Source organism: Microtus pennsylvanicus, chromosome 14 (genome assembly GCF_037038515.1).
Source record: "Microtus pennsylvanicus isolate mMicPen1 chromosome 14, mMicPen1.hap1, whole genome shotgun sequence".
Lineage (NCBI taxonomy): Eukaryota > Metazoa > Chordata > Mammalia > Rodentia > Cricetidae > Microtus > Microtus pennsylvanicus.
The window spans coordinates 6,877,547-7,021,725 of record NC_134592.1 but is presented as its reverse complement, the minus strand read 5'-3'; the positions used below and the strand labels follow the sequence as shown (position 1 = coordinate 7,021,725).

The window sequence follows — 144,179 nt, the reverse complement described above, 5'->3', positions numbered from 1 at the left end:
TTGTTTTTAATGGGCAGTGGTTTGGTCGTTCTCACCTCCCCCATATATGGTTTCTCTGTGTGTAGCATTGGCTCTCCTGAAATTTGCTCTGTAGAGCAGGCTAGCTTTGAACTCAGATCCACCTGCCTTTGCTCCCAGGTGCTGGGATTAAAGGTGTGTGCCACTACCAGCCGGCCCTTTGTGCGTGTGTGTTAATGATTTTCTTATTTAATATGTAGTGGTGTTTTGCCTATATATATACTCAGTGTGAGGGTGTTGGAGCCCCTGGAACTGGAGTAACAGATAGTTCTGAGCCACCATTTGGGTGCTTGAAATTGAACCCACGTCCTCAACAGCGGCCCATGCTCTTAATCACTGAGCCATCATCCCCCCACATACTCCCCCCACACCATGGCTTGTATTGTTTTTCTTCTTTGCTTATTTAAGAAACATACTAAAGAGCCGGGCAATGGTGGCGCACGCCTTTAATCCCAGCACTCGGGAGGCAGAGGCAGGCGGATCTCTGTGAGTTCGAGACCAGCCTGGTCTACAGAGCTAGTTCCAGGACAGGCTCCAAAGTCACAGAGAAACCCTGTCTCGAAAAACCAAAAAAAAATTAAAACAAAAAGAAACATACTAAAGGAAGTACAGTGAGTATAATTGCATAAATTGGGTAGAAGTCCTGGAGGAGGAAGATTGTTCTCTCTAGTATAGCAAAAAAAAAAAAATGCCTATACTTAATTGATTTGCTTTTTTTTATTTCCAGAAAAAGAAAGAAGAGGGCATTATTGACTCATCTGATAAAGAAATTGTTGCTGAAGCAGAAAGACTGGATGTAAAAGCCATGGGTCCTCTCGTTTTGACTGAAGTTCTCTTTAATGAGAAGATAAGAGAGCAGATCAAGAAATATAGGCGCCATTTCTTAAGAGTAAGAGACCTTTTGGGGGTTTTAAGTCAGGATTGTGACCTTAGACTGTGACTTTAGATCGCTTCCGCCCACTGTATGGTTGTCCTGAAAGTAGGTGTAGGAGCACCTGCAGATGGTAAGAGTATCTGCATGATCTTTTCTAAGCCACTGCTACATGTGCAATGCATTAAGAAAATGAATGTTTAATTACTGAATTATCTTAGAGCAGGGATGATTGTTGATGCTGTCTACTTGCAGTTTTGTCATAACAACAAAAAGGCTCAGCGGTACCTTCTTCATGGTTTGGAATGTGTGGTAGCAATGCATCAAGCTCAGCTGATCTCCAAGATTCCACATATCTTGAAGGAGATGTATGATGCAGACCTTTTAGAAGAAGAGGTTATCATCAGCTGGTCGGAAAAGGTGGGGAGCCCTTGTGAAGTTTCAGAAGCATCAAAACAGCTGGTGGGGTGGGTAATGAAGAAGTAATTGTTAGACTCTTGTATACGTTGTTGAATTCCTATGTTAATCTGATGGGATTTTTGAGTTAAGACAGCAGGAATTGCTTAGTGTGTGTGTCTGTGTGTGTATATATATATATATATATATATATATATATATATATATATATATTGTTGAAAATTAGGGTATGACCCAGTCCCTTTAAATAGCTTATTGTACAAGTAATAAAAGTATATTTTCAAGTCTTCACTGAGGAAAATTTTGAACTTTTTTAGGCCTCTAAGAAATATGTCTCAAAAGAACTTGCCAAAGAGATTCGTGTCAAAGCAGAACCATTTATTAAATGGTTGAAGGAAGCAGAGGAAGAATCTTCTGGTGGTGAGGAAGAAGATGAAGATGAAAATATTGAGGTAAAAGCTAAGGAACATTACTTGGTTGGCAATGAATGTTGGAGGGTTCTTTTTTTGTTTGTTTGTTTGTTTCTCTCTATATAGCCCTCCCTGGTTAGCCTCAAACTGATTCAAGTATAGTTCCAAATTTCAGATTAAAGATAGTCTAACCAGCTATAATCTATTAAGATAAACAAATACAGAAAGACATGGGCACATACCTTTAATCCTAGCACTCAGAAGGCAGAGGATCTCCTGAGTTCCAAGACAGCTAGAGGCTAGGCTAAGAAGCCCTGTCTCAAAACTCCAAAATGGAAGAGGAAATGCCATGAATCTGAAGGGGGTTCTTGGGAAAGTAAGGAAAGGGAAAATACTGTCATAACCTCAAATTAAAAACCAATGATAGAACTAGGGGTGGTTGCTCTGTGTTGTGTCTATGTTTAATTGATGAAATGATTTATCTTACCAGGTGGTATATTCGAAGACTGCCAGTGTACCAAAAGTTGAAACTGTGAAGTCTGACAACAAGGATGATGACATTGATATTGATGCCATTTAAAAGGATGGATACAACTTAGCTTAACAGTGTAATGCTGCAAATTTTTCTCCATTATCAGCCAGAAGTGCAACATGTATGTGCAAAAGCTAAAATGGCTTAACATCATGCTACACTTGATACTAAAAAGCTATTACTGTGAGTGGTCTATAATTAAGCCCAATGAGACATCTAGGGAGTCCATACATAACAGTGAACAGTTGTAGTTTGCTTATTTATAGCATGTTTCTTTTGGAAAAACTAGTGGTGGACACATTTGGATCACATTTATACAGTTATAAAAAATAAAGATTTGATTTTGGTCATTCTTCAGACTTTGGGCTCTGAATGGCTTATACTGAAGTGATTGGCTACTTTTAAGATGTTACACCCTTTATGAAGGTCCTTGAGCCTGGTAGATTGTAGGTGCTGAAACTTGCAGAATGTAAACAATTGTAATGACCTTACTCAGCCATTAAGAAATGGAGTGTTTTAAAAGTTGTGTCTCCAGTCCCCATCTGTTCAGATTGGAAACTGACAATTTTTGTCATCCTAAGGGAGGCTGATGAATAAATGACAGTATGACATCTTCATGAGCAGTAAAGACCTGCGTGTCCTATGGTTTTAAGAGCAAGTTTTGAAATTTGGAGTTGTGGTTTTTCAGTTTGTGTGCACTCACCCCAAATTGTCATGTGCATTGCACGTTGGATGAGCCAGGGAAATAATTAACAAGTATTTTGTGTGTTATTTAGTGGTTGCTTTGTACTGAGAGAAAAGCTTTGAGGTATGATTAAATCGTAAACTCTGATTCTATTTGGGAGAAACAGGAAAAGGTGCACTTAATCTCTAGCTAAAACAGCATAATTTTTCAGCTTTCACCCTTAAATTATAATTTCAGGATGTTTAGACATACTGTATCTTGTGTTTGATGTGTTTTCTCCCCTTGCCCCAATATTATGGCTTATTCTTCAATGCCTTTTAATTTGGATATAATAGCTTGTACTTTAGATTTTGGTTGCTGTCTTGCCAAAATAAGTGTTATTGTGTTTCAAGCTTGATCCCCCTCCCCCTAATTGTCTTATTTAAAGAAAAAGTTAAAATCATACTTCTGAGTCATAGCCTGTATTTTGGTGAAAGACTTGGGATATTTTTTACTTCGTGTTGATATAGCTGGGCACCTGAGAGTGGGTACAGTTGCTAGGGCCTGACCAGCCCGTTCAGAGCCTTGAACTAAACACAAGTGAATTTCTTACCTGCTATCTGGTGTAAATTCCATCTGGGTTCCTGATTGTGTTTGCATACTTGTCTTCAACATTAAAAACTAGTTAGCATATACTTCCACAAGTGCATTCTGGGAGCTAACCCATGTGGTTAATTTGTGTGGCATACTAGCTTATAACATTGTTTAGATTTTACCTTGTGTCATCCATCTCACAGATTATAAAACTTTAATAAATGTATGTAAAATTTTTGCATTGAAGTGATACAAATAACTTGGTAAAATTAAAACCTTGAGTCTGCTGAGCATGGAATGGGAGCCATATACCTGGAGTGGATACTAACAAGGAAATGTGCAGTGTCACACCAAAGAAGCATTTGCAAACTCCTAGGTTTCAGATTCTTTGCATGGTCTCCCATCCATTACCATTTTCTGAGATTGTAGATCAGCACATTGAGCCTCAGGCTGTTACAGTCAGGTCTTCAATACTTGGAAGGATCTTGGGCTTCAGCCACTGTTCTGTCAGGTGCCAAACCAGTGGGATTCAAATTCACACAATCTGGGTTCATTGCTCTATTGAGGTGTCCTAAAAAGTTTCCTGTTTCAAACAGCTACATTACTTGATTAAAACAATGTTAAAATTAAATTTTGTCTCTGCTTTAATACTAAAAAGTTAATCCATGTTTTTATTTTATGATTTAAAAAGCACTGAAAGCTATCCAGTATTATAGTGCATGCTTTGGATTTGAGTCTTGTATTCTGTGAAGAGTATGTCAGCCCTATGTGTGAAAACAGGTTGATCATTTTATAAAAATCTTTTTTTTTTTTTTTCTTTTTTTTTTTTTGGTTTTTTTTCGAGACAGGGTTTCTCTGTGGCTTTGGAGCCTGTCCTGGAACTAGCTCTGTAGACCAGGCTGGTCTCGAACTCACAGAGATCCGCCTGCCTCTGCCTCCCGAGTGCTGGGATTAAAGGCGTGCGCCACCATCGCCCGGCCTATAAAAATCTTTAATACCATGTTTACTAGGGAATTCAAACTCAATTAATTCTAGCCTGTCCTCAAACTCTTCCCCTTGGTTCCTTGTACATTTTACAAGTAAGGCCTAGGGTGTGGGGACTGAAACTGACCTTGATCTCTTTTTGCTTTGACCTCCCAAGTGTTAAGATTAAGACAGGCATGTATGTGTGTTTACCATGCCCACCCTCACTCTGCATGGGCATGCGTGCCATATTACACAAACAGAACAGGGTATGAGTTATGGAAGTCTCTTCGTGTGAGTCCCAGAGGTCCAACTCTAGTTGGACTTGGCAGCTGACTCTCAGCTACCTCATCAGCTTCCTGTATTAGTAACAATTCCACTGAGTTGGAATAGCATAGGTAAATGATTAGTCAGTTCTCATTACCCTGTTGGCATCAGAATCTGCTTTGAAGTCTTAAACTTGGAGCTAATACCCACCCATGGTAGTGATTTAGACTTTTCTTGGCCCAAGCAAGAATAGTTCCTGTAAGAACCTATTTTTCTGTGCATTGTGGCTGGACGTAGTAGGGCCTGGGCTTGTCCAATGCCAGTTGGTAAGGTGTCTTGTGATTTCCCCCTTACCCAAAAAATATTAGGCCTTAAGCCTAACCCACAACAGGGCCAGTGTTCTCTATCTGATGCATAACCCATGTGCAACCCTTGAAGCTCAGCTGGAGTGGCGTGGTGTGCATACACAAGTGTAGGTAAAACACCCATATACCTAAAAGTAAATCCATGGCCAGCTGTGGTGGCAGAGGCAGACCAGCCTGATTTATATGGTGCATTCCAGGACAGCCAAGGTTATTTTGAGTTCTCTCAGAAATGAAACTTTAGTTCTCAGACCTGAGTCACTTGTAATTCTAGTCCAGGGGATTTGATGCCCTCTATACTCCTGTGCATAGACTCATTCATAAATACATTTTTTTTTTAAATTTCAGTCAGGTATGATGCATGCCTTTAATCTCAACACTTGGCAGAAACAGATTTCTTGAGATAGGGACCCAACTGGTCTACAGGGCAGCCAGGGATATTGCCCAATGAAGTTTTTTTTGTTTGTTTGTTTTTGTTTTTAAATTTATTAATCTAAAAGACAGGAAAAAATTTCAGGCATGGTGACATGCTGATGAGTCTCTTAGAAGTTTAAGGCCCCCATGGTCTACGTTGATCCTGTCTCAATTTTTTTAAAAAGCATTTAACATGTGCTTGGCAGTCTGGAACAGACAGGTGTGAGCTGCCATATATGGGTGCTGGGAATTGAACCCGGGTCCTCTGGAAGAGCAGCCAGTGCACTCAAACACTGGGCCATCTCTCCAGCCCCTTAATTTATATATAAATTGAGTACGTGCAGGTGTCTGCTGTGAACATTGACTGCTTCACCTTCAAGCTACATTCTACAGAGAATTGCCTCTGCAGAACAGTGGCTATGACTGACACGGGATAGGGGTGCACATAAGTCCACTCAGCCTCAAGCTGGGACTAACTAAAATTGTCTTCGGCCTTTGTGAAGGCTATTCTTGGTTGTCAACTTGACTACACCCAGTCTACTAAAAACCAGGTAGCCGGGCGGTGGTGGCGCACGCCTTTAATCCCAGCACTCGGGAGGCAGAGGCAGGCGGATCTCTGTGAGTTCGAGGCCAGCCTGGTCTACAGAGCTAGTTCCAGGACTGGAACCAAAAGCTACAGAGAAACCCTGTCTCGAAAAAAAAAAAAAAACCAGGTAGCTGTGTATACTACCAGGTGTTCGGTATTTTTATTGTTTTTGTTTTTTTTTTTTTGTTTTTGAGACGGTTTCTCTGTAACTTTGGAGCCTGTCCTGGAACTCACTCTGAAGACCAGGCTGCTGGCCTTAGAAACTCAAGAGATCCACCTGCCTCTGCCTCCTGAGTGCTAGGATTAAAAATGTGTGCTGCCGCCACCACCTGGTGAGATTTTTTTTGGTTTTTTTTGGGGGGGGGTCCAGACAGGGTGTTTCTGTGTAGCTTTGGAGCCAGTCCTGCCACTAACTCTATAGACCAGGCTGGCCTCGAACTCACTGAGATCTGTCTACATCCCGAGTGCTGGGATTAAAGGTGTGCACCACCACCACCTGGTTCTTTTGTTTTTCCAAAATTTAGTATGTATAGTGTTCTGCCTGCACACCAGAGGGCACCAGATCTCATTATAGATGTGAGCCATCGTGTGGTTGCTGAGAATCGAATTCAGGACCGCTGGAAAAGCAACCTGTGCTCTTAATATCTGAGCCATCTCTCCAGCCCCGGTATTTTTTTCTTAATTAAATCATTTGAAGTGGGAAGACCCACTTCTCACCCAGATCTTTTGAGGTGGGAAAATCTACTTTTAATCTGGGCCACAGCTGCTGGCAGCCTATATAAAGGACAGAAGAAAGAAAACTTATCTTTTTGCCTGCTTGCTTACACTGGCAAGTACTTCATTGACATAAGAGCCTACTTCAGGATTCTGGTATATCTGAAGAGATATAGTCAGTCTTGTGGCCTAAACAGCTACTGGATTCCCAGATCTTCTGTTGGTAGATAACCAATTGTTGGATAACCAATTGTTGGACTAACTGGACCACAGCCTGTAAACCACTCTAATAAATGCCCTTTAAGCCAGTGGGCGTGGGGAGTGTTGCACAGCTTTAATGCTGGGAGGCAGAGGCAGGTGGATCTCTTGAGCTTGAAGCCAGCTGGTCTACACAACTAGTTTCAGGAAAGCCAGGGCTACACAAACCCAGTTTCAAAACTAAGTAATCCCCTTTATACACACACTCATTCTCTAAACTCTGTTCCTCTAGAGAGCCCTAGTATAGCCCTTCTCCCCCACAGCTTTGTTTACATCCTCTCCTTGACCCCACCCTGCTTCCCTACCTCTGTCCTGAGCGCCATATAATCAGTCCTGCTTGCGGGCTCTAGGGCTTTCAGAAGTGTAGAGAAGCAGTGGCAGGTGGTGAGGACACTGCTCACCCATAGTTCCCTGGGAGAAGGCACCAGTATCCCCTTATTGTCTTCAAAGCTATGCTGCTTCTGCTCTGACATAAATCTCTAAGATACCCTACCCACCTGAGACAGCACACTGCTGCGCTGTGCTAAGGTGTCCCTTGGTTGGAGCTGTTGAGCAGGTGAGAAATGTCATCAGGCGTTCTCAGGAACATCCATGTTCACCGGTCTAATCATCTGAGGCCTGCTGAATTAAAGGTAAATTATTGTATCTGGCAACTCCTACTACTAGGAGGAAGTACAGCGCTGCCTCCTGGGCCTCATCAGTGTTTGGAGGTAGCAGATTCGGCATTTGGGAAGGAAGAGCCAATGCTACTGAGTGCCTGATCTACAAAAGAGTTCCAGGACAGCCAGAGCTACACAGAGAAACCCTATTTTAAAAAACGAAACAAAAAAACCCACAAAAATAGCTGTGCGATGGTGGCACATGCCTTTTATCCCAGCACTTGGGAAGCAGAGAGGTGGATGTCCTTGAGTTCGAGGCCAGCCTGTTCTGAGGGTCGAGTTCCAGGACAGTCGAAGTCGAGGCTACACAGAAAAAAAAAAAGGGAGAGACTCAAGTTAGTAGCTACCCCATCTGCTGTCCTTGTGATACCCTGTACCATCTAGAAAGCGCGTGCTCTCTGCGTTCATCGGGCTTTTGAACGACCTAGCTTCCACAATCAAGTGCTGTGAAGCACTTTTTTCCCAGGGTCTAATATAACCTAGCCTCAAGTACTGGAATTCTAGATGGTCACCGTGCCTATCTTAACACACTACTTTTTACTGTGGGGAAATCAGAGTGCGTTCTTCCTTCTACTACATGGGTCCCAGGAATTTAATCAGGCTGAGCCAACCCTATTCCTAATGGAAGATCAACATTATATTTATTGATATATTAATGAGCATAATTATGATAATGTAACCATATGCCAATAGTAATACAGTGAGCCAACATGACTGGCGCTCAGGGTAGTGACATGTGCCTTTAACTTCAGTTGGTTGGAGGAGCCCAGGAACTTCAGACTGGCATGGGTACCATGTGAGACTTCAAATCAAGAAAGTAACAACAAAGCTGAGCATGGCGGTGGTGGCACACACATTTAGTACCAGCACTCAGGAGTTCAAGGACAGCCACAGCTGCATAAAAGAGACCCTGTCTCAAAAAATTAATTAAAAAATTCACAAAACTTAAAAAATTATGTCAGACATAGTGACATACCTTTTTATCACAGCACTAGAAGGCAGAGGCAGGCAGATCTCTGAGTTCAGGGCCAGCCTGGGCTACATAGTGAGACACTGTCTCAAAAATTTAAAAAGGAAAATAATAAGCAACTTTCAGGTCTCTTTAATTTTGTTTAATTGTACAAAAGTATCCTCTTTGTGCTTAATTTGTTTTGTTTTATTTGGGGAGTTGAATATTAAGAAAATCTGGCCTTGCCGGGCGGTGGTGACGCACGCCTTTAATCCCAGCACTCGGGAGGCAGAGGCAGGTGGATCTCTGTGAGTTCGAGACCAGCCTGGTCTACAAAGGGAGTTACAGGACAGGCTCCAAAGCTACAGAGAAACCCTGTCTCGAAAAACCAAAAAAAAAAAAAAAAAAAAAAAGAAAGAAAGAAAATCTGGCCTTATAATGCCAATGTATAGATAGAAAAGGAAAGTAATATTTTAATAGCTTTACAAAAATATGAGTGTTCAGCCAGTGGTGGCATACATCTTTAATCCCAGCACTTGGAAGGCAGAGACAGACGAATCTCTGTGAGTCTGAGGCCAGCCTGGTCTACAAAATGAGTTCCAGGACAAGCTCCAAAGCTACAGAGAAACCCTATCTCAAAATAAATAAACAAATATGAGTGTCCTCTGGTGGTTAATCTCCACTGTCAACTTGACTAGATTTAGAATCACCTAGGAGACACGTCTCTGAAAGTGTCTATGCATTTCAAGAGTACTCATACTCACGTGTACATACCCACACTGGTACTCACACAGACACACACATCTATACACATTTAAAAAGAAATCTTCAGCCGGGCGGTGGTGGAGCACGCCTTTAATCCCAGCACTCCGGAGGCAGAGACAGGCGGATCTCTGGGACTTCGAGGCCAGCCTGGTCTACAAGAGCTAGTTCCAGGACAGAAACCAAAAAGCTACAGAGAAACCCTGTCTCGAAAATCAAAAAAAAAATCTTCAAAAAACATTCTTTTGCCAGGCATAGTATTGCATGCCTTTAAATCCAACACTTGGGAAGTAGAGGCAGGAGGATCTCTGTGAGTTCCAGGTTAGCCTCGTCTACAGGGTGATTTCTAGGATAGCCAGGACTGCAAAGAGAGACCGTATCTCAAAAAAAAAATATTTAAAAACCAATGAATAAATAAATAAATGGAAATATAGTCAGAAACCCATTTGCCCCTTGTGTGTGTATTGAAAAGCAACATGCCCTGCACCATCCCTGTTTAAGGTTTTCTGATGACCACCACTAACTATAATCCTGATTTTCTTAGGTAATTTTGTCATTGTTGAACATCAAAGAGCATACTTACACCAACCCAGACAGCATACATCTTTCCACCCACTAGATTCTGGTATACTTATCTTGGTCAGCCTATTGCTTCCAGGGCCACAAGAAATAAAACAATAAATCAAACACAAGAGACACACTCTAGAGATGCTCAAGCCCATGCTCAGAGGCTACTGCACTGTAAGGTATTCTGGTTTAGGGTGAATTATTTTTTCTCAGTAGAAGTTCACTTTAAAATGATGGTTAGAGGTATAGTCAGTAGGTACCATGGGCATATATCACGATTGATTACGACATACTGTGTATAAGCGTATGCGCCATTCTTAGGAAGGTATGTCCCTGACACCCTAAGAGGTCATAATGGCAACAGTGCCACTAGGAGATAAGGAATTTTCAGCTGCGATAAGATCGTAGGAGCCCTGGACATACATGTCAGCAGGATAATTTAAACTCCTTTAGGTAGGGCATCTCAGTGCTGTGTGGTTTATGAACCCCGAGACATGCGGCCATCACTTGGGAATAGTATGCGCTGTCTTACTAGGACACATGAGGAAATAACTCCAAACCCTATATTTTCCTCTCAACATGGTTATTATTCTCAATCTGTTGGTTACTTTCACAAGCCTAAACATAGTGTTTGCAATTTCATTCCTTAAGCTTCTGTCCATAAGCACACCCCTTGACTGCCCGGAGGGGAGAGGACTGTGCTTATGTCTCTGACTTGGCTTTCCGGCTCCCCACTAAAGTTATCTTTATAGTTCTTTTTTTTTTAATCGTCAAGATTGAAGTAATTCTAATCTATCTACAATTACAATAAACCTTTCTGAGATTTATAGATTGAGTCAAAAGGTGAGGATCTGTCAGCACTGTTTTTATTTGTGTGTGGGTGGTGTGTGTACATTTTGTCTCTCTGGTGTATATACATGTGTTTCTGTGGGTGTGTGGTGTGCACACTGATGTTTTTGAGTATGTATGTTTGTGATATATGTCCCCCTTTGTGTGTGCTGGTGTGTGTGTAGAGGCCAAAGGTCAACACTGGGCATCTTCTTTGATCACTGCCCACTCTATTTTTTTAAAAAAAAAACTTAAAAAAAAAGATTTATTTATTATATTCTCTGTATGTGTCCCGGCAGGCCAGAAGAGGGCACCAGATCTCATTACAGATGGTTGTGAGTCATCATGTTGTTGCTGGGAATTGAACTCAGGACCTCTGGAAGAGCAGCCAGAGCTCTTAACCTTTGAGCCATCTCTCCAGCCCTAATTTTTTACTTGTTGAGACAGATTCTATTAATGAAGCTGGAACTGAGTTACAGACACAAGCGACCACAACCAGGCTTTTTGCATGAGTGTTGGGGCCAGAATTTGGGTCTTCAAGCTTGCATGGCTGGCACTTTACCAATTGAGCCACCTTCCTAGGCTTTTTACAAACGTGTACAACACTTTTTTTTCTTTTGAGACAGCATCTCTTGAAGCCCAGGCAAGCTTTGAACTCAGTATATATCCCAGAGTGGCCTTGAGCCTCCACCTCCAAGTGTTAGGTTTCCAGGTGTGTCACCACAGCTTCGTGTTCCAGTATCCTGTGTTTCAGATCACTTCTCCTTCCTCGTTGTATCAGCTTCCCTTATGATATCTCCAGACTCTTCCACCTCAAGCATGCAGCAGAACCTGTGCAGAACCTTTTCTGAGTGCCTCCCTTCCAGCAGTAGTACCAGCTCCCATCTCCTGTCTACTGCCCAGTGCTGTTGTTGTCTAGATCTTCCTTATTACTCTCAAGAGTTGAATCGGGTCCAAGGTCCCATGTGTTCCCCTCTTTGTCCTCTCAAACCTCTAAATAGCATCCAAAGAAAGGTCAGTGTGTGGGGGATGATGTTTTCCTACACTTTGTAATTTTGTCTTTTGTTTTTGTTTTGTTTTTTTCAAGACAGGGTTTCTCTGTAGCTTTGGAACCTGCCCTGGGACTAGCTCTTGTAGACCAGGCTGGCCTCGAACTCACAGAGATCCGCCTGCCTCTGCCTCCCAAGTGCTGGGATTAAAGGCGTGCTCCACCACTGCCTGGCTTTTTTTTTTTTTTTGAAATGGGTTCTCTCTACATAGCTCTGGTTATCTTGGAACTAACTCTATAGATCAGACTGACCGCTAATTCACATATATCTGTCTGCCTCTGCCTCCAAAATTCTGGGATTAAAGGCATATACCACTACCCTAGCTCTAACAAACAGTTTAAAAAATTAGAAAATATGCCGGGCAGTGGTGGTATGGTGGTACAAATCTTTAGTTGTAGCACTTGGGAGGCAGAGGCAGAAAGATGTCTGAGTTCAAGGCTAAGCTGGTCTACAGAGTGAGTTCTTGGACAGCCAGAGATACACAGAGAAACCCTGTCTCAAAAACAAACAAAAAATCAACCCACGGGACGGGCACCAAAGCTACAGAGAAACCCTGTCTCGAAAAAACCAAAAAAAAAAAAATCAACCCAAAAAAACCAACCCCAAACTAGAAAATGCATGTGGATACATCTGAGATTAAAGGCATGCGCCGCCACATCTGGCCATTGCTTTATTCTTTGTTGCACAGCAAATCACCATAAACTTCGGTGAAAAAATACCATTGCTTTCTTTCTACAGCTCTGCAACTCATCTTCAATTCAGCTGATCTCTGGAGTCGACCTACCTGATCCTGGGCTTGTTTGGAACCAGTGCTACTTTCTGGTCTTCAGTCCACTTCAAAAGTCAAGCCCAACCCTGTAGGGATAATTTGTTTATGCTTTAACAAATAAAGCTTGCCTGAGATCAGAGTGCAGATCTAAGCCACTAGAGGCCAGGGAGTGATGGCAGCACACACCTTCCATGACTCAGGAGGCAGAGGCAGACAAATCTCTATAGTGATATTTTATTTATGTTTTAATAAATAAAGATTGTGGGCTGGATAGATGGCTCAGGCATTAAGAGCACTGGCTCTTCTTCCAGAGGTCCTGAGTTCAATTCCCAGCAACCACATGGTGGCTCACAACCATTTATAATAAGATCTGGTGCCCTATTCTGTCATGCAGACAGAGTATTGTATACATAAGAAATAAATGTTTAAAAAATTAAAATAAATAAATAAATAAAGATTGTCTGAAGATCAGAAGGTAAAAATAAGGCATTAGAGGTTAGGCAGTGGTGGCATACATTTTTTAATCCCAGGATTTGGGAGACAGAGGCAGATGGATGTCTGTGAGTCCAAGGCCACCCTGAGCTACACAAGATCAATGCAGAAACAGATCTAGGTGATGGTGGCTCACTGCTGTAATATGAGCGGCGGGCTACATTCCTGGCACCCAGCTAGCTTTATACATGAAATAATTACACGGAAACTGTATTCTTTTAAACACTGCTTGGCCCATTAGTTCCAGCTTCTTATTGGCTAACTCTTACATATTGATCTAACCCATTTCTAATAATCTGTGTAACACCACAAGCTGGTGCCTTACCAGGGAGATCTTAACCTGCATCTGTGTCCGAGAGGGGAATCATGGCGACTCTCTGACTCGGCTTCTTTCTCCCAGCATTCTGTTCTGTTTACACCGCCTACCTAATTTTCTGTCCTATCAGAGGGCCAAGCAGTTTCTTTATTAATTAACCAATAAAAGCAACAGATAGACAGATGACCCACCTCCATCAGCTCACACCTTTAATCCCAGTACTACGGAGTCACATGCCTTAATCCCAGACTACAAGGGAATATAAAACGGGAGGAGACAGAGGCTCAGGGCTCAATCTGCAGTCGTCCCGTCGTGGTAGAGGTAAAAACTTCTCCAGTGGTGAAGAAGGAGGCTTAAAAGAAATCCCACACTAACTCAGAATTGAGAATAATAGATGGTTATTTATTTAGGGGTAGACTCACAAATCAATATCCTCTGCTGGAATGGAGAACAGCAACCAAATCCTGCAGCCGGAAAAGAGACCAGACACACGCTTTTCATCAGCATAAATAGTATAAGAGGCCACACCCCAGTGGGCGGGTAACTTAAGGGCTACTGGCTGTAGGATTTCCTACAGCACCTCCCCTTTTTGTTTAACTAAGAGAGTTCTAAGCCTAATACAAAATTATATACAATAAGAACAAATATATTTAATAATTATCCTATCCTAATGAGTTTAAGTCTTGTATAATAAATAACTTGGCCAAGTCATAAGAGGAAAGTAACTGCAATTATCTAGTCTTCAACCCCATCAAAGATCCAAGAAGGGAAATAATATTACTTGAGTAAGCAGGAAGTGCAATCAAGCAACTTCCAACATGTGCAACAAATGACAGAGACAACTGGCTCCCTGGGCAATCACCCAAAGTCTCATTTGCAACATTGAAGCAACCAACTTTGGCCAAGGTGTAGAGTAACTGAAAGACCATTTTCAGAGGCAGTTTTCAAAACCAGCTTACTCTGTCTTAGCAAGATTTAACAGTCCTGCTTATCCATTTCCGGATACCATGTACCTTGTCAGTGGCTAAGGCATGGGCAGTTCCTTGCCCAAAGGCCAGTTTTGCCAAGAGTGTCTTCAGTGTTCAACATTCTCTCAGGAATAGATGGGTGCTGCCAGGAGCAATCGTGTCTCACTTCAATAGAACCCTAAGTTATTTAAATGCGATATTCTACAGCTCATTGAAGTGGTTGAAGATTGCCTAACTATGCAGAATACAATCTCTGTGTATCTAAAGAACCTGATTAGTGGGGCTGGAGAAATGGTTCAGTGGTTAAGAGCATTGCCTGCTCTTCCAAAGGTCCTGAGTTCAATTCCCAGCAACCACATGGTGGCTCACAACCATCTGTAATGAGGTCTGGTGCCCTCTTCTGGCCTGCAGACATATACACGGACAGAATATTGTATACATAATAAATAAATAAATAAATAAATATTTTTTTAAAAAAAGAACCTTATTAGTCTAACTATAACAAACATAGATGACTATTGATCTATAATTCTTAATAATTCTTTAAATAATTTAAAGACTAAGACTTCATAATATTATACAATAAACAACTGTGCAACAAATGAGGACAATAATCTCAAAATGTAAACAATGTATAAGTACCTTGATCAGAGGTAGAAGTGTACACTGCAATATGATAAATATATCCTAAAATTTTATCAATTTACAAAAATGTCTTAAGCAGAGGTAGAAGCATACAATATGACAAAATAACATTGCTAGGTATACAAATATGGTGGATTAAAATAGGAACATAATCAATATAATTTAAGTTTGTATCAATATAAAAGAATCTGGCTGGGCAGTGGTGGTGCATCAGCACTCAGGAGGCAGAAGCAGGTGGATCTCTGTGAGTTCGAGGCCAGTCTGGTCTGCAAGAGTTAGTTCCAGGAGAGGCTCCAAAGCTACAGAGAAGCCCTGTCTCAAAAGAACCCATATATATGTGTGTGTGTGTGTGTGTGTGTGTGTGTGTGTGTGTGTGTGTGTATACACAAGAATCTATACCAATGTAAATTGCCTATTGCCTAAAAATAATAGCTCACAAGTGTTCACTCTATTACTCATTATTATTGTTAGTGTGAGTAAGCTCACACTAATCTATTATCCCTTCCAATTTCCCCTTTTTTTTCAAAGAGATCTCTGAGCCTACAAAATTCCCCCAAGCCCCTAACCCTATATCAGTTATAATCAACCCCTAATTGATGTCCCTAACCCTGAGGACAAACTTTGTTAGGAGAGGGAATGTCATCTTCTATAATTAATTCCAGCTGTCATGGGGGTGATGTTTTTTTCTATGGGATCCTGTGAAAGTAAAATGATGGTTAAGTTCCAAGATTACTGTCTGATATAATTGCAAATAGTCTCTGAGTGTTTGGTAGGGTTTTTCTGAGGTTCCTATTTGGAATTCTGGCCAGGATGCTGTTTAAAAAAAATACACCATTTTAGCTAGTTGGAACGATCTTGAGCAGCTAGTAACCAAAATAGGTCTTATAGTAGCGCTATCAGCATCATGACATCATATCAACCAGGTAGAGTTTCCTGGAAACTTCAAAGATTATTGCAGGAAAATTCATTGTGGAAAACTTAAACGTTATTTATATAGACATATACAGACATATATATATATATATATATATATATATATATATATATATATATATTCAATGAAAGGTATGATAGAGACAAAAATAGGTATGAAGAAAAGTAAATTTTTTTCTAAATTCTTTTTTCTTTCTGTCCCATATCATGGCTAGGAAATGACATGAGACAGAAACTCTAAATTTTTATTTTAACAACACACTTGGATTTAGAGAGGGACAGAGCCAGTGTCCAACTCCAAAGCCAGCTCTATATATTTATATGTGTGTGTGTGTGTGTGTGTGTGTGTGTTTTAATGTATTTGTATCAGGTACCAATCTCATAAATCATATTCTTTTTTCTCAGTGATCCTTAGTGGATAGTTATTTTTCCATCTGTTAGCATTCAAACATCCAGGGTCTTTTGACTTTCTGAAGATGAACAGAACCCTGGCCCCATCCTATATGCTTTCCTTACCACCCATTGTCGCCATTGTGGATGAGCTGTCATTTCTCTTTTCAAGAGGTTTCTCTTTTTAAAACCAAATCTTTATTAATTTTGATGGTAGCCATAGTTTTTCTTCTCCTGTGGAAACAAGAGCAAAACCCCTTCCCCAATGTAGCACATCTCCTGGCTTCCATTGTCATGGCTGATTTAATTCAGAAGACTTTTCTATTATCCAATGTCTCTCTGCTGCTGTTGTCCCTTTCTCATTAGCGTTAAGAAAATTTAAGGTTAATAAGCATATGTAATCCATTCTTGGGTTATTTTCCACCCCTTTTTCCTTGTTTAACATATCCTTTATAGTTGATTTGATCTTTCTATAACTGCCTGACCTGTAGGATTGTGTGGTATACGTGTAGTATGCTTAATATTATAATAAACAAAAAACTGTTTCATTTTCTTAGAGACATATGCTGGACCATTATCTGTCTTTATTTGTGCATGTAGACCCATGATGGCCATAACTTCTAATAAATGTGTGATTACTGAATCAGCCTTTTCTGGGCTCAAAGCAGTTGCCCATTGAAAACCTGAATAAGTGTCAATGGTGTGGTTACATATTTTAATTTTCCAAATTCTGCAAAGTGGAACACATCCATTTGCCAGATTTCATTCCTTTGAGTACCCTTTGGGTTACTCCTTGCAGGTAGCAGTGTTTGGTTATATAAAGAGCAAGTAGGACATCTCTTTATAATCTCCTTAGCTTGTTGACATGTAATAGAAAACTCTTTCTTTAAACCTTTGCTATTGACATGTTGTTTTTTATGAAATTCTGAGGCCTGCAGCACACTTCCAATCAATAATTGAATCAATTTCTGCATTACCTTGTGCTAGAGGACCTGGAAGACCTATATGGGATTGGTTACGTGCTATGTATATAGGACTAAGCCTATGCCTGATTATGTCTTGTACCTGGATAAATAATGAAGTCAATTTTTTATCATCTGGTATAAATTCAGTGGTTTCAATATGTAAGACAACTCTGCATATTGTGAATCAGTAATTATATTAAGATATTTTTTTAAAAAATATTTATTTATTTATTTATTATGTATACAATATTCTGTCTGTGTGTGTGCCTGCAGGACAGAAGATGGCACCAGACCCCATTACAGATGGTTGTGAGCCACCATGTCGTTGCTGGAAATTGAACTCAGGACATGTGGAAGAGCAGACAATGCTCTTAACCTCTGAGCCATCTCTCCAGCCCTTAAGTGGTTCTTTAAAAGCCCTTAGCACCATGAGAATAGCATATAATTCTGTCTTTTGGACAGAATTATAAGGGCTTTGTTCCACCTTAATTCTTCTGATTTGTAACCTGCCTTCCCTGATTTATTTGCATCGGTATAAAATGTATGGGCTCCAGTTATTGGAGCATCACATACAATTTGTGGAAGAATCCAATAAGTTCTCTTTATAAGGTTAAGTCTATTGCTTTTGGAATAATTGCTATTAATTTCTCCAAAAAAATAGTACAAGCTCTTTGCCATGGTTCATTGTCTTCCCATAACTTTTTTATTTCATCAGTAGTGAAAGGCACTATAATCTCTGTTGGGTCTATGCCAGCTAGTTGACAAAGTCTCAATTTACCTTTTATATTTAATTCAGAGACTTTTTCCACATAAGTTTTTAATTTTTTACTTGGTTTATGTGGTAAAAAGATCCATTCTAAGATAATATCATCCCTCTGTGTTAAAATTCCTATAGGAGAAATTCTGGATGGCAATATGACTAGAATACAGTTAAGATTTGGAGTCATCCTATCCACATGTGCCTTATGTAATTTTTCTTCAACAATTGTCAATTCTTTTTTTGCTTCAGCTGATAATTCTCTGGTACTATTCAAAGTCTTAATCACCATCTAAGATTTTATTTAAATGAATTATTAGATCATGTGTTACCCAACAACTGGTTGTAGACTGGAAATGTCTCCTAACAATCTTTGAAAGTCATTAAGAGTCTACAACCAGTCTCTCCTAATTTGTGCCTTTTCTAACTTTCTGCAAACCTATTTTATAACCTAGGTAATTGACAGAATCTCCTCTCTGTACTTTTTCAGGAGCAATTTGTAATCCCCATTTTGGCAAAACTTTTTTAACTTCTTCAAACATTCTTTCTAATATATACATACATATATATGATATATATATATATATCATATATATATATCAGATAGCAAAATGTCATCCATGTAATAGTAAATTATAGACTTAGGAAATTGCTTACATAATATTTCCAATGGCGGAATTACAAAGTATTGGCACAGAGTAGGGCTATTGAGCATTTCTGGTAGGAGGATAGTCCATTGATAGTTCTTAGTAGGCTGAGAATTATTATAAGTAGGCAATGTGAAGGCAAATTTTTCTCTATCCTTTTCTTGTGAAGGTATAGTGAAGAAACAATCTTTCAAATCAATAACTATAAGATGCCATCCTTTTGGTAACAGAGAAGGTAGAGGATCCAGATTGTAGAGGGTCCATAAGTTGAATAACCTTATTGACAGCCTTTAGATCTGTCACCATTCTCCATTCATCAGATTTCTTTTTAACAACAAATACAGAAGAATTCCAAGGGCTTGTTGATCCTTCAATATGGTGAGCATCTAGTTGCTCTTGTACTAGCTGTTCTAAAGCCTGCAACTTTTCTTCAGCTAGAGGCCACTGCTTAACCCATAATGGTTTTTCAGTTAACCATTTTAAAGGTAGGGCGGTTAGTACCTCTAAAGGTTTGCTAGTTGCTTTATGTTCTTGTACAGCTTGAATGGCTGGTGACCTTTGTATATAGTACATTAAAATATCCTTCCCAGAATTATGAGTTCCTGGGACGGCAGCAATGTTAATCTTGGTATTCAATTTCTGCAGCAGGTCACGACCCCATAAATTTACTGCAATATTAGCCACATATGGCCTCAGATTCCCTCTTTGACCTTCTGGTCCAATACAGTCAACCCACCTCGTGCTTTGTTTAACTTAAGATATGGTTCCAATACCTAGTAATTGAACATCTGCCTCTTGAAGAAGCCAATTTGGATGCCAAGATTCTTGAGTATTGATACTCATATCTGCACCTGTGTCTATCAAACCAACAATTACAATGTCATTCATATGAACTCTTAGCTTTGGTCTTTGATCACTTATAGAAGTCTGCCAGAATATACTTTCCTATTTCCTATTGGAACTTTTGACTTATGCTCCATGTTTATGCCATCATCTAGAACAGTATGGTCTTTTACAGAAGGCTCTGGATCTTTTAATTTTCCCGGTGAGACATGTCCTCCACAGTGACTGAGAATGACAAGGCCATTCTTGGCTTGAGGGCTGCAAGAGGCCCCTTAAGGAGTTTCCTGATGGTATCGGGTTGCCTTGTCTGTCTTATTGATCTACATTCATTGGTCCAATGTTGGCCTTAGCTACACCTTCTACATATACTTGAAGGCTGAATCTTCCTATTTTTGCCATTCCCAGAGGAGATATTATTCCTAGAAATTCCTTGTCAACAATCCCTTCTCAGATGTCCTATTCTGCCACAATTAAAGCATTTGGCATTTTGATGTCTCCTCATTCCTTTGGAAATTGCTTCTCCTACCCAAGATTCAATATTATAGTCAAATGTCTCAATGTTCATTGTATGCAGGATCCATTCATCCATAGGTGCTTATCTAACCTTTAAAGGCCCAAGTATCTTTTTGCATTCTAAGTTGGTATTTTAAAAAGCCAGAAATTCAATAAGTACTCATCTAGCATCTGGGTCTGTTACTCCTATTTGTATAGCCTTAGTTAATCTTTGTAAAATGTCACTAAAGGGTTCTCTTTGGCCCTGTTTAACTCTTGTCTATGATTTAATTCATTTTCCTGATTCTTGAATCCTGTCCCAGGCATTTAAGGCTGCTTTGTGGCATAAGGACAAGATTTGTTCATCATAAAGAGCTTGAACCTGTGGGTCAACATAAGTGCCCTCACCAAGAATTTGATCTTGGCAAGTCTCAAGTCCTTTTGATTTTTCCTGTTGTTTCAAAATTTTTGCCTCTTCCCTGAAATAACATTTAAACATCAATTGGGGCCCATCATCCAGGACTGCTAAAACTAATTGAATCCAGTCATGTGATATTGCCTTGATGCTAGAAGACCATGTCTTTATTATCTCCATAACAAATGCAGAATGCAAGCCCTAAGTTACAACAGCTTGCTTAATTCCTTTTAGATCATTCATTCCTATAGGTATCCATTTACCTTCTTTGGATCCTTTTGGGCCTTTAGAATTGATGCTTAGTCAGAGTAGATTACAGGTTAGGAAGCTAAAACCCTGGGTAAGTCATCTCTGACACCTAGTGGTGATGTCAAATCCTGTTCTTGTGCCTTCTTTTCCTGTTCATCAGCTCCAATAATTTCCTCAATCATTTTAAATCATTTTACTGTTGTCCTTTGTAAAGCCTGAATCTCCTGTACTGTATATATTTCTAGTTAGTAATTTCATTGAGGCACCTAGCCTCTGGTCCGCATTCTGCACATGTGATTCCAAGGACTGAAGTTTATCCTTTAAAGATAAACCTCATGCTTGGACATTACTTGGGTAGCATGCAGATTGCCATCCTGGAGAGATACTCTATCTTCTAACCTATCATAACTTTTTAACATATTTTTATTGTCAAACTCAACAGTATGAATTCACTCAGATAATTTCTCAGAACCCTTAGATATGGATTCAATTTTGTCTGTCAAATTAATGTTACCCTCTTAAATGTATTAATTTTTTTCAGGTAACTTTTGATTTTTGATGGTATTAATCCTCTCAACTAGCTGTTCATTATTAGTCTGTAAAAACTGTATCATTCCTAAAAGTGCCACATTCTTTCTTAAGGATCTAATATGAAGAAAAAAACTGAGTCCCAATATCCAATAAATTGAAGTATCACCATAACCATAGTAGCCTTGCAGAATACAGTCCATAGTATTAGCAAAAAAAAAGTTACTAAAAGTTTCAATATTAATGTAGTTTCCCATATTGATTGTTTTAGGTGTAATAATCTTTATTGTCCAGCAGATGTCATGGTTGCAGAGTTGTGACTAGCAATGCAACAGGAATGGTCCTGAGCCGCTTTAGTTTCCCGCCTTAGTACTGGTTAAATACTGAGAAATACACTTTGCTTGACAAATTAAAAGCAATTAAATCAATTTCATACACTGAGCAAGATACCCAGAACCCATGGGCAAGAGAGCACAAACTGAAAGCTGCACAAGTCACCACGTGGCAAGGAACTGTGCCAGGCAATGAGGCAGTCACGCATGTGCTTGGGAAATTTCCAAGTTGCCACACGCAGTAAGTTCTGATCTGGCGGGGTTTGAAAAAACAAAAACAAAAACAAACAAACAAACTGCTTAGGTAAAGCAAGCCAAAGCAAGCGGGCAGGGTTGGGAGACTTTCTGGGACATGGACCAGCTAGGCCTTTAGGCTGTCCACAGGGTAGGTGTGGAGTCTGAATCCATGTGGGCATCAAATGAAGGATGCTTAAAAGAAATCCCATACCAGCTTGGAATTGAGAATAATAGATAGTTATTTATTTAGGGGTAGACTCACAAATCAATATCCTCTGCTGGAATGGAGACAGCAACCAAATCCTGCAACCGTGCTTTTCATCAGCATAAATAATATAAGAGGCCACGCCCCCGTGGGCGGGTAAATTAAGGGCTACTGGCTACAGGATTTCTTTTTTTAAGATTTACTTATTATGTGTACAACATTTCTTTCATGTATGCTTGCATGCCAGAAGAGGGCACCAGATCTCATTACAGAGGGTTGTGAGCCACCATGTGGTTGCTGGAATTGAACTCAGGGCCTCTGGAAGAACAGTCAGTGCTCTTAATCTCTGAGCTATCTCTCCAGACCCTGGCTATAGGATTTTCTACAGCACAGTGGCTTGGCTGTTTGGATTTTCTAATCTTCAGTTTGAACCCCAATATCTGTCTCTGGATTTGGTTTCTTTCTTTCTTTCTTTCTTTCTTTCTTTCTTTCTTTTTTTTTTTTTTAGACAAGTTTTCTCTGTAACATTGGAGCCTGTCTTGGAACTAGCTCTTGTAGACCAGGTTGGCCTCGAACTCACAGAGATCCGCCTGCCTCTGCCTCCTGAGTGCTGGGATTAGGGTGTGTGCCACCACTGCCTGGTTGTCTCTAGGTTTTTATTATTTTGCTACAAATCTCTGTGAGTTCAAGGTCACCCTCGGCTACCCTAGATTGATACAGTCTCAAAGAGAAATAGAGCCAGGCAGTTTTGGCTCACACCTTTAATCCCAGTACATGGGAGTCACACTTCTTTAATCCCAGTACTCAGGGGGTAGAGACAGGAAGGGATATGGCTGGGTGGAGAGGAACATAAGGAGACAAGAGCTCAGTTCAGTCTGAGGAGACAGTCTGCAAGATCGCCCCTTTGGTCTGGTCTGAGCATTTGGTCTCTCTAGTGGCTGGCCTCTCTGCTTCTCTGATCTCTCAGACTTTACCTCCTAATATCTGACTCTGGATTTTTATTAACAATTAGATTTCGTGCTACATAACCCATGTGGGGCATAGTTAAGGCCTCAGTCTGAGTTACACCTCTTACATTTTGTTGACAAAAATAAGTGACATGGCTCAGCCCACACTAAGGAGGTAAGGAAGCAGGCTCCGTCTTGGGAATCAGGGAAGGGAATAACTAGTTTGGGGCAACGATCTAATCTTCCATAGTTGGTAAATTTAAAATAGCTTTATTCTAGCTGGGCGGTGGTAGCGCACAACTTTAATCCCAGCACTTGGGAGGCAGAGGCAGGTGGATCTCTGTGAGTTCGAGACCAGCTTGGTCTATAAGAGCTAGTTCCAGGACAGGCTCCAAAACCCCAGAGAAACCCTGTCTCGAAAAAAAAATAGCTTTATTCTGCTCTTCATTTTATTGATGAGTTAGCTTGATATAGAATCCCAAGGTACAGCTCATAGTCACACAAATGCTAGATTTAGAGATGTTAGATGTGATTGGAATCACATTCCCTTTTATTCTGCTTTTTCCCCATCTCTTAGAGCTTTTATAGTTTTGTGTGATATATTATTTGGTATCTACTAGAGAATTCATATGTAATGTATAATGAACCATAAATAATAAGTGTAGGGCTGGAGAGATGGCTCAGCGGTTAAGAGCATTGCCTGCTCTTCCAAAGGTCCTGAGTTCAATTCCCAGCAACCACATGGTGGCTAACAACCATTTGTAATGAGGTCTGGTGCCCTCTTCTGGCCTTCAGGCATACATGCAGAAAGAATATTGTATACATAATAAATAAATATTTTTAAAAAAAGTGTAATGAACAATATTTGTAGTACTTTATCACTCCTTTGGGGAGACGTTCTCTAAATTGACCAGGATAGCCTGAAATTCTCGACCCTCCCAACCAAACCTCTTTAGTGCTAAAATTGCACCCGGCTCTTAGTTAAAGAGTTCTAAGTATGGGCTGGAGAGATGGCGCAGCCATTAAAGGCTAGGCTCACAACCAAAAATATAATAGTTTTGAATTCTAGGTCGGGCAGTAGTGGCACACACCTTTAATCCCAGCACTCAGGAGGCAGAGGCAGGTGGATCTCTGTGAGTTCAAGACCAGCCTGGTCTACAGAGCTAGTTCCAGGACAGGCTCCATAGCTACTGAGAAAACCCGTCTCAAAAAAAAACAAACAAACAAACAAAAAAAGAGCCGGGCGATGGTGGCACACGCCTTTAATCCCAGCACTCGGGAGGCAGAGGCAGGCGGATCTCTGTGAGTTCGAGACCAGCCTGGTCTACAGAGCTAGTTCCAGGACAGGCTCCAAAGCCACAGAGAAACCCTGTCTCGAAAAACCAAAAAAAAAAAAAAAAGAGAGAGAGAGAGAGAGTTTAAGTTCTAACTTCATCCTGTGTGAGTGAGGAGACCATTTGCATTTCTTTTTGCTTTCTTTTTCTTTTTTTCTTCTTATTTATTTAGAGTGGCAATCATTATTCAAATCAGTGTTTGAGGAAATAGAGTGTAAGAAGAGTTTGGGCAGGGCTGGAGAGATGGCTCAGTGGTTAAGAGCACTGGCTGCTCTTCCAGAGGTCCTGAGTTCAATTCCCAGCAACCACATGGTGGCTCACAACCATCTGTAATAAGATCTGGCACCCGCTTCTGGCATGTGGGCATACATGGAGGCAGAATGTTGTATACGTAAAGAATAAATAAATAAATCTTAAAAAAAAAAAAGAGAAAAAAAAAGAAGAGTTTGGGCAGCCGGTCAATGGTGAAACACATCTTTAATCCCAGCACTCGGGAGGCAGAGGCAGGAGGATCTCTGTGAGTTAATGGCCAACCTGGTCTACAGAGCAAGTTTCAGGACAGGTTTCAAAGCTACAGAGAAACTCTGTCTCAAAGAAAAAAACACAGAGAGAGAGAGAAGGGGGTGGGGAGAAAAAGGAAGGAAGGAAGGAAGGAAGGAAGGAAGGAAGGAAGGAAGGAAGGAAGGAAGGAAGGAAGGAAGGAAGAGAAGCTTGGGGTCATGATAAAAACTGCCTGTACCCTGATGTTACCCCAAATACCTGGATCTCTAAGATATCTTTTTAAAATTTATTTACAGGAGAGGAAGGAGGGGGAACTAGTTTTGGTTTTCAAGACAGGGTTTCTCTGTGTAGCCGGACCGTCCTGGAACTCACTCTGTAGACCAGGCTCGCCTCTGACTCACATGAGATCCACCTCTCTCTGCCTCCCAAGTACTGGATGGGATTGAAGGCACTCTACAACACCACCTGACTTTTCTTTCTTTTATATTTTTGGCTTTTGCTTATTTTTTAAAATACATATATCAGGACTTGATTTGTGTCTCTCCATATGGCCTGTCCTGGAGAAGGTCTCTAGGACTTGTGAAGATGTGTGTGCAGTCTTTTGTGGGTAGAGATCTATGATAGTAGATATAGACTTTGTTACTTTTGTAGCCCCCTCCACTGCCTTCCTTAGGGCATTTATCTTTTATTTTTAAGATTTATCATTTTATGTTTATGTTTTTATCTGCACCTTAGTATGTATTCCACATGTGTGTGTCTGGTGCCCCTGGAGGTCAGAAGGAGGAATTACATCCCCTGGAACTGAAGTTATGGAGTTTTCAATAGATGTAAGCCACCATGTGGGTATTGGGAACAAGTGCTCTTAGCCAATGAGCCATCGCTCCTGCCATCCCTACCACAATGACCTTCCTTCCCCCAGTTAATTTCAACTTCTCATTTCTTATTAGGCTGATCTAATATCTTCTCTATTTCCCACTTCCCTGAAGACCTCTTCCCCCTCACAGCCCCTTTCTAGTTTTGTTACCCCCACCCATGTAAACAAATACACATTTTCCGTCTAATTTCTGCATATGAAAGAAAACACATAGCATTTTCTTTTTTTCTTAAAGGTTTGGGCCACCACTGCCCATATTAGAATCCTGTATCTTACAACCCGGCAACCCTACCCATTTCCAGGTTTTTTGTTTGTTTGTGTTTTGTTTTAAGACAGGTTTTTTTAAAATGTTTATTTATTTATTGTGTATACAGTGTATATATGTGTCTGTAGGCCAGAAGAGGGCACCAGATCTCATTACAGATGGTTGTGAGCCCACCATGTGGTTGCTGGGAATTGAACTGAGGACCTTTGCTCTTAACCACTGAGCCATCTCTCCAGCCCCAGCATTTTCTTTTTTAGTCTCATTGAGTTCATGTAACATAACAACTTCCTATTTAGGGCTGAACACTAAGTCTTTTTTTTTTCTTTCGAGACAGGGTTTGTCTGTGGTTTTGGAGCCTGTCCTGGAACTAGCTCTTGTAGACCAGGCTGGTCTCAAACTCACAGAGATCCGCCTGCCTCTCCCTCCCAAGTGCTGGGATTAAAGGCATGTGCCACCACCGCCCAGCTTCAGTCTTTTCTTTTGCTTTTTATCTGTTTGTTATTTGGAGTTTTGTTTGTTGTTTGGAACTTTGTGTTTGTTTTATTTTGTTTTTGAGGCAGGATCTTATTCTGTAGTAGTTCAGGTTTCCTGATAGCATAGGCATGTGTCAACCTGCAATCCTGCTCAGCCTCTGGGAAGAGTTACAGACATGAGACCAAGACTAGGATTTATTATGTTTTGTGGGAGCACGTCTAATAATAATAAACTTTCTTGGCTTTTGTTTATCTGGGGATTTCTTACCCACCCCCTGTGTTTGTATATGCATGTGTGTGTTTGAGACAGTCTCTTTTGTAGTCCAAGGTGGGCTCAAACTTGCTATGTAGCTCAGGTGTATTTTTTAGTCAGGGGCCTCATCCTAGCCCCCTGGCATCCATCTTTGGAATACTGCACAGAAAACTCCATTTCAAGCCCCCTCGCCTGGGAGTTGCCTCAGTCCAAACTCCACCTCCAAGAAAGCCCACCAAACAGTGACCCCTCCAGAGGGAAGGTCAAGACCACTCCTACAGGCTACTTAAACTGCCCCCCCCAAATAAACATGTGGTCTCCCCTCTTCCTCTACGGTAGTCATGTCGGCTTTCCTCCCCCTCATGTTTTCCTTAGGCCACACTGTAATGGTTGAAGTAAAGTGCTACAGATCCCTGAGCAGTGGCAGGCAGCGGGCAGCGGGTCCCGAGACCATGGCAAGCCAGGAAGGCAGCCGGGTCCCAGGCAGAAAGCTGCATGGCGGGTGAGAGACTGAGACAGATAGGCATGCCATGCAGAATGAGGTTGGATATTTATTTAGTGGGTTATGGAAGGGAAGGGGAGAAGGGGGAAGAAGAGATGAGGGAGAGGAGAGGAGAAGAGAGAGGAGAGGAGAGAGAGAGAGAGAGAGAGAGAGAGAGAGAGAGAGAAACACATATACATTGTATAAACAGTAGGATATTTATGTTAGAATGACTGTGTCAGATATTTTTGCACAATGTAAAGTATTTTTTTTTTTTTGGTTTTTTGAGACAGGGTTTCTCTGTGGTTTTGGAGCCTGTCCTGGAACTAGCTCTTGTAGACCAGGCTGGTCTCGAATTCACAGAGATCCGCCTGCCTCTGCCTCCAGAGTGCTGGGATTAAAGGCATGCGCCACCACCGCCCGGCTTAATGAAAAGTATTTTTAAGACTATGGAAGGAAGCATGAGAGAGAAATTTGATAACTTGTATTTGTCCTCACACCTTTATAACTTGTAGGTCTTGTATTTGTATTTTGTTGAAATTTGTTTGGTGAGGTTGTCCTTTTAAACTGACAAAACATCTCAGCTGTCAAACTGCATCAGAGATCTTTGAGAAGGATAAAATTTTACTTGAGTTATTGATTAAAAAAACAACAGAGAACTTACTTGGTTGGCACCTAGAGCTACTCCTCGGGGTCCTCCATGGTCGCTGAAGTTCATATTTGCCTTTTGCTGTTTAGCACAGGGCCTGCCAGGCTCCAGAAGATCCTATGGGCTAAGAAATCTATAGGAAGACAGGCCTACCTTGACCTGAGCAGGTAGGCTGTCGATTCCACCGATTCTATCCACTATCTGGAGAGCTTCAGTTTAGATGAAAGGCAGTTTTTCCCAGTGGTCAGCACTTGCAGTTGAAGCTAATTATGGATGGACGTTATTCTGTGCCCATTTGTCTTCTGTCTTCTTTGGAGGAAGTAGAGTGCTGCTAGGCGCCAAACTGTCTCTTTTTGTTATGAAAAGTATTTTCTAATAATTAAGCAATTAAATGCCATATTCCCCAGATCTCTGAGCAGTTGAGGCTATTTATCAGGTGTAACTACTGTATAGAATCTGCCTGGGTCTGAGCTTGACTTATACTGGCTCTTTTTTTGTTTGTTTGTTTGTTTGTTTGTTTGTTTTTGATTTTTCCAGACAGGGTTTCTCTGTGATTTTGGAGCCTGTCCTGGAACTAGCTCTGTAGACCAGGCTGGTCTCGAACTCACAGAGATCCGCCTGCCTCTGCCTCCCAAGTGCTGGGATTAAAGGCGTGCGCCACCACCGCCCGGCTATACTGGCTCTTAACAGGTAAGATTTACACTCATAAAAAGACAGAAAGAAGAAAAAACTGATTGCAATAGAAGGTTAACGGCAGAACTGACAATAGTAAAGAATATCTTAATATATTTTAAAAGAGGGTTGGACTAAATATAAAGTATTTTTGTAAGAGACTTAAAAGTACATACCAGTTTAAAACATGAGGCTTATTGTTTTTGTAGTCTGAAATGAGATGCAATAAACAAACAATTATAACATTTAAAAGTAAACAGGTGCATTTAAGTTACATGTATGATCACACACACAAAGTGAATAGGAATTGGGTGAAGTGGATGCTCTTGGTGGGCCCTACCAAAGGCATGCAACTGCACCAAACACACATGCAACAGAGTCAGTACTGGGGGACCAGACAGGGAATACCTCCGTAAAGATGGCAGAACTTAGTCAACTGACATGGCTCTCAGTTAAAATGGCAGTAAAGTCACCTGACCTCAGTTAAGATGATGGTAAGGTCACCTGACCTCAGTCAAAATTGCAGTGGTTACATTTTGAATGGAAAAGCCACTCAGTTAAGATGGTCAGTTAAGAGATGGTATGGTCACCTGACCTCAGTCAAAATAGCAGTGGTCACATGTTGAATGGAAAAGCCACGATTTTGAGCTGCAGAGATTTTAAGCTCCCATAAGGGTTGGAGAGATGGCTCAGTGGTTAAGAGCACTGACTGCTCTTCCAAAGGTCCTGAGTTCAATTCCCAGCAACCACATGGTGGCTCACAACCATCAATAATGAGATCTGGTGTCTCTTCTGACCTGCAAGCATATATGCAGGCAGAACACTTTATACATACATACATACATACATACATAAAACAATCAAAGCAAATATTTTTTTAAAAAAAGAGAAAGAAAAAGCTCCCATAAAAGTGTAGCCAGAGTGAGGGTAGGAGCTGAAGAATTAGGGCATTAAGGCCTGGGGTTTTATTTTTTTTAAGTTTATTCATTTATTTATTATATATACAGTGTTCTGTCTGCACATATGCCTGCATGACTGAATAGGCCACCAGATCTCACTATAGATGGTTGTGAGCCACATGTGGTTGCTGGGAATTGAACTCAGGACCTCTGGAAGAGCTGCCAGTGCTCTTAACCTCTGAGCCATCTCTCCAGCCCAGGCCTGGGGTTTTAGAGACTCTAAAAGGCATCCATCCCAGGGGAGGCTGGACTGATGGACATGGATGGCTTGCTACCCATAGCTGAAACTGCAAAAACCCATGAAAATGGTGACACGACAAGGCCTATAGGGAGACATTTCCTCTCTATAGGCAGGGTGTGAATGGCAGTGAACATCACAGGGCTTGTAGGAGAGCGTCCTCTGCCCTGCCTACCAGTGGGTTGTTAAAGCCTGACTGGCTCCAGTTGGGGCGACCAGAGAGGCCAGAGGCCACTCCGAGTGGTCTTTCACAGTGGGGGTGGGGGGAAAAGAAAAAAGAGAAAGAAAAATCCAAGGGACCCTGTTGCGGGAGGTCCTCCCACTCCTCCAGCCTATAGCCGCTGAGATACCAGCCCATTGGGGCATGGTCTCTCTCCCTTTAAAAAAGCGGCTACTTCCCTCTCCTCTCTCTCTTCACCTCCTGCTCCGCCGGCAACTAGACTCCCTTCCTGGTTGTGTAGAGGGCTGTTGTCTGGGACGGCGATCTGTAAGTTTTTTCCCCTTTAAATAAATATCACCCTATTAATCATAATTCCAAACTGGTGTGGCATTGTTTGTGACTTACGCCTTCAGTTGGACCCAACTCTGTTGAAATAAGGGCAGCGGGCTGCGTCCCTGGCACCCGGCCGCCCACATGGCTAGCTCTAGCTTATGCCCCGAAATAATTACACAGAAACTGTATTCTTTTAAACACCGCTTGGCCCATTATATCTAGCCTTTTCTCAGCTAACTCTCGCACCTGGAATAGCCCATTTCTTATAATCTGTGTAGCCCATGAGCTGGCTTACCAGGAATGATCTTAACCTGCGTCTGCCTGGAGTGGGAGAATCATGGCGACTCTCTGACTCAGCTTCTTTCTCCCAGCATTCTGTTCTGTTTACTCCGCCCACCTATGGTTTAACCTATGAGGGCCAAGCAGTTTCTTTATTGCTTAACCAATGAAATCAACAGATTGATATATGACACTCCCACATCAGGACCCTGGGACCCCAGTCATGGGAGGACCGACTATTTCAGCTAAGGGAAGCAATCCAGAGATGCTTCAGTGAAGGGCTCAACCGTAGCCATTAAGGCTGTGGTTGGGGGCTGTCCCCCATTTCTAGGAACACCAAAATATTGCCAGGAGCTCAACAGTCAATTCCTCAGGTTTAGAGAAACGGCTAAGCTGACCAGAATGGGGGAACGCACCAATTGAAGCTGGTGGTGTTAGCAGAAGTCATGCTTAGGCAGATGGAATGGAGAACTGTTGTAGGGAAACCTGGTTCCCGAGCCCAGGGTTCCATGTGTCCTCAGCTGGCCTGCCTGTGAGCCCAAGGGACTGTGGAGAGCCTGGCTGAGTCATGAAGCACCATTGTTATGGTTTAGATAAAATGCTGCAGGTCCCTGAAGTAGCAGCAGGCAATGGGTTCCAGGAGCAGCCAGTCCCAGGCAGGTACAGTACAGCACAGCTGCCCAAGTGGCTGTAGCGGGCCACGATGGGTAGTGAGTCCCAGGCAGGGAGTAGCATGGTGAGTGAGAGACCTCAATGGAGCAGCCAGTCCCATGAGGAGAGACAGACAATGGGCACATCATGAGACCATGCCACAGGTCTCTGAAGGTGGCTGGTCCTGGGCAGGAAGCCATGTAGCAGGTGAGAGACAGATGGATAGAAACAATGCAGAGTGAAGTTGGATATTTATTTAGTGGGTTATGGAAGGGAAAGGAGAGAAGAGCAGAGAGAAAGGCAGAGGGAGAGAAACAAAGGGGGAGAAGGGAGAGACAGAAACTGCCTCTTTGAGAGACAGAAAGAAAGGACTCAGATTGGAGGGAGTGGGCAGAGCTTGTCTCTTAAAGGGATAGGACCGACCATTACACACCCAAGCATGTAGATGTCCAATTAAAACTAGATATCTTTTAATTTGGTTTGATTTGGTCTGATTAGGATTATTTGCATCCATGGAGAGGCTTGTTGGTGAGATAATACCTGACAAGGTGAACTGTAAATTTTCCATCCTCTCACCTCAGCATCCCAAGAGCTACAATTAATCTCCTTTTAGGGGGAAGTTTGACTTTCACATTTTAATTGAGGGGCACAGGGAAGGGGACCTCTTCCATCAGTAGGAGTGTTTACAGGGTCTCCAGATATTCCAGGTTTGGGCCCCAAAGATCCTGGGTGTGGCTGTGTAGATCAGGCACATTCCCATTATCTCCCGTGGGCACTGGGTAGGGTGTGGCCTGGTTGATTATGTTGGCTCTTGGTTAGGGGTTGAGTGGCAAAAAATTATAGCAACCATCTCCTTCGTCAGGGCATTCTTGAGAAAGGTGGGTGAAGTTCCTGGCCATCTTGGTCTCAGTGGATTCTTCCTTCCTTCCTTCCTTCCTTCCTTCCTTCCTTCCTTCCTTCCTTCCTTCCTTCTTCCATCCTTCCCTCCCTTTCTCTCTCTCTCCTTCTTTTTCTTTTTTTGTATTTCATCAAATTCAAAAAGTTCTTAGCCATCATTTTTCATAAGATCTCTCTTCCCAGTTACTTTGAAAACAAAATAGCACTAATTTCGTGTTCTCTTCTTTCCCCCTCCTTTCCCAGGCAAGAAGACCCTTACTAAACATTGACCCTAAATGGTGGACTGGCTCTGACCCTGGGAGACAATACATTTCTGCTCATTATATTCCCCAGGGGCTGACTGTATGGCTCAGTGGGTAGAGTGCTTGCTGTACAATCATGAAGACCTAAGTTTGAATCCCCAGAATCCACATAAAGCCAGGCTTGGTGGCACAAATATCTAACTCCAGCACTGAAGAACAGAGACGGGCAGACCAAGGGAGCTCACTAGCCAGACAACCTAGCCAAAATGGTGAACTCCTGGTTTAGTTAGTGACCCTGCCTCAAAGAATGAGATGGAGAGCAATATGGGAAGGCACTGGACATTGATCTCCATCCCCCATCTGTGCACACAGGTGACTAACCACGCTCGCACAACTGCCAACTAGGTCCCTCGTGTCCTATCACAGTTAACAGAAGAAACTGAGAGGTGCAAGCCTTAGTCTGGAAACTGCAAGTTTTCCAACAGTCTCCAAAGATTCAGCACACTCATCTCCCACTGACTCGGCTGGACTGTCATCTAAACGAGGAGTCCATTCCTGGCACTTCCGATTTCATCATCTTCCCTGAATCACTGCTACAAGTCAATAGGGAAGAAACAGGTGGCTGGAAAACTGGACAAAAGATCTGAATACACACATTTCTCCAAAGAATACAAGTTGTTAATAGCACATGAGAAGGTGCCAGCATTGTTAGGCCACAGGACACTCCAATCAAAGCCACCATGTGATACCACTTCACACCACTAGTGTGGTACTGTAGGAAGCCACATCAAATTCAGAATCTGTGTGTTGCCTTATATGGCAAAACGTGTAGGGAGCTTGAGGCTAGAAGCTTCCTGAATCATCTGGCTGCTTTTCAGATGCAATTGCCTGTGTCCTCATGGGAAAGAAGCACATGCGATGTGGTTTGTTTCAATTTTGATAGGTTCTTGCTATGTAGCCCAGGCTAACCTCAGACCTGCAATCCTGTTCACACACACACACACACACACACACGGGTCGGTAAAACAAAGGCAAAAACCTGAGTGATGGAGTCACAAGCCAAAGAATGCCATGTGTTTAAGAGTCACAAAACAACTTGCAGAAGGTCGAGTGGGCGCCATGGGAGAAGTAAAGGGTTGGGTTGTGCTGGCCAGCATGTGGTGGGTGGGGGTTTGTCTGTGCAGATGACAGCAATAAAAAGATCAGGCAGACAGGAGGCAATCGGGACCACCTTTCACAAACACTGCCAGTGGGAAGTAAGACAGTGCTGCAGCTTTGGGTCCTCAAGAGCTTAAATACAGAGATACCAAAGGAATGAGCAATTCCACTCCTCAGGAATACACCCAGGAGAGGAAAGTCTACTTCCAAGTAGCAACTTGCCCATTAATATTACAGCAGCATTAGTCACAAGAACCCCAAATGTCCAGCTGCTGAATGGATAAACAAGACTTGTTGTGAACGCACAGTGTACTTATGTGTGGTTACTGTTTCTTGGTGTCCTACAAGAACGTTTATTTTGAGACAGGGTCTCTCTATGTACTTCTAACTGTCCAAGAACTTACTCTGTAGACCAGGCTGGCCTCAAACTCACAGAGATCTGCCTGCCTCTTCTCAAGTCATGGGATTACAGGTGTGACCCAGCATTCCTGGTTTAGAAATCTCTTACTCAAGATACAGTACTGTCTGATTGATTGGACCTCTTTACACCTGGAAGCCGCTGCTCACTCGGGGTGAGGTGGGGGCTCCTCCCCCAGTTAATGCTTCCTGAAGATAACTCACAGAGCTGCCTGAGGCTGATCTCCTAGGTGATGAGCTGCAATCAAGCTGACTATTAATGATTAAATGTCATGGCTTTCTTATTTTTATTGTTTCAGAATTTCTGTTCCCCATCTCTCCAACACACATGGCCATACCACTCAAGCACATGTACACAGACACACACAGACTCATACAAGATCACATGCAAGCACTACTGTGCACACTCTTTTTTTTTTTGAGACAGTCTCACTGTGTAGTACTAACTCAGGGTCAGCCCACTTTGCTGGAACTCCTTTTGTAGATTAGGCTGACCTTGAGTCCACAGAGGTCCACTTGCCCCTGCCTCTTGAGTGCTATTTAAGGCTTCACCATCATGCCTGGCATGTTTTGTATATGTGAGTGTTTTACCTGTGTAAGTATTTATGTGTACCATGTGACTATCTGTGCCTATGTGGGTACTTGATGGAGGAAGGTCATTGGCTAATAAAGGAACTGCCTTGGCCCTGTGGGTGGAGTAAACAGAACAGAATGCTGGGAGGAAGAGGAAGTGAGCTCGGACTCGACAGCTCTCCTCTCGGGAGCAGACGCCTCAGAGAGAGACGCCATGCCCTGCTCCCGACAGACACACGCGATGAAGCTCCGACCTAGAATTTTCCTGGTAAGACGGGTGCGCACAGATTATTAGAGATGGGTTGATCAGTATATCAGAATTAGCCAGTAAGGGCAAAAGCTAAAGGGCCAGGCAGTGATTAAATGAATACAGTTTGTGTGTTGTTATTTCGGGGCATAAGCTAGCCGAGCAGGCGGCTGGGGTGTTGGGGATGCAGCCCCGCCGCCGCTCATATTACTACAGTACTGGGAACTGAACCCTCATCCTCTGCAACAGCAGCAAGCACTCTTAAGCACCCAGCCACCTCACATACACGTCTTGCCTTTGTTGTTTGATAATGGCCTTATTCTAGTCTGTTCTTTCTGTTTTGAATGGTACACATTGTGTCTTCACTCTCAATGGTCACCTTTGAAGTTCTTTTGTTTGTTTTTATTTTTCGAGACAGGGTTTCTCTGTGTAATAGCCCTAGTCTGGCTTTTATTTTTTTATAAATCTTGGTTTTTTTTAACCTTTGAAGCTTTAGTATGCATATTTAATCGAAGTGTGTGTACTGAGTGATCTTCCTTACAGCGACAAAAACCCAAAGAAAACAGCTTGTAGAAATTTTTCCTTTGGCTCACAGTCGCAGAGGTTTCAGCCAATTGTGGTTGAAAAGATGTGGTAGACACAGCAAGCAGCTCAAACCATGGTGGCCAAGGAAAGGCGAGAGGGAAGAGGTGAGGAAAAAGAGGTCTATATTGTTGGGGTTTTTTCCTTTTATCTCTTTTACTCCATTCTGGTCCACAGCCTTTGAAATGGTGCCACCTTCATTCAGCGCTAGTCTTTCTCTCTTGGCAAACCCTCCCAGAAAGAGCACACTCAGACCTGTGCTATGCTAATCTCCTGGATATTTCCTTTTTTATCTTATTATTTTTGTTTTTTCAAGACAGGGTTTCTCTGTGTAGCCCTGGTTGTCCTGGAATTTGTTCTGTAGACCAGGCTGGCCTTGAACTCACAGAGATCTGCCTGCCTCTGCCTCCCAAGTGCTGGGATTAAAGGCATGCACTACCACCACCCAACATCCTGGGTGCTTCTTAATCCAAATTGGCAGGCACTGTATCACCACACTGCCTATCTCAAAGGATGTCTGTGCTGCAGCCGTGTCCTCTGGCTTGGCCATGATCATTACTGCCTGGGAACAGAGCAGCTATGGTGATCTGTATGCTACCCTTGTAGGTCAGACATACAGTGGGACTGGAGAGGGGCATGATACTCTGGATGCTCATGAACCCTTTACTACCCCTGGATTCCATTAGTCACTACAGAAGGTCTATACAAAGAGGTAAACAGTTGACTAAGGTGGGACATCTTAGTGGTACAGTTGCCTGAGAGTCCCCCATGCTCTTATGAGTAACACCAATAAACTAACTGGTTTGCCTGGCTGGGCTTGGATGAATGATGTGGTAGGGTCTTCTGTTTTGTGTTGATTTCATTGGTTAATAAAGAAACTGCCTTGGCCCTTTGATAGGACAGAAAATTAGGTAGGCAGAGTAAACAGAACAGAATGCTGGGAAGAAGGGAAATTAGGCAATTGCCATGCCTCTCCTCTCTGGGTCAGACGCAATGGAGCCAGCTGCCAGGTCAGACATGCTGAATCTTTCCCGGTAAGACACCACCTCGTGGTGTTACACAGATTATTAAAAATGGGTTAAGCAAGATATGATAGTTAGCCAAAAAGAGGCTAGATATAATGGGTTAGGCAGTGTTTATATGAATACAGTTTGTGTGTTGTTATTTCGGGGCATAAGCTAGCCAGGCGGACGGGAGCCAGGCAGCAGGAATGCAGCCCACTGCTCTTTCTACAGATGAAGTTCTTGTTTGTTTCTGTAGGTGCCCTCTCTATCTGGGGCAAAGAGCTTTTCCTTTATATTTCCCAGGAAACGTCACAGAATGTCTTACCTTTTAATCCTGTGAATGCAATGGCATTTCTTAGAATCTTTTTTGAGGAGAAGGAACCCAGCTTTGGTGGAGCACACCTTTAATCCCAGTAGCACTTAGGAGGCAGAGGCAAGGGGTCTCTATGAGTTCAAGGCCTGCCTGGTCTACAGAGTGAGTTCCAGGACAGCCAGGACTATGCAGAGAAAACCTGTAAAGAACCTCTTTTGACTGGGCAATGATGGCACACACCTTTAATTCCAGTAGCACTCAGAAGACAGAGGCAGGGGATCTCTATGAGTTCAAAGCCAACCTGATCTACAGAGCAAGTTCCAGGACAGGCCCCAAAGCTACAGAGAACCTTTACCTCTTTTGACACCAGAAGCTGCTCAAAGACCATGCACACTACTCTGCAGTCACACCTCAGAACACCAAGGAAGCCACCACTGTGAAAATGGCACACACAATTTTTGTCCTTGGTGTGATGAAGTTACACTCGCTGTGTTGGTGCCACTTGGTATGTCTTCCATATTTAGAAGCCTTTTTTGGGGTCTGAGGAAATGTCTCTGTCTTTAAGGCACTGGCCGTGCAGACATGAAGAGCTGAGTTTATAACTGGGACACAGTGACAGGTCTACAATTCAAGCATTTCTATCTGTGGTCAGATAGGAGACAGAGACAGGCCAGCAAACTGTCTGAAACACTTTGCTCCAATCAAGGTGGAATGTGAGGACTTGGGTCCCAGGTCCTCTGACCTCCACATGTACTAGGAACATTGTTTTTAAAAGTCTTTCTCTTCCTGTTACTCTTCCTGTTACTCTCTGATTCCTGTTAATCTGTTCCCCAACGAGGCTGTACTTCTTAAATTCTCATCAGCAATGATTCTCCACAGCCTTTGTTCAGTGCTTGTTACATATATTCTTATTGTTATTATATTTTACATTATGTGTATGTGTTTTGCAATCACGTATGTCCGTGTACCATGTATCTGCAGATGCCAGAAGAGGGCAGGACCCCAAGAACTGTTGTTGCTGGTGTTTGTGAGTCAACATGTAGGTACTGGGAACTGAATTCCAGGTCCTCTAGAAGAGCATCTATACTTTTATCGGCTGAACCATCGCTCCATTCTCTGTCACTTATTTTTCTGATAGCGGCCATCATGGTGGGTGTGAAGTGGCATCTCACTGTGGTTTAGACGTCCATTTCCCTGATAGCTGGCGAGACTGAGCGTCTGCTCATGTGCTTGCCACAGGCCATGTGCATACCTTCTTTGTAGGTGTGTCTAATCAGTGCTTCCATCCATTATACCATTGCTGTGTGTCTTTTTCTTGTTGAGTATGAGAGTCCTATTTTATATATCGTACATAAACATCCCTAGAGATATGTAATTGCAACTTTTTTTTGTTTTTTTGAGACTGGGTTTCTCTGTGTAGCTTTGGAGCCTGTCCTAGAACTCACCATGTAGACCAGCCTGGCCTCAAACTCACAGAAATTTGTCTGCCTCTGCCTTCCAAGTGCTGAGATTAAAGATGGGTGCCACCACCACCCAGTACTTGCAAAGTTTTTATCCTATTAGTTGTCTCATGTAGCCCTGGATAGCTTCCAACTTGACTTTCTTATCCTCCTAGCTCTGGAGTGCTGGGATTACAGATGCACACCCAGCGGCTGTTTGTGGGTGCTGGGGATGAAACATGATGTATGAAACATCACACATCCTAGGCAAGCCCTCTGCCAAGTGAGCTATGTTTCCACTGCTTGGTGCTTATCTTGTTCTCTTTAAATATTTTTTAATGTAAAATGGAGTGTGTGTGTGTGTGTGTGTGCGTGCGCGCTTGTGCATGTGTATGTGGATGCCTCTGAAGGCCAGAGACTGTGCTGAATGCCCTGGTGCTGGAGTTGCAGGTGACTGTGAATTGTATGAAGCAGGGCAGGAACTGAACTTGGGTCCTCTGCAAGTGCCACAGGAACTCTTAATGACTAAGCCATCTTTCCAGTTTTCTCTCTTTTTTCCTGTCTTTTTAATTTTTAAAATTTTTTTTTCATATGTATGACTGTAATCTGCACATATATCTATGTAGCACAAGCATGCAGTGCCTAAGGGAGACAGAAGAGGACTTTGGAGCCCCTGAAACTGGAGTTACAGATGGGGGAGTCACACGGGGGGGAGGGCAGGAAACTGAAACCCAGTTCTCCATCAGAGCAGCAAGCGCTCTTAACCTGAGCTGTATCTCTAGCTCTCTTCAGAGTGTCCTTTTCAGCACAGAAGTTTTATTCTGAAGATGATAATTTTGCTGTTTTGCCATCTTGTCTGAAAAAAGAAAAAAAAAAGAGGGCTGGGCGGTGGTGGTGGCAGATGTCTTTAATCCCAGCACTCAGAAGGCAGAGGCAGGTGGATCTTTGTGAGTTCAAGGCCAGCCTGGTCTACAAGAGCTAGTTCCAGGATAGGCTCCAAAGCTACAGAGAAACCCTGTCTCGAAGAACCAAACCAAACCAAAACCAACAAAGCATTTGTTGCTCTTGCAGAGGACCCAGATTTGATTCTGAGCACCTCCATGGTTGGTCACAACCATCCCTAACTCTAGTTCCAGGGGTCTGATGCCCTCTTCTGACCTTCACAGGTACCAGGCACACATGTGGTGCAGGGAGCAAAACATTGAAACACATAAAATAAAGCAAATAAATTTAATAGAATTTATTTTAGGGTTGGAGAGATGACTTAGAGGTTAAGAACACTGACTGATCTTCCAGAGGATCTGAGCTCAATCCCTAACAACCACATGGTGGCTCACAGTCATCTGGAATGAGATCTGATGCTTTATCCTAGTGTGTAGGCATTCATGCATACAGAACACTGAATATATAATAATTTTTTTAAAAAAAAGCCAGGGGCTGGAGAAATGTCTCAGCAGTTAAGAGCATTGGCAGCTCTTCCAGAGGTCCTGAGTTCAATTTCCAGCAACCACACGGTGGCTCACAACCATCTGTAATAAGATCTAGTGCCCTCTTCTGGCCTATAGGAATACATTCAGGCAGAACACTGTATATATAATTCATAAATAAATCTTAAAAAAAAAAACAGGCAGAGCCGGGCGGTGGTAGCGCACGCCTTTAATCCCAGCACTCGGGAGGCAGAGGCAGGCGGATCTCTGTGAGTTCGAGACCAGCCTGGTCTACAAGAGCTGGTTCCAGGACAGGCTCCAAAACCACAAAGAAACCCTGTCTTGAAAAAACAAAAAACAAAAAAAAAAAACCAAAAAACAAAAAACAGGCGGTGGTGGCGCACACCTTTAATCCCAGCACTCGGGAGACGGGCAGATCTCTGTGAGTTCAAGGCCAACCTGATACAAGTGTCAGGATAGGCTCCAAAGCTACACAGAGAAACCCTGTCTTGAACCCTACCCCCTCAAAAAAAAAGTAGGATGTTGGGGAATATTATCTGCTCTGGAACATTTGTTTAATGATGTAAAGATATCTTGCTTTTGTTTGTGCTGTGTTTCTTTACCTTATCTAAAACAAGAAAGAGCTGAATGGCCAATAGCGAGGCAGGAGTAAGGATAAACAGGGTTGGCAGGCAGAAGAGAATAAATAGAAGGAGAAATCTGGAAAAGAGAAGTAGCAAGAGAACAAGAAGAGGAGGACACTAGGGGCCAGCCACCCAACTACACAGCAAGCCACAGAGAAAGAAGTAGAGAAAGGTATATAGAAATAGAGAAAGATAAAAGCCCAGAGGTAAAAGGTAGTCAGGATAATTTAAGTTAAAAACTGGCAAGGAAAAAGCCAAGCTAAGGCCGGGCATTTATAACTAAAAGGAAGTCTCTGTGTGTGATTTATTTGGGAGCTCTGGGAGGTGGGCCCCTCAAAAAGCCAAGTATAAAACACACACAGCAGGATTTCTTCTGAGTAGGTTTCCATCATTAAGGAGATTTAGGAGTTTAGGAGTTTTGAGGTTTTTCTGATTTTGAGGTTTTCTATTTGTTTGATTTGGGTCTAGATTAGAGTTTGTTCTAGGAGAATGTGTTTTGGATTTCCTTGGCTACAAAGGCTACTTCCTATTAATACTCAAAACACACCAGTCATTCATCTGTACTTGGTCACATTACGGCCTTGGTTCTCCTGGCCTCATCCTGAAGGAAGCCTTTGAGTCCTGACAGCCCATGGGGAAGGCGTGTAGGTGGGACTCAGGGCTGACTCAGAGGACCAGCCCCAGACAGCTCATGTCTGAGGTCACACCACAGGGCAGGAGGTATTCTAGCCTCAGGATTGGAATCTGTCTTAACAACTTCTCGGGCTCCTTCTGGTCCTGCCTGCCCTGATCTGGAGTTGCCCATGTGAGGTAAGAGATTTGCTGAGTTGTAAGACAGGACCACTGAGGGCTTTGTGCTTTCAACCCTCCCTCCCTTTACAGCTGGCAGCAAATCTCAGAAGAGGTCAGAGGACAATGTGCAAGAGTCAGTTCTCCCGTCCACTCTTATGGCCCTAGGTGGGCAAGTGTGGCAGCATGTGACTTCACCAGCTGGCCAGCCTCAGAGTTTGTTCTTGAGATCCAGCCACTTTATCACAAGGCTAGAGCTAAGAAAGTTTTTCTCTTACATATTAGTTTTGATGCAAACATTCCAAATTCTCTATTCATACTGGTAACGAACATTTATGTCACTTTTAGTTTTTGTCTATAGGGACCTGGAGTGTTATTTATGAATGTCTTTATATATGTTCCCTCAGTTCTTTTTTTTTGCAAAAGAAGAAGAAGAAGAAGAAGAAGAAGAAGAAGAAGAAGAAGAAGAAGAAGAAGAAGAAGAAGAAGAAGAAGAAGAAGCAGCAGCAGCAGCAGCAGCAGCAGCAGCAGCAGCAGCAGCAGCAGCCGGGTGGTGGTGGCGCACGCCTTTAATTCCAGTACTTGGGAGTCAGAGGCAGGTGAATCTCTGTGCGTTTGAGGCCAGCCTGGTCTACAGAGCAAGTTCCAGGACAGGCTCCAAAGCTACTGGGAAACCTTGTTTTGAAAAACAAAACAACCCTACCCTCAAAAAGGGGGGGAGCTACAGAGATGGTTCAGAGGTTAAGAGCACTGGTTGCTCTTCCAGAGGCCCTGAGTTCAAGTCCCAGCAACCACACAGTGGCTCACAACCATTTCTAATGAGATCTGGCACCTTCTTCCAGTATGCAAGCATACATATAGGCAGAATACTGTAAACATAATAAAAAATAAAATAAATAAATCTAAAAAAAGAAAGGAAAGAAACCAGAAGGAAAAAAAAAAAAGAAAACCTAAAAAAAAAAATAAAACCTTTTTTTGAGTTTTGAGACAGAATTTCTCTTTGTAGCCCTGGCTGTCCTGAAATTTGCTCTGTAGACCAGGCTGGCCTTAAACTCACAGAGATCCACCTGTCTCTGTCTCCCAAGTACTGAGATTAAGGTGTGAGCCATCACACTGGCTTGTTTTTATTTGAATTGTGTATATGTATGTATGTCAGTAAGAGCCATCTTTCCAGCTCCCTTAAAATTTTTAAAAATCAGCCAAGCATTGCAGCAAACACCTTTAATCTGGAGGCAGAGGCAGGCTGGTCTACAGAGCAAGTTCCAGGACAGCCAGGGCTACACACAGCAACCCTGTAGTAATATGAGCAGCGGGGCTGCGTTCCCAGCACCCCGGCCGCCTGGCTAGCTTATGCCCTGAAATAATTACACACAAACTGTATTCTTTTAAACACTGCTTGGCCCATTCTCTTCTAGGCTAATTCTCACATATTAATTTAGCCCATTTCTAATCATCTGTGTGTAGCACCCCAAGATGCGCTTACCGGGAAGATTCTAGCCTATGTCCATCCTGGGTAGGAGCTGAATCGTGTCTGTCTGCCCAGGAGCCGGGAGCATGGTGTCTCTGTCTGAGGCGTCTTACCTCACTTCCTCTTCCTCCCAGCATTCTGTTCTGTTTACTCCACCCACCTATGTTCTAAGCTATGAGCCCAAGCAGTTTGTTTATTACTTAACCAATGAAATCAACAGATTGATATATGACACTCCCACATCACAACCCTGTCTTGAAAAACAAAAACAATAACTAAATATTTTAAATTACGCTTATTCGCTTCTGTGTGTACTCACACACAGTGCCAAGGCAGGGAGAAGCCTGAGGACAAGCTACAGGAGTCATGTCTCTCCTCCACTGGGTTCCCAAGTGTTGAACTCAGGTTGACAGGCTTGGCTGCAAGCACGCTCATCTCATGAGCTACATGGTCAGCCTAAATAAGTTCAGGCACTCCTTTAGGGTATATATTTGGGATAGAATCGTGGTATTGTAGCGCAAGCACAACTTGATGGTATTGCTAATGTTACTAGTTATTGTTAAACTGTCCTGACATGTGGTTAAAATTTTAAGTGTGTTTTGACTCTCTGTGCATGCATATATGCACACCTTGTGCCTGAAGAAGACAGAAGAGGAGACTGGATGCCCTGGAGCTGGAGTTCCGGAAGGTTATAAGCTGCCATGTAGGTGCTGGGAACTGAATACAGGTCCTCTTCAAGAGCAGCAAACTCTGGTCACTGCCCAGCCATCTCTCTGGCACCCTCCCCGTTTGGAGACAGTGTCTCATGACATCCTCTCGGCTGGCCTGAAATTCTCTACACTAGATTGGTCTCAAACTCACAGAAATTCTCCTGCCTCTGTCTCCCAAAGATTGAAGAGACAGCTCAGAAAGTGACGTGCTAGCCGTGCAAGTACAGGGACCTAAGTCTCATCCTCAGAACCCAGGTGAGGAGACAGGTGTGCTGTGTGTGCTGCAGTCCCAGGGTTGAAAAGGCACAGACAGGCAGATCCCTGGGGCCTGCTGGACAGCCAGATCCCTGGGGCCTGCTGGACAGCCAGATCCCTGGGGCCTGCTGGACAGCCAGTTTAGCCAAGCTCCAGGGCAATGAGAGATACAATGTAGCACGAATTCTAATTGGGCTTAATAATAAAAACTCAGAGTCAGCTATCAGGGGTGAAAGCTGAGGGATCAGAGAAGCAGAGCGGCCAGGCACTAGAGAGTTCTTACCTCTACCAATGCTCCGACCAAAGGGGAGTGTAACACCCGATTTGGTGTTACACCCTCGGTACAGTTCGCGCGCCACTGTACCGAACGCGAGTCGGGCAAGGGTCTGGAGATTGAAAAGAAGACACAGAGAGACCAGGGTCATTCGAAAGGAGATCAGCCGAATGCCACTTTATTCAGCGTTGGGGGAGTTTTTATCTACCTCACTGCAGCACAAGGATCTCCGCCCAGGCAGGTGGGAAATTACCATATTATCAATGGAATGAATGCCCTGCAGCTAACCACCAGGCGGGGCAGGCATAGCACAGAAACACACAGGAAGCTTAGTAAGTTGATCATAAACTGTCCCCACAAATGCACCACAGGAATAAGGGAGACCAGGGCCCTACAGGTCCCCCTTTTGTATAAATTATGACTAGGCCTGTCTTGGGTGGCATTGGACATCAGGCAATACCCCTTACCCGTCATGGGAAAGCATCCAGGTCAAAACACATTTCCTGTCTTAGGTTGAGGCAGCCCCCCAAAAGCCTTTCCCGTCTTTGGCTCACTAGTCATCCATCACCGAGTTCAGCCAGATTTGTGCTGAAAGATTCTCTGGGGCAATAGCTAAGGGGACTTGCCACATGGCAACATAGACCTGAGCTTGCCTTTGGCTCTGGCATCATGACCATGAAGATGATGCTCCAGCATATGTAAGCATCCCTTAAGGAGACTGTGCTTGCTCAATCCTTAATAATTCTGCCCAAATGGGAGCCCTTTAAGTAAGGTCTCAGCGCTGGTGAAAATGACCCTGGTATAGATAACTAGAATAATTTTAAGAGCCAATTTGTAAATTGTACACCTCAGGGTCCGTAAACAACAGCAATAAGCTTATTACTGTAACATCTAGCAGTGGTCTTTAACCACAACCAAGAGCAAAATTAACTGCAATATTCATTTGTAAATTTAGCTCAATTTGGATGGCTACGGCATTTGCAACCTGTCCTGAGAAGGTATCCTTGTGCTAGCAGGAAGCAACTGACTGACTAATGAAAAATCCAGCAGCTTTAGCTGCTGTGGCAGCAACAGCTGTGGCTGCCAATATCATGGGAAGGGTAGATGGGTAGACGGGCGAGGAACAACACTCGGACCACCACAGCCAGCTCCTCAGGAAACCCGCAACTCTTCAGTTGACAAGCCAGAATCTCTTTGATCTCTCGGCTCTGTCCTGTCTTCAGGCTTCTGGACAGGAAAATCCACAGCACGCACCAGCCGCTCAGGTACCCATATAGGATTGTCAGCATCCTGCGGGAAAACACAAACAGCCCCTCTTCCCCACACCAGTACAGGATCTGGACCATGCCAGGTACCATCTGATAGATTCTTCCATTTGACATGAGGCATTCCGGAAGAATCTGGCCGCCAATGCCTGTCAGCGGCAGTATGAGATTGAGCATCAACAGTCAAAAAATTTAAAATGTATAAAATAAAAGATAAATGATCTCTGGGGGTGGAACCATATTCCCCCTTTTTTGTTTTATGCAAATAGGCTTTGAGCGTACGATGCGCTCGCTCCACTATAGCTTGTCCTTGAGGATTATAAGGTATACCCGTTTTGTGAGAAATTGAAAACTCAGAACAAAATTTAGCAAAGCCAGTGCTAGTATAGGCTGGTCCATTATCAGTTTTTACAGTTTTAGGAACTCCCATGTAGGCAAAAGCCTGGAGACAATGACTTTTTACATCTCGTAATCTTTCTCCTGTGTGAGCTGAGGCAAAAATGAGATGAGAATATGTATCCACTGTTACGTGAACATATTGCATGTGCCCAAAGGAAGGAACATGGGTGATATCCATTTGCCATAAATGATTAGGGGCAAGCCCACGAGGATTAACTCCCAAATGGGGAACAGTTAAAAGTTCTGTACACAGAGAGCACTTTTTAACAATATTAGTGGCTTGCTCTCGAGATATCTTAAAATGAAATCTTAAAGATCCAGCATTGAGATGAAAACGATTATGAGCTTTTTCTGCAGCTTCATAAGATTCCTGACTAACTACATAAATTTGACGAGTAAGCTGATCAGCCAAAGCGTTTCCCTCATTCAAAGGACCAGGGAGGTCAGTATGAGCCCGCAAATGCCCTACGTAAATGGGTACAGATCGGGCCCAAAGCAAAGTTTGAATAGCCAATAACTGCATCTGGACTCGAGATACAGAGGCAATATAAGCTGCAGTTTCCAACGGTGCAAGAATTTTGCTTATATACTGACTGTCAGTAAAAAGGTTAAATGGAATATCAGCATATTTCTCTAGGGCCATCTGGACAGCAACCAATTCAGCCACCTGAGCAGAGTTAGTATTAACAGACTGAATATCAAAATCAGGAGGGGAGGCTACTACAGCTCTCCCGGTGGAAGATCCATCAGTAAACACATTTCGTGCCCCTGCCAGAGGCTGCAAAGAAATAATTTTAGGGAAACATACCGGATGATTTTTAAAGAAGGTGACTAACTTATCAGAAGGATAATGATTGTCTAACTTGCAGGGATTAGTGCATAAAAATAAAGTCCAATCTTCAGCAAAATTTTGTAACCAAGTTATTTCCGCCTGGGTATAAGGTATAATAACCTTATCAGGTAACATTCCAAAAGTTTGCAAACTAAGCTTATATCCTTTCTGAATAACACGTAGCACAGCTGATGGATAAGAGATAACAATTTTTACAGGTGACACATGTTCATGCACCCACAGGATGGGTCCTTGCTGCAAAAAAACTCCAGTAGGACTATGCTTGGAGGGGAAAATTATCAACAGCAGTGGCTGACTATAGTCAATATAATTAATATGAGCAGAGGCAAGCTTTTCTTCAATTAGAGTAATACATTGCCTTGCTTGAGGTGTTAACTCATGAAAGGAGGTTGGGTCTGGATTCCCCTGCAGAATGTCAAAAAGTGGTTTTAAGTCTCCAGTAGGAATTCCCAGACTGGGCTGGACCCAATTTAGGTCTCCAAGCAACTTTTGAAAATCATTCAAAGTTTGTAGTTTATCTCAATAACTAAAAGATAATATCCTGCTGGAATACCTACAGGCTGAGGCAACCCAGGTTGAGTTGCCCCCATAATTTCCATGCAATCATTTACTGCTCTAAGATCTTGCAATAACCTCCATTTACCAGACTTTTTCTTAGTAACAAAGATAGGGGTATTCCAGGGAGAAGTGGATGGCACTATGTGTCCTGCTTCTAGCTGTTCCAGGAACTCACTCAGTAGACCAAGCTGGCCTTGAACTCAAGAGTTTCCCAAGAGCTGGGATTAAAGGCTTGTACCAGCACACCTGGCTTATTTCCTGGGCTGATTAACCATCCCTTTACCTGTAGGGCAGTTCCTTTTAATGTATCCTGATCTTCCCCATTGAAAACAATTCCTAGGCCTAGCTCCACCCTGACCTTCCTTGAGGGCAGAAACAATGACCTGGCCCATCACGTGGGTGCCATCAATGTCTCTGCATAATCTGATAAAATCATTCAAATCTCCATCTCTATGGGGGCGTAAGACTTGCTGACAGAACTTGTTTGCATTTTCGAAGGCCAAATGTCTAACGACTGGCATAGCTGAATCCACATCCCCAAAAATGCGGCTTCCCACCTGTAGAAGGCGGTCAATGAACTCAGAATAAGGTTCTGAAGATCCTTGAAGGATCTTTGAAAGCTGTTCTCGTGATCCTTTGTTAGGTAAAGTTTTCCAAGCTTTAACGGCCGCTGCAGCTATCTGAGCATAAATTGCAGGATCATAAGCAATCTGTGCTTCTAAGCTAGCATATTGTCCTTCCCCAGTTAACATGTCAAGGTTATTCTGGGGGAAACCTGCTTCAGCATTTTTGCCTGCAGTCTTTTTGCAATTTTCCTGCATTTCACCTCTCCATAACAAATAATCTCCCCCTGAAAGACAAGCCCTGCAAAGCTGCATCCAGTCATTTGGTATGAGGTTGAGGTCTGCAAAGGATTCCAATAAAGCTACCGTGAAAGGAGCATGAGCTCCATAGTCTACAACTGCTTCTTTTAACTGCTTAATATCCTTAAAAGCCAGAGGGTTATGTTGCCTGGTCCTCTGTCCCTGTTGATCAATCTTTTCCACAACAGGATAAATCTGCTTCTCTCCACTTAGATAATTTAACCTGTCCCGGATCTCTCGGATTTCTGCCTCTAAGTCCATAGGGGCAGAAGCAGTAGTGCAAGGATTATGCGGAGGCGGTCTCATGGAGACATCTCCGTTTGCTTCCTTCCTTTCCTCTTTTTCCAACTTCTTTTTTATCAGTGCGATCTCCTTTTCTAAAATTTCTTCTTCTTCTTCTATATCCTTTCTATTACTTCCTGTTCCTAAAACTTCCTGTTCCTCAAAACTCTTAATAGAACTCACAGACTCTATTTCCTGAATCTCCTCAAGGGTTTTGTTTAAACTCTCTAATTGCTCTTTCACTTTAACATCATCACTGAGAAGAGCATCTCTGACCAAGCGCCATAGTGAAAATATCGCCATGGGGAATTCTTGTGGCCCTCGCTCTTTCAGTGCATTTTGAAGATCAGCCTTTACCTGCTCCCAATCAGTAATGTTAAAACCCCCTGCATGTAGGAACCAGGGACTAAACTCTAAAACTGTCTTAATGATCTCTTCTGCTGTCTCAACTTTAATACCGGTGCCTTTATTTTCCAAAAGACCTAACAACTGGCCTGTTAACCGGCCCTTTAACACAGGAACAGAATAACTTGCACCCATAACCAATACACCCTCGCCACACAATTTCTTACCTGCTGGCCAGCCTTCCTGAGGGCGACCTCTCAGGGATCCCTACTTCCCAATCTCGCAGATGGGTCTAGTTGCCGATGATCATCCCAGCGGTGCCTCCAATTGTAACACCCGATTTGGTGTTACACCCTCGGTACAGTTCGCGCGCCTCTGTACCGAACGCGAGTTGGGCAAGGGCCTGGAGATTGAAAAGAAGACACAGAGAGACCAGGGTCATTCGGAAGGAGATCAGCCGAATGCCCTTTATTCAGCGTTGGGGGAGTTTTTATCTACCTCACTGCAGCACAAGGATCTCCGCCCAGGCAGGTGGGAAATTACCATATTATCAATGGAATGAATGCCCTGCAGCTAACCACCAGGCGGGGCAGGCATAGCACAGAAACACACAGGAAGCTTAGTAAGTTGATCATAAACTGTCCCCACAAATGCACCACAGGAATAAGGGAGACCAGGGCCCTACAGGGGAGATCCTATCTCTACGAGATCAGACTGAATGTGGCCTCTATGAAACCTCAGACTGCATCTCAGACTGAATCCTCAGACTGCATCCATCTCTACCAAACCTCAGACTGCATTTGAGCTCCTGTCTCCTCCCACCTTATATTCCTCTCCCTGCCCAGCCATATCACTCCTGTCTCCACCTCCCTAACGCTGGGATCACCTTTGTGTGAGCTCTGTTTCTGTTTAAGACAGATTCAATCTCACGTGGCCCAGACTGGCCTTGAACTCAGAGATCCACCTGCCTCTGTCTCCCAGTGCTGGGATTAAAGGTGTGTGCCACAACTGCCTGGCCTCTATGGCTAACTAGTGGCTTAACTCTGCACTCTGATCTTCAAGCAAGCTTCATTTGTTAAATCACAAGGAAAACATAACTACAATCCTGTCTTTTCAGTACTGGAACACAAGTGGGCTGCTTTGCCCACCTGGGATTTATGTGGATTTTGGGAGATCTAATCTTTTTGCTTGAGCACCAAGAGCTTTAACTACTGAGCCATCTCCCCAGCCCTGCGTGCCTTTCTGAATTGCAGTGGATTTGTTGTTATGATGCTCAAGGTAGGTACTATTTTAACAGGAAGACAGGAAACAAACTGGGTGTACATCTGAAATTTTAGCATTAGGGAGGATGAAGCAAGAGGACAGGAATGTGAGGCCAGCATGAGTTACAGAACAAGACTGTCTAAAAAATAAATAAAGGGGAGAAGAGCCAGGCAGGAAAAAGAATTATGAAAAGGGATGGAAGGTGTCATTCGAACAATAGTTTTAAGGGTTAGTTGCTCCATTCCTTCCAGACAGACCAGAGATGCCCAAAATTCAGGCCCACAGAAGTTCCTCTGCACGGACCAATGCGCTCCTCCTCCTCCTCACACCCCGCTAGCCCTCCTTTTCTTTCTCACCCATCACAAACACGCCTACTGCTTCCAGGTCTTTATTGTGCCTTCAAATTTCAGTGTCTTCAATTCTAAACCTTATGCAGACTCGGAAGTACCCTGAGGTTAAGCGCTTCATCTTTAGTCTAACCTTTGGCACTCACTGACTCCTGATGTCTAGCATGAATGAGGAAATCCCCCTGGGGGAAGCCTCATGTCCATTTACTTCTCTGGCCAATGTGGGATGCTCTAAAGTGTCCATGGGCTTTTTCAAAGCTCCTTCCGGAGGCAACAACTTTTGGAGGGTTTCCTGTGTTCATTAGAAGCCAACGTTGAACCACCAGAACTCATCAGGGTTGAGGGGAGAACTGGAGCCCTTTAGCTATGTCTAGATCTACCTGGCTCCTGCCTCTCTGGCTTGACTTCTCACCGTCATATGCTCTTGATGCTAGTTATTTGAATTTCCCCTGTTGCTTCTCACTCCCATGCCTCTGGATAGCTCTCACGCCATCTTCAGAGTAAGTGTCCCCTGACTAGACCCCGACATGGGGCTGGATGCCAACTCTTGCTCTTCTAGCTCTTGAGGACACTTCCGGTTATCACAGTCTACATTTCAGGTGGATTGTGTGGAAGAGCAAACCCCTGACTCAAAGGAATTTCACTGCACATCTCCGCTTGACGAAAGAGGGAGAAAGAGAACGGCACAGGAAATAGGTTTACCTGGTCCCCTTGAGCACACCCCTAAGAGGGTAAGATGGGAGTTCTGAATGTATCTTTGCTCTGTGTTGTTTTGTATTGGGATCCCCTGGCCTCTCTGGAAGTGATGCTTGCGTTTAAAGATCTACGGTCCACAAAACAAGAAATGCCCCAGATACAGCAAGACATTGGGATGTTGGGGGGGGGGGGATCAAAGCAAGCAAGCAAACAAACACACACACACACACAATAAAAAAAGGAAAAGAAAGCAAAGCTAAGTACAGTCACTCACAAATTTACCTATTTCTAAAGCTGTGTAGGAATGCGGTTCAGACTCTTCTTCTATAACCAACACAGATGCTTTGGTTAAGTAATTAACTTGTCCAGACTTCAGATCACATGCTGTGTCTGACCATCTTATATGGGCATCCCCGAGGCTAATGAATAACGAGTACAAGGTGGACTATTAGTAGCGGCCAGCTCACACAGCCCTCCCTTCTGTACTAAGGGATTCCATCCTCCGAAGACAGAAAGGGGTGACAAGCGAAAGAGGGCTTTTAGAAGAAGCAGCACAGCCTGGCCCAAGTCTATAGCAATCCCGCATTCAGGAGGTTGAAGCAAGAGAGGGAAGTAGGACGGGAGCACGAGGGAAGGGACAGAAAGGAGGAAGTAGAAAAGGAGAGAGAAAGAAAGGGAGGGGTAGAGGGAGTGACAGCGAAGGGGGACAAGGGAGAGGGAGAGAGACAGGAGAGAGAGAGAGAGAGAGAGAGAGAGAGAGAGAGAGAGAGAGAGAGAGAGAGAGATCGCTATACAAGCCCCTACCGGCATTTAGGAATTGATCCCTGGTGCCTTTACGTGCTCTCATTGTACTCCTCTTCCCATCCCTTTTGGGCCACCTTTGTCACTGTACTGCGCTCTCTCATCCGAATGGGTATTCAGCTGGGTCGGGTATCCAGTGGCCCTTTAGAGCCAGAGGCAAGAAAGTTCATTGGCTCGATGTCTCAGTTATAAGACAGGAGGCCTGGCTCTAGCCCTCTCCGCTAGACTTGTAACTGCTGATTTAGGAACTCCATCCTTTGCTGCGTGGCCCAGAGAAAGAGAACTCAACTTTTGCAGACAGTACGATCTCCATGTGTAGTGTAATTCAGGCAGCTCAGATTTGTACTCTGTAAATGCCAACCCACCAGTCGGGCGCAGGACGCCGCAGTGGCCGGGAGGGGTCAGGGATGCCCAGGCACTCTGGACCATTAGAACTCCGCTAGAGCTGGAAGAGACCAAGCTAGTACTCACCCTCGACTCCTCCCGCTCAGAACCAACAGGACGAGTCGCCCCTAGCAACAGCAGCCGGCACTGCCTCCAACCGCGCTGATTGGCGGAACTCCAGGCGTCAGTGGCGTCACTTCCGGCATCCGTAGGCAGCGGAGGAAGCCGAGGGGCGGCCATCTTGGGTCTGTGAGGCTCCTGAAGTGCCGGGGAGCGGCGGTGGCAGTCGGCAGGGCGAGGCCGGGCGGAAAGCGAGCAGAGAAGGGAAAGCAGCAGGGCGTGGGCACCTCCTGCGCGGCCCCCTCCATGGTCGGCGCCTGCAGGCCGCGGTGGCCTGTCTTGCGCTTCATCTCCGCTACATACTCCTGCGCCGCCGCCTCTTCTGGGGCTGCCGGCCGCCCTGTGTGGAACCCCCGGGGTTGAGTTCCGCGGCGCTGCGGCGGCGAGGAGGCGAGGGGCCGGCGAGGCGCCCTGAGGCTTGCGGCGGCCACCCGGCCCGCTCCCACTGGGCTCCTCGCCGCGGCCGCCGGCGCTGGGGGAGAATGAGCCCCGGGGCCCGCGGGCGCACGGCCCGGGCCAGGCCGGGGATCTAGACTCCGGCCGGGGAGGACAGGGCCCGGAGGCTCGCGGCCGTTGCTCGCCGGCCGCCCAGAGCTGGGCGGTTTTGTTTTCGCCTTGGCGTTGTGCAGAATCAAAGCGCAGTAAGATGTCCACTAGGACCCCTTTGCCAACGGTGAATGAACGAGACACTGAAAACGTGAGTGGACTGCGCTGCAGGGTGGCAGACCCTCCGGGTGGTAGCAGGGGGACCCAGCCCAGATGCTCCAGGCAGGGGTCAAGGCGCAGCCCTGTCCTGCCGCGCGCCTGCGGCCTGCGCGCTGTCCTCACGGTCTGCTGAGCACATTACCCGTCCGTGCACTAGTGCGCGTTTGAAGCCAACTCTCCTTTTACACCGGGCAGGTGAAGAGCCTGCCCGGCCTTGGTGCAGATTAATAGCATTCAGTCGGGTCAAATGGACTGCCCTTTAAAATGGGACTAAGTTTCGTGACAACCGCTAAAACTAAGTGCCCCACGGAGAGATCCTTGTGGGCCCCCGTAGTTCCCGAAGACCGAAGAGTAGTTCTGCTCGAGAGCGGCTGCCTTTATCCAGGAGTAGCGTCCGGTCTTTGCGAATCTAAATCTGTTGGGAAGCAGTAGGCTAAGAGCGCTGTGAGAGGCAGATGTGGAGAGCTGCCTCTGCTCTGTCCGGCGGCTCAGCTGAGGGACCCCCACTGAGCTGCCTTTTCCTTCAGCTGCAAAGGTTGGCTTAGCTCTCAGACCCCTGCCAGTGTGCACACCCAGAAAATCTATATAAAGGGATTTTGTTCGAAAGGACCTTCAGAAACAAGCCAAACAACAACCTGGAACACCATTGCTAGAGAGTGACAAACGTGTAGAAGTTCTAGTGAAGAAATGCTTGACCTGCCCGAGTGTGTTTTTTGAACCCTTCTCCCGCATCGGATTCCAAAGGGTTGCAGCCTAGTTTTGTCCTCTGTAAAGCATTTAGCAAATAACTTGTAAAGAAACTTCACTGGCCTTTCATTATACAGAGCTATGAGGTAACTGCTGGCAAGAAAATGCTGTCTCTTTGGAAAAGCTTCCATGCTCCGGGTGTTTTCATGCTTTGCAAACCATCCTTAGATACGGTGATCTAGTGTATCAGATGCCTTCATTTTAATCTTAAAATGCCACTTGGTGCTAGATAGCTATTGAGTAATTTAGTCTAAGTCATCTCTGTAATCTATTAATATATAGTTGTATATGTTCTACCTTCTGAGATAGAACAGGAGAGCTTCAGTTAGACCTTTTTCCTTTTCTTCCTCTTCCTTCCCCCCTCCCTCCCTTTTCCTCTTCCATCTCTTTTTTTTTCCCCCCTTCCTGCCTCCCTATCTTCGTTACATTGTTTTTGCTATGTTACTTGGGCTGTTCAAGGGAGTCCTCTGCCTCATTCTCCCCATAGCTGAAAATATAGACACGTGCCATCAAGCCTGGAATCCTGAGACCTTTTTTATGTTCTTTGAAGAAACTTACCTTCATTATATTCATTAGCCACTCCAAAAAAAATGAAGGAAGTAAATCGATAGATTTGATCATTGATTTTTTTTTTTAAAACTCAAAGTCAAAACTTTAAGTAGAACCAGAACATGAGCTTTCTAAACTGAAGCAGAAGATTTGTGAAAATGAAAGACCACATTTGAGTTATCTTTCAAGATGTATACTTTTTAAAAAAAATTTTTTGAGACAGGGTCTCGCTGTGTAGCTTTGGTTATTTTGAAATTCCTATGTAGACCAGTGATCCTCCTGCCTCTGCCTCCAACTACTGGGATTAGAGGCATGCTCCACCTTATCTAGCTTTAATATGTGTATTTCAATGAGGGGCAGAGAAATCTATTTTTAGTCTGGAATGCATGGGTTAGGTGGTGCTTGTGATTATTATAGACTGAAGTGGCTCATTCTTTACCTGTTCTTTGTCAATTTGCTGTCTTTGTATTTAGAATTACTACTGTTCTTTAAAAACAACGTAAGGGCTGGAGTTGAAGTTCAGTGATAGAGTGATTGCATAGTATACGTGGGCCCTTTTCAATCCCTCGCGCCAGTTAGTAAGAAAGAAGAAACAGAATATGAAGGAGGATCCCCTATTCTTAATGTTATTTAGTGCATTTGAGGTTTCGACATTGCTAAAGTCAAGAGGTTTGTGATGGTACATCCAACTGGTGGCACTAATTCACCTTGCCATGTTCTGCTTGTAGTTCTTGCATATGATCTGATATGGAAATAGCTGCGTGTTAGCCATAGTTTGGGGCCAGTGTCACTGTCATGTCTCATGTTCACTTTTAGCATAGCCTGCCCTTACCTGTCATTACTGCACCCCCCCCCCCACACACACACAGGGTTTCTCTGTAGCTTTGGAGCCTGTCCTGGAACTAGCTCTTGTAGCCCAGGCTGGCCTCGAACTCACAGAGACCCACTTGCCTCTGTCTCCCGAGTGCTGGGATTAAAGGCGTGTGCCACCACTGCCTGACATTACTGCACAACTTAAGTTAGACTTTAGTTGATTTTGTGAAGGTACAGCAGTAAAGGAGAGATCTCTGTTGAGATCTCTTTTGTTAGTCTGGATTGTGGAGATACAGCATCAACACTTTTTGGGTGGACATTCTAATGACCAGTCATGTAGCCACCACCACAGTCAAGATACAGACTATTTCCATCTCCCAGAAAGGTCTCTTGTAGCCCCTTATAACCCTCTTATTTCTCCAGGCCCTTGGCAAACACTGGTCTCATTTCTGTCTCTGTAGCTTTACTGTTTTTTGTAAGTGAGGCCATAAAGTATGTAACTTAAAAAAATTTGAGACAGTCTCACAGTGTTCCTAAGGCTGGCCTCAAACTCTTCCTTCTGCTTCTGTCTCCTTACTGCTAGGATTACTGGTGTGGATGACTTCATCTGTGTAACATAATGCCTTATGGCCCGCCTGCCTTTCTTTTTACTTTTTTGAGGCAGTGTTGACTTATGTATTTCTGGCTATGCACAGTGTTTTTTGTTTGTTTGCTTAATTTTTGTTTTGTTTTTGTTTTCTTGAGACAGGGTTTCTTTGTGTAGCCCTGGCTGTCCTGGAACTCACTCTGTAGACCATGCTGGCCTCGAACTCACAGAGATCCACCTGTCCTGAGTGCTGAGATTGAAGCTGTTTGCCACCACTGCCTAGCTATTTTTATTTTTATTTCTTAAGACAGAGTTTCTCTGTAGCTTTGGAGCCTGTCCTGTAAGCTAGCCCTTCTAGACTAGGCTGGCCTCAAACTCACAGAAATCCACCTGCCTCTGCCTCCCGAGTACTGGGATTAAAGACATGTGCCACCACCATCCAGCGCCTAGCCATTTTTTAATTTTATTATTATTATCTTGGTTTTTAGAGACAGGGTTTCTCTGTGGGGCCCTGGCCATCCTGGAAATGTAGACCAGACTAACCTCAAACTCAGGTCTCTGCCTCTGAGTGCTGGGATTAAAGGTGTGCACCACCATTGTCTGGGCACATAATGCTTTTGAGGTTTGTGTTTTCAAGTATATTAGTAGTTCATTTCTTTTTTTTTTTTTTTAGTTTTTTCGAGACAGGGTTTCTCTGTAGCTTTGGAGCCTGTCCTGGCACTAGCTCTTGTAGACCAGGCTGGCCTCGAACTCACAGAGATCCACCTGCCTCTGCCTCCCGAGTGCTGGGATTAAAGGCGTGCGCCACCACCGCCCGGCCAGTAGTTCATTTCTTTAATTATTACTAATTAGTATTTCATCATGATGTTTTAAAAATTCTTTTACCACCTGGTGGTCATTGGTTGCTATGACTAGAACAGCTTTTCTTTGTGTGTGTGAATATGTATGTACATAAAAAGACATTTTACTTAACCTACTCATTTTAAATTTTAAATGATTATATTCACGTATGTTAAGAATGTTGTTAATGCCAGATGATGATGGTGCACACCTTTAATCCCAGCACTTGGGAGGCAGAGGCAGGCGGATCTCTGTGAGTTCGAGGCCAGCCTGGTCTACAAGAGCTGGTTCCAGGACGGGCACCAAAGCTACAGAGAAACCCTGTCTGGAAAAATCAAACCAAATCAAAAAGAAACAAAACTGTTGTTCATTAAATCAACTGTAAGAAATTGGACTGAGAGTGTAGTTTAGAGTGTGTGCCTAGCCTTTTTGGGGGATAGGGGTATTTGTTTTGCCACAGTGTCTCACTATGTAACTGGCTGGCTTGGAACTACCTATGTAGATAGACCAAGCTGGCTTCATCTCACAGAGACCTACCTGCCTCTGCCTCCTGAGTGCTGAGATTAAATTTGTGTTTTTTTTTTGTTTTGTTTTTTTTTTTTTGTTTTTCGAGACAGGGTTTCTCTGTGGTTTTGGAGCCTGTCCTGGAACTAGCTCTTGTAGACCAGGCTGGTCTCGAACTCACAGAGATCCGCCTGCCTCTGCCTCCCAAGTGCTGGGATTAAAGGCGTGCGCCACCACTGCCCGGCTGAGATTAAATTTGTGGACCGATGCATCCTAGCTTTTAAGAAGCTCTGGCTTTTATCCACAAGTGTGAATATTAATAAGCATAATTTGCAATAGTAATATCTTTTTCCTTTTTATACACTATTCTGTTTTCATGTGTTTGATTTTCATGTTACTATTTGCGTTTATGGATAGAAATATAAAAGTTCATCATAGCTCAGAAAAATTAAACGTTTGGGGCCTGAAGATGATGTGTCTAGCCTCTTAGAACTGGAATTTCAGGTGGTTGTGAGTCACCCATTGTGGGTGCTGAGAACTCAGCTGGGCCTGCAAGGCCTCTTAACAATTCAGCCATCTCCCCAGCCCGAAAGTAGAATGTTTTCTAAAGATAAAAGAAATTTTACCTTTCATTTTATGTTTTATAGTTAACTTGCATAGAGATCCATTAGTAAATCCTGTTTGTTTGTTTGTTTTTAAATACAAGGTTTATTTATTACGTATACAGTGTTCTACCTTCACGTTTGTCTGCAGGCCAGAAGAGGACGTCAGATCCCATTTTAGATGGGTGTGAACCACTGTGTGGTTACTGAGAATTGAACTCAGGATCTCTGGTTGAGCAGCCAGTGCTGTTAATCGCTGAGCCATCTCTCCAGCCTGTAAATCCTGTTTTTATATTTGACAAAATTAGAAATGATTTTTTCGCTTAGATTTCAAAGCACATGACACTTTGTAAACCTGGATTCTTTGCTAGAGGACTGGAGGTAGGGGTTTGCTAATTAACAGTTCTAGATGTGTGCATCATTTACTGCTTATGTGTCTGTGGCGGTGGTCCTCAACCTCTGTGTCTCAGTGTCTTTGACAAACCTCTGTCTCTGAAACTATTTACATTATGACTCATAACAGTAGCAAAATTGCAGTTATGAAGTAGCAATGAATATAATTTTGTGGTTGGGGGTCACCACAACATGGGGAACTGTATCAAAGGGTTGCAGAGTAGGAAGGTTGAGAACCACTGCTGCCCTGGAATTCTCTATGTAGACCAGGCTGGAGAGATATTCCTACTTCTGTTCCTCAAATGCTCAAGCTGAAGGTTTGCACTACCACACCCAGCTACATCAGATGTTTAGAAGTTAATGTAGCATGGTCAGAATTGTTACCTTCTGTGAAACAAACTAATGGGTGAAATTGTCTAGCCAGCTCTTGATTGGGTGATATTGAACTAACCTGTGAACAAACTGGAACACATATTGCTTATGAAGCTGTGCTGGGTGTACTGAGCGCCTGAGAACCAGATTGTTCTTGTTTAGGACCTGCTTATTAAGCGGAACAAAGTACTCAGGGCTTTGTGGAACTAGTTTGTACTGTCTAACCTGAGCAAACATACCTGGAGGGTTGCTGTTGCTGGCTTGCTCATCTCCGATTCTCACCTCAAACCTGGCTGTATTCCTACCAGGTTCCAAGACATTGATGAGGCTCACCGAGGGAATCATACTTTAGAAATCACCACCTTAATGTTCAGCTTGCTAACTAGGCTTCCTTTTGATTGTCCAGGGTTTTAAAGAGTTTATTTTTTTTCCCTAGCTATAATGGGATTTTCAGATTCTATGAGTTTTGTTTAATTTTTGAGACAGGGTTCTACCATGTGGCTTTGAATGGTTTGAATGGCCTGGAACTGCCTACTTAAATTGGCTGGTCTCAAACTCTTTTTCAATACATGACTTTAAAAAGTTTTCAATCCATGACTTTAAAAGAAGGTGTGCAAGTTGGGTGTGGTGGTACACACCTTTAATCCCAGCATCTGGGAAGCAGAGGCAAGAGGATCTCTGAGTTTGAGGTCAGCTTGGTCTACAAAGTGAGTTAGGATAGCAGGGTTGTTACATAGAGAAACCCTGTCTCGAAAAACAAAGCAAGAAGGTATGACCCAGGAATATAGGAATAGTTACTAACTTGTTCTTATTTCACTATATTCAGGCAATGGCACAAAGTAGTTTATATAGTTTCTTATTTTAATATGGGGTACGTGGGACTGGAGAGATGCCTCTGTGGGTAAGAACACTAACTACTCTTCAAGAGGGGGTATGTGTGTAAAAATTGCTATCAGTCATGATATATCACCATCTAAAGCTGTTTTTTTTTTTTCAGTATTAATGGCGTGCAAATGCAAGTAGGAGAGGTAAAACATGTAGATTAAGAGCTAGATTCAGAGCATGCTGGTGTCCTCCTTTAACCCTAGCACTAGGGAGGCAGAGGCAGGCAGAACTCTTGAGTTAGAGGCCAACCTGTTCTACGAAGTGAGTTCCAGGACAGCCATGAATGTTTATACAGAGAAACCCTGCCTTGAAAAACTAGGTGTGTGTGGGAGGGAGCTAACCAAAGATGAGTGAGTGCAGTGATGATAGAAGTGATGGAGACGTGGGGTTTGAGAGATTGAAGAGGGACCACAGATCTTGAAAGTGAGAGAAAATGGAGAGGAAGGAGCAGTGGATGAGTCCTAATTTCTTTGTACAAGATAGAGATAATGGTTTACAATTGAAAAAAAAAGTAGGACCAAGTTTTAGGGAAAATGAACAAGTTTCATTTCCCTACAACAGATGATTTTAATCTTGGAATGATTGGTATTTTGAAACAGTTTCTGTTGTCCTTGTGCTTGTAGGCTTTTGTTTGTTTAGCTTGATTTGTTTTTGATTCTCTATGGAGCCCAGGTTGGCCTCTTGGAGTCTTCCCTCCTCTGCCTTTCCGGTACTAGGACATATAGTAGACATGTGCTACTATACCAAACTTTGGACTGCAATTACTTGCTCTTAATATTTTTTTATTACACTTATTTACTTCTTGGGTAGAACAAGAAGAAAGGACTTTCTTCCTCCTTTTCTGTTTTCAGTTAATCCCTGTTCTCCTTTGTACATTGTGTCCCCAATCACATAAGACCTTCTATTTGGCCTTTCTGTTTTTTTGTGAAATGGTATATCATGTTTTCTAGGCTGATCTTGAACTCCTGGGTACATGTAATCTAAATTCTTTACTCAGCCTTCCAAGTGCCTATTTTGCCCTTTCTAGGGAACCTCAAGTTTTTGGGTTTGTTTTTTATTTTTTAATTTTTTCTTTTTTATTTCATTTTGTTTTGTTTTACTAGACTGAGAGAGGACAATTCAGTGTATGTGTTATTTAACAGCCTAACTCTTTAGGGGAGAAGAATAAATAGTATAACTCAATATTTTAAAAAAATCATTATTATATATTACATACTTAAATATTTGGAGATAAATTAGATTGAATAAAACAACTTTACCTGTTGAGTGTTTTTAATGCTAAGTCAACAGTTCTCTAAAATCTAAAACCTTTTGATTCTGTAATTTTGGATTTTAAATTAAAGATACATAAATCAGGAGTAATGGACGGGATTCTCTTATTTCTTAAACAAAATTATTCAGGGACTGGGGAAGGTGGTTCAAAGGTTAAGCCCCTCATTTGGTTCCCATCACTGACATGGTAGTTCACAACCATTCATTCATTAACTCAACTTCTAGGGGATCTGATCCCCTTTTCTGATTTCCATGGACATCAGGCACACACATGGTGCACATACATAAATGCAGTGAAAATATAAAATAACTTAATCCAAAAAAGGATTAAAAAGAAGAAAAAAAAACCAATATGATTCTGATTATATGTAGTGGTATCTGCCTATATTCCCAACACTCAGGAGTTTGAGACAAAGATCCTGGGAGTTTGTGGCCAACCCAGGCCCAGTAGTGAATACAGAGAGATGGTAGGAAATGAAAGGAGAGAAAAAAAATGATTAGATTCTAAAATTTCCCCATTAACTGTAATTTTTGCTAGAATAGCTGTTAAGAGATGGAGGCAGGAGGATCAGGAATTCAAAGTCATTCTTCAGTTACAGAGTGAGTTGATCCAGAGAGAGAGAGAGAAATGAAAAGAAACAAGTTTATTTAGCACACTGCAAAGAGAACAATGGGCAGCATGGCAGTCAGCCAGGTATAATCTATGAGCCTGATTTTTTTTTCCCAAGGAAGGTCCATTTTAATTCTAGTTTGCTGATTGCCTGCCTGCCTGCTGCCTTCCTTCTTTCCTTCCTTCCTTCCTTCCTTCCTTCCTTCCTTCCTTCCTTCCTTCCCTCCCTTATTTGGGGGGCTTTTCCAAGTTAATTAATTAATTATTTTTTGTGTGTTTTTCTGTGTAAAGCCCTGGGCTGTCTTGAAACTTGCTCTGTAGACCAGACCGGCCTCAGATTTACAGGGATCTATTGTTTGATGTTTTACTCATTTGGCTTTTTGAGGATCCACCATCCAACTCCCAAATAAATCATACATGGAGCCTTATTCTTTTTTTTTGAATGATTCATTTATTTATTATGTATACAGGTATGCCTACAAGCAAGAAGAGGGCGCCATATCTTGTTACAGATGGTTCTGAGCTACCATGTGGTTGCTGGGAATTGAACTCTGAGCCATCTCTCCAGCCCCTGGAGGCTTATTCTTAATTATGAATGCCTGGTTTTAGCTAGGCTTGTTTCTTGCCAGCTTTTCTTAAATTATACCGACTACCTTTTGCCTCTGGGCTTTTTCTTTTTCTTACTTCTGTATATCTTTTTTTACTCTTACTCCATGACTGGCTTGGTGGGTGGCCCCTAGTGTCCTCTTCTCTTTGTTCTTTTGCTTCTTTCTTTCCAGATTTCTTCTCCTATTTATGCTCTGCCTGCCAGCTCTGCCTATCCTTGCTTCTGCTTCACTGTTGGCCGTTCAGAGCTTTATTAGACCATCAGGTGTTTGAGACCAGCAAAGAATCACAGTTTCATAGAGTTAAACAAATGCAGCATAAACAAAAACAACATATCTTTACATCTTAAACAAATGGTCCACAGCATAAACAAAGTAACATACCAGGCTGGAGAGATGGCTCAGCGGTTAATAGCACTGCGCAGCCTTGTCTGATCTAGAACTCACTCTGTAGACCAGGTTAGCACAGCTCTGCCCATGTCTACCTCCTGAATGCTGAGATTAAAGGTGTGTGCCACCACACCAAGCTCCCTAGATGTTTTTAAAAGTAAAATGTGACTTTGTGAAAAATAAAATTTGGGAGATAGCAACTTAATGTCATGTGTAAGTGTATGGCTTATTGTTTTAAAGATTAGATAAGATGAATGGTATGTGTATTTTATTATAAGGCAGCCACTAGGTCCTATTCAGGGTGATTGGAAATATCGTATGCAGGGGCTGGAGTGGTTAAGAGCACTTGCTGTTACCTGGTAACTCTCAATCCACTGTAACTCTAGTTCCAGAGGATCCAATGCCTTTGTCTGGCCTCTAGAACGCCTCAGACCTCCTCCACTGCATGCATGTGGTACACAGATATACATGTGGGCAAAATAGTCATACACTAAAAATCAGAACAAAACTTTTAAGAGAAGCCTTAGCTTGTAAATCTGGTGGTTTATAGATAGTTGTGAGCCACCATGTGGTTGCTGGGAATTGAACTCACCTCTGGAAGAGCAGCTCTCTTAACCTCTGAGCCATCTATCTAGCCCCCCCCCTGTAGCTCTTTTTTAAAAAAAAAATTGTTTTAGCCAGGTGGTTGTTTGTGGTGCACGCCTTTAATCCCAGCAGAGGCGGGTGGATCTCTGAGTTCGAGGCCAGCCTGGTCTATCTACAAGAACTAGTTCCAGGACAGGCTCCAAAGCTACAGAGAAATCCTGTCTTGAAAAAAAAAATTGTTTTAGTTTTATTTATTTTGTATGCTTGAGGGGTTCACCTGCATCTGTGTTTGTGTACCACGTGTGTGGCTGGTGCCTGGAGGTCAGAAGAGGGCAGACCCTCTGGAACTAGAGTTACGGATAGTTTTGAGCTAACATGTGTGTGCTGAGAATCGACCTGAGTCTTCTGCAAGAACGACAAGTTCTCTGAATCGCTGTGCCACCTCTCCGACCCTAGGCATAGCTCTTTTAAGTAAAGACCAAAACCAAACCAAAAAAAAAAAAGCATAAAATGAACTAATACATAAGATTTAAAAAGCTGATTGAATGTAGCAGGAAATGGTAATATAATTTCTCACTAACTAGCTATTGGCCTCGTTCCCATCAGTGTATGGTGACATTTACATTCTGCCCCTTCACAGGCTATGGTGAGGATTAGACATACAGATGCAGTTGCTAAGAGTTTTTTTTTTTTTTTTTTTTTTTTTTTTTGATTTTTCGAGACAGGGTTTCTCTGTGGTTTTGGAGCCTGTCCTGGAACTAGCTCTTGTAGACCAGGCTGGTCTCGAACTCACAGAGATCTGCCTGCCTCTGCCTCCCAAGTGCTGGGATTAAAGGCGTGCGCCACCACCGCCCGGCTAGCAGTTGCTAAGAGTTAAGTTCTCTTTGTGTGATAGTCGCCTTTTAAAATACAGCTGCTCATCAGCTGACAGTGGGTTACATTGTAGTAAATATGACTGCAGATGCCTTTCTGATGATTACCCTTAAACTACCAAACTTCAAAGCTTAGTCTAGCTGGCCTACCTATGGTACTCTGAAGACTTAGTCTACACTTTTGCAAAAAATTACCTAAAATGAACCTATTTTATAAGATACTGTTGTATATTATATCTTGGATAATCTAATTAAATACTTGTATCAGAAAGGGCTGACTGAACTGTGCACTGTATATATAGTCGTGGTTGTTCTCCATCATGGCCTATTGGTGCTTTTAGATTGTCATACTGTGTATCAGTGGCTCAGAAAACAGTTGCAATGAAAAATTTAAAGTATAGTTTCTACTAATTGTACTCCTTGAATGCTTCTGTACCATGATAAATTTGAAAAATCATAAATTGGAATTGACTCAGCTCTCTGAGCTCCTGGTTGAGTTATAACACTTGATCTGTTTCTTATAATAGTTTCTTGTTTTCCTCATTAATTTCTACCATGTGGTTCAATCCTTTAGATTCAAGTAAAAGCCATAATGTTTTGTTTCTCCCACTAGATGCTCCTAAAACTTGGCAGCACTGCATGTCCTCTCATTTCCTTGTCTCTGTGTACATTACGTTTCAGCACACTTCACATGGAGACGGGAGGCAAGAAGTCACCTCCCGCACCGGGCGCTCTGGAGCTCGGTGTAGAAACTCAATAGCTTCCTGTGCAGATGAACAGCCTCACATCGGAAACTACAGACTGTTGAAAACAATCGGCAAGGGGAACTTTGCAAAAGTGAAATTGGCGAGACACATCCTCACAGGCAGAGAGGTAAATGCTTGTGCTTGCTTCTGTTGTGGTGTCTGTTCTGCTTTCTAAAGACCAGGACGCATAGTAACAACTGGGAAGTTCTGTCTTCCTTTTGCTGTAATTAACTTGAAAAATAGCTAATTGTTCTGCTCTTTTTCAGTGGAAAAATTAATAAAATTGTCTTGAACTGCATGTATGCACGTCTGTATATAAGCCTATAAGTTCACGGTGCTTGCAGATCAGTAATCTGTATTTACAGGTTTATCCCATGCGTTTCCTTCCTTTTCTGAGGAGTTTTGCTAGCTCAAGTTTGCCAGGTTGTGCCGGAAGGCACATGCTTTCCCAGCTTTTGTGATCTTGGCTCTCTTGCATTTCTTATCAGAGTACATGTACTGAAACCACAGAATTAACTTCCTCTTTGCATCTTCTTATGCGGTGCATAACATTTTTTCTGCTTTGACAGAGTTATTGTATTTAGGTCTTGGCACCTGTTGTCTGAGAGTCTGAAGTTCTCTTCATCCTCTGTGTAGGGATTGCTTTTGGGAAGTATTTGTTGACACACCCTTCCCCCAGGCTTTAGACTCCCCTGGTACCGTTCAGGGGGTTTATCTTGCAGGGTTTATCTTACATTGATTGACTTGTCTTTCCTCCTCCCCTCTGTAATGGGGAATGCTATATGTGGGGACGTGGTTGGTACTTGTTACAGGTATAGTAAATATGGTCAGATGACTATAATTGTATGACTGTATGGCTGAAAGGTGCTTTTAAAAGATGTTCTGACTGGGCAAGGTGGTCCCAGCACTTGGGAGGCAGAGGCAGATAGATCTCACCAGTATGAGACCAGCCAGGTCTACAAGGTGAGTTCCAGAACATCAAGGACAATTGATTACACAGAGAAACCCTGCCTCCAAAAAACCAAAAACAAATACATAAGAAAAAAGAAACAAAACAAAAATAGTAAGCCTTCTAAATACAAGCAGTTCAGGAATATAGCAACTGTTGATACTTCTCTTAGAGACAGTTATTCATTTGATCCATACATTAAAATGTATCCAGACAGCAACAAAACAAAACCCAGCAGTGTCTGCATTCACACAGGAAGAGACTGTGCTCATCAGGGCTCATGGTAGACTCCTAGCACCCCACTGGCTGTGAGAATGTAGTCATGGAAAAGCAGTTAGCATGAGCCTTTTCCTTTTCTTTGGCTTTGGCTGGCTTGTCATGTAGTCCAGGCTGGCCTCAATTTGCAGAAATCTACCCACCTCTGCTCCCAAGTGCTGAGATTAAAGTTGTGCACCACCACGCCCAGCATGAGCCCTGTTTGACGGCAGGTATTATGTTTGGGGGCCGTCCTCTGATTAGTGTCTAGGCTAAGATTCTTTGAGATGGGGATCTCTGATTTTGATACTAGCCTGGTCTACAAAGTGAGTTCCAGGACAGTCAGAGCTACCCAGAGAAACTCTGTCTTGAAAAAACAGATGTACTATATGCGTCACACTCTTCTGATGGGTATGCCAGCACTACATGACAGGTATGCCATGGCATTGATGCCCACGGCTCACTAGGGTGAGGCTAAGTAGGACAAGCCCTGTGCCAGTTATTCTGTCAGCAGGTAGTCTGTTTACTGCCATACACCCCTTAGCTCTTCTAGGTTTTGTTTGTGCTGGAACTTGAAAAAGGTTGAGAAGTTATGTTCTTCTTTCTACCCTAACTAGACTCTTTAGACAGTAACAGAAAATTTGCCCTTCACAGCCTCAAGTTTTAGTGACTATATTTCTTGTGGATATGTGGAGACTGAAAACAAGAATCCGAAAACAAGCTGAATAGATGGAGCTGTCCCTCCTGTCCTTGAGTGGACCTTTCTTGAGATAACAGGTTAATTTCCACCAGTCCCAGATGTTTGCTCTGGTTTCCTGAGGTGGCAGAGGTAACAGGACAGACAGACCAACAATGTTTCTGTAGTCTGGTCTACTGTGTTTACTTGTGGTTTTTCTCAGAACGGTTTAACAGTGGTGACCAAAGTGGCTTAATTTAAGTTTTTCTCAGTTTTAAAAAACTTTAGTCAAGAGGCTAGAAAGATGACTCAGTGCTTGGGAGCTCTGACCTGGGTTCAGTTCCCAGCACCCACATGAGAGTTCACAACTGTCTGTAACTCCAAAATCTGACATCCTTACACAGACATATATGTAGGCAAAACACCAATGCATATGAAAAAAAAATAGCGCTCAGCAGTGGTGGCACTTGCCTTTAGTCCCAGCACTCAGGAGGCAAAGGCAGGTGGATCTCTGTGAGTTCGAGGCCAGCCTGGTCTACAAGAGCTAGTTCCAGGACAGGCTCCAAAGCTACAGAGAAACCCTGTCTCAGGAAAAAACAAAACAAACAACAACAACAACAAAAAAACCTTTAGTCAAAATCATTTCTCTTTTTTTCCCTTTTATTATAGGTATGACCATAATCATATATGTAAACAATATAGAATGTATTATATAGAAAGCAAAAGGGGTTTTTGTTAGTTTCTCTATTCCAAGAGAATCCCCACAGTTTTTATATAGACATTAACTTTTGGCTTAACCAAAGAGTCTCATGGACATAATAGTGATCTCTATTATGGCTGTTTTCTCTATAGTATTGTTGTAATTAGAGTATATATGAGCATGAGCATGCACAACACCGCCCATGCGTAGAGATCAGAGGACAGCTTTATTAGAGTCAGTTCTCTCCTGCCACTGTGGTTCTACATTTCAAATTCCAGTCGAGCTGTGTGGCAAGCACTTTTAATTCTGAGCCATCTTGCCAACCAAATAGTATCTTTGGTTAGTAAGGCACCTTGACCACTGTCAGGGTGTTTGTACTCACAGAGTTCACGTATTAGTTAAAGGCAACCTAGCCTTTCAGAATACAGTAAACCATAGTGACCACTGAAGGTATTTTTAAATGTTTTTGTTACTGCAACAAATAGGTCCATAGTCTTTGCCACTATGTGTGCTCTTGTTAATAATGTAGGGTAATGTCATAGGGGAAAAAACCCTGGGGCAAAGTGGATGAATATTTCACGTTATAATAGACACTGCTAAGGTAATTTTGAAAAATCATTTATCATCAAAAATGAATGTCTATTTTTCACATCCTTGCCTAAGCTTTTAAGAAACTTTTGTCTAATTGTCTCAATCCATTTTTACTGGTGTAACAATATCAGATAGTGTACCTTATTTTTTTTAAATATAATTTGATAGTTTTGGAGGCAGAGAAGTTTGAAATTGAGGGACTAGGTTCCTTTTATAATGTCCTCCCACCCCACCCTAGGATGACAGCTGTGACCATTTCTAAGGTATGGACCTTCCTACAATATTCTGCTGTTTAATGTTGTTACAATGGCAGTTAAATTTCAACGTGTCGGGGGGCTGGAGAGAGATGGCTCAGCGGTTAAGAGCACAGACATTTCCTCCAGAGAACCCAACTTTGGATTCCCAGCAACCATGGCTGGTTGCTCACAACTACTTGTAACTTTAGCTCCAGGCTAGAGCCTCTATGGGCACCTGCATTCATGTGCACATACATACTTAACACGTGTAGTTAAAAATAATTTTAAAAATTGTACATGTGTGTTTTGTCTGTGTACATATGTGGTCACAAGGTGGTGATACTTATCATTTGTATGGACTGTCTTTGTAATCTGGTCATGTCTGGCTATCTGTGTTTAAGGTGGAGCTCTAAGAAGTGAATTTGAAATTGTGTTCACATGTATAGGACATGTGTGGTCACCAAGCTTGCCTTTGGCAGGTGTTTGGTACTTTATGGAAGCCCCTAACACTTGTCTTTAGAGCTCTTCTCTGGGTATGTTACATTTGTCTAGACAGGGATCTTTTCTTCTGCTTGGGGCAGAGTTGAGGAGTAGCAGGTTGTCCCAGTTACCTCTTATTTTGTTCCCATGTCTTACTCACGTTGTCCCCTGTTAAACTTATTAATCTTGAGCCCAGGGCCTTACTGGTTTCCACAGAGTGAGTTTCCAGTTTTTGTGGCTCCTTTCTTCCTTATGCCTAGGGCCTTTTAGCTTTTCTTAGTAATGCTGGCCAGTTGGCATTTTCTCTCCATGTAATTTCCTTTATTTTCTGTCCACTCTGAGAGGAAATTTTTGAAATCTTTTATTTTTTTATTTTTTATTTTTTGTCTTTTTAACATGTGCCTTTACACCTGCGTTCTGTTATTGCTATTCCTTCCCATTTATCTGGAGTATCTTCCCTCTTTTCTCCCTTGTGTCCTGTCCCTCAGTAGAGCACTCTACCCTGCAGCCTTCTTCACTCTGGCGCCCTTTGAGACAGACTTTCCTCATGTAGCACTGACTGTCCTGAAACTAGCGCTGTAGGCTAGTCCTTGAACTCAGAGATTCATCTGCCTCTCCCTCACAAGTGCACCAACACTGCCTGGCCTCTAATTCTTATCTGTTTACTTAATTAGCAGTTCTGGAGCTTGAACGTACAGTATTGTGTATGCTAGGCATGTAACAATGGTTAAACTTGATCCTGAGGCATATTAAACTTTGAGGCTTCAGATAGTCTTATATTTTGTTTGTTTTTTTGGTTTTTTCGAGACAGGGTTTCTCTGTGGCTTTGGAGCCTGTCCTGGAACTAGCTCTGTAGACCAGGCTGGTCTCGAACTCACAGAGATCCGCCTGCCTCTGCCTCCCGAGTGCTGGGATTAAAGGCGTGCGCCACCATCGCCTGGCTTGTTTGTTATTTTGGTTTTGGTTTTTGAGACAAGGTTTGTCTGGGTTGTTTTAGAGTCTGTCCTGGAGCTTTGTAGGCCAGGCTTATCTCGAACTCACATATATCTGCCTGCTAGTTCCAGGACAGCTAGGGCTGTTACACAGAGAAACCCTGTCTTGAAAAATTAAAAAAAAAAAAACTCACACGCAAGAAAGTTTATACAATAAGTATGTAACATTTTGAAAGTCATTGTTTACAATAAAATTATGGTGGGAATATTGTTTTAATTTCTTTTTATTTAAGGTTTCAATTTTTAAATTTTTATTTTAACTATATGTTGTTTGTTTGTTTGTTTTGGTTTTTCAAGATAGGGTTTCTTATAGCTTTGGAGCCTGTCCTCGTACTGGCTCTTGTAGACCAGGCTGGTCTCAGACTCACAGAGATCCACCTGCCTCTGCCTCCTGAGTGCTGGGATTAAAAATGTGGGGGCTGGAGAGATGGCTCAGAGGTTAAGAGCATTGCCTGCTCTTCCAAAGGTCCTGAGTTCAATTCCCAGCAACCACATGGTGGCTCACAACCATCTGTAATGGGGTCTGATGCCCTCTTCTGGCCTGCAGGCATACACACAGACAGAATATTGCATACAAAATAAATAAATAAACAAATAAACAAACAAATCCCACCTCTCTCCCTCCCCCCCCTCTCTTTCTTTCTTTCTCTAAAAAATAAAATAAAATAAAGGTGTGTACCACCACCTCCCGGCCTGATTATATGTTTTTATGTGTGTCTGCTTATGTATAGGTCAGAGGGGAGGGCGTTGGACACCCTGGCACTGGGGATAATTTAAGCAGTTTTGTGAACTACCTGTTGTGGTGCTAGGAATTGAACCTGGGTCACTACAAGAGTAAAGTACTCCTAATTGTAGAATCATCTATACAGTCCTTATTTTTATTTTTAATATGTGTATACATGTGTCTCTGGTAGTGTGTGTACATGTGTGCAGTTCTTTGAGGCCGGAAGAGGGCATCAGTCTTCTGAGAGCTAGTTTCAGCTGTTCAGCATGGGTGTGAGAACTAATTTATGCCTTGGGGGGGGGGTTGGTTTTTCGAGACAGGGTTTCTCTGTGGTTTTGGAGCCTGTCTTGGAACTAGCTCTTGTAGACCAGGCTGGTCTCGAACTCACAGAGATCTGCCTGCCTCTGCCTTCCGAGTGCTGGGATTAAAGGTGTGCACCACCACCTCCCGGCTTAATTTATGCTTTTTGTAAGAGCAGCTTGCGTTCATAACAGCTGGGTCATCTCTTTAGCCCCATTCTTTTCCCCACAGATGTCTTTATTGAGAGACTTAATAGAAGTTTGCTAAGTTTTAGTATTCTCTGCATTGGTTTTGTTGAAGTAGATGAAGAAATACATTATTAAAGGGGGAGGAATACCAGGTGGGCGGTGGTGGTGCACACCTTTAATTCCAGCATTTGGAAAGCAAGGCAGGTGGATCTCTGAGGCCAGCCTGGTCTACAGAATGAATTCCAGGACCGCCAGGTCTAGGCTATGCAGAGAAACCCTGATTTGGAAAGTAAAATAATACCCAAAGAAAAATAGAAGAGGAATACCTTACTCTTGTTGCCTTTGATGCTGTTCTAGAACTCAGCATAGAGTTGTTTCTTAGGGCAAAAGGAGTATAATTGAATTTTAATTAAAAACAATTGTACAAAGACTGGCAAAGTTAATATCCAGAATAATTTGCTTCAGCTGAGTATGAAGTATTCAATAGCAGATTTGGAAGTGAGCAACAGAAGATTGAAAGAAAGGCCTTGTATAATATGTAATAATATATGCAACTAATAGCTAAAGCTGATACTATGCTTTTAGTACATTCTGAAAGTACAGGGGCAAAGCCATGTTCTCTTTTTAATATTTTTTACCTTAAGATTTATTTATTTTCTTGTACATATATGAGTGTTTTTGCCTACATGTATGTATGTGTACTACATGTTTTCCTGGCACCTTCGGGGGTCAGATCCCCAGAACTGGAATTATGGGTGGTTGTGAGCTACTATGTAGGGTAGGTGGTGGGAATTGAACCCAGGACTTCTGCAAGAACAACTGTTCAAGTGTTCTTTTGTTTGTTTTTCGAGATAGCATTTCTCTGTGTGACAGTCCTGTTCTGGAACTCACTCTGTAGACCAGATTGGCCTTAAATTTATAGATATCTTCCTGTCTCTGCCTCTCAAATGCTGGGATTAAAAGCTTGTGCTACCACTGCCTGGCTGCAACAAGTGTTCTTAACTGACTGAGCCATCTCTCCAGGCTGTAAAATCAATTCTTAGATATAAGAAAATTGCTTTATTACACTCATGGGAGAATTGTTTTGTTTTGTGGCTCTTTGAGCTAGAGCGTCAGCTTTGTAGCCCAAGTTAGCCTAGAAGTCACTCTCTTACCCTGACTGGCTCAATACTGTTGCTCCTTTAGCCTCTCAAGTCTAGGATTACTGGCCTCTACTACTGCTTTATTGTGTTGAAAATACATGTAGTGTAAGAGTTAGAATTTTAATTGTTTGAAGTTTACAGTTTAGTGATAATATTTTTACGAAGCCATTACCACCATTCACTCCAGGACAGAGTTTATGCTTACCAGTTTATATACTTGATAAAAGTTATTTGCAGGAATCAACCCTTACAGTGCTTTTGCATGAATTTGCCCTTCTTCCCCTTCAGTCTATTTAATGCTACATTTATTTGTTTGTTTGTTTGTTTGTTTGTTTGTTTGTATTTTTTTCTATTTACTAGACAGGGTAGCTTTGGAGCCTATCCTGGCACTCACTCTGTAGACCAGGTTGTCTTTAAGCTCACAGAAATCCTCCTGCCTCTGCCTCCTAAGTGCTGGGATTAAAGCTGTATGCCACCACTGCCCAGCTATTTTTTTATATGTGAGTTTTTTGTTTTTTTCAATAATTGTGCTGATTAATGTGGTTCCTGAACATAGTGATGCAGTACTATTTAGTTGTCCTAATTGCAAGGCTGAGATGTGTCTTGCAGAGAAAATGCCTGTGTTCAGGTAAACACCCTCAGGCATTGAGTGAGTTGTAGGACCATCAGCTCAACACTGACCAATAATAATACCACTTGCTCTTAAGGGGGCACTCAAATATAAAAAGCCATGACTTGGGAGACTGAGGCAGGAGGACCATTAGTTAAAGGCCAGCTTGTGCTACAAATGATGTTGTTCATTTGAGCTATCATGTTAGGGAAGTGATCTGCATGTGATCAGCACCCAATCGTCAACCAAACAGTTACATTATGTCTGCAGGAAAACTTTAAATTTTGTAATTGTACTTAATTTTGTATGTAAAGTGTTTAGTTTTACTGCCAAAAAGAATGGCACCACGGTTTCAGATATATTCAATTTTTAGTAATCTAAGACGTCCACAAAAATTTTTTAAAGCTTGTGTTATTGCTTATTTTCCACTTTTAGACATCATCTCTTGGCTATATAGAATTACTGTTCACTTAAACTAATGTTTGTTTTTAATATATAAATGCTGTTGAAATTGTGTAGTATTTACGCTGCTTTTCCTTCTTTCTTTTTCTTTTTTACTGAGTCAGGGTTTCTTTGAGTAGCCATGGCTGGTCTAGAACTTTTTCTGTAAACCAGGCTAGCCTTAAATTCAGAAATCCACTTGTCTCTACCTCCCAAGTACTAAATGCTTGCTCTGTGTTTCTCAGTCAACTTTTTTTTTCATGTGACATTTTTGCTTTTTGTTGTATTTTATTGTTGTGATTGGAAAACTACTTTTTTATTTTAAGATTCTTTTCCCTTGTATGTGTATTAGTGCATGTATGTATGTGCACTGTGAGTGTTCCTGGTGCTCACAAAGGTCAGAATAGGGGGTTTGGATCCTCTGGACCTGGACTTTTGGATTATTGTGAGTCGCCATGTAGATGCTGGAACTGATTTTTAGTTCCAGCATCAAGTGCTCTTAACTGCTTTGCCCTCTCTTCAGTCCCTGAAGTTTTATTTTGTAACCAACTACTGTCATTGTTTGCATCCACCATTGACTAAAAGGTATGTCCTCAAACTTTTTTTGTTGTTGTTGTTTTGTTTTTCAAGGCAAGGTTTCTCTGTGTAGACTTGGCTGTCCTGAAACTCTCTTTGTAGAACTGACTGGCCTTGAACTCCAAGATCTACCTGCTTCTGCCTTCTAAGTGCTGGGATTAAAGGCATGTGCCACCACTGCCTGGTTTGTTCTTAAACTTAAGTTGAAGTTCTGGCTTATAGCATGACTATATTTGGTAATAGGGTCTTCATAGACGTTTAAGTGAGCTGTAATCAATGATATTTATGTTTTTGTAAAAAACAGGACAACAGAGAATCCTCTCTACTATGTGAGGATACTGTGAGAAGGATGCAGGATCAAAAGCCTCACCAGGACCAACCCTGCTGGCACTTTGATTTTGAACTATCATCCACTAAAACAGGGAAAATGAATTGTTCTGTTTAAGCTACTAGTCTGTGGTATTTATTATGGCAGCTTAAGCAGACTACTATTCAGGCTATTGCGACCTTAAGGGATTTAGAGTTCTTTCTTTTTTTATTATTAAAAGTTTTATTTTTTTAGCTGGACGATGGTGGCACATGCCTTCAATCCCAGCACTTGGGAGGCAGAGGCAGGTGGATCTCTGAGTTTGAGGCCAGCCTGGTGAGTTCCAGGAAATTCAGGGCTGATACATAGAAACTCTGACTGGAAAAAGAGTTAACTAGTATCAAGCCTGAGTTTTCAGTCGAGCATTTATAATTAATATAAGCCTCTGTGTGGTAATTGGGAAGTGGCTGCCGGGTATTTGGGAACAGGCACTCAGGAGAGAAATGTCTGACGCACGATCACTTACAGGAGCAGAAATTACTCAAAGACAGCTATATCACTAAAGCCACCCTAGCTTGAGTGACAGTTTACAAGGCTGGGAACCTGGGGCACACTGCACAGCCTACATACAGGTAGTTCACCAGGTTGAAGAGTGCCCTTTCCAGCTGCCTCAGTTTATTTAAACTTCCAGGCAGCGCCCTGCTCTAGTTTCAGTCTTTTTCGCAGCTAAACTCCATTGATCGGAGGGGGACCATCAGGTTTTATTGCTTACCCTGGGAAAAGAGCCTAGTGAATCTGCTCGGTTTCAGGGGCTTTCTAAAGCTATTTTGAGTTGTTTATCTTCATACTGAAGGAGGGAATGTTACAATCTCAGAGGAAACTGTTATGCAATACAGTACAGTTTAGGCTATAAAGATAGACTGGTTCCTCCCAGGTGAGATATGTATAGGTAACGTTTCAATATCTGACTAACAAATACTTTTTTCTGCATTTTCCACTTAAATTTATATTTTCAAATGTGGAACTAGTATTTTGACTTTTTTCACGTGCACACACATTTTTTTCTCTCAATTCTGAGTTGCCTTGAAGCAATCAGAATCATTGTTACGATGTTTCTTCTTTCTTGATTCTGGAGGCCAAGAGGTTCCTAGAGAATCAGTAATTTGAGCCAGACACTGGTGCACATCCTTAATCCCAGCAATCTCTATATAGTTCTAGCTGCCCTGGAACTTGCTCTGTAGACCAGGCTGGCCTTGAACTCACAAAGATCCGACCGCCTCTGCTTCCCTGAGTGCTGGGATTAAAGGTGTGCTCCGCCACCACCTGGCTGACTCCTTCAATTTTTCAGTAATACATACGTATTAAAAGAAGCCGTAGTTTCTCCTTGAATTCTAATGGCTTTAAAAAAAATACTGTTTGCTGGTATACCCTTTCTGAACAAAGGTTGCTAGGTGACACATTTATTGCCTCTGTATATGCCTCCCATGGTTAGCCTACAGATTGGTCTGGAGTTTCGGTCTTTCCATTGTTATTTGAGATGCGTTACCCAGACAGGTCTTGCACTCTTCTTGCCTTAAGTCTCCTTGGTACCAGAAGTACAGATGTATGCCACCTCATCAGGACGTCTGTTTTTGGGTGGATTCTTTTGTCGTTTTCAGATTTAGTACCAACTTATTTAATACTTACAAAAGTACTATGTTTAAGTTACCCCAAAGGGTTTTTAGGCTACACATTCCTTTCAAGTTTGTGCCCTAGAATTACAAAATTCACTGAAATTAGTCCCAGTAAATAGTGGGAGTTGGGGGGAATAGGTCAGTAGGACAACACTTGCCTAACAGGAATAAGACTGTCTAGTCAGCTCTAATACCCCCCCTCCAAAGTGAAGAATTTGCTACACTACATATAATTTTTGAAGTGTATTCATTCTGTAATACTTTTGGGGAAGGCTAGAGGAGATTATTTCACCCTCTTCTGTGTACTTAACAAATATAAAATGTTATAATACTGTTTGCATGAAGTCTCTTTAATCACAAAAGTCTTAAGAAGTTCTAATTGCTTTGTAAATAACCAGCTAATATTTATTTTTTTGATTGCTTTTTAACAATGCCATATGTGTGATAATTTACAAAACTCTGTTTAGCCTATAATTAGCAAATTCTGAAAATCTGTAAATAATTTTCCCCCCTAGGTTGCAATAAAAATAATTGACAAAACTCAGTTGAATCCAACAAGTCTTCAAAAGGTATGTTGACCTAGTATTTACTATTTTTAATTTTTCTGTTTTAATTGCTATATAATTTACCTTTTAAATGTTTTAACTGTTGGTAGTTAGTGCAACAAAGCTTTCTCTTCCTCTAGTGAATATAGCTTGCTGAACATAACACTGGTGCATACCTGTAATCCCAGCATTTAGAAGACAGAAGTTGAAACTCTCCTCACAAGTTTAAGGCCAGCCTAAGCTTTCTAATTAGGCATTTCCCTCTTTCCCCAGAAAGTTAAATGGAATTTTTCATAAATATAGTTGGGTTACCTTCATTTGAGAGCAGTCATTTTAGATGTTTGACTAAGAATTTTTAAAAAATACAAAATATTTTCAGTTGAGAAATATACTTTTTCTTGACCTAGCTACTTGTGAGGCTACTGGAGAAAGGAAATTGTTTGAGGCCAAGCATCTTTGAGACTAGACTAAGCAGTTTAGCGATACTTACGTCTTTTTTTATTATAATTTAATTATAACGTTTCTCCCTTCCCTTTCTTCCATCCAAGCCCTCCAATAAACCCCTCAGTGCTCTCCTTTAAATTTATAGCTTCTTTTTTCTCCAATTGTTACTGTATGCATATATATATATTCCTAACTATAACCTGTTCAGTTCATATAATGCCACTTGTATGTTTTTAGGGCTGACCATATGGCACTGGACAACCAATATGTATTCTCTTCCCTGGGGAAGACTACCTCTCCTCTCAGTGTTCCTCAGTTATTTGTAGTTTTGTGTAGGGCTAAAGCTTCTTGGTCTTTTCTCTGGTTTGGCATATTTATTGGTGTTATCCTTGTTCAGCTCATGTTTCAGCATTCATGTTAGTGAGACTATGGGTGTAGCTTCTGATGTTACTAGGAGATGCAGTCTCACGGCAAATTATCTGATCCTCTGGCTCCTAAAATCTGCCCTCTCTTCCACAATGTTTAAACCTTAGGCAAAGGACTATTGGACTTTTTGTTTGTTTGTTTTCTAAGATGATTCAAGACAGGGTTTCTATGTTTAAAAACCCTAGCTGTCCTGGAACTCACTCTGTAGACCAGGCTGGCCTTGAATTTACAGAGATCCGCCAGCCTCTGCCTCCTGAGTGCTGGGATTAAAGGACTGTGCCACCACTGCCTGGCAGGCAATATATCATTTTAAAATACATACATACTGCTACCATTTGGCTTTGTTAAACTTTTTTTTTTTTTTTGATTTCTCTGTGTAGCAGCTTTGGCTGTCCCAAAACTTGCTTTGTAGACTGAGATCCACCTGCCTCTGACTCCCAATGTTGGGATTAAATGTGAGTGCCACCATCACCATCTGACTCTGCTTTGGCTTTTTAAAACTTTATTATTGTTGTGTGGGTGCCATGGTACTTTGCAGAGGTCAGTGGACAGCTGCGTGGAGTGGCTTTCTCCTTTTCTGGAGGTAAAATTCAGGTTGTCTGGGTTACATAAGCAAGTTCTTTTACACATTGAGGCATCCCATCCTTCTTATCTATCTTAACTGAATGTCTAACTTGACCAGGAACAAGTCATTAAACTTTTCAGTTTTAGGTCTTTTTCGTTGTTGTTGTTGTTGCTTTTTTGAGGCAGGGTTTCACTGTATCCTTGACTGGACTGCAATTTTCTATATAGATGAGGCTGTCCTCACACTCTTAGAGTTCTTCTGCCTTGCTCTCCCACATGAATGCTGAGATTAAAAGTGCCCCCATGCCCAGTAAGTTTTTCATCTTTAAAATAGAGATAGTTTGATCCAGTGTTGGTGGTGTAGCCTGTAGCGTTAACTACTGGCAGTGCCAGCATAGGAGAATCTTTTGAGTCCAGATATTTGAAACTCACCTAGGTAATATATCAAGACCTCATAATGATTGTTAATTAGTATTTTCATCATCTTAAAGTGGATGTATTAATGAAACAGTTTAGATAAAAGAGCTTTGTAAACCTCGAACTCTCCAGTTGTAAGTTACTTTGGTGTATGTAATGCATAATTTAATTACTACTGTATTCCTAATGGTGATTTTTATCTTGAATTTTTTGGATATCTGTTATTTGGAGAGGACCAGGGAGGAGGTAGATTTCATCTGATACTATAAATATTATATCGCAGTCCTTTGTTCGGAAGTATGAATTCTATTTGCTTGCTTGCTTTCTCTTTCCCTGCCTGCCTTTCTCCCCCCCCTTCTTCTTTTTCTTTCTTTCTTACCAGGTCTGAATAAGTGATCCTGGCTGGCCTCAAAGTCACCAAGTGTATTAAATAAGTAGCCTTTTTTCTTTTCTTTTTCTTTTTTTCCCCAAGACAAAGTTTCTCTCTGTAGCCCCGGTTGTAGTGGAACTCAACTCTAGTCCAGGCTGGCTGTTTTACGAGATCCGCCTACTCTGCCTCCTAAGTGTTGGGATTAAAGGCGTATCGAGTAGTCTTTTTTTAATGATAAAATAAACTATAAGCTGTCTTTATATATTTGTTTTCAGTTTTTTTAACAGTGAGTTGTTTTTGAAAAATGACAACTTTGGCCATTTTTGAGGCTTGTTCTAATAGCTTTTCCTGGGTGGTTATCATTCACAATTGTATACACACTGGTAACAATTCTCTCGATATATTTTTGTTTGCTTTATTTTGTTTTTGTTTTTAAACAGGGTCTTATTATGTAGCTTAAGCTGGATTTGAGCTTGTGACTGTTCTCTTGTCTCTGCCTCCCAGAGTCCTGAGATTACAAATCTGAGCCACTAAGCCCTCACAAACAGTATATTCAACTATCTATTTAGTCACATTTGTCCATCAACTGTGTAGTTCGTTAATGTTGCCATCACTAGAAGAGGTTCACCAGATCACCCAGACATTTTTGAATATATTTTAGAATGGTGTTGATCTTATTATATTCAGGCTGGCACACTGAGTCAGATAACTTTACTGAATACATATAAGTAAACCCGAAATTTTGAGTCTCTTTTTCTAACCACTGAGTGCATAATCATCAGATAAAGGATAAATGTAGATTTCTTTTTCCCCATTGTATACTTTTCACCTTCTACTACTTTTAATTGCTAAGGTTTTAGGTCAGTTTTTAATGAATTTCTGTAATATTTATGTATATAAATAAATTTAAATAAAAAGCAGAAAGTCTTAAAGCTGGGTGTGGTAGTAGGTTTATAAATCCTAGCCCTGGGGAGACAGAGACAGGTGGCTCTTGATAACTGGTCAGTCTAATGTACTTGGCAGTTTTCAGGCCAGTGAGAGACCCTGACCACAAATAAATGAGTGAATGATAGAGCTGGCCAGCCTAGTCTGCTTTCCAAGTTCTTGGCTAGTAAGAGACCCCAACCATAAACCACCATGTTAGAGTGGGTGACACCTGAGGAATGATGCCAAGGTTTTCCTCCAACCTCTATACTACATTTACTCCGTATTCAGAGATCGTAGTTCATTTTTTAGACAAAAAAGCTTACCTTTTCAAAATTCCAAGACTTTGTTCATTCATTCCTTTATTTTATTTATTGAGACAGGGTTTCTGTACATGGCCCTGGTTATCCTGTAATTCACTATGTGGCTAGCATGAAACTTAAGAGATCTGTCTGTCTCTTCCTTCCGGGTGCTAGGATTAAAGGTGTGCACCACTTTATTGAGGCATGTCTGTATACTAGGTGTAACCCATCTAGAGTCAAAGTATTTTCCTTCAGTCTTGAGTAGACTGTCAACAAAGGAGTAAGGCTTAGAGCATGTGTAAGACAGACTGCATGGACTGAAATCAGGCTTCAGTCCTGCCTACTGTGGGATAAGTCATGTCATTGTCTGGGTCTTTTCAAACACATTGTAGGGGGTTGGAAAAAAGTAAATTCATTCTTAGAGCTTTTAGCAAAGCTCAGAACATAACTTAACATATCATAAGAACACTGTAGGCCTTGCTCTCTGCTGAGTAGTTGTTGTTTGCTTGGATTTTGGTGAGGGTCTGTAGGAGTGGGAAAAGTGTTTGGTGTATTTAAAATTATTCCTCTCATAGGAAATAAGTGACATTTAGGAAGTGCATGGTAGTTTACAATTAGGTCTCTTTTGTAGGACAATAATTATTAATATTTGCATGTTTAGTCTTGAGGCAGATCCTCATTCTTTCTTTCTATCTGGTTTATTGTTTTTGTTTTATGACAAGAGTTTCACTACGTAGCCCTGGCTGGCCTAGAACTTGTTTTGTAGACCAGGGTGGCCTGGACCTTACAGAAATCCACTTGCTTCTCTGCCTCTGAAGTGATGGATCAAAGCTGTGTACTACTCCACACTCTCCAATAGACCCTGTTAAGATGAGGGAGGCAGGGAGATTAAGTAATAATCTGCCCTAATTGATGAATGATGAATACTTTTGTCAGTTATTCATCCTGTTACATATGTGAAAGAACCATTGATAAAGCCATGCTGGAATTGCTCTTGTGTATTGGTCGACATAGGTTTTTGTTTTCATCACATATTAGACTATACCTCTCTGTGTTCTTCTCTTAAAGACAGTGGACTTTTTTGGGCTGGAGAGATGGCTCAATGGTTAGAGCACTGACTGCTCTTCCAGAGTTTCTGAGTTCAATTCCCAGTAACCACATAGTGACTTACAGCCATCTATAATGAGATCTGGTGCCCTCTTTGATTTGCAAGTACACATGCAGGTAGAACACTGTAGAGATATCTTTGAAGAATAAAAAAGACAATGGACTTTTCATATTACCTATTCTAATGGGCATATTTTCACCTTCACTTAGATGGGTCTTATTGCCCTCTTATTTTCCACTGAAGAAATTTGAAAAATTGATATGGTCAAGCCCTCCATCTAGTCAGTGATGATGCAGAACAAAAACAAACAAAAAATAACGTCTCCAGATTATAGGCAGTTTCTGCTCCATTATGCCGCACTTTTATAATTAACTTTTCCTGATTTAGGATTTTAAAAACCCTAGATAAGAACTGAGCTTAGGCTTCCTGTTTGAGGAACTGTAAAGAGGTCGGTCAGTAGTTTGAGTCTGAGAAAATATTTTAGGTAGCTGAAAGAAGCAGATTTATACCCTACCTCCTCTCAGGCCATGTTTTCTTTTCTTTTTTCTTCTTTGGTTTTTGGAGACAGTATTTCTCTCTGTAACCCTAACTGTCCAAGAACTTGCTCTGTAGACTAGGCTGGCCTCAAATTTGTAGAGATTCGCTTGCCTCTGCCTCCTGAGTGCTGGAATTAAAGGCGTGTGCCACTACCTCCCGGATTCCAAGACTTTTTTGGGGGGCAGAGGGGTTTTGAGACAAGGTTTCTCTGTGTAGCCCTAGCTGTCCAGAACTCCCTTTGTAGACCATGCTGGCCTTGAAGTTACGGAGATCCACCCGCTTGCCTCTGCCTCCTGAGTGCTGGAAATAAAGGTGTGCACCACCACAGCTTGGCTCAAGCCATGTTTTTAATCTACATTCATTCATTCAGTAAACATTTAAATGCCTACTGTATGTCAGGAACTGTTCTGTGATTGTGGGTACTTACTTTCTTGGTGAAGTTCTTACTTTCTTGGAAAATGTTATGAAGAAAACGAAGCAGGCTGTATGCACTGTATTAATTTCCTTTTAGTCATGATTATTTGCTATCTGGGGCCTTACTAGCTCTACCCTGGGTAAGCTAATTCTTAGAGATAACAAATTACTGTCCCTTACGTGTGCCTTTAATATGCAAACCAGAAAATTCAGAGCCTGTATTTGAAACCACCTCTGTCTGGCCCTTAAGTATACCCTATGACCAGGTGTCAACTAGAGACTATCTGTATCTCAGAGTTTCTGAGATTATCCTAGATAGCCAGTCCAAGCAGGTGCCTTGCTCTGGTTTGCCTTTCCTGTGGAAGCCATAATAAAGGCTTGACTCCTCGCTTTCCCTGCCTGCCACTGCCTCCTAACTAACTCTGGTGCTCCCTGTGTGACTGCATATTGTGATGGATCTCAGAAGGGGCAACATCTTTGGAGTAGTTTATTTAAGAAATGTCCTGTCCTCTACGTGACTCTGATACCATCAGATAAGTACAGCTGACCCCAGTGCTGTGCTATAAAATTTTACCTAGGCCTTGACCTACACCCTTCCTGGGTGAAGAAGTACATAGGAATTTTCAGTGTTGATGCACAAAGACTGGGGAGTACCAGCCGTAGGCTTTCAGAGGTCTCAATTCTGTCTTCTCTGGGACAACAACTTGTCACCGCTGTGATACAGACAGCCATCTTTTTCTTAAACTGGAACCATCTAATTAAGAACAAGACATTTATAACATGTAATAAAATAGTTATTTTTACAATGTAACCCTGATTGCTGACTGGTTTGTTGGCCAGTCTTCCCCTCCCACAGCGTCTTTTTCTGGTGGCCAACAACTGTTGTTAGACAGCTTTCCTCCCTTGCTGTAGATGAGCATCTGTCTTTATGTCTGTAACACTGTTCTCTGTCTCACCATATGGAGCTCCAGAAGCAAAACCCACTGTCAAGCCTGTGAGGTCTTCTCAATTCTCCCTTCTGCAGAGTAAATGCTCAGACTCTTGGTTACTCAACAGGCGATGCCCTTAACATAGGCTTATTTTATAGTGTTCTTAAATTGGTTGTTTTCTTTACCCAAGTTACATGGTTCTTGCTAAAATGCTTTTTTTCTGTAGCTTGGACTTGTATGTGTCAGCGTGTGTGTTGTAGGTGTAGGTAATGTATCCCTGAGCTACATCCCCAGTCCTATTTGGGACATTTTTGAGCCATGACCTTTTTTGTTAACTGTCACTACTTTTGTGCTGTCTAAATTAGGTGAGAAGTTTTCACCCATTTAAAATATTAAGCAAGACAGAGGCAAAGATTGTTCAGTGGAGAATTCTCCTTCCAAGTTGTTGCTGTAGACTAAGTGGTAGAACATTTGGTGTTATTTATTTTAGTGTATGAATGTTTTGCCCATGTGCATGTATGTGTATCACATACGTACCTGTTGTATTCTATAGGACTGATTTACAGATGGTTTTGAGCCACCATGTAAGTGTCAGGAATCAAATCTTGGTCCTCTACAAGAGCACTAAGTGCTCTTAACTACTGACCCATCTTCCTAGCCTTGCTAAAATGTCTTCTTTTTGGAGACAGGATATCCTTATGCTGCCTAGGCTGGTCTCAAACTTCTAGGTCCATGTGATCCTCCTTTGAAGTGCTGGACTTATCAGCCACTATTTCTCCCTCTCCTTTATTTGTTTTAATTTGGTTGGTTGGTTAATGAATTAAAAAGCAATTTTTTAAAAGGCAGTCTTGCTATAATAGCCCGGCTTGGCCTGGAACCCACAACTTTGGCATTCCTTTTGTTCTAGCTTCTCAGACTGGGATTCTAGTTCCTCTGAAGCTCAAAGGGAGACTAGCCCAATTTCTTGAGAACTAAACAGAAGTAGGATTAGCCAAGGAACAGTAATGTGACTTAAGAGTTAATGGCAGGTATATGGCTCTGTGCTAGAGGGTCTTAACTCTGTTAACACATACTGAGTGCAGCAAAAACTCAAAAGACTAACCCTGATAGGAAATGTCACCAGCCAAAGGGCAGGTGGAACACCCTGTGCTCTCTTTTCAAAAGGTTGACGTGTCTACCACTTGTTGAATATCATCTTCCTTCTGTCTGATATGTTGAGAGCAAATGTAAGGCTCAGGTATTCTTAGCAAGCTTGGGTTAGTTTAGTAGTTGCCGAACTCTTAGAAAATGGTTCCTTGGGTCTTAATCTCTACTTCAGATATTGACGATGGATACGCTGTGTTTATATATGACAGACAGCTCTGAAAAATACTTTTGTCTTGGCTAAAGCAATGGTTCATAGTTGAGGCTTTTTGCTCTTCCAGGGGACCCAGGTTTTACTTCCAGCACTCGCATAACTGCTCGCAACCATCTCTAGTTCCAGTTCCAGGAGACAACAGCTTCTAGTTTCTTCAGGCACATGTGGTACACATTCATACATGCAGACTAAACACCATACATATAAATACACATAAATAAAAATTAGAAAATTCTCTTTTATGGTAGATACCATCTTTGAAGCCAGCCTGCTACAGATCAGTGCAGGAGAGTCAAGAAAGAAGACAATAGCAAAGAAAAGAAAAAGAAGGGGAAAAAAGATTAACAATTATTCTATGACCAGGATGTTGTAAGTGGTCTGTATTGAGCTGTTGGAGAAGGAAGTCCAGGAGATGTTCCTAAGAGTCCCACAGAGGGAAGGAAGGAATTAGCAGTGCAGGTAGAAGCAATCCTCAGGACTTACAGGACTCATGGGGAAGGAATTTTCGTTAAAAAAGGCTGTGTTGTGGCTAGAGAGATGGCAAAACATGCATTAAGTAAAATGAATAGGCCAGGTACTGTTGGTGCATATATTTAATCCCAGCACTCAGGGTTAGGAGGCAAAGGCAGGAGATCTCTGTGAATTTAGGACCAGCCAGGACTATAGGACAAGTTTCATGACAGCCAAGGCTACACAGAAACCCTGTCTCAAAAAACCTAAGAGAATAAATAAATAAATAAAATGAATAAATTAATTAAAAATTTTAAAGTCTGCCTCATAGAAGAGTATGTCTGTCCCAGGCCATTCTCATTCTAATGCACTGTCACTATTGTCCCAACCCTTAAAGCCAGGAGCTCCTGGGAGGAAAGTACCTATCTGGGGAAGAAAGCTTTGGTCTTTAAAAAAGAATCCACAGATGAATCCAATGTACAGAGTTCTGAAGGCTACTGTTTTGTTTTTCCTTTAACATTATTTTGTGTGTTGACCTGCCTGCATATGTTTGTGCATGGTATTATGTCTGATTCTCACTGAGGTCAGAGGAGGGTGTTAGATCCCCTGGGACTATAGTTACAGACAGTTGTGAATTGCTATATGGGTGCTGAGAATCGAATCCTGGTTCTCTGCAATAGTAACGAGTGCTCTTAACCATTGAGCCAACCCTCCAGCCCCTGAAAACTACTGATTTATAAAAGCTGAAGCAACAGTGCCCCCAAGTAGCCTAGTGTCAAGGAGTACTGCAGACCCCATGAAGAGCACTAACTGGTTCTCTCTACCTGTAAAATAGATAATTCCTTGAGTATCCCATAACTAGGATTTCCTCAAGATACCAAAAAGGCCATCACTGCTGCAGAACTCTCAAGTACCAACAGTGGCTCCAAAACAAACACTAGCTTTGAAAAGAAAACAGTCACCAGATACTATAGCCCGTGTCTGTAATCCCAGCTTTTTGGGAAACTGAGGCAGGAAACTCACCATGATTTTAACGTAACCTACTCTACAGAATGTGTTCCAGGCTGGCTTGGAAAATTAAGACACTGTCTTAAAATAAAAGTGAGATAGTGGGCTGGTGATGTACCTCAGTGATAGAACACTTGCCTTAGGTCCTAGGTTCAGTCTCTAGTACTGCAGACAGTAATCCTCTGCTGACCCAGCACACTACTGTTCATGGCACTTAAGGAGCCCTGCTGTAAGTTCCCTAACTTCCTTACCTTCACTCTTAACAGAGGACTAAGAGCTCTGTGGGATTGCAGCCGAGAAGAAGCATAGCTTTGTGAAGTTCTGATCTACTTAACATTTAGACAGTTACCCCAAATTCATTACAATTGAAAACAGCAAAAAGCAAAAACCAGTCCTAACAAAGGGTGTGATGGTGCTTGACTTGTCATCCTAGTATTTGGGAAGCAGAGGCAGGTAGCTTTCTATGAGTTCAAGGCTACCCTGATCTACTTAGCAAGTTTTATGCAAGCCAGCTATGTACTTGGACCTTGACTGGGTAGGAAGATAAAGAAAAAGGCTCAGTAGTTAAGAGAAATGGCTTTTCTTTCAGAGGACACAGGTTGGTTCCTAGCACCCATGAGGTGGCTCATAGTCATCTGTAACTATAGTTCTTGGGGATCTAATACACTCTCTGGTCTCTGCAGCACTTGCATGCAGGCAGAACACTCATATCTATAAGATAAATATTTTTTTAAATCCTCTAAAGAATAATTGCCTTTATTTGCCAGCATGTTTTTCCACCACACACTTGTCTTTTCTTTGTACATTTCTGTATATCCTGCTTGAGCCAGTTGTGTAACGGTCTTATCTTGGTTAACTGGTGTAGCTGTGTGCTGTTGGATTGGCATAGGCTTAGGTCCGAGGAGAGTCTTTCTCTGTATTACCTCCTCATCCTGAAAGAGGTAGGAGAAGCTTCACACAGATCTAAGATGGGAGAACCTGATGGCCAAATTTTCCTGCTCGGCTCACTTTGATTTTGCTACTATCACATTGGCTAAAACGAGTTGCACAGTAAGTGTAGCCGCATGTGAGGTGTGGCTCAAGAGGACCCATATTGCTGGGTTGTGGTGACTGCGCACGCCTTTAATTCAGCACTGGGGAGGCAGAGGCAGGCGGATCTCTGTGAGTTCGAGGCCAGCCTGGTCTACAAGAGCTAGTTCCAGGAAAGACTCCAAAGCTACAGAGAAACCCTGTCTTCAAAAACCAAAAAAAAAAAAAAAAAAAAAAAAAAAAGTAAAAGAAGAAAGGACCTATTCTATATTGCTTAAAAAATTGTTTATTAAGTATACAGTGTTCTACAGGCCAGATGGTTGTGAGCTGCCATGTGGGTGCTGGGAATTGAACTTAGGACCTCTGTAAGAACAAGCAGTTCTCTTAACCGCTGGGCCATCTCTCCAGCCCCATGGATTGCATAGGTTTTTATTGGCTCGTAGTTATAGATAATGAATCAGAGTTTATTCACAAACTGTTAACATAAAGTTTAATCACAAACTGTTTTTAAGATGCCAAAATAAGCAGGGCGTTGGTGGCGCACGCCTTTAATCCCAGCACTTGGGAAGCAGAGGCAGGCAGATCTCTGCGAGGCCAGCCTAGTCTACAAGAGCTAGTTCCAGGACAGGCTCCAAAGCTACAGAGAAACCCCGTCTTAAAAAAAACAAAACAAAAAAAAAAAAGCGAAAATAAATTCAGAGTGTGGTTCCTGTTCCCCTCAGGACTGCTGCCATTTCCATTAATGGAAACATTTTGGAATACTGCTTGGTAATGAGTTATAAATGTACTTTGAATTTCTGTATTATTTTGTTCTTAGGAATAGGGTAGTATAAATAATGAAGCAGTTATCTAAGAAAAACTTAAATTTTTACTGTAAGCAGAGTATAACATTTAATAACATAGGGGTTTGTCTTTTTCTTTATTTTTTAGCTCTTCAGAGAAGTAAGAATAATGAAGATTTTAAATCATCCAAACATAGGTACTTTCCATTTTCTTAAATACTTGGAAGTCTTGAAAATGTGTCATAAAGCTAAACGTGTATTTCTGAAGTGATAGGAAGCTTCCCCCAAGCCAGGTATATTTTTAATAAAATATATACAAGTTACTGTTTGTACTAGCTCTTTGAAATTACAGGGATTAAACATTTTGACTTACGTTTTTTTTAAAAAAAATTGTTTACTTTATTGGTGTTTTGTTTACATGTATGTATATTTGTGTGAGAGTGTCAGATCTCCTGGAACTAGAGTTACAGAGAGTTGTGAGCTGCCATATGAGTGCTGGGAATTGAACCCAGGTCCTCTGGGGAGCAGTCAGTGCTCTTAAACACTGGGCCACCTCTTAAGCTTTAATGCCATAGGAGTATGTATAATCAGGCTGATTAATTTTTTTTAGTGTATTGGGAAATCTAATTGTATTTCATTAGTTGATAATATTTTCAAAGAAATTTGCTGTGTCTGTGTTCCTAAGAAAATATTTACACGAAGTAGTATATAAAAGATGGAATAATATTATCTAACGAAATTGGTATAGGAGCTATTTGCTTGTCCTTCATGTGCTTAACTGTGATAGGTGGTTAAAGACAAGGAAAGAACCCTTTTCTGTCCTCTTAATTGTGGGACCAAAACGAAACATACAAATTGACCAACATGCACACCTATGAAAACTTTTGATTCTATATATCCTAATAGGGTTTTTAAATAATGTAACTGCGTTTCTATAAAACAATGCTCCTTTTTCTAAAATATTTCAAGAGTAAATGAGATAGGTAATGTCATGTTTTGGAGAACCTATGAATTCCTCAGAAAAGAAAAATAACATATAGCTGCAGAAGACAAAAAGTTTCCACACCGAATTTTTTTTGTTTTTGTTTTTTGAGACAGGGTTTCTCTGTGTAGCCCTGATGATTCTGGAACTCACTCTGTAGACCAGGCTGGCCTCAGTCAGACTTGCAGAGAACTACCTCCCTCTGCCTCCGAAGTGCTAGAATTATAAAGCCCTGTGCCACCAACGCCTAGCACCACATTGAATTTTTTAAATTTGAGTATATACTTAAGCAAATAGATTACACTCAATTTGATTAAATTAGTCACTGTCATTTAAAACATTCTTGGGGCTGGAGAGATGACTCAGCAGTTACGAGCACTTGTTCTTACAGAGGACCCAGGTTCAATTCCCAGTACCCACATGGCAGCTCACAACTGTTTGTAATTCTATTTCCAGGGGGATCTGACACCCTTACACAGACATAGTTATAGACAAAGAACCAATGCATATACAATATGTAAATAAAAAACGTTGTTTTATGCAGTACTATGCAGAAAATGCTACTCTCACCCTGAAGCGATATTAATGAAAAAATATACATGTGAGAATCCATAAATATATAGTTAGAGAAAAAGAAAAACTACAATAAGTACAACAACGGAAAGAAGCCCTTCCTTTGTTTTTTATTTCAACACTTTAAGGATAGTCATTAAAATTTGGATTTTTTGTTGGTTTGGTTTGGGTTAGTTTTTTGGTTTTTTTCAAGACAGAGTTTCTCTGTAGCTTTGGAGCCTGTCCTAGAACTAGCTCTTGTGAGTTCAGGCTGGCCTTGAACTCACAGAGATCTGCCTACCTCTGCTTCCCCCCCCCACACACACACCTATAGTGCTGGGATTAAAGGTGTGCACCACCACCATCTGACATAAAACCTTATTTTATGTGCAATGTTGTGAAGGTGTTAGGGTCGCCCAGGGACTGGATTTACATAAACTTATAAGGTGCCATGTGGGTGCTGGGAATTGAACCTGGGTCCTCTGGAAAAGCAGTCAGTGCTCTTACCCACCCAGCCCTCTATCTCTACAGCCCCAAATTTTGGATTTTAGATTCAAAATTTTCATCAAAATTTACTTTATCACTACTGCTCAGAATTTCATCTCTAAATATTTGATCACTACTGTCTGTGGGATCAAAGTGTACCTCTGTGTACTAGGCAAGTGTAAAATAAACTCTCATTAATCCCAGTGCTCTGTTTACTAAATGTGATAAATTTAAATTTTGTTTTGTTTTGGTTCTTTGTTTATTTGTTTGTTTTCTTGTGTTTGATGACAGGGTTTCTTTTTGACAGGGTTTCTTTACGTAGCCCTGGCTGTCCTAGAACTCACCTTGAACTCAAGATCTGCTGGTCTCTGTCTCCCTGCTGGGGTTAAAGGTGTGCGCTGCCACCACCTGGCTAAATTTAATTTTTTTCAATTCATATTGCATTAAGATAATTTTCTCAGAAGAGCTAGTGTGTAGGGCTGGAGAGATGGCTCAGATGTTAAGAGCACTGACTGCTCTTCCAGAAGTCCTGAGTTCAATTTCCAGCAACCACATGGTGGCTCACAACCCACTATAATAAAATCTGGTGCTCTCTTTTGGTACGCAGGCAGAACACTGTATACACAATAAATAAGTAAATTGTAAAGAATAAAAAGAAAAAAAAGTAAAGAGCCAGTATCTGCTTTTGCATATTAAAAATACTTACCAGTACTGCCTTTACTTTCTAAATCATCAAAAAAATGTTTAATTATAAATGACTAGCATCCTATTTTTTGAGAAAATTTAAAGGAAATAACAAAATTAAGTAGATGTGTGCAACAGTGACTTAATAGCTTCAGAGATTTACTTCATATTCCTTTAGAAATACGTTTACCTTTCATTGATGTATTGTAGCTTTATAAATTAGCAGAAATGGAAAGTTCTGTCTAAAGAAAGGAGTTGTCATAGTAAAATCCCACTGACCCCCATCCCCTGAAAATCATTTTTTTGTTGTTGTTGTTTGTTTTGTTTTATTTGGGTTTGGGTTTTTAGAGAAAGTTACTGTGTAGCTCTGGCTGTCCTGCAACTCTCTATGTAGACCAGGCCAGCCTCTGAAAATCTTTTTTTTTTTTTTTGTCTTTCGAGACAGGGTTTCTCTGTAGCTTTGGAGCCTGTCCTGGAACTAGCTCTTGTAGACCAGGCTGGTCTCGAACTCACAGAGATCCAAGTGCTGAGATTTAAAGGCATGCACCACCACCGCCCAGTTTAAAAATCATTCTTTAAAAGAAGCTTGGGGCCTGGGCGGTGGTGGCACACGTCTTTAATCCCAGCACTTGGGAGGCAGAGGCAGGCGGATTTTTGTGAGTTCGAGACCAGCCTGGTCTACAAGAGCTAGTTCCTGGACAGGCTCCAAAACCACAGAGAAACCCTGTCTCAAAAGATCAAGAAAAAATAAAAAATAAAAGAAGCTTGGGTTGGAAATTTGCTTGTGATATATTTCCCTAGCATGCCCAAGACCCTGCCCTCAGAGCTCAGCTCCAGAGGAAAGAAAAAAATGTTATTTTTGCTGCCTTTGTCACATAACTGTAATCTTACATTCTAGGGAGGCTGAGGCGGGAAAACATCAAATCCATAGTTTGGCTAAACTACAGAATGAGATCAAGGCCAGCCTTGTAATTTAGATCATATCTCAAAATAAGTATTAAAAAGTTTGGGGATAATGTTGCCGGTGCATGCCTTTAATCCCAGCACTCAGGAGGCAGAGGCAGGCAGATCTCTGTGAGTTCGAGGCCAGCCTGGTCTACAAGAGCTAGTTCCAGGACAGACTCCAAAGATACAGAGAAACCCTGTCTTGAAAGACCAAAAAAAAAAAAAGAAGAAGAAAAAGTTTGGGGATAATGCTTGACTAGTATTTGTGAGACCCTAGATTCAATTCTCAGTACCACAAAAGAAAAAAAAATATTTAATTGTCGTATAACCCCCTTCTAATTATTTCTAGTTTTACTTTGAGAATATTAACAAAGAAAGATACCTAGTTCTTTGAGAGTTGCCTAAGTTCCCCATGTTACAGAAGTCTCCTTAAAATTATAGTAACAGAAGAAAGGGCTTGCCTTTGCCAAAGGGTAATAGGTAAGAAAAGTGAAGAACAGGGTTGAGCTGATGGAAGGACAGCCCACTTACAGCTTATACAGACAGCATCATAGACGGTAACAGGAAGAGTGGAAGTGAGAAAGAAGTCATATGGCCAGACTGCTGAGTACATTCTCAACACCCAAAACTAATCTTTATTTTTATGGTTTCTTTTTCTTCTTCTTCTTCTTCTTCTTCTTCTTCTTCTTCTTCTTTTTTTTTTTTTGTAATTTTTCTTTCTTTCTTTCTTTCTTTTTTTTTCCGAGACAGGGTTTCTCTGTAGCTTTGGAACCTGTCCTGGAACTAGCTCTTGTAGACCAGGCTGGCCTTGAACTGGTCTGGGCCAGCATCGCCTGGCTTAAAAATTTTTTTAACAAAATTCTGTAAAACAGGGAATTTTTTTAATCCCTAAAAAGCATGTAAGAGCCAGCTTTCTAAAACCTTTAGCAGGAAATAACTGGGGTATATTTGTAGCTTATAGGTACATGTTTTGTACATACAGTTGTTCTTTTTTCTCATCTCTCCTTTCCCTTCAGTGAAGTTGTTCGAGGTCATTGAAACAGAAAAAACACTCTACTTAATCATGGAATATGCAAGTGGAGGTAAGCACATTTATATTGCTTCCAGAATGAGAGGTATGTATATGTTTTCCTTTTTTTCTCTTTAAGAACAGTGTGCAGACACAGTGCCTATATGAATAGTCATTAAGATTTTATTTAGTAGCCGGATAGTGGTGGTTCACACCTTTAATTCCAGTGCTCGGGAGGCAGAGGTAGGCTGATCCCTGTGAGCTTGAGGCCAGCCTGATAATCTTAGAGTGAATTGCAGGATAGCAGGGCTACACAGAGAAATCCTGTCTCGGAAAACAAACAAACAAAAATTTAATGCTCAGATGTTGTAAACTGGTATCAGAGTGAGAACTGCTGGCCTCACCTTGTCAGTTATGTGGGTTGTAGTGTTTGAGTATTAGCATTATAATTCTTTCAAAATTATTTATTTATTTTTACTTTATGTGCATTGGTATTTTGCCTGCATGTATGTCTTTGTGAAGGTATCAGATCCGTAAGAACAGGAGTTACAGGTAGTTGTAAACTCCATGTGGTTGCTGGGAATTGAGCCCAGGTTCTTTAGAAGAGCATCTAGTGCTCTTATCCGATGAGCCATCTGACCATCCCAGCATTACTGCTTTTTATTACCATTATTTATTATGTATATGTATGGGCACATGTGTAACAGCAAACTTGTAGAGGTCAGAGAACAACTTGAAGGAACTGGTTCTTTGCTTCCACCATGGACTTGAACTCAAATGATCAGCACTTTACCCTCGAGTCATCTCTCTGCTCTACTTTTAACATTACTAGTTGATAATATACAACAACTCTCATGATTTCGTTGTACTAAAATATATTACATGAAATTTAGTACTTAAATTCCTTTCTTTCTAGCCTGATGACCTTGAATTTCTGATCATCTTTCTTCTATCTCCTTGATACTGGGATTATACATATGTGCCACCATCCCAATTGTTTTTCTTTTTCTTATTTGGGGGCTGGGGTGATTCTGGGCTTAGAACCCAGCTCTTCCTGAATCCCGAGTAAGCACCCCACCAATACAGCCACATATCTAGCCCAGCATTTGAACCATTTTCAAGTATATGGTTGAATGACTGTCTTAGGTTTTCTATGGCTGTTATAAAAACCATAACCAAAAGTAAGTCTGGGAGAAGGGGTTTATTCAGCTTATACTTTCACAGTATTTATAGTCTATCATTGAAAGAAAACAGGGTAGGAACTTGGAGGCAGGAGCTGATAACAGAGGCCATAGAAGATGCTGCTTACTTACTTGCTCCTGATGGCTCACTCAGCCTGCTTTCTTTTTCTTTTTTCTTTTTCCTCCAGCCTTCCTTTCTTATAGCACCCAGGAATACCAGCCCAGGGATGGTACCACCCAGAATGGCCTGGGCTCCCCTCCATTAATAACCAATTAAGAAGATGCTGTACAGGCTTGTCTACAGTCCAGTCTTATGGAGGCATTTTCTGATTGAGGTTCCCTCCTCTCAGATAGTTTTATGTCAAGTTGACATAAAACTAACCCGCACAATGACATTAAGTACACGCACATAATTCCATACTCCTCAGAAACTTGTCTGTTTCTCCAGAAATGTTCCTAAACTGAAATTGTACATCTATTAAATAAGCCTTACTTGTTTCCTTTCTTTTTCTCAGCTCCTTACATCCACCAAACTATTTTCTGTCTCTGAATTGGACTAGTTTATTTTTTTTAAATATTTATTTATTTATTTGTTATATATACAATATTCTGCCTGTATGTATGTCTGCAGGCCAGAAGAGGGCGCCAGATCTCATTACAGATGGTTGTAAGCCACCATGTGGTTGCCGGGAATTGAACTCAGGACCTTTGGAAGAGCAGGCAATGTTCTTAACCACTGAGCCATCTCTCCAGCCCCTGGACTAGTTTAAGTACCAAATATAATGAGATTGTACAATATTTGTCCATTTGTTCTTGACTTAGAATATTTTTCTTAATATAATGTTGTCAAAGTCATCTACACTATGGCATGTACTGGAATTCCTGAAGCATGTCCTAGTTGGTCTTAGGAGTAAAAACCTCAAGTCAGATATCGAGGTAAATGATGTAAGATCAGAGAAGCAAAGGAATAGCCACAGTCACTTCTTACCTCCCCACATCCTTCGACCTGAAGGACTGAGATCCTGTCTCTGCCCTGTGTTGTTACTTCCTGTCTCCTCTCTGTACAGACCTCCAGACCTCTATGGTTAACTTGTGGCTAGCTCCACCCTCTAATCTCCTGACTGACTTTATTTCTCAGAACACAAAATATCACAACAAATTTTCTTTCTTTTTAAATTTTAAATAACAATCTGAGAGGGAGACTTATGTACAGACATTTTGTTTATCCCAAGTATTTTGGAGTTTTGATGTATAAATACATGATAGATGTTTTATATCAGTTTCTTAGGTTTTTGTTTGGTTTTTCAAGACAAGGTTTCTCTTTGTAACCCTGACTATCCTGAAACGATCTCTGTAAATCAGGCAAATTCGTGTGCCTCTGCCTCCTGAGTGCTATGATTAAAGGTGTGTGCCACCAGCACAGTTTTCTTGGTTTTGTTTGTTTGTTTTTGTTGTTGTTGTCTGTTTTTGTACTGGGGATTGAAATCTAGGTAGGGCTTAAAAACATAAGCTTTATCACAGAGCTACATATCCAACTTATTATCAATTTTAATGTCATTGATAAATGTATTTATAAAAGCCAAAAATGGCTTCAATAAATATGATTACAAGATGATGTGTGGCTTGGGGGGGTGGGGGGTGTGACACACACCTTTAATCCCAGCACTCAGGAGGCAGTGGCAAGCGGATCTCTGTGAGTTCAAGGCCAGCCTGGTCTACGGAGTGAGTTCCAGTACAGGCTCCAAAGCTAAGTGGATGTGTATAGCTCTGTTGGTTCTAAAGATTTTTCTTAAGGGTTGAGCTTGTGGGTACTAGTGGTTCAGAATCACATGTAAGTTCTACTATATAGAACAGCTGCTTTCCTGGTCATCAGTTCATACTCTTGTTTCTGGCACCATGGTTGGCACATAGACTGGGTGGAGCAGGCTAGCTTTGAACTCAAAGATCTTCCTGCCTTTGCCTTCTGAATGCTGAGATCAAAGGCGCGTGCCACCATCACTCAACTTTTTCTCTTTCTTTTTTCTTTTCTTTTTTTTTTTTTTTTTTTTGTTCTTCGAGATAGGGTTTCTCTGTAGCTTTGGCACCTGTCCTGGAACTAGCTCTTGTAGACCAGGCTGGCCTCGAATTCACAAAGATCCACCTGCCTCTTTCTCCCGAGTGCTGGGATTAAAGGTATGTGTAGTGATGAGGCGAGCAGACCTGGTTTTCATCTGTCCAGCTCCCGCATGGTTAGCTTTACACCTGAAAGAACAACACACAAATTGTATTCATTTAAACACTGCCTGGCCCATTAGTTTCAGCCTCTTATTGGCTAACTCTCACATCTTGATTAACCCATTTCTATTAATGTGTGTAGCACCACGAGGTGGTAGCTTACCAGGAAGATTTTAACCTACATCCATCCCTCTTGGAGAGGAGAGCTATGGCGTCTGCCTCGCTTCCCTTCTTCCTAGCATTCTGTTCTGTCTACTCCACCCACCTAATTTTCTGCCCTATTAAAAGGCCAAGGCAGTCTCTTTATTAACCAATGAAAGTAACACATAGACAGATGACACTCCTACATCAGGCATGCACCACCACCACCTGGCTTTTTAAAAATAAATAAATAAATAAGCCAGGCGGTGGTGGCGCACGCCTTTAATCCCAGCACTCAGGAGGCATAGGCAGGCTGATCTCTGTGAGTTCAAGGCCAGCCTGGTCTACAAGAGCTAGTTCCAGGACAGGAACCAAAAAGCTATGGAGAAACCCTGTCTCAAAAATCCAAATATATATAAAGACAGTTGGTCTCCCTATATAGCCGCCTGCCCTTCCTTTCTTCCTTTTGCTTGTTTGTTTGAGATAAGCTTTCACTGTGTAGTCTTTGCCGCCTCAGGACTTACTCTGTAGACCAAGGTGTTCTTAAACTCATAGAGATCTGCCTGATTCTGCCCCCACAATGTTGGAATAAAAGCGTCTGTACCATACATGACAGTACCTCTTCATTTGGTAGAATCTTAGAGTTGCTCAGAAAGGTTGTTTCAAGGTCCAAACTAGAAATAAAGGCATTCTGAACTTCCCATCCAGTCCTTCCATTCAAGCCATGTTATCCCTGTCCTTAGCAGGAGTGCTTATAAGCTTTTTTCACCTAGTAAATAGCGTTTCGAGGCTTTTAGTCTAGCTATTTAATCTGAGTGTTAATACATTGTTAATAGGAAATTTTTTTCTGGCTTTTAAGTTCTATTCCTGATTTATAAATCTTAGTTATTATGCGTGTGCTTCATAGTTGTAGTAATCTCTTAAGAGTTTTATATTGCATTTGAATTTATAAATAGATTATGATTTGGCTATTTGGAGCTCTGTGATCTCTGCAACAGTGAGCAGGTTTCATCCACTAGTAGTTTTCTTGTTTTTTATTGTTTTAATGGGTGTATGATGTCTGTACATGTGTGTATGTAAAGGTCTTGTGCTTGTTCATGAATGTGCACGGAATACAGAATAGGGCTAGGTTTCCTCCTTTATTGATCTTTCCCTTATTCCTTTAAGGTAGAATCTCTCCTTTTTCAGCTAGGGTACTAAGCTCCAGGATCCTCCCAACTCTCCTCTCTGTGGTACTGCATTTTATTCTGTGGAAGACCACATCTGCCTTGTTCCAACTTCATCTTCTTGTTTGAGTAGCAAGGACTTTTAACCACTGAGCCAGGTTTCTGCCCTTAGGTGTTTGTTTGTGCTTTTTTGTTTTTTTGTTTTGGGTGTGTGTGTGTGTATGTTTTCTTTGTTTGATGTGACAGGGTCTCATGTATCCCAGCCTAGCCATGAACTTCTCATGTATGTAGCTGTATGCATGTGTGTTACTTCTCTGTTACTGTGTTAAAACACCATGACCAGAGCAATTTATAGAAGGAAGAGTTTATTTGAGCTCTAGTTTCAGAGAAATAAGCATCCATCATGGCAGGGAGTGTAGTGGCATTTAATTTGTATTTTAATAAATAAGGCTTGCCTGGAGAACAGAGAGAGTAAAACAGCCCCAGTGGTCAGCCTTATAGACCAGACAGTGGTGACACACCTTTAATCCAGTAGTCACACTAGTTGCCATAGAAACTGGGTAGTGTGTGCCTTTAATCCCAGCCCTAGAAAGGATTATAAAACGGGAGGAGACAGCAAGTCTCATTCTGAGATTCCTGGAGGCAGGATCACCATTTTCAGACTGAGTTCAAGATAAGAGCCAGTGGCTGGCTCCTTTGCTTTTCTGACCTTTAGGTTGAACCCCAATTTTTCTCTCTGAGTTCTTAGGAATTGTGCATCAAGGGAGGCATAGCAGCAAGCAGTCATGGCAGCAGGATCAGAAAGCCGAGGTTCCTATCTTCACCCACTAACACAAAGCAGAGAGAACAAACTGGAAGTGGGATTTGCAGCTCTCAAAGCCCACCTCTAGTGAGCATACTTCCTTCAGCAAGGCTGTACCTATGAACCCTCCCCCAAACAACTGTGACCCAAGTATTCTAATAACAGAGTGTATGAGAGCTCTCATTTAAACCTCTACAGTGGTCAAAGATGACACTGAACTGGTCCTTCTGCATCCACTGTCCTAATGATCTGCTTGATGCTTGGTATACCACCATACCAAGCTCTGTTGACATCACCTTTATCCTGTCCTGTGCCTTACTGCTCACCCCACTTAAGTCAGTTGTGCTCTTGCTTAACTTGATTACTGCAGGATCTTACAGTGGGCTTCCTATCCTTTTCCGTCATCCTGATTCTGACCACTTTCAAATTTAGTTATACTTTTATGGAGTCAGTTATTCTCAGTTTCTTACCTCATTTGGAATCTAGCCAGAGCCCTTTCCAAAACCTACTGAACTCTTGTGGACCTGCCCTGCACTCTCCCCATTGCTCACACTTCCACCGTATCTGTGGCAACTTTACTAGTGTCTGTCTGTCTCTCTCTCTCTCCCTCCCTCTCTCTCCCTCCTTCTTTCTCCCTTTTCTCTCTCCTTCTCTCTCTCCCTCCCCCCCACCCCCCCTCTCGTTGTGTGTGATGTATATTTGCAGACTTTCACTCTGACCTTCGCTGTCCACTGCATCAGTCAGCAGAATACAAACATGTTACTTTCTTTTTATTCTTCACAGCATTCACAGACCTGATATATTCTACATGTGTGTGCTCAATGTTTCTCCTATTAGCCAGCAGATTCCATTAGGAGAGGGAGTCTACTGAATTTGTTGTTTTGTTTTTAAACTCTTTGCTCTTTTGAGGGAAGTAAATCACACGTAGTCATATTCTTTCTTATGAATGTCTGACCTTGGTTTGTTTCTTGCCAGCTTTTGTTTCTTCTTTTTTTCCCCATAAGTTTAATTTATTATGTATACAGTGTTCTGCCTACATGTATATCTGAATGCCAGAAGAGTGCACCAGATTTCCTTACAGATAGCTATGAGCCACCACATGGTTGCTGGGACTTGAACTCAGGACCTCTGGAAGAAGAGTCAGTGCTCTTGACCTCTGAGCCATCTCTCCAGCCCCTTGCCAATTTTTCTTAAGTTGAATCATCCTGTCTATCTTTTGCCTCTGGACTTTTTCCTTTCTCTATTTTTGTATACCTTTATTTATTTATTATGCTGTGGCTGACTATGTAGCTGGGTATCCACCATTGCATCCGCCTCGGTGTTCTAATGTTCCTTCTTCTTCTCAGATCTCCTCCTATTTATTCTCTGCCAGCCAGCTCTGCCTTTCCTTTCTCCTGCCTTGCTACTAGCCATTCAAGTCTTTACTAGACCAATAAGTGTTTTAGGCAAAGTAATACAGCTTCGCAGAGCTAAACAAGTAAAATGTAAAAGAATGCAACACATGTTTGTATCATTTGTTACATTTGTTTATGCTGTGGAATTTTCCACTTCTTGGAACATTGCTTTGCAGTTATTAGGGATCCAAACATTTGTTCAATAAAGTAATGATTTGTGGTAATAATCTTACAGGAAGATATATTTTGTTGGGGACATCTGGAGAGAGACAGGGTCTCTCTTTAGACCAGGCTAGAGTGCAGAGATCTGCCTGTCTCTGATTCCCATGTGTTGGAGTTAAAAGTGTATGCCACCATGCCTGGCTTACCTTTCCATCTTGATTGCTCAGTTTCTGTTGAGACCTACTGAAGAGATGGAAGCTGCATAACTTAAATGTGTTAGAGTCTTATGGTTTTTCCTCACCTGATGATTATCATTGTGAGCTAAGATCTTAAGCTTTAGTTGTTGCTTAGTGACCATGTTTTACTTCATACTTACATTTAAAATATGTAAATCATAAAAATATGAGCTAGAGAGTAGGTTCAGTGATTAGGAACATTTATTGCTTTTGCGGAGGGCAAAGGTTTGATTTCTAACACCCACATGGTGGCTTACAACATCCATTCTTATGGGATAATCTTTTTTTAAGATTTATTTATTTATTACATATACAATATTCTGCCTACATGTGTATCTGTACCGCAGAAGAGGGTATCAGATCTCATTATAGATGGTTATGAGCCACCATGTGATTACTGGGAATTGAACTCAGGACCTCTGGAAGAAGAGTCAGTGCTCTTAACCACTAAGCTATCTCTCCAGCCCCCACAACATCCATTCTTAACTCAAGTTCTCAGAGAATAAAGTTTCTCTTTCTGACCTCTGCAGGCACCAGGCTCACATCCACGCAAAACACTTACATACATAAATAAATCTAAAAGACTTTTAAATAAAAATGGACCAAAACTTTGTTAAAAGTGGAATGTTACCAATCTGTGGGAAAATTAATGCCCAGATGTAGGATTTTTGCTTAATTTTATTTCTTTTTGTTATAGGTGAAGTATTTGACTATTTGGTTGCACATGGAAGAATGAAGGAAAAAGAAGCAAGAGCTAAATTTAGACAGGTATGAATTAACATGACTTTAGTTTGTTAATTCAGTAAGTTACATTGTTAATTCTAGTAGTACAGTTAAGAGTGGCATCTGGAGCTGGTGAGATGACTCATTCAGTAAAGTTCCTCCTGTGCAAGCATGAGGACCTAAGTTTGAATCCCCGAGAATACACAGAGAGCTGGGCATAGTGATGTGTACGTATGACCCCAGCATTGGTAAAGAGACCAGCAGATCTTTGAAATTCACAGTTTAGCCAGTCAACGAGCACCGAGTTTAGTGTGAGCCATGTCCCAACAATAAGACAGACAACAGTAAAAGAAGACACCCAGTGTTGACCTCGGGGCTCCAAACAGACGGCCATACAGTCAGTCAGCAAATAAAGATGGAGAGCAACTGATGAAAAACACCTCGTGTTGATCTTTGAGCTCCATACAGACACGCACACACAAATCTTTCAGAGCACTGATTGACAGTTAAAAAATTTTAAGTACTTTTCATAAAGACACTGTATTAGCAGTGACTGAATCATACTTGATGGATTCTCTACGGTTTTAAAATTGTATTTATTTAGTGTGTGTGCACATACAAGCATAGATTTGCCAAGGCATGCATGTAGATGACCTACATAGGTCAGTTCTTTCCTTCTACATGTGGGCCCAGTGATTGAACACAGATCATCAGGCTTGATGGCAGGTGCCTTTACTGTTGAGCCATCTCAAAGTTCAGTGTAGAAAAAACCTGAGATTTTCTTTTTCTTTTCCCCTTCCTTCCTTCCTTCCTTCCTTCCTTCCTTCCTTCCTTCCTTCTTTCCTTCCTTCCTTCCCCCCCAGTTTTTCAAAACAGGTTTGTCTGTTTAACAACCCTAAATGTCCTGGAACTAGCTTTTATAGACCAGTCTGGCCTCGAACTCAGAAATCCACCTACCTCTGCCTCCCAAATGCTAGGAATAAAGGTGTGTACCACCACCACTCAGCAAGTGTCTGTCTGTCTCTCTCTCTCCTTTTCTTTTTCTTTCTTTTTTAGACAGCATTTCTGTGTAGCTTTGAAGCTTGTCCTGGAACTAGCTCTTGTAGACCAGGCTGGCCTCAAACTCACAGAGATCCACCTGCCTCTGCCTCGCGAGTGCTGGGATTGATTAAAGACATTGGTACCACTACCCGGCTTTGGCGAATCTTTCTTATAAATAATTATTTTAATGCACAAAACACCTGGGCTCTGAGTCTTTCTTATAATAAGCCATTGTCTTGCTGGGAGGTGGTAGCCAACCTAGTCTGCAGAGTGAGTTCCAGGACTTAAAAAGCTACACAGAGAAACCCAGGCTTGAAAAAAAAAATGAAAGAAAGAAATAATTGTCTGTAGCTTAATACCAGAAAACCAACAATAGGTTTGAGTATTCCAGTCATTGTGGTGTCAGGTTAACTTTGAGTTGTTTAGAGATAAAGGAAGAGATGTTAAAAGTGGCAAGGGATTGCACAATGTGATTCAAAAGCAGGTTTTGAAAATAACCTTCAATGGCCAGGCAGTGGTGGTGCACGCTTTTAATCCCAGCACTTGGGAGGCAGAGGCAGGTGGATCTCTGTGAGTTCGAAGCCAGCCTGATCTACAAGAGCTAGTTCCAGGACAGGCTCCAAAGCTATGAGAAACCCTCTCTTGAAAAACCAAAAAAAAAAAAAAAAAAAAAAGACAGAAAATAACTCCAAGAAAAACTTCTTCAACATCAGAAAATATGTTTATCAGGGCAGGAATTATGGTCCAGTGGCAGTGGGAAGAGAACCTGCTAGCATCCATGAAGCCCTACGTTCCATCCTGTTGTAATAAGGAGCAGTGGCGGGGCTATGTCCCCAAAACCCCAAGCCACCTGCCCGGCTAGCTTTACCCGAAATAATTACACACAAACTGTATTCATTTAAACACTGCTTTGGCCCAATTTATGTAGCCTCTTCTAGGCTAATTCTCACATATTAATTTAGCCCATTTCTAATCATCTGTGTAGCGCCCCTAGGTGCGCTTACCGGGAAGATTCTAGCCTAAGTCCATCCTGGGTCGGAGCTTCATCACGTGCGTCTGCCTGGGAGCTGGGCATGGCTTCTCTCCTGCGTCTGCTCCGGAGAGGAGAGCTGTCGAGTCTGCCCTCACTTCCTCTTCTTCCCAGCGTTCTGTTCTGTTTACTCCACCCACCTAAGGGTGGGCCTATCCAATGGGCCTAGCAGTTTCTTTATTGCTTAGCCAATGAAATCAACAGATTGATATATGACACTCCCACATCACCATCCCAGCACCACATAAACCCAGTGTGCATACCTTTAATCCTGGAACTTGGGTGGGAAACAGGAGGCTCAGAAGTTCAGGATCCTTGTCAATTGTGGAACGTTTAAGGCCCACCTGGGCCACACGAAACCATCTTAAAAATTGAATACAATAAAGCAGGATGTAGTGGCATGGTCCTTTAATTTCTCAGTACTTAGGAGGCAGAACAGGCATATCTGTGAGTTTGGTGTCAGCTTGGTTTACAGAATGATTTCCAGGCAGGCCTGTCAGAGGCTACATGGTGAGAGCCTGTTTCAGAAGAAGCAAAACAAAAACCCCAAAGAAGAAATGAGGATAAATAATTATTGTAATTGTGAGTCTGCACCATTGGTGACTAACCCCATTTTTCCCATGTTTAGATTGTGTCTGCAGTACAGTATTGCCACCAAAAACGGATTGTTCACAGAGACCTCAAGGTGAGCCCAAAATCCTTGCTAAGTTTTCTATAGTTCTTTTGGTGGCCATTTTACAGGTGATGATTAGATTGTGTTGTTGGATAAGAGAAAAATAAGGTTAGGGACTGGAGAGATGGCTCAGTGGGTCAGAGCACTTTCTGCTCTTCTAGAGGATATGAGTTCAATTCTTAGCACCCACATGGCAGTCAACAGCTGTCTAACTCCAAGATCTGACACACCCTCACACAGACAAACATGCAGGCAAAACACCAGTGCTCATAAAATAAATAAATTAAGCCAGACATGATGGCACATACTTTTAGTCTAAGCATCTGGGAGGCAGAGGCAGGCAGATCTCTAAGTTCATGGCCAGCCTGGTCTACAAAGTAAGTTCCAGGATAGCCAGAGCTACATAGAAAAACCCTGCCTCAAAAAACCAAAATAAATAAACAAACAGATTAATAATATGTAAAAATAAGTTCTATAATGATTGGCTTCTTTTGTCCTAAATACACAGTGAAGAGGTTTTTGTTGTTGTTGTTTTTAAGTAAAGTTCACGAAAAGTATTTCAGGTCTCAGAAAAGGTACCTAGTGGTTCATCTCTGGAGGACAGTTGTCCCATAGTCATACAGGGGTACAGAGGTCTCCTGACACACCGGGCCGACCTGGACATGACTGCCCGTGCCTGTGTAGGAAGGCATTCTGTCCTTTAAGCTGTAGTGCTTGTTGAAGGTATCCATGGGCTGCATCTCTGCTCTTTGGCAGAGTTAGGATTCACAGAGCATTTTTCTTTTCACAGGCCTTGGAACTTGGGCACCTCTCCTGTTCCTCTTTTTACTTCCAGACACTCTCTCTTCCTCTCTGTGTCTTATAGCATATCGTCTATACCACATCTAGACACTCACAAGATTACTGACTGCGTGCTTGTCCCTCTTAGCGCCCACCCTGAGCACATCACTCTGGCAGTTGTGGTTGCTGCCTACATGTGATGACCCCCAGTCTGTTTCTGCAGCTAGAGTTGTTCTAGGACCTAGCAAAAAGTATCCCTTGGGCACCTCAGGTGTAGTCAATTCAAAATCAGATCTTTTCCTTTTTAAATAGAATTGTGTTGTTTTTCATTATGGTGACTGAAGCTTCTCCAGAGCCTCCTACTTAACCTCCATTCAGCTGCCACTTTTGCTGCTGTTTCCTGTCTCTACTACTCCATTCCTGCTCTCCAAAGCCAGTTCAAACACAGTTTTCTGTCTTGTCTTCTCTGCTCCTGGCTTTCCCTGCTTCCCATCATATCTCTATATTATGTGTATGGCTGTTTTCCGTGTGTGTGTCAGAGGCAGAGCTGAATTTCTGAGTTTAAGAGCAACCTGATTACATAGAGCATTCCACGGCAGCCAGAGCTAAAATGATGAGACCCTGTCTCTCCCCGCCCCCCCAATAAAAAAATAAACATAAGATTATCATTTCCAGAGGAGGAAGGGAGGGAGCAGAGAAACATGAATAGCTCAATAAAAACAATTTTAAAATAAGATTCCCAGCCAGGCAGACGCAGGCAGATCTCTGTGAGTTCGAGGCCAGCCTGGTCTACAAGAGCTAGTTCAGGCACCAAACTACAGAGAAACCTTGTCTAGAAAAAAAAAAACAGAAAACAAAACAAACAAACAAACCCTGTCTTAAACTAACAAACTAAAAGTCATTTCCTTGTTTAACAACTCTTGAGCAGTGTTCTCTCATCTTGAGGGTAGAAAACTGAAGAAAACACTGTTGATTTTATGCCCTCTTCCTCCCCAACCATCTCTGTGGAGCATCTCTCTCCATACATTACCTTTCAGTTGTCGACAGAAATGTACCCTCCCCTTTGTGGACTTCCAAGTCTTCATTCTGCCCCTAAACACCCCATGAAACATGCTATCTATACCTTCCTCAGTTTCACTTCCTCTGGAAATTTTCCACGACCCTCTTTTGCTGAGCCTTTTCTCTGTCAGTACCCATCATAGTGCTCAGGTCTCGGCAGCTTATCAGCTGCCTGCTTCACCACCCTACACTATGAATCCTCAGGGCAGGGCCCTGTCTTGCTTATCCTTGTACATCCAGACAGGAGTCTCATACCCAATGTGTCTGCTTCATGCCTGTCAGCTCAAATCAACAGAAGTGACTAGTTTGTCTCGGAGGTTGGGGTGGGAGTTCTCCTTCCCCAGCAATACCCATTTTACAACCATTTGGTGGTGTTTATGAAGCGTGACTGTATTTTTTAAAAGCCTCTTATTAACTGAAGAAGCTTTCTACATTTTTGTTGATCTTGAAGTATTTTATATTTAAGCTTGTCTTATACTTCAGCTGTATTTGACTGTTAATATCAATTAGGAATATAATTTATTAACAGTGTTTTTCTAGAAATAGTGTTTTTATATTTACTAACTAGGAGATAAGTCCTTGTTAAAAAAAAAAAGCCTTTATGAAATGCCTGATGCTATTATCATAAATGTATTTTGGTTAAGTTTTATTTTTGTCTTGATGTTTTTTCTCTAGGCTGAAAATCTGTTATTAGATGCGGATATGAACATTAAAATAGCAGATTTTGGTTTTAGCAATGAATTTACTGTTGGCAGTAAACTAGACACGTTTTGTGGTAGTCCTCCATATGCAGCCCCTGAGCTCTTCCAGGGCAAGAAGTATGACGGGCCAGAAGTGGATGTGTGGAGTCTCGGCGTCATTCTGTACACCCTAGTCAGTGGGTCGCTTCCCTTTGACGGTCAGAACCTGAAGGTATAAGAAGCAGTTGCAGCCATGCTCTTCAAAAACTAAGGATTTTTATAAAATTGTGTAGATTGACATTTTTAATACTATTTGTATGGGTGCTTTTATGGGTTTGATTTTATTGTTACTGTTTTTTTAACTTAAAAATTGACCTAAATAAAAGTCAATAACTTTATCGCATTCCCCAAAGGAACTAAGAGAGAGAGTACTACGAGGGAAATACAGAATCCCTTTCTACATGTCCACAGACTGTGAAAACCTTCTCAAACGCTTCCTGGTGCTGAACCCAGTTAAACGTGGCACTCTTGAGGTAACCACACCAGTGGGAAGAAAGAGCATTTATCAGAACCCTGCTTAGTTTATGTGACACTGAACACCTGTGGGGTTTTAGGTAGTAAGGAAAACAAACAAGCAGACAAATTCCCTTAAGTTTCCTTTAGAGGGTTATTCAATGAAATGCTGAAAATCATCTCCCTAAATATTGTGAGCGTTGGGGAACTTTGTTCTGTGCTAACACACAGTTCACCTTGCAGCAAATCATGAAGGACAGGTGGATCAACGCAGGTCATGAGGAAGATGAGCTCAAGCCATTTGTTGAACCTGAACTAGACATCTCAGACCAGAAGAGAATAGGTAATTACCTATGTTTGTGTGTATCTGTACTATACATGTTTTACTTCTGTGTGTGTGGCTCAAACAGAAACAAAGGGAAGGTAAGCACAGAATTTATAGATCCACTTATCTCTTCCGTCTTAATTAGGAGCTTAGCAGGGCGGTGGTGGTGCTCACCTTTAATCCTAGCACTCAGGAGTTAGAGGCAGGCAGATCTCTGTGACTTCTGGTCTGCAGAGAGAGGTTTAAGACAGCAAGGGCTCCACAAAGAAACATTGTCCCAAAAAACAAAAACAAACAAAATTGAGAGCTTAATCTATGGTTTTCTGTAGTAGCACCAGTAACTCAGAGACATGTTCAGCAGCTCTTCTATGTTAGGAAATATATAACCTTCTAATTCTAATGAAATTGTTTTTCCCTATGCTAGCATGATTTCCAATCCAAATAAAATATATAAACCATATTTTATCTTTTAGATATTATGGTGGGAATGGGATATTCACAAGAAGAAATTCAAGAATCTCTTAGTAAAATGAAATATGATGAAATCACAGCTACATACTTGTTACTGGGGAGAAAATCTTCAGAGGTAAGAGTGTCTAGAGAGGAAAAGCTAAATACCCTGTGTAAAAGGGATCAGTGTGCAATGCATGATGCACATGCCTGTAGTTCTTGCACTCAGGAAGTGGAGGCAGGGGAGTCAGGGACTTATGTTCTCCTCAGCTATATAATGAGCTCAAGACTAGTCTGCACTACAAAAGACCCTGTCTCCAAAAAGATTTGACTCTATTTTTTTAAAAAAAAAGTTTATTTTTTTTTTAAAATAACATTTGGTGTTCATTTTAAAACTTTGCCTGCAAACAGTGGTCTCACTCCATTAGGACCCTTATAAGCTATTATTTTTTATTTTTGGTTGTGAGACTAGCATTTAGTGGCTGATCCATCTCTGCAGCTCATAAACTACTATTTTAGCTTCAAAGTAATAATCCTTTATGAGTAGTAATGTCACAAGCCTATACAATGGTGAGTTACCTTTAGTCATTAATAGTTTGAAATTGATGTAAAATAACAAACAAAGGAAACAGTATTATGTCTTTGTTCTTTGAAAAGATCTGGAAGGAGATCATTAACATATAACCTTATTCTCAGAAGTCAGAAAATACTTTTGAATGAGTTTAAAGTTATTATTTTGAACCGGGCGGTGGTGGCTACGCCTTTAATCTCAGCACTCGGGAGGCAGAGGCAGGTGGATCTCTGTGAGTTCGAGACCAGCCTGGTCTACAGAGCTAGTTCCAGGACAGGCTCCAAAGCCACAGAGATACCCTGTCTCGGGGGGGGCAGGGAAAAGGTGTTTTTTGTACGTTGTGATAACTCCTCTCTGACTGGGAGGAGTATGTCACCAGGAATTTCCTGACAAGCCATTGGGCTCCGTATATGGTTGCTGCTCTTCTCATTCTCCCATAGCTGGACGCTAGTGACTCCAGTTCTAGCAGCAACCTTTCACTTGCTAAGGTGCGGCCAAGCAGTGACCTCAGCAACAGCACTGGCCAGTCTCCTCATCACAAAGTACAGAGAAGTGTTTCTTCAAGTCAGAAGCAGAGACGGTACAGTGACCATGGTGAGTCTGAGACTATTCCAGTAGCTTCTGAATGTGTTCTCCTGACTAGAGCCTGTCAGGGCAGAGGAGATTGGCTTGTTGTCCCTTTTTAGCATTAGGGACTGGTATGGTTAAGGTCGCCTAACTATTTGGAACATTTGGTAGACTTCGCTGGATAAGACTTAGAGAATGAAAATCTCATCTGTAGTTTTGCATTTCTCTCTGAGCATTGCAACTGTCAGGGCTCTCTACTGATGGAACAACATTCTCTGTTCATGCAAGCTATTGAGCGCTTAAATGGAGGAAATGATTTTCACATTTTTCTTTTTATGTATATGAGTATTTTAATTTCATGCATTTATGTGCCTCACTTGTGCCTGGAGGCCAGAAGAGTGTGTCAGATTCCCATGAACTGGAGTGACAGATGCTTGTGAGCCATAATGTGGGTGCTGGGATCCAAACCTGGATCTTTTGTGAGTGAAGGCAGTGTTTTAACTGCTGGATCATATTTCCAGCCCCAGGGTTTTCTATTTCAATTTCAGTAAAAGGTAAAAATATGAGTGGGCATTTTGGCATATTCCTGTTATCCCAGTATTTAGGAGGTAGAGGCAGGGGGATTAAGAATTTAAGGTTGGGACTTGAGAGTTGGTTAAGAACACCTGTGTTCAGTTCCCATCACCCACATGGCAGCACACAAGTATCTGTAATTCCCTTCTAAGGGATCCAACTCTGTCTTCTGGTCATTGTGGGCACTAGTCACACATGTGCACAGACATACGCACAAACAAAACAACTATCTGATAAAATAGTATTTCTTCTTAAATTTCAAAAGAAGTTAAGGTCATCCTTTGCTATATGCCAAGTTTGAAGTTGGTTTAGCCTGAGACCCTCTTGCAAAGTAAGGAGAGAGAAGGGGAAGAGGAAAGAAGACAAGAAAACAATGTGCATCAAGGGTGTTGATTTACCTTATCTGTATGGTTTGTAAATGAGGAGGTGCTCTCAGTTTCTTTCTTCCTATATATTTGTGTTAGCTAACAAGGAAGTTTACAGGGCCTGTATACTAAATGCCAAATTTGAATGCATGCACACTACTCTTAAGAGATCCCATTCAAAGGGAATTACTCCTAAATCCTGAAAGAAACATGCTGAATTCTCTTATCAAGGGAATAATCTTTAGTAAGTTTAGTCTTCCTCAAGCACATTAGGTTTCACCTGGATTTCCAATGACATTTTTCTAGAGTTAAAGTGAGCTTTGGAACTAGAACCATACACTTGCTGACCCTTTATTTTATCAATAAGGCATGAAAAAAGGAATGTCAGCAACTCTCCCAGGAGCCAGAGCAAATGAGGAATGCCTGGAGCGGAGCTGACTCCTGACACCTGTCCTGTGTCTTTTATCCACTGTCAATCCATTTTCACCAGAGAAGGTTCTGTGTTGCCCTAGGTGTATAGGTACTTAGAGAGCCAAACATAATTGATAAATGATAAATTAATTTATTTTAAAGTAATTTTTAAAAAAATTTGGACTGCTTTACGAATTTGCATGTCATCCTTGGCTGGGAACATGCTAATCTCTGTATCATTCCAATTCTTTTTAGTATATGTGCTGCTGAAGCGAGCACTTAAAGTAATTGTTTGTATATGTGTGGCACTACTATTTTATTAAAAGGGAATTTTTTCATACTAATGTTTATTTTTACATAGATCTTTTATTATTTTTGTTTTATTGAGGCAGGGTTTCACTCTGTAGTTCTAGGTGGCCTGAAACTTGATACATAGAACCAGGCTAGCCTTAAACTTATAAGAGATCTACCTGCCTCTGCCTCCTGAGTTTTGAGCCTGTGTACTGAATGCCTACATCACCACACCTGATGAGAGTTAAATGTTGGCTGTATGGTGGTGTGGCGCACTCCTTTAATCCCAGCTCTCCGGAGGCAGAGGCAGATGGATCTCTGTGAGTTCGAGGCCTGCCTCATCTAGAGTGAATTCTAGGACAGCAAGAGAAACACTGTCTCAAAGAACCACAGAGAGAGATCGCTAGTGGGCATTGGATCTGGTAATTATAGTAGCTCTGTGTCCATTTCCAATTGTTTGAACTCCAGATGCCCCATGCTAATTTAGGAGACCAGTTAATCATCTACTCTGGTCCTCTTTAGACGAGCTCTTTTAGAACATGGCTGTGACCATTTCTTCCCTAGCTGGCACTTAGTAAAGGAACATGTTTTCCTCTGCTTTATTGCCTTCCTTTACATACTCATTTTCTTCCTTATCTGGAATATCCGTGCATTTTTTTTTAAGACACAAGATAAAATTTCAGAAGAAATGGCACATGAGATCTGTGCTCTCTTACTCTGACAAAATGAGACTATCTCATACTAAAGGATGTAATTTGCTTGATTGTACCAGAATAGTTTGTTCTGCATAAAGACTATGCATCTAGTTAATTTGATTAATGATCTTCTAGACAATGACATGGTATTGTTTCCAAAGGACAACTCAACTTGTTAAGTTTTCACAATCTTTTTAGAAAGTAGAATGTTTATGTGATAATCAAATGGAAGATATCTTAGAAAATTTTACTAGTTTATAGTTTCAGGTGAATAGAAATTTAAATTGTCTTACAAAATGTTAATTTTCAGAGAATAAATATGAAACTGCATTCTGTCTTTTAAAGAGTGAACTCTTTATTGTAGCTGGACCAGCTATTCCTTCAGTTGTGGCATATCCAAAGAGGAGTCAGACTAGCACTGCCGATAGTGACCTCAAAGAAGATGGAATTCCCTCCCGAAAATCAAGTGGCACTGCTGTAGGAGGAAAGGGGATTGCCCCCGCCAGTCCCATGCTTGGGAATGCAAGCAATCCCAATAAAGCTGATATTCCCGAGCGCAAGAAAAGCCCTGCTGTCCCCAGTGTAAGTACTATTGGATTGGATAGCAGGCCTTGGTGGCCGGGACTTGAACCAGCTAGTCTTTTTGCATCCATCCATTTTATTCTCTATTTCTGCCTATAGTGTCTCTCCTCAAGTCTACCATGCCCCGCTTCCTGCATTGTAGGTGTTCTTTTTGTTTTTTTTTTGTTTTTTGTTTTTTGTTTTTTTTTTGGTTTTCCGAGACAGGGTTTCTCTGTGGTTTTGGAGCCTGTCCTGGAACTAGCTCTTGTAGACCAGGCTGGTCTCGAACTCACAGAGATCCGCCTGTCTCTGCCTCCCGAGTGCTGGGATTAAAGGCATGTGCCACCACTGCCCGGCTTAGGTGTTTCTTTTGATAATTCCTGCTGCTGTGACAGAACATCTGAGACATATTTATAAGGAAAGAAATGTTATCTTGAGTTCTAGAGACCGAAAGATCCAGCAGGCTCACTGTGTAGTGGGGGATATTGTTTTTGCTGCTTCCAAGATAGTATTCTGTTACCACTTGCTCCAAAGGTGAGGATACGGTATGGACACCTTGTAGAAGGGGTGGATTTATCTCTCCCTTCCTTTTATATAGCACTAATGACCTAGAAGCCTCAGTTCTTAACACTGTTGCACTGGAGCACATTTTTCCAGAGCTCTGGGGGAGCCCAGACAGTCAACAGCCCATTCTCCACACTAAGTAAGTACTCAGCACTAGGAAGACAGAAGCTGATTGATCCCGGAGAGGTTTGAGACCAACCTGGTCTACACAGCCAGTTTCTGGCTAGCAAAGGCTATACAATGAAACCGTGTCTGAAAACAAACAAATCTCACACTAAAAATAAATCTTAGCCAGTCATAGTAGCGTATACCATTAATCCCAGTGCTCGGGAGGCAGAGACAGGTGGATCTCTGTGAATTTGAAGCCAGCCTTGTCTACAGAGTGAATTCCAGGATAGCCAGGGTTACACAGAGAAAGCCTGTCTTGAAAAACAAACAAACAAACAAAAATTTTAAATGCTGTGGTGATAGAGATGAAGCTCTGATGGTAGATTGTTTACGTAGCATGGAAGAAGCACAACATAAGCCGGGTGTGGTGGTGAGTCACAGTACTGAGGAGATAGAGCCAGGAGGATCAGGACTGGAGAAATGATCAGGAGTGAACATGTTTGCTCCTCTTGCAGAGGACCACAGTTTGTTCCCAGCACCCGATCAGGGGAGGGGCTACAATATTCTGTAAATCTGCTTGCAGGTGTAGCAGATGCCTCTGACATCTTCACTACTCACATGTAGACACATGCCTAAATATAAAATAAATTAGCACTGGAGAGGTGGCTCAGAGGTTAAGAACACTTGTTACTCTTTTAGAAGACTTGGGTTCAGTTCTCAGCACCCAAATGGTGGCTCACAGCAACCTGTAATTCCAGTTCCTGGGGATCCAACCAATCTGACCACCACAGGCACATGGTGCACAGACACACCTCTAGGCAAACAGCCATATACGTAAAAGTAAACCTCAAAAAATAAGAATAAAATTCTCACTGGTAAGATAGCTCTGAAGATAGAAAACACTTCCCTAGCAAACCTGAAGACCAGAGCTTATCCCTTTGCCTCATGATGGAATCAGAACACGGACTTACAAGTTATCCAATCTACATATGTGCACCATAGCCTTCATGCACCTATATATACATCTCACACAAATAATAATAATATAAAACTTTGTCTGATCGTGCTCAATTCTTAGAACAATTCCTAAATGTGTGCCATGGTCCTGGTTTCAATTTTTAGCACTACCAAAAAGAAGTAAATAATATTACATGATAAAAATGTTTCATTGTAACTTTATTTATTTTTTATTTACAAGGTTAAATTAACACAGAATCCACATAACATAATTAGCCAATTTAAATGTGCAGCTGGTGTTTTTAACAACTTACCTTTTGGGGGCTGAAGAGATGGCTCAGCAGTTAAGTGCACTGGCTGTTTTTCCAGAGGACCCAGGTTCAATTCCCTGCACCTACATGACAGCTCACAATTGTCTGTGACTCCAATTCCAGAGGATCTGACACCCTCACACAAACAAACATGCAGGCCAAACACCAGTGTACGTAAAAATACAAATAAATTATTAAAAAAGAACTTACGTTTTTGTTTGTTTGTTTCACTTGATATGTTGGTTCAGCTGGTTGATTTGAAACATGGCATCTGTGGCTTAGGCTGGCCTCAGCCTCTTACGTGCTGTAATTACAGGAATGAGCCACTGCCCAACTTAGGTAGAGAACTTTTCAATACCACATCATACCCTGTAACTGTAATAACTTGTCATTTTCTAGCTCCTGCTGCCTTTTTTGATGACTCCATGTAAATAAAGTCAAATATTTAAATATAGACCTTTGTGTTTGGTTTCTTGAATTCAAGATCATATTTGAGAGTTCAAGTTGTAGCATGTATTAATACCTCGTTCCTTTTTAGAGCTTGAGTGTTATTCTATACATATAGACTACAATTCATTTGATCATCTGTTGATAGACATTTAGATTATTTCTACCCTTTCGACATAAAGAATAGCATTGTAAATATTTGTATGAAATGTCTGTGTGGCCTGGAGGTGGTAGCACACACCTTTATTCTCAGCACTCAGGAGGCAGAATCAGGCATATCTTTGAATTTGAGGCCAGTGTGGTCTACAAAGTTCCAGAATAGCCAGAACTGTTAGACAAATCTGTATGGACTACAGTTTTCAATTCTGTGTGTGTATGTGCTGCATGTGTGTGCATATGTATGTACTTGCCTGTGTAGACAAAGGCTGACAGTGGAAATGTTTTTATCAGTTGCTTTTTATCTTTTGAATGTGTTCTTCTCCACTCTTTGAGTCTATAGCTTCTTCTATAAGGTTTTCCCATCTTAGTCTTTGAAAGGGGGTGTCTCTGAACCTGAAACTTAATGATTAGGTCAGATTGGCTGCCCAGTCATTTTCCTGTCTTTGCCTTCTAGCCCCAGAATTACACGTGCATACTACTGTACCTGGCTGTTGCCTTGTTGTTTAATTTTTTGAGACAAGGTTTCTCTGCATGGCTCTGGCCATCTAAATATGTGTACTGCCACTGCCTGGCTGCTTTACTTCATTATAACAACTTCTGGATTGTCATTTGGGGAAGTTAGGTTAAGAACTCAAGCAGAGACTGCCGACTGGCTTGTTCATTTTATTTTCTTATAGAACATCGGACCACTTTCCAGGGTTGGTACCACCCATCATAAACCAAGCCCCCCCATATCAATCAAGACTTGCCTAGAGGACTGATAGAGTCAGTTCCTCAATTGGAAGTTCTTCCACCCAGATTTTTCTAGTTTGTATCAGAATTATAAAACAACACAAACCGTTACTTTTGGGAAATAAATTTAGGTCACCAGACTTAACGCATCAAGCAACTTTACACTGAGCCATTATTCCTGCTCATTTTGTCCTTATTTATTTATTTATTTATTTATTTATTTATTTATTTATTTATTTATTTATTTATTTATGAGACAGGGTTTCTCTGTAGTTTTTAGTGCCTGTCCTGGAACTAGCTCTTGTAGACCAGGCTGGCCTTGAACGCATGAGGATCCACCTGCCTCTGCCTCCCGAGTGCTGGGATTAAAGGCATGCGCCACCATTGTCTGGCCTACATTTCTTTGTGGGTGGAAGACATCCCATGGTATCAGAGGACAACTTTGTATAATGTTGTTAATCTCTTCCTACCATTTGGGTTCTAGGTATGGAAATAAATGGGGTCTCACTATGTAACCCAGGGTGGCCTTAAACCCATAACAGTTCTCTTGCCCAACCTTCAAGAGTTGGAATCTGCTGGGTGGTAGTGGTGTACACCTTTCATCCCAGCAGACAGATCTCTGAGTTCAAGGCCAACCTTGTCTGCAAATGGAATTCCAGTACAGCCAGAGGTGTTATACTGTCTCAAACCAAAAAAAAAAAACTTTTATTATATTTATATTGTGTATTCATACACTCAGTGCATACATGTGCAAGGGAGTTGGATCCTGTTTTCTACTCTGTGTAAAAAAGTCAAATTGTCAGTCTTGGGAGCAAACACCATCAACTGAGCCATCTTGCTGGCCCTTATGTTGCCCCCCACACTTTTTTTTAAAGATTTATGTATTGTGTACACAGTGTTCTGCCTGTGTGAATGCCTGCATGACAGAAGAGGGCACCAGATCTCATTACAGATGGTTGTGAGCCACCATGTGGTTGCTGAGAATTGAACTCGGAACCTCTGGACAAGCAGCCAGAGCTCTTTACCACTGAGCCAGCTCTCCAGCACCCCTGTTGTCTGTCATTCTGGAATTATGTCGTAAGAGCTGTTTATGGGGGCTGGAGAGATGGCTCAGAGATTAAGAACTCTTCCAAAGGTCCTGAGTTCAATTCCCAGCAACCACTATGTAGCTTACAACCATCCATGAGTTCTGGTGCCCTCTTCTGGCGTGCAGATGTATATGCAGACAGAACATAATAAATTTTAAAAACAAAAATAGATGTTTGTGTATTCTGGGTTTTTTTTTTCAAGACAGGGTTTCTCTGTGGTTTTGGAGCCTGTCCTGGAACTAGCTCTTGTAGACCAGGCTGGTCTCAAACTCACAAAGATCCGCCTGCCTCTACCTCCCGAGTGCTGGGATTCTAAAGATTGATCATACATAAAGTTTTCAAGCATTTCCTACCCTTGTGTGTGTTCTCTCTTCACTTTGCACAATAACCTTGGTACTTTTTTGTTTTAACGTATCTAAGTGTTTTGTCTGCTTCTGTGTCTGTGGCCACGCATTTGTGGTGCCTGCAGAGCATCAGATCCCTGGAACTGGAGTTAGTTTGTGAGCCACCTTGTAGATGCTAGGAATTGAACCCAGGTCCTCTGAGTTCATCTTTTGCTCTTTTATTAAATAGAAGTTTTTGTCCTGCTTGGTTCCATAGCCATTCAATCTCAAACACACAGAGGCTTATATTAATTATAAACTGTTGGGCCTTTTGCTCAGGCTTATTATTAACTAGGTCTTACTAGTTTGGATTACTAGATTTATGTAAAGATTTATTTAAAAAAAAAAAAGGAAGGAAGGACTGGAGCAATGGCTCCGTGGTTAATAGTGCTTTCTGTTCTTGCCCAGCAGAAGAGTTGAGTTCCCAATATCCACCACCTTGGGCTGCTCACCATTAACTCTAGCTCCAGGACACAAACGTACACACACTGACGTGCGAGTGCATGCAAATGCATAGACACATACATTGCTTTTATTTGTTTGTTTATGAATGACTATGTTGGTCTGGGAAGATGATTTAATGGGTAGAATGCTTGTTACTCAACTGTAAGTACCAGAGTTCAGAAACCCAGGCACCCACATACGAGCCAAACAGGTGTGGCTACCTGCCTATAATCTCAGTACTCTAAAGGAAAAGACAGAATGTCCCTTGGACAAGCTGCCTAAGTCTGAGAGTTCAGGGAGGCACATCCTAAGTCAGTAGAAAGTGATCCAGAGAGTTAGCAGGCATTAACATCGAGCCTCTAGGAACATGAACATCACCAAACACATAGACAATGTCCCTCTTCCAATTTTTTTTTGTTTGCATAAACAAATTCTTAGGTTGTTTTTATTCGTATTGAATTGTTCTTTGTAAATAGTTTAAGATAAATATGCCCTTTTCTTGCAGAGTAATACAGCATCTGGTGGGATGACACGGCGAAACACTTACGTTTGCAGCGAGAGGTCTGCAACGGATCGACACTCAGTGATTCAGAATGGCAAAGAAAACAGGTATGAGATTTTACTTATTGGCCAAAAAAATAATAAGTTTTCTCCCAAAAGAAGTGGTAGTATGTTACTTCTCACTTTTCTAATCTAAATTCAGATAATTAACTGATTCTTCTTTAAAGGTAAGTAAACTTTAAATGCTAATTTCTAGCAAGAGATTAGGATTCCAGATTCTTTGTCCAGAGCATCTATCTCTATGGTTGGTATGTGTGACAAAGAAGAGCTGGGGTTGAACCAGGGAGGTTTCTTCAGAAAGACTGTCAGCATGGTCTTTGAAAACGGTGAGTAGGGAATGGAGGAGATTTTGTGTGTGTTCATCTTTTGAGCAGGGCCTGAGGTGTGGTTTAGATATAGTGCCATAATAGTGTGCGTGGTTCCATTTCCAGCTCTCCGATAGCAATAGTAATAGTTTAAGCTGGGTGGTTGTCTTATAGGTCTTTAATTCCTAGCACTCTGGAGGCCTATGCAAGTTCAAGGCCAGCCTTGCCACCAGGCACAGATGGCCAGGAGTATCATAGTCTCCCCTCAGAGATATACACTTGAGATTCTAGGAACATGGAGAGTCTATCTTCTGCATGACTTGAAATATTAAGATCATGTGTCCATAAGTAGAAGATCATATCACGCAGACAGCTTTCCAAAGTTACGAAATAAGAGTACGAAAACGAGGGCTGGAGAGATGGCTCTGTGGTGAAAAGCACTGACTACTCTTCCAAAGGACCCATGTTCTATTCCCAGCACTCATGTGGGGCTCATACCCGTCTGTATGTAACCCCAGTCCTAGGGATCTGATTATCTCTTCTGGCTTCCATGGGCATCAGGCATGCATGTGGTATGCAGACATACAGACTGGCAAAACAACCATACATCCATACATAAAAGTACAGCCTCTGATGGTCTTCTGAAACAGGAAATCTCCTAAATGTGAGCTCCTGTAATCAAAAATAAATAAATAAATAAATAATAAACTGTACTGTGGTGGTGCACACCTTTAATTTCTGCACTGGGGAGGCAGAGATAGGCGAATTTCATGAGTTCAAGGCCAGCTTGGTCTGCAGCTCTAGCAAGTTCCAGAAAGTTACATACACACAGAATCCCTGTCTCGGAAAAAAAGAGGAAGGAAGGAAGAAATGAAAGAAAGAAAATGGGATTAGGTAGATCCAGAAATCATGAAGTGCTATTGATTGGGTGAGGGAGCAGGGGTGGTAGGGAAAAGAAATCTAGTTGGAGGGATTTGGTTAAATGTATATTCTGTATAGAATAAACCAGATTCTGAGAGGATGAAAATCACAGTGAGTCTCAGAGAACTCCATGATTGAATTCACATTACATTTTGCTGTCCTGTGGCTTGAATCTTAACCACTATCTGGTCATATTTAGCATCAGTGGTTGTGTGTGTGGGGGGGGGGGTGTTAATAGGTTTCTTTCAGAACACGTTTGAAGCCCTGAAGTTCAGTCTACAGTGGAAAACGAAGAGTGAGTTAGGGTGATAGTAGTCTTCGTTCCTTTTTCTTAAGGCTCTTCTTGCCTCCACATTCAAGTACTGGGATTACAGGTGTGTGTATTATACACGTGTCTTCTCACATTAATTTTTTTTTTAAGGCAGGGTTTCTCTGTAGCTTTGGAGCCTGTCCTGGAAACTAGCTCTTGTAGACCAGGCTAGCCTCAGACTCACAGAGATCCACCTGCCTCTGCCTCCCAAGTGCTGGGATTAAAGGCGTGCTTCACCACCGTCCAGCTTTCTGACATTAATTTGTTTTATTGTATTGATTTTTGTATTGTTTGGTCCCATTATTTAAACAATATATGACTAGTGACCTCTGATTACCTGAGAAAGATCAAACTCCATATTTTGTTAATTATTTTCTTATTGCTAGAACAAAATACCTCATCAAAAACATGGATGAAGGGCTTATTTGGGCTCACAGTTGAGGGCACAGTTCATCATGTTGGGAAGTGATGGCTGCAGGAGCTTGAGGTAGCTATTCATGTCATACCCAAAGTCAGGATGCACAGAAGAAATGAGGGCTTGTGCTCAAATTTCATTATCCTATTTACAGTCCAGGACCCAGCCCACAGCTAAAATTGTTCTCCCTACCTCACTTAACCAAATCTACATAATCCCTTACAGGTTTTTCTAAAACACTTGTCTCATAAGTAAATCTAGATCTTATCAAGTTAACTGTCATACCCCCATTATTAAACACTTCCATAGGTTTCTAGAACTTTTGATCAGCTAAGCTTATCTTGTAAGATTATGTTTATCAGTGAATTGGGGAAAAAAATTTTATGTGCATGGGTGTTTTGCTTATATATCTACAGATTCCCCTAGAACTGTAGTTACAGACAGGTGTGAGCTGTCATGTGGGTGCTGGAAATCAAACCCTGGTCCTCTTGGGAGAGCAGCCAGTACTAACTGCTAAGCCATCTTTCCAACCCCTTATCACTGAATTTTTTTTTTTTACCAACCTTCTGATTTCAGTGATTTGGGAGGGGGCGCTCTGTCTTTTGTATTATTGTTTTTTGCTTTATTTCTTAACCTTTGCTTACTCAGAGTAGGGTTTTTTTTTTATTATTTTTATTTTATGTGCCTTAGTGTTTCATCTGCATATATATCTGTGTGAAGATGTCAGATACCCTGAAACTGGAGTTACAGTCATGAACTGCCATGTGGGTGCTGGAATTTGAACCCTGGTCTCCTAGAAGAACAGCCAATCCTCTTAACCACTGAGCCATCTCTCCAGCCCCAGTGAATGTTTAAAAATATTATATTCTGGTGTTTTTCTGATTCCAGGTTTTTTGTGGAGCTTTTTGTTTTTCTGCGTAGGTGATTGTTTTTATTTGTGTTGTATTTTTGTTGTTGTTGGTTCTTTTTTGAAATAGGTCTCACAACCTGGAACTCACTATGTAAGTAGCTGTCATTTGCCCCCAGAGTACTGAGATAAAGTACCCTGATGAAAGCAGCTTTAGGGGAGACAGGGTTACTTGGTTCGCAAAGCTGGGTCCAGCAAGGCAGAACTTGTAACAACAGCTAGTCACCATCACAGGCAAGAACAAAGAAAAATGAATGCATGCAATCAGCTCATTCTCTCTACTGATACAATTTAGGATGCAAACCAGGGAATTTACACACAGTGGTCTCTCACATCATTTAATATAATTAAGACAGTTTTTTACAAACATGCCCATAGGCCTTATCTAGACAGTCCCTCATTAGTCTTCCAGAGAGAGAGAGATGGGGGGTGGCATATAAAGGTTAGATAGAGAACAACTTTCAGCAATTAGTCTTTTTCTTTCTCTCTTTCCCCCTTGTAGGTACAGGAGTTGAAACTCTTGTCATCAGGCATGGCAGCAAGTGCCCTTATCCACTTACCCATGTGCCAGCCTTTATTCTTGCTATTAGTCTGATATTAGTAGATTGTTTTGTTTGTTTTTCGAGACAGGATTTCTCTATTGCTTTGAAGCTTATCCTGGAACTCGCTCTGTAGACCAGGCTGGCCATGAATTCATAGAGATTCGCCTGCCTCTGCTTCCTGAGTGCTGGGATTAAAGGTGTGCGTCACTACCACCAGCTTGGTAGATTTTCTTTATCACAGTTCCATTCTCAACTCCTTCAAATATTTTCTAGATCACATGTGACTTAACAGAAGATAACAGAGAAGCCTAGAATTTCTGTTAGGAATTCCTTCTAGGACTCAGAAGCTGTTGTTTCATGGCCCTTGTTTTTTTGTTTAAAAAGCTTCTTAGTATCAGTGATCAACATGAAGAAAAAAAAAAGCTTCTTAGTTGTTGAACTACTAAAAGTCCCTTAAGACTTTAAAGTAGGAGGTGCCATTCTCTGGCAGGGGTCCTGACCTGCATCAACAGGAGAAAGCATGTTGAGCACAAGCTCTCAGACACACCTCGTAAAAGCGTTTGGTATAGGGTATAAGGCCCTGCTCAAGTTTCTGCTTGTGCATACGCTTACCCTCTCACACCGTTCTTGTAATTCACCAGCTCACTTTTCCTAAATCGCTATTCAATCTTTGGAAATAGTTTGATAAAGTCTTTTTTAATACACACACACACACACACACACACACACATACACACACACACATGGCTTCTCTGCATAGCTCTGGTTGTCCTGGAAAAATTCACTATGTAGACCAGGCTGACCTCAAACTCAGGGATCTGCTGCCTGCCTCTCAAGTGCTGGGATTAAAGGTGTGTTCCACCATACCTGGTTTATCTTTATTTAATTTTTTGCAGCGGTTTCTTTTTTGTGTTCTCCTGAAGATACCCTCTTTTGGGGGTTGTGTCCTCTGTATCCTACCAGGGCTTGTTTGCTTCTCTTAGCAACATTCATTGAAAATATTTTGCTCAGTCTGGGGACTGACTCAGTAGATAAAGAGCACTTGCTCTGTGAGCTTGAGGGATGTGAGTTTGAGTTTCCAGCACCAATGTAAAAAGCAAATCATGGCTATGCATACCTGTAACTCCAGCACTATGGGATGTAGACGTACAGATTCTAGGAGCTAGGGAGCTTCTGCTACAGTGAGAGACCATGTCTCAAGGCTGTAAAAGGTAGAGGTGAGGGGCTGGAGAAATGGTTCAGGGGTTGGGAGCACTTACTGCTCTTCCGGAGGACCAGTGTTCAATTCCCAGCACCCACATGGCAGCTCACAGCTGTCTGTAGTTCTGATTCCAGGGGACCTGACACCCTTACACAGACATGTAGGCAAGCAAAACACCAGTGCTCATAAAATAAAATCATGAGGGGAAAAAAAAGGTAGAGGTGATAGAAAACGACAAATAGGTAAATGCATATTTGACATTCCAAAAAGGAGGAGGGTGACAATAAGCAGACAGAGAAACAAATGCTTTGTTTTCCAGACAGTTTCTCTGTGTGGCCCTGACTGTCCTGGAACTCCTGTGTAGACCAGGCTTGCTTCAAACTCAGAGATCCACCTGCCTCTATCTACCTCCTGAGTGCTGGGATTAAAGGCTTGTGCTACCACCACCCAGCAATTTATAGCCAAATTTGAAGCAAGCTTTAATTAAATACTGGCCATATAGATGGGCTCTGGCCAGGTCCATATACAGGTTTCCGAGAAATGAGTCAGGTATGGCAACGCTTAAGAAGGAAAAGCCATAATTCATTGCATTTCCCATCAGGTCCAGTCAGGTGCAAGCATATATCCTGACACATTTCCTGCTTACGTACTTCCCACCCACATGTGATCAAGCATTGGGTGCAGATGGGACAGACAAACTTGTTTAGGGGAGTAAAAACTCTTCGCTTATTCTCTCCCATAAACAGTATCCTCCAGCATTCAGGAACTATCTGCCCTTGCAAGTCAGAGGCATTTTTGTTTAGGGACCACTAAGGCGTAGTATTTAAAACTTAAAATGTAACTTTGGCTCTTGTAACATGAGGGCTTGCTTGTTGGGGTTTCTGTCCCACCCAGTCCCCCAGCCGTTTAGTCCCAGAGAAAATCACACAGAGAGTCTACATTAGGTTATAAACTGATTAGGCCATTAGCTCAGGCTTCATATTAGCTCTTATAATATATATTAACACATTATCCTTATCTATGTTAGCCACGTGGCTCAGTACCTTTTTCAGCGGGGCAGGTCACATCTTGCTTCTGGGCAGGACTACAGAGGAATGGGCTTCCTCCTTCCCTGAATTCTCCTGTTCTCCTTGCCCTACTTCTACTTCCTGTCTGCTTGCCCCACCTATACTTCCTGCCTGGCTACTGGCCAATCAGCATTTATTTAAAACATAATTGACAGAATATAGAATTGTCCCACATCAGGCTCTGTCATCAAACTCACAAAGATCTATCTGCCTCCTGGGAGTTGGGATTCAAGCCATGGGCAATCACTGCCTGAATTGTTGCTTAATCTTAAATTGAGCAGAATGAAATTTGCCATTCCCTGAACAGCTTTCCTAGATCATGATTGCCTCCTTCTCTCTCACCTATAGGTCTTTATTCCTTTACTCATTTAAAATACACAAGAACTGCTGGGCAGTTGTGGCATGCACCTTTAATCCCAGGCCAGGCTCGTCTACATGAGCTAGTTCCAGGACAGACTCCAAAGCTCCAGAGAAACCCCATCTTGCACACACACCCCCCCCCAACAAAAAAAACCCGGCACACACAAGTACTGCAGGGTGCCCATTGACTTGTGAAACTAGTCCATTCCATTCTTAGTCTTACATATACTGGACTGTCTCCCAAATGAGGTTGTACAGAAGTCTAGCACAGGAGTGATCTCCTCTGATAGTACCAAGCATGAAGCATGTCTTAGCAAGCCCTCACTAGCTTCATTCTTCTACTTGAACTTGAAGTAGCAACACTCACCAGATAGTTAAGTTCATCCTCTTGCCATGTGCACTGGGGTTTTGCTTTTATTTTATATTTTTTTAATTTATTTTGGTTTTTTGAAACACGGTTTCTCTGTGTAACAGCCCTGGCTTTACTGGAACTCACTTTTAGACGAGAATGACCTTGATCTCAAATAGATCTGCCTACATCTGCCCCCCTAGTGCTAAAGGTGTGCACCACCGCCGCCTGACTGTTTGGTTATTTTTCGTTGTTTGTTTATTGTTTTCCCCATTGCTAAAGATTCACCCTAAGCCTGGGAACGTCCTCTGTCACTGAGCTGACTATATAACCACGATTAGCGCTTCTTTTTTGCACAGTGTCTCATAAGTTCCCTTAGGTAGGCCTTGAACTTCCGATCTGTGTGCGTTTGTGTATATGTACTAATTGGTGTTTTTTGCTTCCATGTGTGTCTGTGTAAAAGTATCAGAACTTCTGGAATTGCAGTTACAGACAGTGGTGAACTGCCATTTGGGTGCTGGAAATTGAACCCAGGTCCTATGGAAGAATAGCCATTTCTCCAGCCCCTGAACTTCCAATCTTTTAGCTTCATCCTGCTGAGTAACTGGAACTGTAAGCCCAGCTGTTGAGTATGCTTTTACTGAGCAGCAAAAGACTTCACATTGAATTTTGGTGTGAGCTATCAGAACTGTTTCTTGGCAGCCTTTAGTGGATTCGAGCTTCAAAAAAGGAAAGGTAGGGGCCTAGAGAGATGGCTCAGCAGTTAAGAGCACTGGCTGCTCTTCTAGAGGACCCAGGTTCAATTCCTAGCACCCATATACCAGCTCACAACTGTCTGTAGCTCCAGTTCCAGGCTTACACAGACATACATGCAGACAAAACACCAATGCACATAAAATAAAAGTAAATTAATCTTAAAAAGAAAGAAAAAGGAAATCAATTCCAACATAAAATAGTTGAGGCATGTCTCAAGGTTTCTGTTGCTGTGATAAAACTCCATGATCAAAGCAACTAGAAGAGGAAGAAAGGGTTTATTGCACCTAACAGGTTACGGCAGTCCATCACAGTCCAGAGCACAGACCTGGAGGCAGGAACCGAAGCAAAGGCCATGGAGTAGTGCTACATACTGGCTTGCACAGCTTGCTTTCTCATACAGCCCTGGACCACCCACCTCCCAAGGGGTGGCAGCACCTACAGTGGGCTGGGCCTTTGCACATCAGTCATTAATCAAAAAAATGCCTGACAGACTTGCCTGTATGCCAGTCTTATGGAGGTTTTTCTCATTTGTGAGTTCCTATTCCCAAATGATTATAGCTTGTGTGTTGACATAAAACTAACATGACACTGTGTAAAATGTTGGTTTTGTTTTGGCTATGAGGCTCTAAATCAATCCAAGCAGACACAAGAAGTTCTGAAAAGCAAGATTTATTACTGAACAGTACCATGGAGACTGACCAATCAGGGATAACAGTGCAGACTCGAGCTGACTATGTCCCCAGTCATTCATTGCAGCAAGTATATAAGCACAAAACCCACAAACATCTGTTCCAAATTACAGTTATATTTTTCCACCAATCAGGATTCAAAGAAGAGGGGCTTTCCCTATGGGTTCCAGTATTGTCAGCTGACACAGAGTGTAAGCTTATCAATCCAACTAATCAGATTTTATTTATTCATTTTGTTGTTGGGAACAGCCATAGTTTTAGAAACCTAAAGAGCAAAACAGACTTTCTATTGCTAAAGGAGGGGTTGATCATCTCTTGGAAAGCCCCCAGTCCCTCTATGGCTCGGGAATATGAACTTTGCTTCACCCTACAGGTAAAATGGAGTTTGAAGTCAAAATGGCAGTTCTTAGGACAAGGTGTTTTTGCCTGTTTCCAACAGTTTCATTTTGCTTGAATGTTAAGAAAAGCACTATTTTGCGAGGCAGAGGAGGTGCACATATTTAATCCCACTACTCTGAAGCCAGATCTCTGTGAGTTCAAGGCCGACTTGGTCTACAGAGTGAGTTCTGGGACAGCCAGGGCAATGAGACAGAGGAACACTTTCTCAAAACAACAACCAAAAAAAAAGGCACTGTTGGCTGCTTGGTGGTGGCACACGCCTTTTAATGCCAGCACTTGGGAGGCAGAGGCAGGCAGATCTCTGAATCTAAGGGACAGAAAAATGCTAGCCCGAAACAACAACAAAAAAAGAAAACCACTATTTATATTGGATTTTTTAAATGAGGCCAGGGCTGGTGGCACATACATGTGATCACAACACTTGTAAGGCAAGAGGCAGGAGGACCTTTTTTTTTTTAAAGATTTATTTATTTATTATGTATACAACATTTTTTCTCATGTATGCTTGCATGCCAGAAGAGGGCACCAGATCTCATTACAGATGGTTGTGAGCCACCATGTGGTTGCTGGGAATTGAACTCAGGACCTCTGGAAGAGCAGTCAGTGCTCTTAACCTCTGAGCCATCTCTCCAGCCCGAGGCAGGAGGATCTTAAAGACTCATCTTAAAAAAAAAGCCCCACCCTCAGACCCAAACTATTAAGAATATAACTCTGTTATCTTGCTTTTAGAGATTGTTGTGGACTAGATTACTTATGATTAATCATGAATACTTTTTTGGGTTTGTTTGTTTTTTGGCTTTTCTTTTTTTTTATTTTATTTATTTATTATGTATACAATATTCTGTCTGTGTGTATATCTGCAGGCCAGAAGAGGGAACCAGACCTCATTACAGATGGTTGTGAGCCACCATGTGGTTGCTGGGAATTGAACTCAGGAGCTTTGGAAGAGCAGGCAATGCTCTTAACCACTGAGCCATCTCTCCAGCCCTCCCCTGTTTTTGGCTTTTCAAGACAGGGTTTCTCTGTAGCTCTGGCTGTCCTGGAACTCATTCTGTTCCCTCTGCTTCCAAGTGCTGGGATTAAAGATATGAGCCACCACCTCCTGGCACCTTTTGCATTTTTTATGGCAACCAGCTTGAACTTCTAGAATATGTTGCTGTTACGATTAGTGTAGGGACTGTGTCATGAATAGTTTTTTGTTGTTTCTGTTAGAATTTGATTGTACCAGTTTGAAATTTAGCTAACACTAACTTAAGATGTTAGGCCTAATGTAGATAGATAGATGTTAAAAACAACTATATTGAGCCTGGAGAGATGGCTCAGCAGCTAAGAGCACTGGCTACTCTTCTAGAATTCAATTCCCATCAACCACATGGGGGCTCACAACCATCTGTAATGAGAGCTGGTGCCCTCTTCTGGCCCGCAGGAATACATGCAGACAGAACACTGTTTACATAATAGATAGATAGATAGATAGATAGATAGATAGATAGATAGATAGATAGATAGATAGATAGATAGATAGATAGATAGATAGATTGATTGATTGATTTAAGAATCAAAACCAAAACAGGTATGCCAGACAGTAGTGATGCACACGTTTAACAATAGCACTTGGGAGGCAGAGCAGTTGGATCTCTTAAGTGAGTGGAGGGTGGTAGACTGGAGAGATGGTCCAGTAGTTCAGAGCATTTATTGCTCTTATAGAGGACCAGAATTCTAACTAATGCTGCGGGAGACCTAGTATGCTACTCTAGAGTTTATGGGCATATTCACTCAAATACACATACAATTTTAATATAATAAAAATGATTTTAATCAAATAGTTAATAATTCAAATGTGAATTATACTTTCCCTTAGCTAGTTCTTGTACTTCGAGGAGGATCCAGGCAGTGCTGCGGAGTATCTGCACATGCTCTCTTCATGCCTTTGTGTTCCTGTAGGTCTAGTCTCTCCTGCAGCTGCTTCTTGGGAAAAGAGAACAGTCTCTTGCTGTGCACCAAAGTCCTTTGCTTCTCGCAAGTCTTTAAGACAACATATGTTCTCCAGAGATGTCAAACAGCTCCTGCTTTTCTTACTGTGTTCCAAGCACTTGTTGATCCTTGCTCCCAGTTTGGTCAAAATTGTCAGCAGCTGGCTAGAGCAATCAGTGTATGATTGCTGTCTGGGCCTGAACAGACAAGAGTGCAAGAGTTGAGCCCGCGAGGCAGCTCAGCAGGTCAAAGGCATTTGTCATCTGCCGTGCAAACCTAGTAACTGTAGTTTGATTTCCGGAACCCATGTGAAGGCAAAAAGAGAAAGCAGGTCTTAGGGTACTACTTTATGTGGGTGTTTGTTTGAAGCTATTATGCAAGGTAACACTGAAGGCTTTAAATCAGTATCATACTCTTTCTATAAATAGTCCATATGCTGAGTTTTCCCATCTATATAAGAAGGGAGAAAATGTCTTCTGAGTGGGAAAGTTCTAAACTGTGTTGTTCAAATGATGTAGGATACTCTGGTGTATAATAACAAGTTTCTGTACCCATTACTTCAGTCATTCATTTGAAAGGGAAAAGGTGAAACATACTATGTGCTTGTGCCACATTCATTTTACCACCTACATTTGCATAGAGACGTCTTTAGGGTGTGTTCTGTTTCAGGCAGAGCTTGGAAGGCACATATACAACAAGTATTTAAACATGGAGACTGTTACATTCTTTAAGATAATGAACTTCGGGGAGGGGCTGGAGAGATGGCTCAGTGGGTAAGAGCACTAACTGCTCTTCCAGAGGACCCAGGTTCAGTTCTCAGCACCCCCATAGCAGCTTACAACTATCTGTAACTCAAGTTCCAGGGGACCTGACACCCTTTAAACTACTGTTTGCAAAAGCAGCTGCGGGCCAGCAATTGGCCCAGAATCCCCAAACAAGTGAGAGAAGAACTCCTGCTCTCTGGAGGTCTGCAGGGGTCTGGGGAGAAGGTTGTATGCATTAGACAGACAGCAAGCTGCTCTTTGGTCACTGTTCCATCACACTGTTGTTTCTGCCTCTGCCTGAACCCAAACCCTCTCCCAGCCTGACAGAAGTGTTCGCTTATGCAGCTAGCCCTGCCTCACTCTGTGCCACATCTACCTGTCGGCTGAGACATCAGAAGTCGATGTCCATGTCAGCCTCTGGGCACCCCAAGATGATGTTACCTCCAATAGACAGTGAAGGAGATAACTTCAAGGCTATGTAAGAAAACGCACATTCCTTGTAAAGCTAATGTGTACCCACTGCTGCTTAATTTTGTGCTGTGGATTTTATGGTTCAAGATTTTGTTACAGTTGTCCAAAAGATGTTGTTCTTCCATATAGTTTATTTAAGCACATGCTGTTTCATTGTGTCTGTATGTGTCTGTGTATGTGTATGTATATATGCCTGTCTTCATGCCTTGGCATACTACAGACGGTCTAAGAAACCCCTACCCCAACTTGGTTTCAGCATGTGGGATTTTATATTTATGCCATCTGTGTGCTTCTACAAATTTTTTGGTTGCCTGTTCCTTTTCACATGCAAGCCTTTCTTTCCTTTTGGCACAGTTCTCTGTGTAAGCAGCTTGAAGGGAAATAGAGGGGGAAAGTTTAAGTTAGCCGTTCTTCACCCCACATTACTCTTGTCCTTGAAATGTGCATATATGGTATCCCTGAACTTTCTGAGCTTTGTCTCTTGTCCTGTTCCTTTGGTATCTTCCCCACTGAGCTTACGTTTTGCTCCTAAATCCTGTTTTAAAATACCCTTTGGATCTTGATTCCCAATGGCTGATTAATTCATTATGTGTAAAAGGTATGTTGTGCTTATAAACTTTCATGTTACGATTTTGGGAACAGAGATGTCTCTTTTTCTGTTTTCCTAGCACTATTCCAGATCAGAGAACTCCAGTTGCTTCCACCCACAGTATTAGCAGTGCGACCACCCCAGATCGGATTCGCTTTCCAAGAGGCACAGCCAGCCGTAGCACTTTCCACGGCCAACCTCGGGAGCGGCGAACTGCAACATATAATGGCCCACCTGCCTCACCCAGCTTGTCCCACGAAGCCACACCACTGTCCCAGACTCGAAGCCGAGGTTCCACTAATCTTTTTAGTAAACTAACTTCAAAACTCACAAGGAGGTAAGTGTTATGTACTGCTGGTTCTGTTGGAGCAAATACAAAGAGAAAAAGTAAATGCTGCCTGGATTCTTATCTTTCCTCCTTTAGCTCATGTGTATCCAGCTTTAGACTTTATAGCTTTAAAGTAGAATTACAGAACTCAGCATCTTTTCACAATACTAAAAGTTGTTTAGTGCTTACGTAGAATTTATCATCTTTAATTATTGTTTGTATTGTTCAGACACCTGTCCACATGACATATCTATTGCAGCTTAGCAGACACCGAGAAAAACACATCTACTGTGATTGTCTCTAAATATGAAAACATCTATCTCTTCCATGTCTGGCTCAATAGCAAGTACCTTACCCACTGAGCTGTCTCACCTAACCATCATGAAAGTCCTCCCATTTATTTCTCCTTTGTGCTCTCTGAGAGACTATCATTGATTTGAAATACCAGCACATGGTGGTTGTAGTGGTAGCTCAGTAAGAGTGCTTCCTAAACAAGTATGAAGACCAACACCCACGTAAAAATCCACAGACTCGATGCTCATGCCTTTGACCGCTGCTGTGGTTAGCAGAGACAAGACAGTCATTGAGGCTTACTGTCTACTACACTTTTTCCAGGTTCAGTAAAATTCCTTTTTTAAGAGCACTTGCTGCTCTTTTAGATCAGCTTCGGTTCCCAACACACACATGGCAGCTCTCAATTAGGTATAGCTCCAGTTCCAGAGGATCCTATCCTCTCTTCATCAGTGCCCTCTTCTGGCCTCTGTATGCACTTACAAGCAGGCAAAACACCCTTACATATACAGTGAAGGGAGGGAGGAAGAAAAGAGTGGGTTCTGTCTCAGAAGAATGAGGTGTAGAATAATAGAGCAAGGTACTTGATATTGTCCTTTGGCCTCTGAGCACACGTCTGCACACACCACATAACCATGGATTCATATCAGGAGGCAAAGGCAGACAGATCTCTGAATTGGAGTCCAGCCTGGTCTACAGAGCAAGTTCTAGGACAGCCAAGGCTACATACACAGAGAAGCCCTGTCTTAAGAAACTCAAAAAAAAACATAAAAGCATAGATCATGCAAGGAAAAACAAACAAACAAACCAAAAAAAAAAAGGCCAAAGACTGGATTGTCAGGATGGCACTTGTCACACAAGCTTACCTGGCACATAGCACACATGGATATTAGACGTGGGTAGATATCTCTGCATATCTAGTTTGTTTGGTTTGGGTTTTTTGGTTGTTTTGGATTTTTTTGTTGTTGTTGTTCATACTGATTTTATTTTGTTTTATGTGTACGGGTGTTTTGCTCAAATGTGTTTCTGTGCACAACCACATGCATGACTGGTGCCCAAGGAGGACAGAAGAGGATGTCAAATTCCTGGAACTGGAGTTGGATGGTTGTGAGCCATCATGTAGGTTCTGAGGATCAAACGTAGGTCCTCTCTTACAGCAAGTGCTCTTAACCACTGAACAACCTCTGGCTCTCATTCTAGTTCTTGAGACAATATCTCTGGGTATTTGTGACCTAGAATTTGCTTTGCAAGCCAGTCTGGCCTGGAACTCACAGAGGCTCACCCGCAATCTGCCTCTGGCTCCGGGGCACTAGAGGGTAAAGTTATTCAAGGTCACATCTGGCTACATAGTGTTTTTTTTTTTAAAAATAATTTATTTGTATTTTATGTGCATTGGTATTTTGCCTACATGTATGTTTGTGTGAGGGTGTCAGATTCCCTGGAACAGGAGTCGCAGACAGTTGTAAACTGCCATGTGGGTGCTGAGACTTGAACCCCAGTCCTCTGGAAAATCAGCCAGTGCTCTTAACCACCAAGTCGTCTTTCCAGCCCCCACCCCAATTAGTTGTTTTCTATATACGTATATATTTGTATATCATGTGAACCTCTATATCATACATATGTGTGGTATTTGTTGAGTGATGTCTTACTCTTTTGGCGTTTTGAGGGGCCCACCACCCAGATCCCAGATAAATCACACACAGAGATTTTTTAGATATAGCTTGGTTGTTTTTTGTTGTTGTTGTTGTTTTTGCCAGCTTTTCTTAAATTATCCTGACTACCTTATGCCTCTGGGCTTTTATCTTTCTCTTACTTCTGTATATCTTTCATTCTTATTCCGTGGGTTGCTGGCCCCTGCTGTCCTGCTGTCCTTTTTTTATTACTGCTCAGTCTCCTAACCTCTCCTATTTATACTCTGTCTCTCAGCCCGCCTAGCCTAGCTTCTGCCTTGCTATTGGCCATTCTGCTCTTTATTAGACCATCAGGTGTTTTAGGCAGGCCAAGAATCACAACTTCACAGAGTTAAACAGATGCTGCATAAAAAAGTCACACACCCTGAAATAATATTCCCTGACAGGTATCTCTAAGTAATACACACGTATTTATGCTGAACAGTATATTCATCTATATTAATAATCTGTTCCCTAGTCCTCTCTACCATATTTTTATTTCATCGCCAGTCTGTCCTGTACATGGATAGATGTTCCACATTCTGTAGAAGAATAAAGATGAGATTCAGAAAGATTAGGCACAATTTTATATCTTAAACCAGAAATGTGTCTGAGCCAACTCTTCGTGGCTGCAGAAGCACCCATTGAGTGCAGTGCTGCTCACCAGGGTCAGTGAGGAGCTGTCTGTTCATTTTCTAGTTGCACTTGGTTCATGCCATACAGTGTTTGAACAGAAATTACAGTTTCTTGTTTAAACAAAATATAGATAATCACCATTTTTATAAGTTATAGACACCTCTAGTAGTTTGGGGTTTGTTTGGTTTTTTTAAGATTTTTAAGGTTTTTTTTTATTATTATTTGCATATACACATGCATACCAGAAGTGATCATCAAATCCTAATATAGATGGTTGTGAGCCACCGTGTGGATGCTGCTGGGAAGTAAACTTAGGACCTATGGAGGAGCAAGATGCAGCCATCTCTCTAGCACCTAAATTTTATTTTATATGTATGAATGTTTTGCCTGCATGTATGTCTGTGCATGTCTGATGCCCACAAAAATCAAAAAGAAGGCATTGGATCCCCTGGAACCTGAGTTGCAGATACTTATAAACTACCTTGTGGGTGTCAGGAATTAAACCTACTTCCTTTGCAAGAGTATCTAGTTTTCTTAACCATCAAGCAATCTCACCAACCACCCTACTCCCAGTTTCTTTACTTTTTATTTGAGGTAGAATTTTTGTTTGTTTTTCTAAACAGAGTTTCTCTGTATAGTCCTGGATGTCCTGGAACTCTGTCTCTGTTGGTCAGGCTGACCTTGAACTCACAGAAATCTGCCTATCTCTGCCCCCTGAGTGCAAGGATTTTTTTTTTAATATTTATTTATTTATTTATTATGTATACGATGTTCTGTCTGTGTGTATGCCTACAGGCCAGAAGAGGGCACCAGACCCCATTACAAATGGTTGTGAGCCACCATGTGGTTGCTGGGAATTGAACTCAGGACCTTGGAAGAGCAGGCAATGCTCTTAACCGCTGAGCCATCTCTCCAGCCCCAAGGATTTTTCTATATTTCTTTAATCCCATCACTTGGAGGCAGAGGCAGGCAGATTTCTGACCTTGAGACCAATCAGCAATCTGGTTTACAGAGTGAGTTCTACAAAAGCCAGGGCTATATAGGGTCTCAGACCCCTGTCTTGAAAAATGAAAAAGCTAAAGCCAATAATAATAGTTACCAAAATATAGGGGCTGGCTTTTGAGCCAAGAGCGCTGGCTGTTCTTTCAGAGGTCCTGGATTCAATTTCCATCAAATCAACCACATGGTAGCTCACAACCATCTGCATTGGAATCCAATTCCCTCTTCTGGCCTGCAAGTGCACATGCAGGCAGTACACTCATATATGTAAATAAATAAATCTTTAAAAAAAAATCCTTGAGCCGGGCGATGGTGGCGCACGCCTTTAATCCCAGCACTCAGGAGACAGAGGCAGGCGGATCTCTGTGAGTTCGAGACCAGCCTACAGAGCTAGTTCCAGGACAGGCTCCAAAGCCACAGAGAAACCCTGTCTCGAAAAACCAAAAAAAAAAAAAATCCTTGACACTACATTTGAAATTCTTTATCCTCCTCTTCAGACCACCTGTGTTCCATTCCCAGCATCCACACAGTTGCTGATGACTGTGTACTGCTCTGGTTTTACAGAGCCCATCTCCTTCTGGCCTTCTTGGGCCTGCATACTTGTGGTACACTTACATAATGCAGGCAAATACACATACACCTAAAATATATAATTTTTAAAAGACATTGTTGTCGGAGCTGGAGAGATGGCCCAGCGATTAGGAACACTGGATGCTCTTCCAGAGGACCCAGATTCAATTCCCAGCACCCCACAGCTGTCTGTAATTCCAGTTTAGGGAATTCAACACTATCATACATGCCAGTAAAATGAGGGAGAGGGAGAGGAGAGGAGAGGAGAGGAGAGGAGAGGAGAGGAGAGGAGAGGAGAGGAGAGGAGAGGAGAGGAGAGGAGAGGAGAGGAGAGGAGAGGAGAGGAGGTACTAATAATCATTTTGAAATAATATTTTAAAAACATCTATAGGTAGCATCTAATTAAAAATATTTTATATGCACAGTCTTCTATACAGTATTTATCCTGCTGTGTACCAGTGTTGTCTCTAATAGACACTTTCCAGTTTGTCTAAGCAAGTGTGTCCAACCTGTGGTTCCCAGGCTGCATGCACTCTGGGATAGCTGTGAATGGAGCCCAACACAGTTAGAGATGACAGTGCCGTGCACAAGGTCAAAATTTTGGACTTCCCTAAAAGCAGTACAGAGTTACCCCAAATTAGAGAGGAAAAATCCAAAAATGTTGTTTGGTGAATATGTCTGTGGTATCCATTACAACCCTGGGCTTTTCCTGCCTGCACTTGCCCAAAGGTGCTTAGTGTGTGAGATCTTGTCAGACTTTGTTCAGCATAGCCATGTGTCTCCTTAACTTTGTTATTGTTGTTGGGTTTCAGTTTGGTTTTGTCATTTTTGAGACAGGGTTACATGTAGCCCAGACTGGCTTCAAACTTACTAGGTAGCCAAGGATGACCTTGAATTTCCTGATCAGCCTATCTATCTCCAAGACATCAAAGATCTGCCCAGCCATGCCCCCATTTCATGCAGTACTGGAGATCAAACCCAGAGTTTTCATGCATGCCAGGCAAACACTTTACCAAGCAGCATTACCAGCCCCACCCTCTTTAATACAGGATCTTGCTATATAGCCATGGCTCTGGAACTGATTTTATAGGCCTGCCTGGCCTCTCTGTCTTCTTATGCTATCACACCTAGCTCAGTGATAATTCTCTTAATGTCTAAAGGACTTGTAATTCGGTCTGTTTATGTAGCAGAAGGCAAGAAGGAGTTCTGCTCATAAGATAGTCTGTAGGAATCTGAGAAATGGTATTTATTACAATTGCAAAGTACATGTTATTTCTTTAAGACATTGAAGTCACAGGCATGGTGGCAAGTTGAAAGCAGGCTGTAAGGGCAAGACCAGCCTTTGATATATACAGCAAGACCCTGTATTAATAGTAACATCATGATTATGTTAATTTTTTATAAAGACTGACTTTTACCTTATAAACATTTCTAATGAGTGTCTGTTGAGGTGGCTCAGAGGTTAAGGGCCCTGGCTGCTCTTCCAGAGGTCCTGAGTTCAATTCCCAGCAACCACATGTTGACACAACCATCTGTAATAAGATCTGGTGCCCTCTTCTGGCTTGCAGGCATATATGCAGGAGGAACACTATCCATAATAAATCTTTTTTAAAAGTTTCTAATAGATTTAGTTATTGTGGCTAAACATGTTTTTATGTTTCAATTTAAAAGACGACATGCTCAAAATTTAAATGTTTATAATAATTTTACTTCTTCAACAAATGTTTTTATTGCTTGTTGGCCAGAAGAGGAGCCATGGTTTGTTTGTTTTCCCATTCTTTCTATAATTAATTAGATTTTCTGTTTAATTTGTACAAGTCTTTTTTGTTAATTTTTTTTTGGCTTAATTTCTTTTAGAAACATGTCATTCAGGTTTATCAAAAGGTAGGATTTATATATGTACACTTTTATTCCTCTATGTACACTTTCTTTTCAATCCTCACCCCACCTACCCCAAATGGCTCCTGCAATTAACACCAGGTTTGGCTTTTTGGTCCTGTTTTGTTGTTGTTTGGTTTTGTTTTGTTTTGTTTTTGTTTTCTTTAAAACTAAACTTTCTGCTAAGAACTAAATTCTCATATCCTTGAAAGGAAACTGGAAAGAACTAGATTAACTCTGTTGGGCATATTAAAGGAATTGTAGCACCCACTCAGCAGAAGGCCTGTGCATGCCTTGTGCACTCTCTTTCTTCAGTAGAATCGTTTAGCATCCAGATAAATTCTGTCTTGGTACTAATAGCACTTAGCATGCTCCTGTTTAAAGAATGAGATGTTCAGTAATCACATGTACAATTACTGATTTAGCTTCAAAGCATGCAGAAGGTAAGTGTTTTACTGAGAATGGAATTGGCAAAAGCTTTATGTGACAAGGTGGCTGATACTCTAATGTTGGAGACAGGCATAAAATCCTCCTACTTCATTTGGTTTGGCTTACTTAGAAACTCAGGTGTGAACAGTCTCACAGCAAAAATGTTGTGTATTTTTGGAGAGTTGAAGAGCAAACAGCATTTTGCCTAAAAAGTCACTTCCCAATGAAGAAACCGTATGTCATTGCTTTTTTTTGTTTGTTTGTTTTTTTGTTTTTTTCGAGACAGGGTTTCTCTGTGGTTTTGGAGCCTTTCCTGGAACTAGCTCTTGTAGACCAGGCTGGTCTCGAACTCACAGAGATCCGCCTGCCTCTGCCTCCCGAGTGCTGGGATTAAAGGTGTGCGCCACCACCGCCCGGCGACCGTATGTCATTGTTGTACTAGGGCATGATAGTTAGTGTGGTTCCAGTGGGTTAATATTTTTGGTGTTGACAAAACACAGATATTGACATCCTTGGAATGTGCACATACAAGGCAGAAACCCTGCTGTGAAGGTTGCCGCTTGACCAGGTGGTGCATGTCCTAATGCCACCTGGGAGGCAGAGACAGGCAGACCCCTGTGAGCTTCAAGGTCAGCCTAGTCTACATACTGAATTCTGGGACAGCCGGGGCTACATCAAGAGATGCTGTTATTGTTTTAATTCCTGCTCGTGTGCCTCTCAGGAAGGCCAGGTTACATTTTTTGTTTATGAAACATGATATCTTAAAAAGTGGAGATTAAGGGGCTGGAGATATGGCTCAGTGGTTAAGAGCACTGACTGCTCTTCCAGAGGTCCTGAGTTCAATTCCCAGCAACCATATGGTGGCTCACAGCCATCTATAATGAGACCTGGCACCCCCTTCTGGCTTGCAGGCACATATGGAAGGAATGCTGTACACATAATAAATAAATAAATATTTTAAAAAAAGTGGAGATTAAAAAAACCCTTTTTGTTGCAAGTGCCACTTCATGATGTTTAGGTGATCTTCCCAAATAGCAAATTTTCATTGGACAAATGTGTTGTATTAGAGTGTAGAGTTCTACTGATAACCTCACTTCTTTTTAAATGGAAGTTATACAGTGTGGCGTGGTAATAGAACATAGAACCGAGCAGCTGTAGTTCAAAGCCATGAGTGTGCACAGCAGGAAGAAAACTGACGTGAATGTACAGCTGCCCCTTCCCATGGCTTTGTCCTCATGGAGAATAATCATCAGCGGTCAGATGGAGGAGGAGTTTAAATTAGTTTAGTGGTAACCGAAATACCATTTTATGATGTTTGTGTTGATGAACGGGTAGCTGTGGACCAGTGTGTAAGATTTCTTTTCTCTTTTCCACTTTCCTTTGCTTCTACGTTCTGTCCATTGAGGCTTCCAACTGAATATGAGAGGAACGGGAGATATGAGGGCTCAAGGTGAGGGAAATGCTTTTTACTTCAAATATTTTCTAAGTACTTAACTACCTCATTGTTATGGCCTAGATGATCATTGCTGTTTTTGGTTATTTAAGTACAGTGGGCCTGGTTGGGGCTGCGGCAAGGTTCTGATTCTAGAATGTTCTTGAGGCTGCTGACTCTGCTTGCTGGATCTAGGAGACAGCTTTGCGTGCCAGCAGCCACAAGAGGGCACTGGTGTGCCATGAGAGCCTTCCTGAGCACCCTCAGCCCTGCTTTACATTTGTGCCTTGATGCCTTGAATAAGTTTGGGAAGGCTGAGGGTGGTGTTTCTCTTAAAATGATATTATGTAAATTCATGTTTGCCTTTGGGTTTTCTGTAGCACTCACTGTGCCTGTGGAATCACAGGTAGCCTCAGGATTCCATTTCTAGTGGTAGGCCTCCTACCATGCTTTCCAGTGCAAGTTATGATGATGCTACGGTTCCAAGGGAGAATCTTCCGTGGCACCTGCTGCTCGACCAACTGTCCCTATTAGACCCTGCGCACTGTGTAAACTGCCTTTTCACGGTAGACTTGGAGTGAGCTATAGGCAGTCTCCTCCCGGGCCTGTCCCAGCTTAGAGCAGGCTCTGCTTTTCCATGTGTATTGCCCATGCACAACAGGAAGGTGATGGTGGAACCTTCTTCCTGGTATGGAGCAACACAAGGTTTGCCGTGCAAGTGCTCTGTGAGGGCTAGTGGTTTTGCCATGCCACTCTGACCCAGGGTGGTGGATCCGTGCTCTGCGGTGGTCTTTAGTACATTCTGCACTTTCCTGCCTCTGTGTGTTTGCTGATGATGTCCCTGTTGAAAATAGAAACTTAGCAAACATGGTAGCGTACACCTATGGTCCTAGTGCTTGGCATGTAGAGCAGGGGGACCAGGAGGGCAGGGCAGCCTGAGCCTCATGAGACCACCATTTCCACAAAAGAGAGAAAGCACACACACCCAACCTCTGCTTCTGCTTCCATTGAATGTTACTAAGGTGTATGCGATCAGTCCTGTCTGCCGCCTTACTCCTCCTCTGTGACTCTCCAACAGACTGCCCATAGTTTTTGTGCTGTTTGCCTCCTTACCTAAGGTTCCCTTATTCCCAAATTGTTGCCAAGCTCATGCTTGCCATTATAACTTGTAGAGTGTCTAACGTAGCAATTTAGCCCTCACCTCATGCAGACCAGTCATTTCAGTTATCCACAGAAAAGTAGGCTGGAGCATTTCATTTCTTCGTCTGTTTCATTAGGATTAGATCATCTGAGTTGTGGGTATTTGTAGTGTTTGGTTTTCCCTGTTTTGAGATGGGCCTCACTGTTACTCAGGCTTTCTTCAAGCTCCTGGACTCCTGTGATCTCTACTCAGCCTCCTGAGTGGCTAGTACCACAGGACTATGACTTGGATATTTTCAACTATAAAATTGAAATTTTAATAAAATAGAGAAACAACAAGGTAGATGGTGGCTTAGCTGTGTACTCCTCTAACTGAGGGGCAGTAGTACTAAGCTGGGAATGCTGAGTCAGCCTTTGAGCTCTGGTCTGTGTGGTACATGTGTCAAGCATAACTATAGTAATAGAGAAGCTGGAGGTGAAAGAGCAGGAGGTTGCTGGTCAGTACTCACCGGAGTACAGCTGCCTCCTGGACATTTCCCAGCCAGGTAGATTTTTGTGTGCGTTATTTATGTTTAGAGATTGGGGATATACGCGTGTGCCTCTTGGTAAATGTGAGATGCATGGGGTCAGTTATAATTTGTGCTAAAGTTATTGATAATCAAGTGAGTGAGGTGGAAAAGATTCTGTTTTCAGTGCAATTAAAAATCACCATGCCCCTGTACATTTCAGTCGCAATGTATCTTCGGAACAAAAGGATGAAAACAAAGAGGCAAAACCTCGCTCACTGCGCTTCACCTGGAGTATGAAAACCACTAGTTCCATGGATCCCAGTGATATGATGCGGGAGATCCGCAAAGTGCTGGATGCCAATAACTGCGACTATGAGCAGAGGGAACGCTTCCTGCTCTTCTGTGTCCATGGCGACGGGCACGCAGAGAACCTGGTGCAGTGGGAAATGGAAGTCTGTAAGCTGCCAAGACTGTCTCTGAATGGGGTCCGGTTTAAACGGATATCAGGGACATCCATAGCTTTCAAAAATATTGCTTCCAAAATTGCCAATGAGCTAAAGCTGTAACCCAGTAATTATGGTGTAAATTAAGTAGCAATTTAAGGTGTTTTCCAGAACACTGATGGAAATGTATAGAGTAATATTTAGGCAATAACGTCTGCATCTTCTAAATCATGACATTAAAGTCTGAGGACGAGAGCACGCCTGGGAGCGAAGGCTGGCCTTTTCTACGAATGCACTACATTAAAGTCTGTGACCCCGTGCCTCTGTCTTGTTTCCATTGCCCTGGGAGTCAGAGTGGACACCATCTGCACATGACTCCTGTGTGTGGTGTGAGTGGATGGTGTGTGTGGGAAGGAAGCACTGTATTGAAAACAGCTCCTTACACTGGCAGCCAGCATTACTAGTACCTCTGTGGGAGATCATTTGGTGCTACAACATTACAATTGCCAAGAAGGAAAATACTGAATTACTGCTAAGAATTAACCTTAAGACTAGTTGATAATTAATACAGGTTTACAGTTCATGCCTGTGGTTTTGTGTTTGTTTTGTGTTTTTTGGGGTTTTTTTTAGTGCAAAAGGTTTAAATTTATAGTTGTGAACATTGCTTGTGTGTGTTTTTCTAAGTAGATTCACAAGATAATTAAAAATTCACTTTTTCTCAGTAAAATCTTGCACTGTCTCCTAATGGTGTATGAAGCCTCAGTCTAAGGCAGTCCTGAAGCATGCTGCTTGCCTCCACCATTGGGCTGAGTAGAGGCGAAGGACATTGTGAAGCCCTCCTAGTCCCCAGGAGAGGCAGTCGCTGCTTAGTGTTTGGGGACCGTGCATTCCCTGACATCACTGAGTGGGTTTTTCCATGCGGTCCTGATATTCCTTCCCTTCTCTGTGATTCACACATGAATCAGCTCTGTAGCTTGTTCCAGAGCCCACGTGGGTGTATAGAGGGTGATGGACTTGACACTTAGTGTCCCATTCTAATGTTACAGGGATATTGGTATATTGATTGAGAGTTGTTAGTTAGCTGTTGATTGATTGGTTCTTACCTGGGTCAGGAAATCTGGACTCCCGCTTAAGTCACAGCTGTTTGTTGTCTTGTCTGCTGTGGTCAAGTCACTCTCAAGACAGCATGGTTGAGTAAAGACACAGATACCTGTCTCCTTGAAGCGTCCATTCCAGCAGTCAGCCAGTAAACAAGAAGTGGGAATAAGACGCTGGAAAGGATGCTGAGCAGTTAGGAGCACATACTACATTTGATGAGGGCAGGGGTTAATTTCCAGCATTCATATCTGGTAGGTGAGTGGTAGTAAATCCAGCACTTCTGGCCTTCATGGACACTTGCACTCACGTGCATGTTAACACACACACACTATCCTTTAAAAAGAAGTGAAGGCTTGGAATGGGATATAGTGAAAAGTAGTGTAAACTATATTGCAGAGCATCTTGGGAACACCAGAGGACACAGAGTCCCCAAGGCCTGCAAAAGAGCGGAGCTGTGATTAGGACAACTCACTAGGCCTCGTGGCAACTGCTTTTCCCTGCAAGGTGCAGGGGTTTTCCAGCTGTGCTTCTGGTTGTTAGCCGTCTCTAGCAGCTGTTTTGGAATTCATCGTAAGGAGCGAGCACTAGAAGACAAGAGAGCCCAGCAGAGGCCTTTAGACAGCATGGCCAGCTGGGGGCGGGTCTGCTGCAGGCTCTAGCTGGACTCTGGGAACACTCTGAGTGAGGTAAGGAAAAGACTGGTGAGTGCAGTCTGTGCGGTGGGACCGCTGTGGACTGGAAACCCAGGAGAGCACGGTGGAAGGAAGCACGTGACTAAGCAGGGGGGGGGCGGGGAGTCACAGGACAAGTGGCCTGGCAAGCAGCAGTACAGTAGGAGGAAGGACCCTAACAAGGTCTGCTAAGACTCCAGGAAACTGCTTGCCCTGTGACCCTGAAGTCATACGTCTCTTAGTACCGGGATTCAGGACCTCTAGAGAGAAGTGCTGCTGTAGCCCTGCCTTGTTAAGTCAGGAGACTGTTCAGCCTCCTGGCCTGCTGCCAGCTGTGTTTATATCCCTTTGCGTTCTAAAGGATCGCAGGGCCCACCAGGACAAGAATGGGTGCTGTAGACATGGGCTTCTCTTGAGTTACACATGCAGACTGTGCCCTTTGCTGCCCTTGGCCACTGTATCTTTGCTAATTAGCACTTTCCTCATCAAGGTAGAACCTCTGAACTGTTCTTTAAGGGTCATGACCAGCTGTTACTCCCTTAATCTTGCCCTAAGCTGGGTATGGTGACATGCCTTCCATCAAAGCACTTGGGAGACCAAAGTGGGCTGATCTCTGTAGTGAGGTCCTTGACATCCAGGACTACCTAGTGAGACCCCATCTTAAAGAATCTTACCCTAGAAATCTAATCAGGGGACGGCCCTCAAACATAATACCTGCCGTCAAACAGGGCTCATGCTGGGCGTGGTGGTGCACAACTTTAATCTCAGCACTTGGGGGCAGAGGTGGGTAGATTTCTGCAAATTGAGGCCAGCCTGGACTACATGGCAAGCCAGCCAAAGCTTGCCATGCTAACTGCTTTTCCATGACTACATTCTCACAGCCAGTGGGGTGCTAGGAGTCTACCATGAGCCCGGATGAGCACAGTCTCTTCCTGTGTGAATGCAGACACTCTGCTGGGTTTTGTTTTGTTGCTGTCTGGATACATTTTAATGTATGGATCAAATGAATAACTCTCTAAGAGAAGTATCAACAGTTGTATTCCTGAACTGGTTGTATTTAGAAGGCTTACTTTGTTTTTTTCAAAACAGTTTTTCTCTGTGTAGTCCTGGCTGTCCTGGGATTTACTCTGTAGACCTGGCTAGCCTCAAATTTGAGATCCTACTGCCTCTGCCTCTTGAGTGCTGGGATCAAAGGTGTGTGGTGCCACTGCCTAACTAAAAAGTTTACTAAAATTGATGTTTATTAGTGGCAACATATGAGGAACACGTCCTTTCTTCAAAGTCCAAAATAAAGCATTAATATTGAAAGAAGTTTGAGACCTAGACAGTGCCACATTATCTGTCTGTCTATCTATCTATCTATCTATCTATTTATTTTTGTCTACTTCCTGGGAATGTCTCAAGTTAGGGAACCTGGCAGGCAGTGTGATCCTGAGGCTAGGGTTAATATGCTAACTTTGCTACCATAGAAAAATGTGCCAGACTTCTAGGACCTCTTTTCATCCCTGGAAATGCTGGTCCACTGTGCAGAAATCGAAGGCTCCCTGTGGTGGAGCACAAACAGGTCATCCCCACACTTGGAGGTGGAGGCAAGTGTCAGGAGTTCAAGGGCAGTGTGAGTTAATTTAACATGGGTGGGGGGGCGATGGGTTTAAAAAGTACTTTGCAGGGGAGCAAGTTCATGGGTGCCAGTTCTCCCCTGTGATGTAGCAGAGGATCTCAGGCGTAGGAAGGCCCAGGGAGAGTGAGTACCATTCTGAAGCAGGACCATTTCAAAATGCATTTTACTGGGGGGGGGGGGGGGTCAGCACCTTTGCAGAAACTGAATTAGAGCCAGGTGTGGTGGTGCACATTTCTGTTCTCAGTTCGCGGCTGGTCAGTGCATTAGTACAAGTCTTCTCAGTTCAGGGGTCCTATAGCTCATAGTACTGCTCTTCAAGACAGCTGTTCAGAACAAGACCTTGTCCAGGCCACAAAGAGGGTGGATGGGCAATGATGACTAGACAGAGTGACCTAGTAATTGATGTGTGTGCCTTGATAGGTCTGGCAGTCTGGTGCACAGACACCTTTGGTTTTGGTTTTGGTTTGGTTTTGGTTTTTTTCAGAGAGTATCTCTTGTGGCTTGGGCTGATCTTGAACTCTTGGTAGAGTGAATCTTCTTGTCTGGAAAAACATTGTATTTTTTGTCCCCCATCCCAGATGAGGTTTCTCTTTATAGCCCTGGTTGTCCTGGAACTTACTATGTAGACCAGTCTGGTCTCAAACTCAGGCCCACTTGCCTCTGCCTCTCCAGTGCTGGGAATAAAGGTGTGAACCACCACTGCCTGTCAAGCAGTTTTTGTGGGTTTTGTTTGGTATGTTTTTGTTTGTTTTTGTTGTTTTGAGAGACAGACTGTGTGTGTTTGTGTGTGTTTCTGGGGATTGAACCAAAGACCTTAAACATGCTAGTACCACTGAGCGGTAGGCGCGGTACAGACTCCTTTCTTGGCCCAGTGGTTCTAACCCCTCCCAGGGGTGGCGCAGCCTTTAATCCCAGCTCGTGTGAGACAGAGGCAAGCAGATCTGAGTTCTGAGCTAGCCAGGGCTACACAGTGTGACCCTGTCTCACAAAACAAAAGAAAACAAAAAGAGAGACAATAATAACTTTTGACTCAGGCCTGCTAGTCAGAGAACAGACAGGCAACATGAACATCAGAGCCACTCTGCAAGAACCCTGACATAATGTGCCAGGGCGTGACTATGACAGAGCACATCCAGGGCCTGGGTACAGGTGCCATTTCAGTAACCACTTGGCAGGGATCACTCCTCTTCCGGATTAGCCCTCTCATTAGCTCTTACGGCTCTTGGGAGAAGACATTGCCAACCAGTGGAAACTTAGTAAGAAAAATGGATACCATCACCTGGCAGGGGTGGAGGTTGCAGAAAAATCTCTGATCTTCAAAGTGACTTCCAGGACAGTGGGTCTTCATAATGAGATCCTCTTGAGAGGGGTCAGGGGAGAGGCAGTGAGGCTAGCTAGCACACAGGTGCCAGCAAGTGAGAGGCTGTTGGTATTCTTCAGACAGAGCTCCTTGCAGGACTGTTCCCCACATTGGAGTCCACAGTTGACTACCAAGATGGCTGCCTGCCGTCCCCACCCTACAACATAAGGCTTGTAGGGAAGCTCCATCTCCTTTTCTTGCATCCAAGTACCTAGAATACTGCTAGCCAGAAGTGCAGAATGGGGGTGTGCTGGAGTGTTAAGAAGTTTTAGATGTCTCAAAAGGCATGACAGTCTTAGTGGCTGAGTTTCACACACACACCCATTGCCGTTCCTCCCGAGACAGGCACAGCTATGGGGTCAGCTAAGCCCTCTAATCTACTGACCTCCAGCCATCAGAGCCCTTCCTGTGGGGCAGAGTGGGCGGAGACCCAGAGGCTGGCCTGCGAATACAGCCATGGTGTTGAATGGGATTGTGGCTTCGACTCCCCCAAACTGCCTGATCTTTTGTTGATTTTGCTGTTACTGTTTGCTTTTTATTTTGAGACAGTTTTACTATATTGAACAGGCTTGCTTCAAACTCAAAGAGATCTTACTGCCTCTGCACCCTGTGGGATTGAAGGTGTACACAACAGTACCTGGCTTAATTTTAAATATTTCAGTTTGTTACCCCTGTAACATGTGTGCCACTATCACACACATGGGTGTGCTTTGCCAGGCTAGTCATTACTGTAACTCATGGCTCACAGCTAGGTAAGAATGGTCCTTAGTTTTCTGCCTTGTTTTACGTTCTGGGGTTTTGTTATGATTGTTGCTTTGATTTTTTTTTTCTTTTTTTTAGTTTTTCGAGACAGGTTTCTCTGTAGCTTTAGAACCTGTCCTGGAACTAGCTCTTGTAGACCAGGCTGACCTCAAACTCACAGAAATCCACCTGCCCTGCCTCCCAAGTGCTGGGATTAAAGGCTTGCACCACCACTTCCTGGCTGTTGCTTTGATTTTTGAGATAGGGTTTCTCAGCAGGCCTTGGCTAGCTGGCTGGCCTGAAATTCACATCTCCTGCCTCTGTTTCCCAAGTACTGAGATAAAGGTGTGTACCACCATGCCAAGCCCTGGGTTTCTTTACTTTTGTTTTTATTTGTTTGTTTGTTTGTTTGTTTGTTTGGTTGGTTGGTTGGTTGGTTGGTTGGTTTTTCAAGACAGGGTTCTTCTGTAACTTTGAAGCCTGTCCTGAAACTAGCTCTTTAAGACCAGGCTGGCCTCGAACTCACAGAGAGCCGAGTGCTGGGATTAAAGATGTGTGCCACCACTGCCCGGCTTTTGTTTGTATTTTGAGACAGATTTTAGCCCATGTTGTGCTGGAACTCACCGTGTAGCTTTTCTAATCCCAAACCTAATTCAGTCTACCTAAATACTGGAGTTAGAGTATGAGCAACCACATCTAGGGCACTGCTTTTTATCTCTCATCTCAGGGGTCTTGTCCCATTGGATTTCTTTCTTTAGGTGTGTGGCGGGGGTGAGACAGGGTTTCTCTGTGTAGCCCTGGCTGTCCTGGAACTTGCTCTGTAGACCAGGCTGGCCTAGAACTCACAGGTTTGTCTGCTTCTGCCTCCCAGGTACTGAGATTAAAGGCATGTGCCACCATCTCCCAGCTACCATTTGGATCTCAGCCTGTGAAAAAGTAGTAAGCCTCGGACTTGGGCAGTTGGAGGAGCTAGTGCTTCCTCACATCACAAACCATGATTCTCCTCCATGGGAAAGCCTCATCTGTCCCAAGTGCTCACCTTGGGGTATGGACTA

General features: G+C 42.2%; 2 protein-coding genes and 1 non-coding gene across 9 annotated transcripts in view; 2 read left to right on the top strand and 1 right to left on the bottom strand.

Moving 5' to 3' along the window:
- Eif5 (eukaryotic translation initiation factor 5) overlaps positions 1-3,743 on the top strand; it is an 8,112-nt gene extending 4,369 nt beyond the window's left edge. For both annotated transcript variants that reach the window (XM_075947245.1, XM_075947247.1), the window contains 4 exons: positions 746-907; positions 1,145-1,309; positions 1,624-1,758; positions 2,207-3,743. In XM_075947245.1, coding sequence (XP_075803360.1) covers positions 746-907; positions 1,145-1,309; positions 1,624-1,758; positions 2,207-2,296 — 552 coding nt within the window. In that variant the 3' untranslated portion in view covers positions 2,297-3,743. The remainder of the gene's footprint in view (positions 1-745; positions 908-1,144; positions 1,310-1,623; positions 1,759-2,206) is intronic.
- Positions 3,744-52,314: 48,571 nt separating this feature from the next.
- On the top strand, positions 52,315-137,953 carry Mark3 (microtubule affinity regulating kinase 3). Of its 6 annotated transcripts, XM_075948272.1 has the most exons (19): positions 52,315-52,448; positions 63,763-63,954; positions 75,183-75,236; positions 86,422-86,470; positions 90,939-91,004; positions 98,925-98,995; positions 101,650-101,706; positions 104,209-104,445; positions 104,627-104,746; positions 104,970-105,069; positions 105,525-105,637; positions 106,513-106,666; positions 109,339-109,556; positions 115,234-115,337; positions 126,568-126,726; positions 127,388-127,645; positions 133,660-133,686; positions 135,515-135,559; positions 137,411-137,953. In XM_075948272.1, the coding sequence occupies exons 1-19, from the start codon at positions 52,398-52,400 to the stop codon at positions 137,754-137,756; spliced, it is 2,421 nt and encodes an 806-aa protein (XP_075804387.1). In that variant the 5' UTR covers positions 52,315-52,397; the 3' UTR covers positions 137,757-137,953. The 6 variants fall into 6 exon arrangements, with proteins under 6 accessions (XP_075804387.1, XP_075804384.1, XP_075804382.1 ...); XM_075948269.1 differs by lacking the exon at positions 126,568-126,726; XM_075948267.1 differs by lacking the exon at positions 133,660-133,686.
- Positions 108,161-108,267, bottom strand: LOC142835448 (U6 spliceosomal RNA). Its single transcript, XR_012907875.1, has one exon. It is a non-coding gene; the product is annotated as a U6 spliceosomal RNA (small nuclear RNA).
- Positions 137,954-144,179: the final 6,226 nt, after the last annotated feature.

Excerpts from the sequence above, each read along its gene's own strand:
- Mark3 (XM_075948272.1), top strand. The coding sequence starts at position 52,398 with ATGTCCACTAGGACCCCTTTGCCAACGGTGAATGAACGAGACACTGAA. Across the intron at positions 101,707-104,208 it reads TTGTTCACAGAGACCTCAAG|GCTGAAAATCTGTTATTAGA; the intron begins GTGAGCCCAAAA and ends TTTTTTCTCTAG. Across the intron at positions 133,687-135,514 it reads TCATTCAGGTTTATCAAAAG|GCTTCCAACTGAATATGAGA; the intron begins GTAGGATTTATA and ends CTGTCCATTGAG.